At 37.2% G+C, this 144,179-nt stretch overlaps 1 protein-coding gene across 1 annotated transcript; it reads right to left on the reverse strand.

The window, feature by feature from the left end:
• Window positions 1–34,367: 34,367 nt before the first annotated feature.
• Window positions 34,368–119,374, reverse strand: cntn6 (contactin 6). The gene is made up of 23 exons (XM_084128302.1): window positions 119,273–119,374; window positions 69,696–69,833; window positions 66,522–66,648; window positions 65,613–65,788; window positions 64,299–64,394; window positions 61,359–61,562; window positions 59,953–60,055; window positions 58,852–59,036; window positions 57,823–57,965; window positions 57,505–57,634; window positions 56,088–56,238; window positions 49,591–49,718; window positions 48,277–48,449; window positions 46,801–46,918; window positions 46,266–46,424; window positions 45,476–45,625; window positions 43,967–44,037; window positions 42,290–42,524; window positions 41,873–41,988; window positions 38,771–38,951; window positions 36,930–37,042; window positions 34,750–34,918; window positions 34,368–34,593 (listed from the first exon to the last, which is right to left on the reverse strand). Exons 2-23 carry the CDS (start codon window positions 69,754–69,756, stop codon window positions 34,499–34,501), a joined length of 3,084 nt encoding a protein of 1,027 aa, XP_083984428.1. The 5' UTR covers window positions 69,757–69,833; window positions 119,273–119,374; the 3' UTR covers window positions 34,368–34,498.
• Window positions 119,375–144,179: the final 24,805 nt, after the last annotated feature.

Here is a 144,179-nt window from a genome sequence, read left to right on the forward strand (position 1 = left end):
AGCTTTGGGTGAGTAGACTTTGAATGGAGGAACAAAAATCCTTTTTACGTCGCCCATTTTCGTTCGACGCCACTGACAGGAGCCTCTAAATACCCCACCAACCTGACCTCAGCCATCCCTAAGTCTCCGTCTCTCTTTCTAGAGCTGCTAAGCTTTAAACATTCTGGTCATGGTTGGGCAAGGTGCACACTGTCAGTTTTATTTATAAACCTGGCTGCCCCAGTCTTTCATACGGACAGCAGGCCGCCAACCCCCCCCACACGTACATGCCGAGAGAAAGCAGGAGTGGCGGGCAGATACCATTCACCTCTGAAAGACACAACCAAACGCTTTGGCGGCCATGCGACCCGCCTGATGTTAATGAGACGACGTTAGCAGGGTGTTAAGAAAGCGAATACAATGAGGCTGAAAGGCTCGGTTGCGCGCAGTGTGAACCGAATTCATGCGCCAGGTGCCACTAGCCCACCGGCTTTTCTATAAGAACCTTCTAGTGGCAAAAGACACTGAAGCGGTGAATGTTTGAAGGCACCTGAGGCAAAAAGTCAGAGCATTGTGTCAGTGGGCTTTGATAGGCACAAGCCAAATGATGATTTTCTCGGCAGGTGGGGGCGTGCAAGTGAACCGAGAAAGCCGTCGCAAGACACGCACCCTCACCAGAGAACTCAAACTATGTATTAGCAAGACATAATGGGGACAATGGCATGCAGCCACGTACTCCTTTAAGACTTATGTGGCCTAATCAACACTGAGCGCGTGTTGATGTCACTCGTTAGGCCGATATATTCATTGGACTTGATGTGCCGTGCTTTTCGCTCTGTAAATTGTGTCAACCTGCACTACCTGCCACCCATTAATGTAAAAGAATAGGTGTAGCTCATCAAGTAATTGTTGTAGTGTTCGAATGCTAATGCTATTAGCTTTAATTAGACCTCTTAATTTGCTAGAGGGTTATAACTCAGCCGGCAGGAACATGACTCATATGAATCAAATTTAGAAAGCATTGTTGCCTATCATATTATACCACTGCAGCTGTTTGCAAAACAACAATTAAAATACAAATGCAAAACATGATTTATTTAATCAATCTCAAATGCAAAATGGCAATATATTACAGAATTAGACTCCTACCTTATAGTTAGGCTTGCCAACAAAGTAATTTCAATTCAGTATGACTTTATGAGTGTAACATTTCATTTGATTTTTAGTGAAGTGCAATGCTTCTGAACAATCTTTGCCATGTACAGAATACAAACACACAAATTAGAATGAACGCAATGCCCATAACTCTTTACATACAAGTTTTTATTTAGATTGAAATATTTTATATTCTACCAATGATAAAACTGTGCTAAATGTTAAGTTTTGCTAAGGAGGACCACTGGCAGAGAGCCCTATGAAATAGTGGTTTTCAATTTGCATAACAGTTACTGTAAAATATGTACTTTATGGTATGGGAATGGCATATTTTGAGTTTTGGGCTATTTTATGATTGGCCATTGGGCTAGTTTGGTTACGCAGACCTGGTAACCCTGTCTGAAATGTATTGGCATTATTGAATAACATTAAATACAATAAGTATTACATTTAAAAGTAATTTCACTATTAACAACATGCCAGTCAGGGCCTTCTGTTCTGTGCCAATTCATTTTCCAAGGGACTAATTTTATCTTTTCACTTCACAATAAAAACGAAAAATTTTAATCCATAAATCTAAAAACATTAATGTGTTCACAAATCTCTCATTACCCATTGCAATTTCTATGCAATTGCAAGGATGCTACTGAATGAAAAAAACACTTGCAAAGTAGTTATATAGTTTTAAATACCAACATAACTGTGTTCGGGACTGGCATTTCTCTGCAAGTGTGTGTCATGGGCAGGTGGGAAGAGCTCTGAGGAGGCACATTCCAGCAAAGTCGGCACATCCATGCCATGCGCCATCTGCCTTAGGCTAAATAGCCTGGCCGAGATATTCCATTTTTGACATTACTAGTCTCAGGCCTGTTCAAATAAATATATTTGCCATGATGTAATGCACATCTTTATTGTAAAGCTAGTAGGTGCTTGTTTTATAAGTCGACATTTTTCAACATTTGAATATGCAATCTCACAGCACCAAACACGCTCAATGAATATTGAACTGTTGATTGAAACCGCATGGGATTAAAAATAAATAATGGAAGGCAAAATCATTTTCAGGGATCTCTGGCTGATTTGCTTCATGTAATAAATCATTTTGAGAGCAACAAAGCGATGTATCTGTCAGTGGACATCAGTTCCACCAAGTGAACACAGCTATATACAAGCACGTGCAAGAATGGCTGCTGTCAGTCACACATAAAACAATAAAGACAAGCACGTATGCTTACATACACTCGAGATAAGTGGCGTGCAATGGTGTCCTGAAATGAGGATGCAAAGTCCTCACAGTTTTCTTAAATGTGTTTTATAATGTGTTTAAATATATATATTTATATAGGTTTTAATAAACTTAATAACTTAATAACATGAATTACATTGTTAATGTAAAAAAATCTTTAGCTTTGTTTTCTTTTTTTCTTTTTTGATGTAATGTTTATTTAACCAGGAAAATGTGACAACCTTAAGTGTAACTGGGACATGAAATATATATATATATATAAATCATGTCCCAGTTACACTTTAAGGTTGTCACATTTTCCTGGTTAAATAAACATTACATCAAAAAAGAAAAAAAAAGAAAACAAAGCTAAAGATATTTTTACATTAACAATGTAATTCATGTTATTAAGTTTATTAAAACCAAGTATACATTTTTCTTGTGAACTGAGGTCCATCTATTCTTTTAAATATTTAACTTATTTTCGGATCATCAGTCATTCTCTGTAAAACTGGTCACAGACACGATCAATGTACCTTTAATTTTCCCAGGTTGATTGCTCACTAAAACCCCCCACAATCTTCATCCCAGAAAGCAACATAGTGTCGGCTCAGATCCGGGCCACATCTGGTACATGTGGATTCAACGCATACCAGATGTGGGCCGGATCTGGGCTGACACTATGTTGCTGTCTGGGATGTTTTCAGGCCATTTAAAGTTTGATTTTCAAGTGTTATTAAGCTGTGATAAGTGGGTGAGTTGTTTACTTACTTTTTAATAAGTCTTCCCATTAACGCCATCATTTTGTTTATTCAGACTAACTCTCAAACGTGCACGAAAACGAGAGGCGGGATTTATCGCGCGAACCAGTGCAGGCATTGCCTCCTTTCACGTGACTTCCCCCTATTCATTCTCAATTACCCTCCACTAAACCAGCGGGCGTCACTGTTGGACAGTGTTACTTTAGAAAAACTAGTTATTCATACACCTTTTAGTGTCACATTTTGTAAGACTTGCATTGTTTTATTTTTGTAATATGGATAATTTTCTTATCCAATTTTTTGAGGAGGCACTGCCTCCCTTGCCTCCTCAGAGGAAACGGCCCTGCTCGAGATGTAAAGGGACTCCATAAGCTATCCACACTATTCGAAATCTCTGAACCATATTAAATCAACACACCATACACAGTATAAACAACGTATGCACTAGTTCTCATGTCTGGAAGGCCTCAATGGCGTCTACATTTGTGCATCAAATAGGCCAACTTTTGAAGTTAGGCATGCAAACCAACTAATCCGAGCCAAAGAAAAGCCTTCAAATAAGCTTCTATCTTCAAGCTATCTCCATATACTTGCTCCTGCAGATGGTTTCAACAAAATAAACAACAAAAAATGTCTACCCAGAGACATTTCTGGCATCACAAATCCAATTCTGGTTATTTTGATTTTCACTCTGTTATTTTCCAGAGGGCCACAGATTATATTTCCTTGAACAAAACAGCTATGACTTGGTTGGATATATTTGCTCAGTGATGCTTAAACAGCATTTACTGCCTCACCAGTCCACACGCCATCGTAGCCAGAGGGAGGATTGCCGCACTGAGAGCCATCTAAATGTAGCCTATCAAGTTAGCACTTGTTAAATTGGTGCCAACTATACATTATGAAGGGGGAGAAGAAATCGAATAACTTTGTATGTCTTAGAGAGTCCCTGGATTTTATTGTGGCAAATACACTGAGGTGGTGCAGAAAATCCTCGCAACACAAAACAGGCTAATTCCGTCTTCCGGAATATACAAGGGACAAGATGGAAATACTAATATGACACGGCCTTGATTAAGTTGATAAGACACAAAATTCTGTTTTTTCATTTGTGTTTTTTCTTTAGACTTTCATCCCCAACAATTTCCACTCCATCTGCACAAATTAGGCGGATGCAAATTGCTTTATGAGCAACTGTATGAATGGTAATGCAGTTCTGAGTGGGTGAGATGAGAAAATGAACATGGAACCATTCAATCAAGTGACACATTTCAGTCAGAGCCATTTGTCAGTGTCACATTTCTTTATATTTGATCCACGAGGTAAGAGTGTTATGCAGAGATCATTTGTCTTCATCAAGTATGAGAGGTGACTTCACTCTTCTGCCCACTGAGCTGTCAGTCTGCTAGTCCCTCTGACTCGAGAAGCAAGAAAACCAGTCAGTTTCACAGTGGATGTGCATTCTCCAGTTTATCTGGGTTGAAATGTATTATAACATGAATAATTGCAAATCACTAACTCCGAATATGGCAAATGGAGTGCTGAATCAGTACTGTGGCTGCACCATAGCATAGCATGCATATAATCGGTATATTAATTAGCATGGATGCAATAAATTGATAAAAAAAATGACCGTATAGACTTAATAAGTTTATAATGTTACAAAAGATTTCTATTTTAAATAAATGCTGTTCTATTGAAGTTTCTATTCATCAAAGATTCCTGAATAATCACAGTTTCCACAAAAAATATTGAACAGAGCACAACCATTTTCATAATCCGTAATAATACTGAGAGAGGAAATGTTTCTTGGGCACCAAATCAGCATCAGAATGATTTCTGAAGGATCATGTGACACTGAAGACTGGAGTAATGATGCTGAAAATTCAGCTTTGTCATCGCAGGAATAAAATACATTTTGTACTACTATCACTACATAATTTGAGGATATACTGAAAATGAGCAGTGAAAAAATGCTGAATTGTTTTCCTCTCAGTAGTGATGAAAAACACATTTGGTCTCTGAAATGATAAGCTGGGAAATGACAATACACTCACCATGTTTTATACATTTCTCTGTCACACGTCTCTCTCACATACAGAAGGCTATTTCTCTGTGCTAATGTACTAAAGCTGTTGACAAGTTGGCTACAGAATGCTCTTGCGCACATCTCTGCATTTGCCCCTGTATAAAGAGGATTTGAAGAGATGAATGTTTGCCGGAATTCTGGTTAGTCATTTGGAAAATTTCAAATGGTGGTCATGGCTTCTTACTATGGCACTAATGCCAGACGTGTTAAGTGTTAGTCATGATTCAGGGCACAACATAAGAGCCCCAGGCTTAGCGGTTTCACACACACACACACACACACACACACACACACACACACACACACACACACACGTTTACTTAGCTATCTAAATGAGGACATTCTATAGACATAATGTTTTTTATACTGTACAAACTGTATATTTTATCCCCTTACACTATCCCTACCACTAAACCGACCCATCATACAAAACTTTCTGCATTTTTACATATTTAAAAGAAAATCTTCAATTACTTTATTTTTATACGATATTCACTAATGAGGACATCCCTAAAGGGAGGTTTTTGGAGATTTTGGTCACTTCGGGGTACAAAATTGTCCCCAAAATATAGTAAAGTAGGCACACACACACACACACACACACACACGCACACGCACACGCACGCACACACACACACACACACACACACACACACACACACACACACACACACACACACACACACGCACTATATCTATCTCTATATATTTAACTTTGATAAGTTTATACAAATGTTTCTTTGAAATTTAAAGGGATAGTGCACCAAATAATGAAAATGATATATTTCAATTATCCATTTAGCAGACGCTTTCATCCAAAGCATCTTACAATAGAAGAACATAAGGTATTTGTCCCAGAGCCATCATTATTCGTAGTATAAAAGCAATATAATATAACTAGTAGACAGTATCAGTCATCATTCACTCACCCTTATGACTTACTTTCTTCTGTGGAACATACAGTAAAAGAGGAAATTTTGGAGCTTGGAACTACATTAGGGTGAGTAAATGACAATAGGAGTTTCCCTTAAAAGGGAATGTTCATTTCAGAGAATATTCTATAATGGATAGCAATCAACACCACACTGGATTTATGACAGTCTCCAACGATCTTGAAATGCCTACAGAGAATGATTAACACCCTGGACACCCGCTGGGACTGATTTCACATCTTTTAACAGAATTGTGGCTAATGTTGAGCTGAGTTGCTCACAGTCCACAGAGCTCATAATTAGAATCAGAGGAACTGAAAGTAAAAAAAAAAAAAAAAAAAAAAAAAAAAAAAAAAAAATGTTATGATCTGGCAAAGGTAACGAGACATACAACAGATTAAATCCTGCTCGTAGACGGTGGAGGTTGTGCTCTTTTCAGACACTGAGGAGAACAGTATTAATTGAGGTCAAAATGCCGGGCCTCACAGTCCATTTAACACAATTTCCCCAAGTAAGACCTGCCCTGAACTGGTCGCACACCCTCAGGAACTGGTGAAAGGCTGCTTGAAATGAGCCTGTCATGCCAGGCAGTTTTCCCTGGGATGCAAGAGCAGGGAGATCGCTATATTGGATTAGAGGAGTGTTAGCACATGCTGCGTGTCTTCGGGTGAGTGTGTGCGAGAACATTTGTGTGTGACGCTCCCATGCCTGCTGGCAATAATAAAGACTAAATGCCACGTTACGAACGTGGTGCCATTAATCTTTGGGTGGGTTTCACCCAATCAATGTCTTTTTCTCACAGGAGCGAAGATTGATATTACGATTGTAGCCTTAACTCTGTAATCAGCGCGACTACACAACACGCCCCCTTGACATCCCATCTTAGAAGTAACAGATGCACTGACGGACATGTTGCATGGCACAATGAATGCTTGCTGTTCTTGCCACAGGCATAACAAAGGTATATTAATTCCTTTCCTTTTTTTGTGTGTGTGATAACTTCTGTTTAAAAGTGCCCAGATTGCAGTTTGTCAACTTTTTGAAAGGTAATTTTATTGCAACGTGAGTAGAAAAGATAGTAGCCATGGGAGAAATAGCATTAATTTCCATCCTATTGTTTACCACAAGCAGACATTTATGCAAGTAATGCAGTTTTTCTTTAGACCCAGACTAGTGCACATCTGTAAAACAAAGACCAACAGGATATTCTTTTCCACCATGATATAATGAGGTTATACTATTTGTCTCCATAATGCTATGTGAACCGTATTATGATTACTTAATTTTTTTTTGCCAACATTTCTCTAGGTTACAGATAAGGATAATCCAGTGTTAAAGCAGTGAACCAAATAATTTAATATTTGTTTATCAAATATTCATCAGGCGTTCATGATTTAAGGGATTATTTGGCATTTGTTGAAACTACAGTGTGCTCATATTAAAAATCATTCAATTTCATACAGGTAACGAAATCTAAATAAATTAAGAAAATGCAAAGGTAAATATTGGAAAAAAATTTTTTAACGCTTTTACAAACTGGTGGCTAATTCGTACCTGATTCATTCCTTTTCAGATGAATGCTTACATCCCACTGAACAGGGTTATTATTGATAAAACAAAAACAAAAAACATAAAAAGAAAAATTCATTACTTGAAACAAACATAAAAATACTGAAATTAAATTCAATATTTAAAAATCAAACTTATTTGATCTCAGCTAGTTACCAAAGCAACATTTCTCATTTTTATTTAACGTTGAAGTTGAAAGTTGAAAAATGAATAAAAACTACAGAAAAAAAACACAGAAAAACATAAAAATGACAAACAAATAATTACAATTTTAACTAAATATGAAAAAGAAAACAGAATATAAAAATAAAATCTATTGAAATTATTAACAAAAACTAAATTAATATTTTAATGATACTAAAACAACACTGCACTTCATCTTGTGAATTGATATGAAATTGGCACCTCGTAGTTACATTTTCTCAGGAGATCAGGTTGGGAACAGCCTAAAAATTCTCATCTCATGTTCACCATTTAAAGATTCATTTAAACTTTGATTTAGTTTTAAAATCAATGATTTGGAAAACTAGGCATATGCATGCAGCAAATTCATTGAAAAAATAAATAAAATTGGCTGGACTTGGTTCATGACAAAATGATGAGCTTAGTTTGAGACCAACGAGACTGCTCAGCATTATCACTCTCCATCCTTGTCCAGAGATCTGCCAAATTGAAACAGAAGGGCCCATAAGGGAGATGGCACCGTTCACTCATAATTTACTCTCATTCAATCATGTTGTTGGAGAAGTCTCCGAGGAGTTGGCCATTGTGACTGGTAGCGGGATGTAGACACGATACAGCAAAGACTCAAAACTTTGTCAGATAATTGCTCTGAGAGGTTGAGAGGCAAAGCACTTTGGGCCCTAGTCATTTTTTACAATTTAAGCAGAGGTGGTGATCAGAGGTGTACTAGGGGCCAATATCTGACATATGCCAGTCGTATTGATATTAATGCAACAAATCAAATATTCTATAGCAAGCAACTATGCTAAAGTTGAGTAATATTTGATGACCAGCTGACCTTCACAGACCACATTTCAAAGACAGCTCGATCATGCAGGTTTGCACTGCACAACATCAGGAAGATCAGGCCTTTCCTAACTGAGCATTCAACACAACTTCTCGTCCAGGCCCTGGTCATATCTAGGCTTGATTACTGCAATGCTCTTCTGGCATGATGACTTCCATCATGTGCAACTAAACCTCTACAAATGATTCAGAACGCTGCAGCTCGTCTTGTCTTCAACCAGCCAAAAAGGGCCCACGTCACTCCTCTGTTCATCTCTCTGCACTGGCTACCACTCATTGCTCGCATCAAGTTCAAGGCATTGACGCTTGCTTACAGATCTATCACAGGGTCAGCTCCCTCCTACTTTCACTCGCTCCTACGAGTCTACATCCCTACCAGAAGCCTACGATCGGTCAATGAGCGACGGCTCGTGGTTCCATCACAGAGAGCCACAAAATCCCTTTCCAGAACATTCTCATTCACGGTTCCATGCTGGTGGAACGCTCTCCCCACCCTCATCCGGAATGCAGAATCCCTGACAACATTCAAAAGACAACTGAAAACCCATCTCTTCTGTGAGCACTTAACCTCATAAAAAATCCTTTCCTATAATCCTCCCTTATCGGGCTTATGCTACTCTGAACAATGCCTGAACTTTGTATTTTGAGCACTTCTTGCATTGTTTTTGCCTCTTCACGATGACTCGCTTAACTTAGTCCTAAATTGTAAGTCGCTTTGGGCAAAAGCGTCTGCTAAATGACTAAATGTAAATGTAAATAAGTAACCAAAAGATGAAATCATCATGACATCAAGTAATTCCTAACTTTATACACAAACCAGCATTCCAGGAAGCGGATGCTTCTCATAATTACCAACTACTAGGCCAAGTCTTTATCAGCGCTAGTTTCTCTGAAAGCGAGCATCTGAGGGGGGATGCCGGGCTCAGTATGAGGAGGCTGGTTCACGGTCTGCTGCCAATGATAAGCCTCTTGACTATTATTCATCTTCACCGAGCAATAAGGCAGCAATTAAGCGCTTTAATTTACAGAGCAAAGCAGCTTTGAGGAGCCATACATCACCATGTTTCACTGCACGCAACACTTGTTTGCTTCAGCGTCCATGATTGGTTGAATGATTCCGGACTGTACTGAAATAATAAAGAACGTGTAGCATTTGATCTGGATGTTTCTTGGTGTTATTGTATTAACGGTGATAAAGCGGATCTTTTAGAATTTAAGAGTTTCTAACAAGCTATAGTGCTAACGACCGGAAGCTAATGAATGAAGCCCGCGCTCATAAATCTCTGCAGGCGACGTTGTACAGCAGTGATCCCTTCAATGGGGTCAAGGCAAAAAGTCAGAAACACGACCAATATGGTTCAATAGGCATTAGCGTGGCCTATTGCTTATATGATAAAGTCTTTGGAAAATTCCATTTTATGCCGTTAGTTTCTTTACAAGAGTTGTAAAAGACTGGCCTATCAATCCTGTCTTACATGGGTCCTGAAAACAGAAGATGTCACAAAATTTGAACACAATTAAGCATGTACAGTAAATCCATATAATTCAATTTCAAACAAAGAATTAGTATACACACACAGCTTTTAATTGAGCTCACAGAAATTCATATAACTATCCTTTTAACTAATTCAATTTAAATTCCAACTCATAAATTTTGTAGGATCAGTGAGAGTCAGATGAACTGCTTTATAACAAATCTGATATGTAAATGAGGCGTATTCAGCTTCCTAATTAATATGAAACACACACAAATTTCATTTCCATTACTAGCTAGGTGTTATTTTGTAAACAATCATTTCCAGTCAAGAACCAGTCGTGCCTAGGTGTCACAATGATGACAAAGTGCATAAACCACGCTTCATTTCAACTAAATGATTCCACGTTATTGATGCTCGGTGCAATCAGTTTGTTCTCAATAGCGTTTGATTCCAAGACGTGGATTTTGCTGAAGAGCCGGCAGCTGCATAGAGGAGATAGGGCTCAGACCTTTTCTGTTCTTGTTGCACAAACAGGATTACTTTAATCAAGTGTCGTAGCTGGAATATTTTACTATCTCAACCTCGTCACTTCTCTGGTTTTCCGTTGCGGCTTTCGAAATTTACAGATTAGGAGGCATTCTTACAACTTCCATACATTAATCTCCATAAAGAACCCATAAATATGGATATGAACCGATACGTTAAGGGGTGGGATGTCAAAATGTATTACAGAGATAATTGGAGTCTCTGAAAATGAAAATACTGAAGCCTGATTTAAGCCTATTTTCATGTTTAGTTTTTTTTTTCATGCTAATTTTATCATCTTGAAAAGATATGCTTTGACATTCATCATAACAAATACTACAGTTGCATCAAAAATTTCGTCTTTTAAGTGTCTGGAAAGAAACAAGGAAAACAAATGTAAAAGCTTTGATCTAGTTTTACCAAAAGCTTTGAATATAATGAAAAACATGTTTTATGCTATTATGCAATACACTGTAAAAAAAATTCCGTAGTTTTTACGGAAAAAAACTGGCAGCTGGGGTTACCAGAACAATTCCGTAAAATATACAACAAAACAGTAATTGCTTTTACCGAATAACATGTACATTTTACAGTTTAAACCAGCATATAACACACTGGAGTTCTGTTATATTTACTGGTTTAAACTGTAAAATGTACGTGCTATTCTGAACAACATGTCAATTTTACAGTATAATCCAGTAAATATAACAGTAAATTTCAGTAATATGATATAAAGTTAATTTACCGTCCTATTGAAGTATTAATATCTGTTTTGTACACTGATAACCACCAATCACAGCAGTGATGAGAGTCACATGATCAATCAAAGCTCATCACAAGCAGTTCTTCCACAAGAAAGTTAATACTAATATATATAGAAGCTGCACAGTGTCATTCACACAAACATTAAACACCATCATGGTAACACATGAAATTTTAAAAATGCAATAAACATTAATTTAACAACATTAAATGCAACATAAACCCCTAATGTACATAACTGATTAGAAAAAACGAAGAAAACTATGAAGAAACAAACATAGTTATTTCAACAAAAATAGATCAAATGTGAAGTGTCACAGGGAATTGTGGGAATGTCAATTTACGGTTTTTCACTGTAAATTATACAATGAGTTGTTTTTTCACTTTCAAAAACTGTAAATTTAACGGTATGTTACAGTAAAATTACATTAAATGTACCGTTAGATCTATCACAGTTATTTACCGTATATAGTACAGAAACTTTCTGTTAACCAATTAACAGTTTTTCACTGTAGCATTTTTACAGTCTTTTACCGTTAAAATTACGATCATTTTTTACAGTGTAAATACAATACATATTCTTTACCCTATTCACAAATATGACAATATATAATGCCGACTCATGCACCAGTTGTTGTGAAATGCAGTAGGCTATAATCTGGAGTACACTAAGGTGCTTTACAGTATATAACTGTAATACTGTGTCTCTGTCAGTTCCCATCAGGGCTTATGACATGTCCCTCGTCATGCAATGCAAATCTTTAAATCCGCTTGATGCTTGATGAAAATTACCATTAACACTACATACTACTTTTTGGAAAAAGCAAGGAACTGAAAGTTCTGTCAGTGTTCCCAGACTTTTTTTTTTTTTTCTCATGCAATACTACGAGAGGCTGCTCACTGAAACAAATGATGTCCAGCTCCCCCTCTTTGGACGTAATTGGTGGAACTTGAAGGTCCAGTCACACCCTAACCTTACCCTATCCCCTATCCCTAAACCTGATAAGGAGAAGCACCACCTATTAGGTCCACAGAGGCGGAGCTGGACTATGTCAGGCTCCACCCATTGCATCCAGAGAGGGGGAGCTGGACATCATTTGGTTCTGCAGTGAGCACCACTTGAATACTACAGCTCCATCAGTAAGGCTCATGTTTCCCTTCATCAAGTATTAAAGGCACAATATGTAACTTTTTTGCTTTAAAAATAACAAAAATCACTATATCTATATTATATATATTTTTTAGTTGTGTACTTACATTATCCTGACTGTTTCCAACAACTTTCAAACCAGGAGAAATTTGTAATTTAATTCGAAGACACGTCCTCCTGTTTCTTTATTTCCGTTTTGTCGCTGTCAATGGCGTCATATCCGCGTTGTCCCTGGTTTCCGCTCGTACTGCCATAGCAATCAGAGCTATGAACCAGAGCCCTCTGATAGTAACCAAACTGACGTGGACAACTGTGTAGTTCGCAATGTCTATTTGCACGCTGTTGTTGTTTCGTTCAAACATTATGGACCATGGCAAGCAGACTTTGGATAAAAAAGGAGAACTAAAACAAGAATCAATATCAGCGCGGTGTTTTCGAGATGCCTAGAGCTCCCATAGACGGTATATAAACGAGAGTACATTACATGTACTTTATTAAACAGGTGAGCACATTTACATAAAACTAATCAATGTTATGTAGTTCAACAATGATAAAATGTTAGAATATGATCTGTATGTTATTCTAATGTTGATCTAGCTTACTGCTAGTCTCATACAGACAAACTAACACATACATTTCAACACATTCAAATGCAGTTTAGTGTGCTAGTGTAATGTTAGACCAAGTGAAACAGCGCTGCGTTACCTCACAAGTTTAATTTGTCTAATAAACTGACCTGTGAGTAGTAATTCTGCACTTGCGTGTAACGTTAGTTCGGTAGAATGAAATGTCCATATTCCTTTTATATCCGCGGGACTCGCGTCGCGTGTGGAGCTGATAGCTGTCTCTTAGCAATCCTGACCTGCTTCATATCACAGTCATGATAAAAACATCGATGTATTTACTCATCCATAAACATTATTAGATCAGTCGGCTTGACGTTGACGACAAGATCCATAATTCTTAGCAAATGTTGCGTCATCAAACTACGCCTTTGTTATTGTAAGAGGTTAGTGACCCCTAGCGGCGAAAAAAAAAATACATACTGTACGTTTAAGTAATTTTTCTGACTGATAAATTGCACACCTACACATACTGTACACATAGGCCTATAAAAACGTGTGTCAAGAATTCAGTCACAAATACACATATACACACGCACACAATTAAGCATCACATCTAACTTTAAAGGTACAATCTGTAATGTTTTCACCGCCAGAGGTCGCATTTTCAAAACAATAACAAAGACAAAGATTGATGACACTATGAAGGAGAGTGGAATGATGGGATATGTCGTTTTCACCATGCAGAGATGTGTGGAATTCACGAATCATATAAATTATATATGAGATAATAAACTAGTTTTTGTATTACCTGAACATTTGATCACACTATTTTATGTCACTGATAAATTAGCTGCAAGGAACGTGAAATATTATGCTATATTAGCCTGTTACTGATATGTGAATATTTGTCAAATGATTTGGTGGGTTAACGCTGCACAGTTTTACACGTTTAAAACAATTCGTACTAAAAGTACATTTGATCAAACCCACAGTATTTGCAAGTAATGGCTAAATATTTTTGTGCAACACGTATGCTACTTTATTTAATTTCACTGCCATAGACTTGGGCACCAAACTTGATAAAAAGCATTACTGAAGTACAAACAAAGTGCAATATAACGGCCTATGTGTACAATTAATAATATATATTTGCTTACCTGTCTATTAAAACACATGTAAGAGCAGAGTCTCTGTAGACAGATCAAGTCCAAGTTTGTCGCGAAGCTCTCTCCATCTTGAAAACGCCACACCAATATTGATCCTTGTTTTATTTCTCCGTTTGTCCCAAAGCCTGCTTGCCTCAGTTGATCTACGTTTACGTTTTTTGGGGGGATTTTCTGTACTCGCAATAATCGTGAACCATGATGACTGTGGTTTGCGTATAGCGGCCCATTGAAACGGCCGCTAATGAGGTATCTATGTATATATATCTATTGTTTCTACAAGCAGAAACCGAGGATAGCGCGGATATTACATAATTAATATGTGACAATGACAACGGACGAGCCATTATTTAAAACTGGAATTTCTCTGGATTTACAAATCCATGGGAACTCTTGGGATAATGTAACTACACAACTGTATAAAATATATCACACTGTGCAAGTGGTTTTTGAATATTTTATTACGAAAATCTTACATATTGTACCTTTAACAGATACTGTAACAGATAAACAACAGCAAAACGAACAGCTCTATTTAAATAACTAACTAAATATTCCCTTATGAAAATAGAAGACCTACAATCCAGGCAAGAACTTGATTAATCTGTTCATTAATTTGTTCATTATACATCTGAACGAATTCAAGTCAAGTCACCTCTATTTATATTGTGCTTCATACAATACAGATTGTTTCAAAGCAGCTTTACAGCGATAAACAGGAAAATAATGATTCAACAATTCTAACAGAATTTAATTCTGCTGTAAAGCAGCTCAAGAAAGACAATAGCAAACAATAGGTTATTCATATCAATTCAGTTCAGTGTTGAATCAGTTTGGTTGAATTAATAACTGTGCAATGTTCAGTTCATCTATAAAGCAGCTGTGGAGATAACGGTGATGTCATCATCATCTGGTTCAGATCAGGTCTCATCCAATAGTGTAACTGCAGTCAAGTCAATAATATTGCAGTATATTTAGTGTCTCCGTCCAAATAAGCAACCCAAAAGGCAACAGTGGCAAAGAAACCCAAACTCCATATGTGATAGAAATGCAGGAAAAACAGGCGGGAGACATCAGGCTCAGTGGGGGGGCAAGTTCTTCTCTGGCCAAACAAACAAACAAACAAACATGGTGTGGTTTAATTCCAGGCTACAACACGAGTCAGAATTGGGGATTGATATCATTTAGAATGTTTCATCCAGTTCTTTCTGCTTGGAGATTGGGGTACATCACACCTTGGAGGGAAGAGGAGCTGAAGCTATCCATAGGATCATTATAAACTAACCAACATCTTTAATATGAATCAGACTTTCCAACGCTGCATATGAGAGAGGACAATATAGGAAAAACTGATTCATTAGAATGAATCTGACTTCATGAATTTGAATTCATTACAACAAATCGTTCTTTCTGAATGAACCAATTTCCTGGAATGAATTGAACTATCCAACCAAACTTAGAGTTCATTAGAATGAACTGGCCTTGCCAACGCTACATATGAGAGAGAAACGGGCGTTTGGAAATTAAATGACCGACTGTCCAACACCACACATCATGAGAGCGAGGAGCATTTATTCTCTCAGCGCTCTCTGCATTAAAACAGCATGCGTAATACAAAGACATTAAAAACAGCAAGGTCGCGTTGCAGCTGTAACTAACCGTTGGAAAAAACATTTACTATTTCCACGTTACTTCCCAGTGCTGACGCATAGTTGAATCTGATTCATGTATATCTAAATGTCAATGTGATGGATTGCAGCCAATAATTAGACGACAATTTGACGTAAATCAATGATGTTATGGCAAAAGTAAGCCATAGGGTAATATTCATTACATCTTCTGTAGTAGTGACAAATATTGATAAAACACAGGACAGTTCATTATCAAAGACCAAAATATAGCATTCTTAAACATGTCTCTCATTCTCTGTTATTTTGAACATCTTTTTGAGGAGATGAAAGAAACAGCCTAAATTCTATAGAAGACTTTTTTAAACTGAGAATGTCCATGACCTGAAAATAAGAAAACAAACCTATCCACTCACATTTGGTGGGCTCTTTCATTCACAAGCAGAGAGTAAATGATGAACAGCAGTGTTCACAGTCTTTGGTTCAAATTGAGTTCATGGCTTCAGGTTCAGCTGAGGGTTGCGCTTACCTTAAAGAGCGTTCATGGAGATCAAAGATACAAGAATATATTGAGAGGTACTCTTGGAATGAACTTTTAAGTTTAAAAGGTCGTCTTTATCCTTTATGTAAATACAAACAATTTTAAACTTCTTCGAGGTAGCACTTTTGAATCAAATATACATATATCTATCGCTATCTGTGTTCACCCGTAACATTTTCAATAGTTGGATACTGGTACAACTTTAGAAGCTACTTGATGAGTTTTGCCTCCTTCTTCTTCTTCTTCATCTTCTTGTTTTTTTTTTAACAGCGGTTAGCAAACAACTTTAAGGTGCATTACCGCCACCTGCTGGTTAGGAGTATGGGTCAAGATTGCACAACCCATTTCCTAATACCCCTTAACCTCCTAAATTATTTTCTTTCTTGTACTGACTTATATTTCCTAGTGAAGCTGGAAGTTTGGGGAGGGACGAAGAAAAGTGCCCGCCTACTTAATATAATAACCAATAGCCTTTGGTTTTCATCACAGCCATGATCTATGATATGTGGCAAGCATTGGGGATTGGGGATCAGAAAATGGCAGGCCAATATGGCCAATATATATATATTCATTAAATAAATATGTTTGAAATGAGCCATATTGGCCTGCAAATATAAATATATGTATATATATTTATATATATATGGGCTGAGTTGTAGTGAGTTTAAAGTGAAAGAATTTGATGAACGTATACTATGTGTGGAGAGCATTCACTCAATATTATTATCTAATTTTTGACAGAGGTGGCTTTTAGAGGCTTCTGCATCGCAGGTCTTAATATATATTTACATATATATATATACACACACATACAGTATATAGTCTCTCTCTCTCTCTCTCTCTCTCTCTCTCTATTATATATATATAAAATATATAAAGTATGTATGTATATATATATATATATATATATATATATATATATATACACACATACATACAGTTTAGTGGCAGACGCATCTCATACTTAAAAATGTCGATCACGAAAAAACACATATGATCATATCATAGTATATTCAAAACTAAATAGCTTTCAAATATTCGTCTTTGCAAAATCACAAGGACCGTTTGAAAGTCCCAAATGGAGAAGAGAGAGAGAGAGAGAGAGAGAGAGAGAGAGAGAGAGAGAGAGAGAGATAACCCCGTAGACTGCCAGTCATCTTTTCCAGTTCTTTGTGGGGAGAGGGGGCTCCCTGTCTTTTTAATTCTCTGTGAATCTTCTGTCCATCACCACGCTTTATCCCTGCTTTAGAGCTTGGCTCTGACTCACGCACTGTCACTTTCCTGACAAACTACACCTATGCATGGAGACACATCATAAACTGTCAGGAAAAAAGGGAAAGAATCCACCCGACTCTTCTCAGGAGAAAGAGGAAACTCACAGATAGACTCCATACACGTTCACTTTTTCACTCCATACACGTTCGCTATAAAGCCAAAACAATCTCTGTTACCTTAAATTATACGTTTATCTCTGTAAAGCTGCTTTGAAACAATCTACATTGTTAAAAGCGCTATATAAATGAAGATGACTTGACTTGACTTGACTTTTTACTTTGTACTGCCACTGAATAATTCTTAACACATTTTTTTAAACTTAAAAATATATATATATATATTTAAAAAAAATTATATATTTTTAAAAAATCTAATTCAAACTATAGAATGCAGACTTTTTACAAACATGAAAACTTTTATAACATTGTTTGCCATTATTTTACAAGCAAGTCTGAGATTGAAATTTAAGGCTACATGGAAAAATGAGTAGCTCTAACACACTGGCTTTGAAGCTTTTTGTTATGTTTAACCTAATTTTAGTCTTTTAATAAACCCGGAACATTATTATGGATTAGGCTCTTGGCTGGAAGCTGCAGGTAGGCAATTCATGTGGAGGTTTTAATTTGACCTAAAATGAACCATGACCATTTTCTAGGGCTTTGACAGCACCCTACTTGGATTAGCCGTTTTAATTATCGCAAATGTCAAGCGGGGCTAACAACCTGCTCACAACAGGCTAAACACACCAAACAAAATGACTGAACCAGTATACTTCTTCTTGGGGTGAATATATCCACACATTGCATTGAATTCCCTGGGACAGGCTCACAATCACTGATGGCAGGTGAAAAACATGAAACAGCACCTCTGTTGTCAAATTTTCCCCTTATGGCAGTACAGATATAAATACAAATGTTGTAAAAAAATAAAATAAAAATTGCCAATTGACAATTCTCACAAAACTTGCATGGCCCTCAGAATATTTTGTATGAATATCTGAACATATCTGAAGAGAACCTCTGCTAAAAAACATTTTATTCAAGCTTCATGCATTTTTATTTATCGACACCTGAATGTGGATAAGTTTCGTAAAAAAAGAAAAAAAAAAGAAGCAGCAACGGGCAGTTTTGATTTATATGCTGTTTAATGTTTAATGATCACCCTATTTTACATGTACATAATGCAATGCTTTTATTGCTTGTTTCTGCTCCTTCTACGCCTGTGTTTTGATCCAGAGATTCTGTACTCTCTCAGATGATGCGTAATAGCGACCCCTACAGTATAACAGTGAAAACATGGATCGGAAAATTCCGTCAATGGCGGGGAAAGAGTTGGACCTCTAGCTAACATGAACTAACAATAAACAGTATTTTTTATCAACAAAGATTTACACAAACTGTAACAAATGCATTGCTCATTGTTAGTTAATGCTACTAATGCATTAACTAATGTTAACCAATGAATCCTTACTGTAAAGCGTTACCATGTCTTTTTAGGGAGCAAAAAATATTTTTCCGAGTTCTCATAAGAAAATCCATGATTAGATTTGCCATTGTTTCAAATTACACAGTTTTAAAACTGGTCCATCCATTTAATTTCGGCAACATATTTTACACTTCAGAGAATCTACCGTTATACAGCTCAACAGAATATAGTGCAAACAAGTCTATGCTCTTTGATCAGGTTTTGTGCACCTGTACTTAATATTCACCATCATGTGTAAAGTAAGAGTCTCTCTGAACAGTTTCCTTCTGTTCAGCTGACAGGTGAAGTAATGGCCCATCTTTCCTCTAACTTCTAATCCTGTTTACTCTTCTTCCTCGGATGCTGCTTTTCCACAGCTTGGAGTCTGGGGACAAGCTTTGTAAACACACAACCTTCTCTATTCACGCCAATTTACAGGCCTAACAGCCCAAGGCTCTACTTTGCAGATTATGAATGCTTTAACCTGGCTTTCCAAACCTCTTGGTAATTTCGTGTGGTTTATCTTCTTCGGACCACATTTTCTAACCCTCCCCCTTTACGTGTGTCACTTTCGTGTGAATTTACATGCATAGACATCATGACCACATCGGCTTCATGAAACACAGAGCTCTTCTTGATATGCTGCCATGTCATCACATTCTACCGGTGTGCAATTGTCAAATTAAATGATTAGTTTTGCATACCAAATAAGGTCGTGATCAGTTTGATTGAAGTGGTTGAACAAATGAAGTGAAATTCTAAGGCACAGGGCAATAAAAAGGACAGTTTCTTCTTGGCATGCAGGCACGTCTTTAAACTGCAGCATGACAAGTAAGTAATGCAGCAAATTAGCAAATCATGGCAAGCTCTTTTAGATCAGGTGCCACTTGCATCGGTGTGTTTAATTGATAAGGAAGAGTGTGGGAACCTTCTGTGTGAATACATTACAGCGATTACAGAAGATTGCACTTACAAACTATTGCAGGCACTCAGGTCGCATTTATTTTGTAGATGCAGTTGATGTAAAACTAAAATAAAGCTCAATTCATCATTTCAGTCATCATTTACACCCTCATGTCTTATGAATGTTCCATTAAACACAAAAGTATGTTCTGCAATATGTTCACACTAATCTTTTATTTACAAAACCATATAATCACAAGCTTCTAACAAACAAATCTTCTGAAAAAACAACAACAAAAAACAGTCAGCATGAAATCAAAATCAACCCTATTTATTTTCTTAATGCATGTTACTTGTGTTATTGTTACATGCAAATATTATACATTGTTGGGGGTAACGCATTACAAGTAACACAAGTTACTTTTTCAAATAAGTAACGCAAGTGACTATGTATTGACTGTCCCCATGTTGAGAGAAATCATAAGTGCAGAGGTGTTGTGCGCTGTGTGAACACGATAGTTATTGTAGTTCTAGACTAAATGTAAGCATGCATTTACTCATCTCACTTGCTCAAAACAGTTTCAGTATTCCTCAAAATGAATAAAATCTGTGAAATGCAAACTCAGAATATTACACAAACCTGCAAAGAAATGTTAAATAATACAAATATACTTTATGCATTTAATCTCACTTTATTTACTAACGTCTTTGCTGCTGACGATCCAATTCAGCCATACTAATAAGCAAAAATGACTTTAGATAAACCACATTTGTATTTCATTTTTTGTTTTTATTGCTGAAATATGAGTGTTCAACTTTCTTCTCTTGCATCCCATTCTTCTGTGATCCAGCCCAGATGAGAAAAAGTAACACAACATTTTACTCTCCATAAAAAGTAACTAAGTAACACAATTGGCTACTTTTTAAGGAGTATTGCAATATTGTAATGCAGTCTCTTGGATGCTTTTACGTGATTAAAGATATGGTAAAACAGCAATATTATGAAATATTATTACAATTTAAAAGAACTGTTTTCCATTTTAATATATTTCAACATGCAATTTATTACTGTGATATCAAAGCTGAATTTTCTGAATCTTCAGTGTCACATGATCCTTCAGAAATCATTCTGGTTTGGTGCTCAAGAACCACTCCTTTTTATTATCAATGCTGAAAACAGTAGTGCTGCTTAATATTTATGTGGAAACCATGATATATTTTTTTCAGGATTCTTTGAGCAGAAAAGCATTTATTTGAAATAGACAATATTCGTAACCATTAAAAAGTCTTTACTGTCACTTTTGATCAATTTAATGCATCCTTGCTGAATAAAAGTATTAGCTTCTTTAAAAAATATATAAAAAAAAACTCTCTAAACTCAAACCTTTTGAACAGTATGTAATCAGTATTTTATTTTATAATTTAAGAAATTATGTCAGTTGCCATTTCCATTTCATTCAGACCTCAATGTATCTTAAATGTAGTCTTATAACTTTGCACAAGTCTTCTGAAGCCTTCAACAGCTTTATTAAGGAACAGACCAAATAAATAAATAAATGTCATTCTTTTGCATATGTGATTACACAAAATGTGAGAACCGATGGTGTTTGTCAACAGACGTCAAGGACGTGATGCGAGTTTGAATATGTTCTGCTGTGAATTACAGACTTACATTTTTGGTTGTACTATACCTTTAAGAGTGATGCATTAGTTCTCACTTGAATTAGAACATATTAGCGCTCTCTCAATAAGGTTTTCCCACTGATTCAAATGAAGTTCTGTCTTTGTCTCCCTGGAGGTGAAATTTGTTTTATGGCCCTCACCTGCTTGTACTTGAAACCAGCTAAATAGGCCGCCAGGTCTCTCATACCCCCTTCAATACTACAACCTTCTTCTCAACCTTTCCCTCGAACATGCCAAACTTCTAAACCATTCATTATCTTACCAGTTTCCCCCCTGTGCCGCTGCACTACTAACAAGTGAACTATGACAGCACTATTCTATCATTGAAATGATTAATTTGAATAGCCAAAGGTTTCCTCACAATTATTTCTCCATTTATATATCCGAGGGCCTTTATAAACTGCTATGGCTATCTATGAAAAATCTGGGCCACGTTTTCTCCATTCATTTTTGCATAAGATCCATTACATCGCTGCAGGGTAGAATTTTTAATCTGCCCCACTTCAATAAGCACATCTCTGCCTACCTTGAAAATATTGTCAAAAGGAAGGTGGTTATTATTTATCAGTGCCAGTTTTGATAATAAGGGGCCGAGAAGCCCTGGTAACATATCTATAGTGGGTCCAAAAGAGACCGTATTAAAAATCTGGGATTTTTTTAAGTCGGTATTAAACGGAAGTTGTGATAATCTTTTCTCCCCTATTGTGATGTATATATGAGAGTGAAATGGCTTCTCGAACAAGAAAAAATGTAGGGCAGGACTTGGTTTGCTATTGCTGTGATCTCATGTGATTGACAGTTTGTCCCGCCCTCGCAGTGAAAATAATAATAATAATAATAATTCATTTATAATAAATACTGGAATATTCCATAAAGGATAATCAATTTTGATTTCATGGTGACTTCAAGTAAAACAGACATAATCCAAAACCGAAGAAATCACATCTTTTCTTTATTTCAGAGCACTGAAGCCTTTGTTCTGGGCAGCAAAGTGTCCGACTTATGGGATGGAACTGCTATCAGATAACGTAAAAACTCCCTTCAAAATTGAACAAGGGTTTATTAAAACCATTTTGTGAGATTATGCAGACACATTGGCTTGGCAAAAGTAGTGATTAGGAAGCAGCCTTCCCATGTCTCGCTTCCATATGGGTCTTTACAGCTCCAGTGAAGCCATTAATTTAGAAGGATCAGTGCAAGAAATATCAGTCTCCACCAAAATTTGGTCAGACTCACAAGCACTATTGAAGGGCACAAAATGACATGCAAGGAGGACTTCCAAAAGGCTCTGTGACTGCCTATGAATGCTTCCATTTCAGCTGGACTTACGGTATTTACGGTTAAATCCCCTGGTAGCCCAACAAGTCGGAGCAATTCTCAGGAGATTACATCCATGTTCGCACACTTACCTGTCAGTGTTCCTGACAAGCTCATTCCTCTGAGCTCTTGGAATAAACTCCTACACCTTCACTGTGAAATCTACTTTAGCAAACTCCATTTCACACCTCAACTGTAGCCCGGTTTCATAACTTAATGTCAAATGTTGGTAAATAAACATGTAGGATGCTGCATATTGAGTGAACATTTAAGTCCTTACAAAACAAATAGAAACATTTGGCTACTAGTTTTGTAGGAGGGTTGTGTCAAATATTTATTTCTTGACCACGTTTTGCCATTGTAAAGGGCAACAATATAATAATTAAATATGCATTGATTAAGTATAATATTAGCACCTTAAAGGACAGTTTATTTATCATGATATAGAGAGGTATACAGATCCAAAGAACCACTTCAAATCTGATCTTTTTTCATCATTTATACTTAGAAATAAACAGCAAGTTTTTGGAATTGAAAAAGGTAAACCAAGGAAAAGTACAGAGCCCCTAAAGGGACATGGTGATGTAAAAAAATATGAGATGGGGAGATTTTTTTTAATTTCATTGTTTTTTGCATTATCTCGTAAAAGTTTTGGGTTCCCCCAAGAAACATTGCATTCTCTCCCAAATGTTTTGCTTTTCTCTGAGAAACAAACATTTTGCAAGCGAACACAAAGTTTGTTGGGAAAACGCAAACATTTTGCGAGCAAAAGTAAAGTTTCTTGGGAAAACGCAAACATTTTGCGAGCAAAAGTAAAGTTTCTTGGGAAAGCGCAAACATTTTGCGAGCAAATGCAAAGCTTCTCAGAAAAACGCAAATATTTTGAGAGCAGATGCAAAGTTCCTCGGGAAACCGCAAATATTTTGCGAGCAAAAGTAAAGTTTCTCGGGAAAATGCAAACATTTTGCAAGCGAGCGCAAAGTTTTCAGGAAAACGCAAATATTTTGAGAGCGAACGCAAATGTAGCGGGTATTAACTCACTTACTAATGGACCAGACAAATAAAACCAGAAGACTGTACTGTACTGTAAGGGGAGGCAGCGGTGATACTGAGCAACAGGCAGAGACAGAAGGTAAGTTGAACCAATAACAACTTTACTTTGAGTTTAGTGATTTTTTTCCTTCAGTGTTTTCTTTTTACCTTGATCACATAAACAAAGTACATAATAAAAACAGGGGTAAAAAACCTATATATACCCTGGGTGGACCCTCTGAATTACTTTTCATTTAACAGTAATCACAATCACAATCAATGTAAGTGATCACAAATGAAAACAAATAACAGTGATATCACATGTAACTCACACTGAAATAAGTTTTTTTCAAGTTCAACTCTGTGTCAATCAGAAGATTGATCAGTCTTGAATTTTCTAATTGTGCTCCTGAGATGTTTTGAGTCCCATAAAAAAAAAAAAAAAAAAAAAGTCTCTGGGAATGTGTTCTCTTACTTGTCAGAAGAAAAATAATAGAATGGAAAATTATCCTTTCCTCTTGGTTCGTGATCCTTTCAGGGTCGAAGTGGGAGGCTCGCCATCAATTAGGGAAATCCAACTTGGAAGAATGCTCACACAGAGAAAAAAACCTGGCTTGATCACAGACCAGAATATGCATTCAATATTGTATATCAATAATGAGTTACAATATATAACACAGGAAACAAATACAATACATGAATACCATCATCATAGTAAGTGACATTATATTCAATACGCTCTATGCACAAACGCTGCTGACGTATTTCCGGTAGAATCTCAGCCAGCGTCTTTACTTCCGCATAGCGCGTTCTATAGCGAAGTGTATTAGCGGCAAAACTTTCATAAAATTAATTTTCTCAGAAACTGAGACAATGATTTGTTAACATCATTCACGTTAACCGCTGGAAGTTCTTGTAAACAGCAAGTGTAATTTACCATTATCTCCACCAAATGCAAAAACGGCTTCTGACACAGCACCGGATATAACTGGGTGGGCTAAAGACAAAACGCGGAAGTGATCGTGCATAACTGTAGAGCCTATTACCTGTCCATTCACATCTTTCTTTCTTTTTTCCACAGGCACGTGCAACCAAATTAGCGTCAGCGAACGGCAGTGAACACTCAATACACCATGCGGTCTGACATAAACACACTGCAAATGAACAATCGAACCCATACAACATCATGATATAACACCATTTTGTCTCATATGCATAAAACAAAGAAACCACTATCACATCCAATGTGTTGTCATTCGTTTTTAAGGCTAATTATATCATTGGTAAACTCACCGAGTCAAAATGTAAACTCTACCCGATCGACACAATCACACTGGATCACCCAATACCTTGATGTTACATTCCGATTCGTTCAGTTTATGTGAGCTTTGAACTGATGTTAAACATAATGACACTGAAGCCTCAAAACGCGTACAGCGCAATTTCTCATGAAGCTCCGTGCCGGAGCGCGTATTGTTTTCAGAGAAACACGTGATCAACGAAAACGCTAGTTACGCATGTAACTGTGGTTCTGTGAATTCTGGATGACCGTCAGAGGCAGTGTCAACACTATGGATTATCGCAGTGCCAGCTAGATAGGTTGAGAGAATATACCAACAAAGTCACGTGGCGTGACGTATGCTGAGCCCTGGAGGTTTATAGGCTACAGTAGCTCAGCACTCTACCTCGGTACGCCTTTCTCGCGCATTCCGAGTGACTGAGAACTCTGGCGGTCATCCAGAATTCACAGAACCACAGTTACATGCGTAACTAGCGTTCTGTTTCATTCTTACTGACCGCCAGAGGCAGTGTAAACACTATGGATGATACATACCAACATAGTCATGAGGAATGCCACCCACCTGATGAAATTAAGGCTGCTCCAGAAGAACCGCAGAACTAACGGCATGATGAGCAGCAACGTTGACCTTATAAAACCGGGCAAACGTGCATGGAGAAGCCCAGGTAGCAGCAGTGCAGATATCCACCAGGGAAACTCCTCTAAAAACAGCCCATGAAGATGAGATGGCCCTAGTGGAATGGCAAGTTAGTCCCCAGGGCAGTGGTCTCCCTGCTGCCTTGTAAGCCAGCGTAATGGTCTCTACTATCCAGTTCGACAACCTCTGCTTCGACACTGGAGCACCTTTCTTCACACCACCATAGCAGACAAATAACTGGTCTGACTGTCTAAATTGAACAGTAGAGTTCACATAACACTTCAAGGCACGAACAGGACACAAAAGTTGGGCACTTGAATCAGACCCTGAAGAAGTCAGTGAACTGAGGAAGAAGGACCTTCGGAAGATAAGAAGGATTTGGTCGTAGAACCTGCCCCGGAGTCATCCGGTAACCAGCGCAAGCACAGTTCGCTAACAGACAGCGCGTGCAACTCACTGACTCGTTTCGCAGTAGCAATAGCTAACGAAAAAGAAGTCTTCAAGGACAACCATTTAATGTCAATGCTTTGCAAGGGCTCAAACTGGGGTGAGCACAGGAATGCAAGCACGAGTGACAAATCCCACACAGGAAAATGAGGATTCCGAGCAGGGTTCAGACGGCGCGCGCTCTTCAGAAAACTGCAGACAAGACTGTGAGAGCCAAGAGAAGAGCCACCAACTGGAACATGATATGCAGAAATCGCAGCTACGTACACTTTCACCGTGGAAGCTGCTTTTCCTTCCTCCAGTAAACGTTGAAGAAAGCTTAAGATACTCGGAATGTCACATATTGCAGGATCGAGCCCCTGTTCCTCACACCATGCAGAAAAAAGCTTCCAATGGGAAGCATAAATCTGTCGTGTGGAAGAAGCCCTAGCATTAGAGATGGTGTGAATAACAGCAGGGTCACAACGCTCCAGGGAAGGATTTAGCCCAATGGCCAGACCCAAATCTGCAGACGAGCCGGGTCTGGGTGCCAGACACTGGCCTCCAGCTGGGAGAGGAGGTCCTTCCTGGGGGGAAGCTTCCATGGATTTCCTGTCAGAAGTCTCAGCAACAAAGGAAACCATGGTCTGGCTGGCCACCGTGGTGCCACAAGTAACACTCTGTGCTTGCACAGGGAGATCCTGTGCAACGTCTCCCATAACAGAGGGATAAGTGGAAACGCATATAGCAGGCAGTTCGGCCATTCGTGAGACAACGCATCCTGGCCCAAGGGGCTGGACACTTCTGTCCTTGCGAACCATAATCGGCAGTGGGTGGTCATCTCTGAAGCAAAAAGATCCACCTCTGCTCTTTCAAATCGTAGCCAGATCTCCTGCACTACATCTGGATGAAGCCTCCATTCCCCTGGATGTACTTGATCCCTGGAAAGAGCATCCGCTGTCTGGTTGCACACTCCTGGAATATGAGCTGCCCTCAGTGAAGCGAGTCGTGGCTGACACCATGTCAGGATCTCGTGAGTCAGCCGTAGAGACCTGCGGGATCTCGTGCCGCCCTGGTGGTTCAGATGGAACACTGTTAAGGTATTGTCGGACCGAACGAGAACATGGCGGCCTGCCAGAACCGGCATGAAGTACTTTAGAGCCAAGAACACTGCCCTTAGTTCCAGCAGGTTGATATGTTCTGTGGCCTGGATCGATGTCCAGCGCCCGCAAATACCCCTCCGATTCCACGTTGCCCCCCAATCCTGTGAGGGAAGCATCTGTCGTGACCAACTCCCGACGAGAGGGAACAACACCCAGAGGCACTCCTGCATTCAGAAACTCTAACTGTCTCCACCGCCTCAACGCACATATGCAACGGTGAGAAATTATAACCAGTCGATGGCGATGCCTGGTGGGATCTAGCTGCAAACTGTTGTTCCATAACTGGAGTGGTCTGAGGTGGAGTAAACCCAGGGGGATCACCACTGTAGCCGCTGTTAACATCCCTATCAGTCGCAGGACCACCTCATACTGCAAAGGCACCCCCGGGTGAAAGCGAGCCAAAAGTTGCAGAATGTTCGTCACACGTTCCTGAGACAGGGAGGCAGACATTACACAGGAATTCAGGGTCATTCCTATGAACGTAGTGGTCTGTGATGGAATCAGACGGCTCTTTTTCTCGTTCACAGAAAACCCCAGCTTCTGCACATGTCTCAAAAGCAGTCTGGAGTCTTGTATAGCCTGCTGCTCTGTTGGGGCACAGAGAAGCCAGTTGTCCAAATAAGGAAGAATACGCATACCTCTCATCCAAAGAGGAGACAGAGCTGCGCTCACACACCTTGTGAAGACGCGAGGAGCAAGGGAAAGGCCGAAGGGTAGCACTTTGAACTGGTAAGCTTGATTCAGGAAACTGAAACGCAGAAACTTTCTGTGATGTACAGCAATTGGGACGTGAAAGTATGCATCTTTCAGGTCGACACTTACAAACCAATCGTCTGCAGTCATAGACCGAAGAACATCGGCTGTGCGCAGCATTCGAAAAGGAAGGACCTTCAGGAACAAATTCAGAAGCCTCAAATCGAGAATTGGGCGGAAACCACTGTCCTTCTTCGGAACAAGAAAATATGTTGAATAGAACCCGTCCCCCTGAACGAGGGGATGAACTTTTTCTATGGCTCCCTTCTCTAACAGTGAACAAATTTCCAGAGAGAGAGCCACTGCGCGAACCGCGTCTCTGACAATCGTAGGAACAATTCTTGAAAATCTGGGAGGCCGGCGTCGAAACTGTAGAGTATATCCCCTGCTCAGAGTCGCCAACAGCCAGGGGTCTGCTGTGTTGGATCTCCAGTACTCCAGTTGATCTATTGAAAAACGATCGACCGCCGGCCTGACTATCTCAGGCTTTATGTGTGCGATTTTTAGTGTTCGCGGGGGGACGCTGACGGGGTCCTCCTGGAAACTGTCGATGAGGTGGGCGAAAAACTCTCGCATCTTCAGGAACACAATGTCTTTGAGGGGGCTGTGACTGAGGTGTAGCGTGCCGGCGGAAACGTTGCTCCGATGTGGCATAGTGATGTCGGGTCTGAACCGCTGGCATCCTAAAGGTAGGGTTGCGCTGCACCTGTGTCAGTTGACGAGTGGCTTCAGACAGCTTTACCCTCTTTTCCAATAGTTCCGGAACATTTGGACCAAAAAAAAGATGCCCGGGAACAAATGGAAGATCTCTCAAGGTTTCTTACAGTCCTCCGGCAGTCGTGTTTGGGCAAGCCACACTTGGCAGCGGGCTGCCAGAAACGTGGCTGTAAGACTACCCAGCTCGCGGGTCACATGGCCTGTTGCCAACAGAGCAGTTTGCAGAAATTGTGAAATAGAGGGATCCGCATTTGCAGGTTCCAGCGTACTGGTGGCAGCAAGAAGTAACTGGCAGACTGTGTTTTCTGCTCGAGTAATGTAGGCAACAGACTCATATGCCTTTTTTTAGCAAGGAATCTGTACGACCGCATTGCGCACTGGGACATCGCACATTCCCTCGTAGAACCTCATCAGGAGACACCACCAAAGCTGCCACAGGCTGCTCTATTTCCGGAGCACGACCCACCCCGATAGAATCTGCTTCAGCCATAGATGCTAGCGTTCGAGCAATCTTTGAGCGCCGCTTAGGCGGACCAGAACCAGTGAGAGCATTTGAGAATTCAGCCACAAAATCCTTACATGGTGGCATGGCAAAAGAAGTTGCAGCTGTGGTCTGTCTGAAAAACACATTTGTTTGGGCAGATTGGACAGGTGACTCATCAAGTCCTAGACGAGCAACTGCCATTCGAAGCACAGCCAAAGTATCATCAGATGAGGACTGGGCTTGTCCAGACGACTGCACTGACCCCCCACTAGACCCCTCCGCTGTTGGGTAACCAGTGAAAACAGCCTGAGGTGATGGTTGTGCAGCAACATCCATAGTAACCCCATGATTGTGAAAAAAGGAATCTGAAGCACTTGTAGAAAGCACATCAAACTCTGAACGATGAGAAAAACAAGGTGAATCAAGAGACTCTTCCCCAGCTCCCTGATTCTGAACATTCTCATCCTCCTGTGTCATCTTCACAGGTGTAGCAGATGTGACAGGCTGAAGCGAGTGAAGCAGGCGTTTGAGCTCTGCCATCTCTGAAGAAAGCGCCAACACCGTCATAGAAAGTGAACTTTTCTCAACATGTGACTGTTCATCACCTCGCGATTTGGCCTTCTTAGATGGGAGGGGAGCCCCAGCTGCCGCCGACGCCCTGCGCTTCCGAGTGCGCGAAGGGGCTACATCTAACTGCCCTAGTTTCACTGTTGAATTAGGGTCTAACTCGGCAAGACAGAGCCGTCATTCCGACATAGGCAAAAGGCTGCAGTGCATGCACGGGTCCGTGAGAGCATCACGCAGATGTTGAACACCCAAACACGACGGGCAGATGTCATGACCGTCATCCGGGAGAAGATTATTAGGGCACAGCTTACAAGTCAGTGGAAAACCAGTGGCGATCGAGCTGTGAGCCATAGTTACTCGCTAATAACACCCTCGGATAGCACCGTAAGGTTAAGTTAAGCGGGATGAAAAATTAATAAAAATAAAATAAAACAATTACCTCGGGTGAACTGACAGGTAATACCAACAAATATCTCACGAAAAAGAGAAAATGTCTAAAATGGCCGGCAGATTGAACCGAGGAACAAAAAATGTGAGTATATATGTCAACGGGAGACCGTTAACTCATAGGCGCAGAAAAACACAAGCCACCGGATTGCACCGAGAGGCACAAAGTGTTACCGACGAAGCAATATAACTCAAATAGAAAAACAAAACTCACCAAGTCGCTGTTAATTTAATCCAAATCCTTTGAAATGGCGTAGATGCGCGCTGTCACAGCTTGTGAGGACGAATCTCGCTGCTCTTGTAAGCTGCACTTGACAGCGCGAATAATCACTCAACCAAAAACAACCTATCTCAACCAGGTGAGAAAGCGAAAGAGGTAGAGTGCTGAGCTACTGTAGCCTTTAAACCTCCAGGGCTCAGCATAAGTCACGCCACGTGACTTTGTTGGTATATTCTCTCGACCTATCTAGCTGGTGCTGCGATAATCCATAGTGTTTACACTGCCTCTAGTGGTCAGTAAGAATGAAACAGAAACAAAGCCTTTCCAGTCACGTGAATGCTTCACTTTGCGTGTCGGAATGTTTGAACCCAGAACACTACTCTAAAGGTTTTTGGAAGTTTAAGTCCATTTACTAACATTTTTATTTTATTTTTTATAAATAAGCCTATAGCCTATGTTACATGCTCATATATTCTGCCATATAAACAGCATAGAAACCATAAAATAATTAGACCACCATTCACTTGCATCCAGCAACTTTTATTTTTATTTTTTATATTTAGTACCTCACTTTAATATGTGAATTATATTATCAGAAAACTGAACATTTAGCTTTGTCAGGCTTTTATTTGTGCTTAATAGATAAAACAACGGCGCTGCCACTGGGGTATATGGCTGCTATTTTCGACCCTCATGATGCTTCGAATCTTTGAAAGGGAAAGCCTCAGTGCTTTGAACAGTTTAAGAAAAATATTTTTCTATGTTAACACTCTCATATCAGATCACATTTCTCCATCACTCTGCATCTGTCTTCAACCCAGCGCTCCGATTGGTTGTCATTTCTGAACTCAATTCAGACACATAGATTATTATATATGTATGTTTATATTTTTGAATTTCACATGTATGAATAATCATATCACTCTATACAAGCAGTTTCTCTGGAAAACGCAAACATTTTGTGAGTGAATGCGTTGACATATAATTTGTCCTCCCATTTCATATATTTTTTCCATCACCATGTCACTTTTAGGGTTCCTTATGCAAGAGAGCGCATAAGCATTGAAATATATTTTTTCTCCCATCTCATATCGTTTTCCATCACCATGTGCCTTTAGGGGCTCTGTAGAAAGGTTATCAGTTAAGAGATGCTTCAATTCCAGTTAAACCACAAGATGCTTTTTAGATCTTTCTCAAATCATGCTGGATAAAATGATCAACACTACAGGTTTTACACAAACTTTTAGAGTTCATGTCAGTTTAAGTGCATTAAAGTTAAAGGGGGTGCATGTGAATGCAAAGAAATGCATGCTATTTTTCACTTCAACATTTCAATCAAATTATTATGCTGATAATATAATTTGTACTGAAAAGAAAGTTGTACTTAATTAGAAAAATGCAAAATAGAAGCATTTTAACTAGTACGCTCAGACTTCTGGATCCACTGTATATTTTTCTGTAATTTAAATAACTGCAAGTATGCCTACCATCTTTACGCTCTCATCCAGCAGAGACTAATCTCAGTCTATTGGTAATTACCAATCAGTATGCAAGTCTTTGAAGGAATCGTCTCTAGGCAACCATATAGATCAGCCAATAAGCTCTCTTCCATTCATCAAATTAGAATGAAATGTCTCCTCCCAGATCAAAAATGCTGTAGTGCCAGTTGGAGGCTATTACTGATACTGTAGCTAATCACATATTTGCTCTACATATATTTCAATATGAAATTGCATTTATTTTATCTCTCAGAGATTGTACAGGATTAATACAAAGGTATTAAATAGCTCAATATGCTTACATAACAGCAAAAGAAAACACCAGGCGAATATGTTACATTTATAAAATGCAAAATTTCAAAATAAGGCAAAAAATATGGATACTATCAGGTGATTGAGACATAAAAAATAAAACAAACATACAAATGCAATAAACAACATACATTTTATAAAAATAATAGTAAATAAAAAAATAAAAAAGTAATAATAAATAATGGTTTTACATTTGCATGGTCATTACTAATAAATACAAATTTTGAAACAAATATAAATGATTAAATAAAAAAAACTAGAGGATATAAAACATTTCTTTTCGACAAAAATATTTAGAAAACATTAAACTGGCAGAGGGAATATCTGTTAAGCGCACAGTTCTGATGACACACTTTGGTCTCATCTTCAAGCGTACAAACTCAGCAGATGTTTGAAAGAAAGATTAATCACAGGAACAAACATGATGAACCATCTTTGAAACATGTCAGGAATGAAACCTACTGTTTAACTGACTCCCATAGGAAAATATGAATGACAGAAGAAATCATAAGTGAATTGATAAACAATGGGTTGAATTTAAAGGAACAAGATATATGTCTCATTTCAAACTTTCCAGAATAATAATTCAAAACTAACTAGCAGCAATAAATCAGTGTAATTATCCAGAAACTATGTATTAAACCAAACTGTTGCTATTCATCAAAACAGTAATATCTCTCAGGCTTATGCAAAACAACACAATATATCTCATCTATCTAAAGGCCTTTTTACATAAACAGACACAGCGTCATTGACTTGACTGACGTGTGTATGAGGAAAAACAGCATGGATATAATTCATAATTCAAGGATTTCTCTTGGAGATCCAACATTCCAGGTCACTACTGCATTACTGGACTTGCTTACTGCATTACTGGACTTATTGTGCTCAATTTGAATCTCAGTTCTGAACACCTAAGCAAAATTATTAGCTATAAGAGAAAGCCTGCTTTTTTTGCATAAAATCTACATACAAAAGACAAATAGTTTGACAAAGAGGTAAAAAACCATCACAATATAAGGCAATGGAGCTGACTCAGGAATTTTTATCTTCTTAAAAAAAAAAAAAAGGAAATTAAAATGTAACTATAACCAACCAATCAAACACTTTTAAAGTCTGTTTTCTTCCTTAGTCTTTTTGTCTTGTTTTCCAGTACAAATACCTAAACATTTTTAAATCAAGGTACTTGATGATCTTGAAGTCTTGTTTTCTAAAAAAAAAAAAGTATCTAAATTAAGCAAATTTCTTATATTTAAGAAAAATATTTAAAGATATTTAAGAAAAAATATCTGCCGACGTGTTCAGAAAAATAAAGTTAATTCAAAGGGAAAACAGGATTATTTTTCTGACCCCATTGGCAGATAATTGTTCTTGTTTTAAGCATAATTTTGATCAATTTTTGCCATTAATATCTTTACTCATTTTGCTTCTCAAATAAATGTATCTTGATTTAAGAATGTTTAGATATTTGTACTGGAACAGGTCAAAAATAATGGGAAAGAACTTATTTTTTTTGCAGTGTTAAAGCTGACGTGTGTAATTATTATTATTTATTTTTTTCAAATGTTAAAATAAACATTAAAATTGTTCCCATTTATGCAACAATTTTAAGCAAGTCATTTTTAGGCTGATTTCTCTACACTCTAGCAAACAGTGTTTGGGAAACAACAGTCATTTTTTGCAATTCCACTCGGTGATATTAGTGGCACGGAAATGACTCGCTTCAGCTTTAAATAAAGGCAAAGTTCTATGAAAACACCAATGACAACATCAGAAACACTACTCCGTGAACATGGGCCATCTTGTTTGCGTCTGAACTGAAGTATCCCCTTGAGTTCAGGCCTGTGATGGAGACGAACACAAAGACATCACAGACAGGATTATATGAATTAGGCAACTACAAATGTCAAGATATTGCAAGGTTAGCAGTTTGATTCTATGTGTACAAGCTCAAATATCAGCATGCACTATATTTAATGAGCTCACATGAAGCCTTACTTGACATCTTAGGTATCCGTATAGGGCTGCTGCTGCTGCCGTCTCCTCCGTCACTCAGGGCTTTGATCTGAACGAGCAGGTCTTCTTCTGACGGCACCTGAAGCTCCACCGACGTCCTGTTGGTCTCCACTACGCTGCTTCCCCCGTGCCAGTTTTGACGATATACAACCTACGCGGGAGAAAGTGGGTCAGTGAGATGCAGATATTAGTTAAAAATACTCAAAAATAAACAAATAAGTCACAAGAAGGATATTTCATGCCGTACAGCGGCCACAAAAAATGCTGAAATATGATGACATGAAAGTAGCATTTATTGCGAAGAAAATAGCATGAGCACACTTAACATTTCACAAAAATAGGTCATGTTTGTAAATTTATAAAACTTTTTTTTTTTTTGCAAAAGAAAATAAATTATAAAACGCTCACTTTTGGAGTGCAATACAGTAGTGGCCTAAAGTGACATCTTCACATTTTATTGAAATATTATTAAAAAGTTGTTGATTTTGAAAGCATATTGCATAGTTATGCTTACAGTCAATTGTTTTATTTGAGAATGCAATATAATTTGGAAATCTTTTTAAGCCAGGTTTTGACCAACTGATTATACGGTAGTGAACTTGTGCTTTTTCCTCTGAGCTTTTTGTTTTGCATAGTAACATACAGTATAACCTGTAGCTGTAGTTTGCCTTTTTTAATTTATTTTTATTAAACTTTAGTGTTCTTCCCTCATATTTAAAATATATTTTTTAATTTGGTTTTTACATTTTTTCCTTAAAAAAAGCCAACAGCTGCACTGAAAAGTGCATGAAAGTCTGTTATTAATATTTCCCACCGTCTCCATGCAATCTCCAAGACCGAGGTAAAAGAGGGAATACAAATTAAAAAATCGTTATCAATTTCAAATTTCAAATTGATTTCTAGTGGGAGGATTAGAATGTTTGCTGACATATCTCGCTGTGAAAAAAAATAGGTTTTACAATCCATTTTTCATTTAAATTTCTTTTTTTTTTTAGATTGACAGAGCAAAACAAATAGCCACCAAACTGATATTCTTTCTTGCTCACACAGACTAGAGAATTTATGATTATTGATTGCATTATTCTGCTGGTGCCTCACAGCGGACGGTTAGGATTGCAAATGAATAGTGTCTTTGGTGAGGAGTCGCTAAGCTCGTAGCTCCAGATGGAGGATAGCATCAGAGCCGCCCAGCTGTTCGCCGACCCGACAAACCTCTAGTCTACATTTCAGAGAGGCCGTCGTCAATTAGCTGGCAGAACGCTGGAGCAAATTAATTTGCTCAAAAGAAATGAATCACATCGGACAATTTTTAATCCTCTTTCTGAACATTCTGTGTGAACTTTTGCTACAGATGACTTCGGTTTTGAGCGCAGCAGGAGTTTGAAGAAGCTTGTTCTGAAATGTAAAAAAGAAGTTTCTGAACTGTATCTATGACCTTGAGTGCTTTATTGCAGAAATTCAATTAGAAAAAAATAAAAAGATTATACTAAAGGGGAAATCAAATCTAGACCAAAAAAAAAAAAAAAAAACCTTAACATTTAATGTCTAGCCAGATATTTGCTTTAATCCATTCACTTTTACCATTTATAGTTTATACTTGCTAAAGGGTCTTACGAAAAGCTAACCTTGAGTTTTTCATAATTTTACTAAAAGTTTTGCTAGCAAAAAGGAGAGAGAATGGCCTCTGCTGGCTACTGCTTATGCTAATTTGATCTGTTTTGACCAATCTCACCCAAGATTACATTTCAACAGCTCAACTCAACTCAAACATGAACAGTGCAAAAAGGCCGTTAACCATTTATAGCAAGGTTGCATATGATATGTAATGGTATGCAAAAAAGTCTTTAGTAACTAAAAATGCTTTACATAACCAGTTGTCACTTAAAACTGGTATTAAATACAACGGCATGCAAAATGGTTTGCACTTCAAATAAGAAGTTCAAAGGAAGTTGCATGAGCGTATCTGGAAAGGCTTCACTAGCACCTTAAAAAATAAAAAAGTTAAATAAAAAAACAGTATATAATGCAGCTTTCAAAGGTAATGTTCTCAGTCATTTATCTCCAAGTTGTTTTATGTGAAACACCAGCTTATGTGGCACACTGATACAGCATGTTTATCAGCAAAGAAACAGAAGAGCGAGAGCGGGAAAAAAACAGATTACCTTGTAGCCTGTTACTTCTGATTCATTGTCCATCGCCTTCACATGTTCCCAGTTCAGAAAGACCTTTGAGTTGGTCAGGTTCCACTCAATGTTCCCTGGGGCTTGACTTGGAGCTAAAAGACATAAATCATATTCTGATTTACTTCCAACCTGTGTAATATAAGCGAACAACATCTCCTGGTTAGACTTTGCAATCTTTACAATCAGCAGCTGAGGTATCACTTAAATTTAAGAAAGCTCAGTGGCACAGATTCAATACAGCTTAGCTCTCACTTTAAATTAGCTGGACTATAAATGGAACCTTAAGAGTAATTTTTATGTAGCAAGCAGCAAAAAAACTGCTATGAAACAATGAAACATTATGCAGAGCATTAAAAGGAATATATCAAACAAAACTGTAAATTCTGTGATCATTCATTCACACTCATGTCTTTCGAATCCTGTAACAGAATGTCCAAGCTGCTCTTTTCCATACAATGAAAGTGAATGGTGACCACGGCTGTTAAGATTTTATTTTTAAGTGAAAACACAACTTAAATGGTTGAGTAAATAATACCAGAAATTTCTTTTTAGGGTGAATTACCCCTTTAAGGCCAACATTTCTTTACATAACATCAGAATTGTGACACAAAAGAAATTAGATTTAATCCATTTTATGCGACTTAGCAGAGATGTTCAAATAGAATAAAAAAGAAACATTTTTAAAAACGTGTAATATTGTTGTAATATGATGTAATATTGCAATCTTCTGACGTGACAGACTGCTTGAATGTCAGTGTGTCCTTTTATCCTTTATTTCCCAAACTCCCTAACAGTAAAATAGTTGCCCCTTGGTTGCTTAGGAGCAATTGTATAAATGTTGTGTTTGCCACTGCCCGGTCATGTGCTCACTCAAACAATTCAGAAAACATCTTTCACTGAACGACTTTTCACAGTAATTGAGGAATTTAAACATAGTTTAAATAGAACAACAGAACACCGAACCAGGGAAAATCTGATCTCCTTTCTCATAAAGTTTCATGGCTAGGACGTTGTGCACCCGGCATTCATGCTTTAAAAAATTGAGGATAATAGATATTGTAATTTGAAGCAATTTAACTAATGATACTCAGCCCACCGAGTCTACAATACATGCTATTATGATAACTATACTCGATCATAACAGTGGTCTGCGCTATCACAGAAAGCTTATTCAGAGAATCTACCGTAAAAAAGGAAAAAGAACAATCGCCTATCTGCTCTAACACAAAGAAAGAGATCTGTTAAGCTCTTTATTTTAAAGCGGCCTTTAATTGTACGCTCAGTCTATTAGCTGAAAATAGCCATAAGACTCCCTCCATAGTAATGTCATAGTTTATCTGATCAGTTTCTGGCTCAGTTAAACACAGTGTTTTGTTCTTGATTATTGGCATCAGATAATGAGCCTATTTAGCAATGGTAGTTTAACAGAGCCCACCTTAATCTCTCATAGTGTTGAAAACACCCCACTAAGAGTTTAACAGGGTCGGATTATGATCCCGTCAGGCCTCTAATCTCACATCTTTGAAGTTCCACTCTACTCATTTAGTGGCAGACCCCTTATTCTACATTAATTGATAATGGTATATACAGTATCCATTTTTATATACATACATACTATATGGCGTGCTCTAGCTGTCAGTGTATGCTGTATGTGCAGCCTGAGGGCCTTAACTTGCACTATATGTGGTAAGGTGCCTGCCGTACAGCTTCCTTTGCCAGTCTTGGGCACCCAGTTTGGAGGCCCCTGGACGTCTGAGGCCCCAACTACTCATTTACTTTGTTTCAGTAGAAATCAATCGTTTAACTACTATATGACTTACGTGGCTTTTTTGTGGTGATGCTGATGGGGGCGCTGGAGGGCCCGGTGCCAGCGCTGTTGTGTGCTCTGACTGACATCAGATAGATCGTGCTTCCCTTCAGACCTGTGATATTGACTGAGCTTTCCGTGACCCTTACCCTCTCTGCATCGCTTTCTGGTGACCCATCCTCCAACCACTGCACCTGTAATAGTAAAGGTTATATTTAAAGAGACAGTAAGGGCCGGTTCACACAGAGACGCAGATCAGCGGAATGTTGCGCAAAGTCTAGAGATGCTTTTTTTAAAAAGTTGACCTTCTTTTAAATAGTCTAGTGTGTTTACATTGGAAAACAATGGAAAAATAGCACATTCAGTGTTATGTCCTCTAAATCATTTCACTATTTACAACACAACTTAAAAATATGGGCTTTTAATTGATTACAAATTATATTAATAATTAATCAAAGTTCCCCATCCAGCCGTTGGTACTTGAAGTGCTCATATGATTGGGAAATTATGCTTATGAAATGGATGTGCAGGTCAGTGGCATGATTAGTTATGTTATTGTTTTGTTGTGTTATTTTCTTTCAAATTAAATTACACTAAATTACACACAAACACAATAAAAATGTACAAATTAGAAAAGTAACACTGGTGCAAAAGTCAGAAATAAAATAAAACAATAATATTATAAATTTTATATTATAAATAATATTATAAATAATAATAAATAAAACAAACCGCTTACAAGCATGTGTTTTAGTTCCCCCTCACTTCACAACAAATCCTTAATTTTTTTACTGAATTCAGAACAGTGGTGAAAAATATAAATTACATAGAAAAGTCTTTGGAAATGAAACAAAGGTTTCTAGAAAGGGGTTATTCTGCTCAGTGTGTTGAGGACGCCCATCAGGCTGCCCTGTCGAAACCAAGACAGATCTTATTGACAAAGAGTATCCAGGAAGAAAATAATTTTTCAGTAACCTGTATTACCACCTATACTCCTCAGGCTCACATGTTTAAGAGTACCATCCTTAAATATTGGCACATTTTGACCTCAGACCCAGCTCTCATCCAACATTTCAAAGATCCACCCCTTTTTGTTTACAAAAGAGGGCCAAACCTACGAAATAAATTGGTTAGAGCCAATATATTACCAAGTCCCAGACAGACACTTTTAGCTCCCCTCAAACATGGAAATTACCCTTGTGGTAACTGTGCTCAGTGCCACAATACGTGGAAAACAAACACTTTCACACATCCTAGAACAGGACATTTTTTTCCAGTAAGAGGGGTTATCACATGCAACACTAAAAATGTTGTATATATGCTTAAATGCACGTGTGATATGATCTATACTGGTAAAACTACTCGCCCTCTGAAGCAAAGAATTAGCGAACACAAAAGTTCAATAAGACGAAATGATATGAATTATCCTGTTGCCCGCCACTTTAATAACCACTCGCATCCTCTATCCTCCCTCAGGTTTCAGGGAATAGAACAGGTTACTTCTCAGAGAGGGGGTGATGTTGACAGGCGACTATGTCAGAGAGAGCTGTATTGGATCCATATGTTAGAAGCTCTACAACCACTGGGTCTCAATGAGGAGTTTGATATGAGCGTGTTTCTTTAATCTTATCACTATAGACTATTCTATGCTCTATGATGGTCATATCCTGATATTTGCATAGAATAGTGTTTTTTTTCTATTTGTGTTGATGCAATGTAATCTTGTAATGTATTTATCAATTTGAAGTTTTGATGTAATTTATGTTTTTTTGTTTTCAGTAGACCCTGTGTCTAAGGCTATACTTGATATAGGCTATGTTGAACTACATTTCCCATGTTCCCTATCCCTGTAGCCTTAGCCATGTTAACACAGGTGTCTGGCATTATGCAATCAGGAGAGGTGATTGGCAAGAGCCCTTTTGTATGGCCACATTCACTTTGCTTGTATGCCTGAAGAAGGTCGCAAGACCGAAAGCTTGCTAATAAATTGATCTTGCACAGTGTTTGAGTGTGCGGCTGCTGTATTTTTACAATTTTCAATGATGATTTAGTTTTAGCAGCACCTCACTACAAGACTTTCTTGACGGATGAGCGGGGGCTTTTTCTATTTTGAAAAATATAAGTATAAAACAAACTAATTAAAATGGCACTCATTATAAACAACATTTATTATACTGTAAACAACAAGCATAAACAAATTTATTTAAACTGAAACTACCAGCGTGTGGGAAATGCGCTCAGGCAAACATATTTCTCTCAATCGGCAGAAATCCAAAAGTGTGCTTTCTGCATGTTTTGTGTTATGTTAATTGCAAAAATCACATCCCGTTTCAGATGATAAAAAATATGACTTAAATTTATCTGAAAAATGTACATTTATATTTTATGACTTGTACGAAAAACACTGTATATACACACAATCTTTTTAATGAATTGAATGAGCGTTATGTTTCTGCTTGAGTAAGTGTGCTTCCAACCTCACAGCTAAGAAATCGACTTGAGAGGAATGTCATTTTTGTTCCTGCATTAGGGTTCAATACACTATGAACGGTGACAAAGTCACTGTGACTCAGTTTCTTTTTTTACTGCGTTCAATAAACATCTGCAGACTGCAGCAAGGGACTCTGAAAAGTATTTGTGGATTTTCATGTGCTCTTTTTACTACCCGAAGCTGTGAACGACTTTGTGGTTTCAGCACGGAGCAACCGCGTGACCTGGGATTTCTCGCGGAAGGCTCGTTCGGGTTGGAAGGAGAGAAATGGGCAGAATCCTGTGGGTTTCTCACGCAGTGAGAAACGACCTAGCAGCTGAAGTGTTTGCAGGAGGGGGAATTGATGTATGATGTCCACACATCTGAAAGGTGATTTATAGAAGTGCCCAGAAAGCCTGGGTATTGGCGCTCCCCGGGAGACAGGACCAGCTGTGAGAAGACCTCTTCATTCTGCAGATGAGATTATGAAAAATGTGGCCGGGGGATCGCAGACTCTTGCTGGGGAACAGGAAATTGCACACCCTGCCATCAGCACAGTGCATACATTACGGAATCTGATTGAGGTGATGCAGACTGAGGTCAGAGTCTCTTTTTTCCCTTCCTCCATTTATGGTGATTACGTACCTCATAGCCTGTTATCCGTCCTTTGCTGCCGCTTTGGTGGACCGGTTCCCAGAATACCTCGATCTCAGACGCGGACAGAGTGCGGGCCCAGACTCTTGGAGGAGCTACAGAGGGTTCTGTAAGTGAGGTCAGCCATTTCAAAAACAAGTGGAAAGGAATGGAAAAAAACAACAGCTAATGAGAACAGACAGTTTACAGGATTTTAGTGCTAAAATGTACCACCTGTTTGCAAGAACTAATTGCGGTGTTAGCACACTTGCGAATAAAGAAATTACCATCAAAGTGCACTAACACAGCTGTAGAGGGAGTGTAATTAAAAACTGCAATGCATCCATCAACTTTGTCATTCTTAAATGATGTCCAATAATGTCCTTGCACAATTTGCATACAATCAGCACAGAATACAAGCATATTAACCTTCATCTGCTGAATATACAACAACCACCGGGCTAAACGGTCCCTCTCCGATGTCGTTGTAGACGCCGACTTTTACTTCAAACCGTGTGAGTGGTGGAAAAGTGTCATTTTTATAAACGTATCGTGATGCATCAGCCGAGGCCAGCACGCTCTGTTTCCATGTGGTAGTGCCAAGCGGGCGAAATGCCACCACATAACCAAACTTTTCTCCATTTTGTAGCTCCTCCGGCAAAGACTGTGAGAAAAGAAGTTGAGAATCAAACAATGTCACACGATTCAGTGACTTACTCATAAAGAAAGTTACTTGTTTTGTTCCTAAATCACTCAGTGTTTATACATATAAGAAATTGGCAGATGTTATATATATATATATATATATATATATATATATATACACACACACACACACACAGTTTGTGAAAGCCTTTTCCAGCCATCCGATATTCCCTCAGTATCAGCACTGGAACCGTTTAACCTTTTGTATCACTCCCCTTGCAACATTTCTCACAGAGAGTGTCATGGCGGACGACCACCATACATTTACAAATACTACTGCTATTGTGTCACAGAATGCAGTTTTAAACGTTTTTAGGCAATAATGTATTTATTTAGATCTCGTAGCCATGTCTACGGCCAAATAACAACCATGCTGATATACAGCCATATCGCATGGGTACTCGTGTGTGATATTGCTCATATATACATCATTATCAATGCTTCATGGAAGCGGGTGGGCGCTAAAGAGTTCTTTTGATGCTATTTGCTTGCTTTGATTTTTTGATTGCTGGATATTTTTTGTAGAATGTAGTTTTTCTCCAAATTGCTTAACTTCAATTAACAACCTTGTAGCTCGCAGTATGTTTGTCTTTAAAGGTTTAAGTTATCGTTCAATGTCAGTTCCTCCATGGAGAAAATTAATGGTATTTTTTAGTCCGGTACCTGACGGTTTCATTCTGTTAGCATTCTTGTAGCGCCGCTGAACCACTCAAATTCAATATCCAAAGCTAACAGAGTAATTTAAGCACAAAAAATTAAAATGCGCACAAGTCCCGTTGTGTGTCACTCATGCCTATTAAACAAACGGTGCGGGATGATTTACAAAGGCAACGTTTCACAGGGTTAGGGGGTTGTTCAAAGTATGAGCAATAATGCATTAATGCATTAAAATACATTAAAGCAAAATCATTCAGCTGACATGACGTTACATTACTGCAAGTTGACAAGCAATTTTCCGTGGTAGGTTTACACTGTTGCCAACATAATCTGAAATCCATTGAATGCAAGTAAATTTAGTTGACAGATTTAAGCACTACTGTGTCAGTCAAGAAACCCCTGGACTTAGTGAAAAATGTGGTGTATTTGCAAAGTAATACTGTATTTAAACACGCCGCTGAATATCTGTCGTGACATCCGGTAAGATTACAAGAAAGCCATTGATAAACATTGTCATTTCAGATTTACTGGTGTGAAAGCTGTCTCATATCTGCGTCTTCATTATGATTTACATACCAGAGGGAGCAATCCCACCGAGGCAAAGAGCAAAGACGACAGCACTGCCTTTTAATTAAACCTTGTCTAATTTAAACCACGTCACCGTGGAGAATTCCCTCAGAATCCGATTCATCAGAGAAGACTTATTTGAAAATGCTTCTGTCACAATAAAGACGCTGAGCTCACCTCCCAAACAATCACGAGTTCGCCTCGGTTGCCTCCACCTCCACTCACGTTAGCTGGGGCGACTTCAGGATCTACGAGCCAGAACAGAGAACAGAGAACAGACAACATAACAGAAGAAAACGGGTTTTATACCTGTGGGATTGGCTGCAAATCCGAACACTTCCTCTTCCTGAGCAGCGGCTCAAGGCTCTTTTCAAAATGCTTCAAAGATTTTGGATGAGGTAGAATGTAATAACCTGTAGAATTTTTAGTTTCCTGCTGAAAGATGGTCTTAGCATGTCTCCCAGCCAGGTTTTTTTTTTCTCTTTTTTTTTTTTTGTGTGCACTTTTATAGCTGGTCCAACCAGCTGGCCTGGCTAGGAGACCAGTTAGACCTGCTTAAACCAGATAAGACTAGCAAACCAAACCAGTTCAGGCTGGTTTAAAATGTTAATTAAGATTTCACCATGTGGTTGTTGTTTATGTCACTTTATGATAATTGCTTTTGTAATATAATAATCAAAGTTTATTTTATTATGGTTTTCATAGATCTTTGGTGACATATGTTAATATCTGTGTTTTTTTATATATTTTTTCTATAATTTATAATATGATGTATCTATATGTATATAATGTAGCTTGCAAGTTAAATTAAGAGTCAGTCACTAAATATTTCATATTATCTCACAGTGTAAACAGGAAAGACAATTGTGTTCTATTGTAACACATTTACTCTGGCTGGGAGCAAATTAATTAAAAGTAAATAATGCCCAATTCTCCAGCCAAAGGGAAAATTAATAACTCTAATTATACCCATTTACACTACATAACTATTTACACTATCTTCCAGTAATGCAATATAGTAACTTTTTTCAGTAATTACGGCAGAAAATGACCTATGTCCTTGATTTTCACAGTTTCTACAGTTTTTATTCTAAGACATTGCTGTTAAATAGTGTACAATCCTGGCAAATGTAGATGCTTTGTGAACTAAGTTTAATTTGCTGAATGGTTGGGATCTGAAGGAAACAGCTGTTTGCATGTCAGTGATCGAAGCAGTTGCACACTGTACCTGAGCTTAAAATAGCGCCTTTCGTGTGTTACTGCCTCGTTGAATTCGGAAGAAGTCCACACAATTTTTGTTGGTGTTGACATGAATTATTGATAGCTGTATTTCCTGATTGCTAATGACCAGGGTGCAGCAGGTTTGGGCCTTGCCTTAAATAATATAGCTACATTTTATTTTGTCCTAAATTTCCATGCAACTACATTTTCTTGCGGTTTTAAATGAGTGAACCTTCTGTGATGCCAGTCCGATTTCTGCACACTTAATTTGTGACCTAATTATTTTGCAATTTGGTTGTTCCCAGGAAAACCTGTGTGAATACTCAAGTGTTTATTTCTCATGGCTGATCTCTATTACGAGGAGTCACTCCCGGTGATTTAAACTAATTATAGAATTAAATTACATTTCTCCTTCCTGATGTATTAGAGATGACAGATATGGTATCAGGAGGGATGGGCGCATACCTGCAGCTTTGGTGCGAACGGGTTTGGATGGCACACTGGGTTCCCCAACCCCCACGCCGTTGATAGCCACAACTCTAAATTCATAATCTACCCACGGATTTAGATTCACTGCCGTCGCATGAATCATCTGTCCAGGCACAGAATCAGGAACTAGGATTAAAGCAAATTTGGAATGGAAAAACACATCAATGCCCATCTGCACAAATGAGTAGCCTAGCATAATTACTTTGGTCTATCTTGGCAATTGCCTGTTTCTTTTAAAAGTCCATTTAAAAAAAGCATTTGCATGAATCACATTTAAGTGACTCACTCCAAAAAAAAAAAAAAAAAAAAAGCATACATTGCATACATTTTTGGTCAAGACCTTGTATTGACAATGCAAGAGTCAAGCACTCTGTAAAGTCTCCTCAAGCACATTCCAAAGACTTTCAATGAATTTAAGGTCTGGACTCAAGAGGTACCAATTCAAGTGTGAAAATTGTTCTTCATGCTCCCTCTTAACCATTCTTTCACAATTTGAGCCTGATGAATCTTGACATTTTCACCCTGGAATATGGCCATGATGTGTCTTCCTACATGGTTGTTTAAGAAATGAAAAACTACACACTTCATCAATTAGGGTTAGAAGAACAGTTGTCAAGCATATAACATGCTAGAAACATAATAATCACTGCAATAATGATCCAATCATTGACTCTTAAGCATTTGCCTATTTAAATCCAATCAGCAAAATTTTTTTGCCGGGCAGTGTACAACTGATTCTACAAGAAAGTACTGCAGATTACTATACCGGTTTTGACTGCCTGCCATCCGATAGAGAAAGGGGTCCTGGCTTGCACGATGTAGAGGGTAACAGGACTGTGGTTGTCAGGTCCGGGGCCCCACGAGAGCTGAGCAGTCCTGTCTGTAACGTCCCCCACCAACACACCCACTGGAGCACCAGGGGGCCCTAACAACACCGCCGTCAAAGAGACAAAAAGGACTCAAACTTGCTGTGTATTCTCATCAGAGAAGGGCACAGCAAGGTGACCAAGTACCTTGCGATGTGAGACAAGTCTGCCCACAAAAGCCGACATGTTTAATATTCAGAACAAGGCAGAGTGATCGTTCACTTGATGATGGAAATACAAAAGGTTCTAAAGAGCACGAAGCAGGGAATTAATGCATTGATTTCAGATACTCCTGTAGTCATTACTTCAAGAGCTGAATCACGGAATACAACAGAAATAGCAGGGAAAATTGTAAGGCCTTTTTAATTTAGATTTGATAAATGCTCAGAAAAGTGTAGAATACTAAACAGCCTACTCGAGGCAAGACGCACATACCTCTGACAATTAAGTCTGCCGCTGCAGACACACTGTCCACTGCTGTATGCACCATGCAGACGTACTTCCCAGAGTGCTTCAGCTGCACGTTTCTGATCATGAGATCCCCAGAAGATCCCTATAAAAAAAAAAGAGTACCATATAAAAAAGTTACTATCCATCCATCCATCCATCCACCCATCCATCCATCCACCCATCCACCCATCCAACCATCCATCCATCCATCCATCCATCCATCCATCCATCCATATATCACTTTATTCATGTATTATGGAATGTAAATGCTACACTAAGGTACTACAAATACGTTATTCTGCAGATGAGTAAATAATTGAACTGACAATTACAAATAGTAGGCTACATATCTTATGCTCACCAAGGCTGCATTTATTTGATCAATATAATTACATTTTTAATTTTACATTTTATATTTTGAAATGTTATTTATTCCATTTTCAGCATCATTACTCCAATCTTTAGGGTCATATGATCCTTCAGAAATCATTCTAATATGCTGATTTGGTGCTCAAGAAACATTTCTTATTATTACCGATGTTGACAACAGTTGTGCTGCTTAATATTTTTGTGGAAACCATGATTTTTCAGGATACTAATGAATAGAAAGTTCAAAGAACAGGATTTATTTGAAAATTATAGATGCCTTTACTGAGACTTTTGAACTATTTAAAGCATTCTTGCTGAATAAAAGTATTAATTTGTTCTAACTGACCCCAAACTTTTGAACGCTAGTGTTATGGTAATACTGTGGTACTTTTTAAGGTCTCAGAAGTAAAATATATTTTCATTTCTGTAGTTATGACACACTTGAAAAACATCAGGGAACACATGCCAATTAAGTAGCTCTCATATTTGATTGGCTCTTCAGTTCAGATAAGGATCCTTTATCTCACTTTAACAAGCAACCCTACCGTTGTTAGTGAGAGTCAGCCATTTGTGCATTTGATCATTGGTCTCTCCAGGTTCTCAAAAGCAATACTTGACAACCTGAGAAGCTGGATGATCTACACAGTCAGAGAGTGGGTCCTGTGGATAGCTATTTGACGTTCACTGTGTGTTAAACAGTGTGCGATAAAAATCCTTTAATCAGACAGATTTGTGCCTCTATGTTCAGAGAGCAGCGAAAATCAACCATGGTTTTATTATAGTAAAAGTGTAGTAACCATAGTTTTTTGGCTGATTGAGTACCATTTGTATAACCACAGTTTTACAACAAATACCATGGTTTTTTGGTTTTATTTGTAGTAAAACCATGGTTAATTTTCGTAAGGGCTTGTACTCAGGTTCCCTCCATTGCTAGCTGAGCTAAAAAAAAAAAAAAAGATAAACCGGCAAGAAATCTCAATCATTCCTCACTCGCATTCCACTACACCTAGTTCTTTCAAAGAGGAATCCGAGGCTACAGTAATTCAGAAATACAGCATTTGTAGCTTTGAATTATGACGGACAGAAACGTACCCCTCCAATCATCCAGAAGTGATCATGTCTGCTGAAATCAATGAGTTTCCCGTTGAAGAACCACTTGAAGACGGGGTGTAGAGTGGAGTCTTTAGATACTTCACAAGGCAAGACAATGCTCTCCCCCACTGTGCCATCCATACTCAAAGGGGGGACTGTAATCTTGGTTGGTTCTGTAAAAAAAAAAAAAGTTTTGAGTGAGACAAAGGTAAAAAAGGACCATGAGAAACTTTCACATGCATTACTTCAAAATACTTTAGATTTGTTGTAAAAAGAAATCTACTGTCCAAATGTCCTGGCGCCAGGACATAGGACTTGGGGGGCTTTTATAGTTCTAAGGGGGGCTTGCGGTTGAAATCGTATCCCGGGGAGGTAGTGGTGGGGGGTGTTATGGTCCCCCTCAGATGAAATCATGTTCGGTTCCATTGCGTTCCTTGCAGGGGTTCAGATCACGGGGGACATGATGCTTATGGAGTGCATGTGTCAAACTCCACTTGTAGAGGGCCATTGTCCTGCAGAGTGTAGCTCCAACCAGCTCCAAAAACTTTTAAGGTTCAGGTGTGTTTAATTAGGGTTGGAGCTGAACTCTGCAAGACAGTGGCCCTCCAGGAACTGAATTTGACTCCCCTGCTTTAGAGAATTTTGGGCAATGTTCAGCCTGTCAGGCTTGGAGACTGAATTAGCTTAACCAGCTGAAACCAGCATGGTTTCCCAGTTGGGAGAGCAGCTAGACCAGCTTAAACCACCTTAAACCAGCTAAAATCATAGATGACATTTTTTAGTCAGCATGTACATGTTGATGCAATGACTGTAGCCATAAAAAAGGGGAGACTGCATCATTTTAAAATTAATTTAAACAAACAAAATTATATATATTAAAAAAATATATTTTCATGTCCTGAATTTAAATAACCCTTCTTGAAGCTATCAAAGTGTCTGAAAACATGCATATGTAATGCCTAAAGTTATTAAAGGAGTAAATTGAGAAAAAACAAAACAAAGCTTGCAACAGCAGCATATTTTTAATTAAACATGTAGAAAGTGACTGGGAGACGAGGAGAAAATCCGCTCCCGGTGCTGTGGACGGCTAAGGATTTTTTCACACCAACGGCTGGACCAATAACTCACACATGACAAAAGCTTGGATGAGTTATACCTCTGTCAAACCGGCAGGAACATAAAACAACTATATATTTCATTATCAATTTCATGCTTGGGTTGCTCACTGTTTTTCCACTGGTTCTCATCCGGTTTAAGGCGTCCGCTTAGAAGCAAGAGAAATGTGCTGTTTGTAAAATGTGAAAGGTGTTTTACCTTTGACCACTAAAGTCCCAGAACTGCTGGATGTACCGAAGGGGTTTCTGGCAATGCAAGTGTACCTCCCTGCGTCAGATTTTGTAACGTTGGTGATCCTGAGGGTGCCGTCCTCTAAAATGGTCCGCCTAAAATGGTAAACAAATTTTTTTGGAATAAATTGAACAACCAATGACATCTTGCTATAGCTTATAATAAATAAATTATATACACACATACTACCATTGAAATGTTTGATTTAAATGTTTTTTCTTTAAAGAAATGACAGTGACATGACAAGTATGGTAACCCATACTCTGAATTTGTCCTCTGCAATTTAACCCATTCAAGTTAGTGCACACACACTAGGCGCCTGGGGAGCGATTGGGGTTTAGGTGTCTTGCTAATTTCCTGCCGATATTGAGACTCAAACCCGCAACCTCCGGGTTACCAGTCTGACTCTCTAACCATTAGGCCACGACTGCCCCAATTGTTGAAATTGAAAGTTTTATCCAGCAAGGATGCATTAAATGGATCAAAAGTGACAGTAAAGACACTGCTGCAAAATTACATTCAAAATCTTCAACTAATGTATAACAGAACTGTGTTAGGTATAGTAAAAGTATTTTGGCGGTGAAATTGACAAGTCTACTGGAATAGATCAAAGAATAATAAAAGATGGTCTTTAACCCAACACGCTCTCTGACAAAAATAGTCTGCCCAGGTACTGGGATCAGAGCTTTAATGGTCAAAGATACAGCAACCTTCTTTCCTTTCGTCTTGCCTTCCCAAAATAAATTCTTAAAGAGTCAGACTCGGCCCAACTATTCCATACTGAAAAACAACCCCGTATTTGTCTCTGTATGCTTGTGTTTCTTTTTAAAAAGTGTGAAAACTGTAGGAAATCATTTAGATGAAATAACCACAGCCAGAATTTTTCAACAGGATACAGTCAGTCAACTGGATTCTTAAAGATTAAACCTCTACATTCACGGGTAAATACTGCTATATTAAGACCAAGAATAAAGAGAGAGGGAAGAGTATGTAAAGGAGAAGCTGATTCGTTCAGGGTTGAATTCTGGCCTGCGGTCTTATCATTATCCAACATATGAAAGATGCTATCGACACATTAAAAGGCGTTTCCAAAAACGTCTGGATCATGTGAGGAGATGTTGATAGCATCTGACTGAAATGCTAACCTTCGCGATAGAGCTGCAACAGCACAAACAAAACAGAAACTCGCACTCTCTTCAAACAGGTTTTTATTAGTGGAGGTTGTTCATATACAGGTTATGGATTTTTCACAACCCCCTAACCCTCAGTATTAAACACATATTTTGGCGTATACGAGTGGCAGCTAAAATTATGTGATGTGTAGGAGTGGGGTGTGAGATGATATGTGCATTGTAAGTGATAATTTATGCATTGTAAAATTAAAATAAAAAACAACAACAATAAAACTAAATCAAGAATAAAACGTGGTAATAAAATTCCATAGACTTGCATTGAAGGAGGGACCAGAGACATAAAATGCTTAGACTAGTCATCTAGTCTTAGTCATCTTATTGGTTCTTTAAGACTGATCATAAATTGTTGGTAACACTTTACAATAAGGTCCGTTAGTTAACATTAGTTAACTACATCAATTAGCATGAACTAATAATGAACTGCACGTATACAACATTTATTAATCTTTGTTAATGTTAATTTCAGCATTTACTAATACTCTATCAAAATCTTGTTAACATTAGTTAATGCACTGTGAACTAACATGAACTAATGAACAGCTGTATTTTCATCAACTAACATTAACAAAGATTAAAAAATACAGTAACAAATGGATTGCTCATGGTTATTTCATGCTAGTTAATACATTAACTAATGCTAACTAATGAACCTTATTGGAAAGTGTTACCAACTTTTTTAAGTCAGCTACATAAGAACATAGATGGGTCTCATTTGAATCTGAAAAATGAGACTGGTTACCCCTTGGTTAACTGCTAGTTGGTCAAAACCACCTTAGCACCTGCCTGGCAACATGTTAAAAATACTCGGAACAACCTTATCAACTGTGGTAAACTTTTGTACCACTCACCACTTTCGTACCACTCGAGTAGACTTTTGTACCACTCAAAATTGAATTCTGATTTATTTCTTGCATGTGTATTTCATATAACTGGAGGAAACAGTTCTCAGAAGTGCTTCATCTACCTTGATGTGCATCAACAAGCAATGCTACTTTGTTTTTAATAACTAGGAAGGGATTGGAAGGAATGATAGATAAATAAATACAGCAATGTAAATATATGACGCTGAGATCCGCTGTGACCTTCTCCCAGAACAAATCAAACATGAGCGCAGCAGACCTGCCAGCTCAGAAATCAAACAATTTCAGCCGCAGCTTTTAAAAATAAATATGTATTTACTATGGCTCAGAGAACATGCTTTACGCCGAGAGCTTTCATCTGATTTATTGACAAAAATATCAAACACTGAGTGATAGAAGCGTGCCGACCAGACGACCCGTGAGCAATGAGCTGCAAAACCAATAGAAAAAAGGCAAGAACTATCTGCTTACGGAACAAAACTTCTGACCACACAGAGCCACATTTATATTTGCGTCAAGACATGATGGCTTTGTAATCAGTCTCTGAGCCTTCCTGTGGAATATGATGACTAATCGATGCTTCTCCTCACAAGTTGGGGCACATCCAGAGAATCACTACGGTGAGTCTGCAACACATTGACTTGATACAAACTCAGGAGTGTGAGATCCAACATTAGATTGACACGTTCATGCTTGCACCTCTTCAAACTAAAATCACAGTGTAATTGCTGTGAAAATCAGACAATCACGCATATTTAAGCATAAAACAAAGCATCAATCTGTTCCTTTACCCGTGACTAATGAAGGTGTCAGTAGGTTCAGAAGGGCACAATACCTACACTATTGTTCAAATGTTTGGGGTCGGTAAGATGTTTTAGAAAGAAGTCTCTTCTGCTCACCAAGGCTGCATTTATTTGATCAAAAATGCAGAAAAGACTAGCCTAGAAATCTAGACGCACCCTAGCGGCAGCAAAATGTATTTTGCAGCCAGGTGGGTCTAGGCACTCTCAATAGACCTTCTAGCTGCAAAAACCTAAATTGGGTCAGGCCAATCACGTCGCTTATAGAGTAGGCGGGGCGGGCTTAACATATGACGACAGAGTTGCGACGGTTACCTGCCTGCGACTTGAAAACAAAGAATGACGGCTGCTGGAGAACAGTCTTTCGAATCGGCTTTGTCCGCGACTCTGGAGGACATGGAGTTAAGTTTTTCTTTGAGAAAAGAGCAAAGAACGGCACTTAAGTCATTCTTTAAAAAAGGAAGATATGTTCGTCGTTTTGCCGGCCAGATATGGCAAAAGTTGAATGAATCTATCAACTAGCTCCGCTGTTGGGAAAACGCTCTGGTTGGTTGAAGCGCTGTCCTATTGCGTGCAGAGGGAATTTGAAAGACAGCCGTTTATCCCGCCCCTTGGAGTGAGTGTGTCTATGGTGAGTTGCCAGACTAAACATCTTGATGTAGTCTGGCTTGCCAGGCTAAGAAAAGACAGTAATATTGTGAAATATTATTACACGTTTAAAATAACTGCTTTGTATTTTTATATATTTTAAAATGTAATTTATTCCTGTGAAGGTAAAGCTGACTTTTTAGCAGCCATTACTCCAGTTTTCAAGAAATCATTTGATCATTTATTCACAGTCACGTTTGATGAATTTAATGTGCCCTTGTAGAATAGAACTATCAATTTCTAAACAAAAAATCTTACCAACCCCAAATATTTGAATTGCAGTGTGCATAGTATACTCATTTTCACTATCTATGGAATACATAGATGAACCTAGTACTACTACAGAGAACACTGTGTGGAAAACTGTATCCCACAATGCAAGGCACCTTAAAATTCATTTTCCAAAGCAAAAAAATATATCAGCCATGATTTTAATCTCTTTTTTTCTTGTAATGATTTTTATCTTTAAATTTAATTTTAAACTAGATACCGATTGCTGAATTAAACATAATATTCAATAATAATATTGTATATTACATGTTCAATAATGATATTGCTTGAACAATGTAGGTTGAAACATTTTGTCTGCGTAATATTTTCAATTTTACATAATATATATATTTAAACAGTATGCAGTGTACAGTGCAATATGCAGTACACTAGTATTCCATTTCAAACACAACTAATAGAGTGTAATAGCAAATCCCACAATACAATGCACTCCACTTGACACACCATTTCCTTTCATTGTTTGAGCGAAGTGTCAAAATATTTTACTCAAAATTCGATTTAAAATTCATGACAACTGAATGCCTCTCGCTGATAAAAACATGGACTGTTTGCATACTGCATTCTAATTCACATTTCCTATTTGTAAAAAAAATGTATGCAGTGTGGACAATGTGCCATAGTGTATCCCACAATGCATTTGAGTAGATTGTCAAAAGTTAAGACATTAAAACATAACCATAAAATAACTACTTGCAAAATGACAACTAGATGCCACTTCCTGAATTAAACATGTTCATTGGTGCATATTGCTTTATATAGGCTACTATTTCCAAAACAGTATGCAGTATGCACAATAGTGTATCCCACAATGGAGTGCACTCGACCGTCCATTTGCTTCCTGACACATTTGAGTGGCTAATTCCACTCCAAAACTGAAAATACTGCAAAATAACTATTTCCAAAATGATAACTGGATGCTGCTTTCTGAATTAAACATGAACTCTTTACTGAACTGTTTATTTTTGCATATTGCTCCATATATACGCTACAAAACTTTAGTACATACTGTGCAGTATTCAGTTAGGAGTGTGCTAGAACTCCATTTCAGACACTCCGAGGCTTACCTTTACCCTCTGATAGACGGTATCTGATACACAGTCTTGCACCTCTTGTCTCACTTCCTCAGTTCGCTCTAACTTCCACTGGCTCTCCCCCTTTCCATCACTCCCTCTCTCCCACATCCAATAATCACATAGTTCCACAGAGACCCTGGGCAGCATCAGTGAGTCATGGCATGTGTGTTCTCTCTCAGGTCCAGATGGACCACAGTGCACAGAATGAGCTCCCATTGGTTATCGCTCCATCCCCATCCATTACTGGAGATCATACACTCGTCCCTCCTGCCACCTGTTCTGACATGGCCATGCTAGAATGATTCTGTCCTGTTGAAACCCCACAGGAAAGACGCAGAACCAGGGGTGTATTAATTAGTGTTCCACTAGGCACTCACTCTTGTGTGAAAAGTGCCATCAGGAAGGATGTTGTTGGTTTTGAATGTGCAACATCTGTGCCTCAGCAATGTGTGTTCAATATGGACAACAAAAGGCAATTATGTTTGAATACAAATATGGACAAATATCACACAGTAATGGGCTGATGCTTTGCAAATAATGACTGCTGAAGGAGGAAAAGACAGAAACAGGAAGTTGAAAAATGTATTCTCACTATAAAATGTAATAAAATGTTAGTCTTATTTTTATGGGAAGTAATATTAATTTTGCGCCCCCCACCTCCACCCCATTTTTATCTGCAACATACTTGTAATGAGCACAACTCGATTCCACTGAAGTTCCACTCAAATGTATTTTTGTATTATTTTGCCATTTTAAATCCCATAAAATCAAAATCAGGAGTTTTGTCCTTGTCCATTAGCTTTGAGGCCACCAACACTAGGCTACTGGTCAGACTTTTTGGGTCAGTCATTTTTTAAAAGATAATTTTATTCAGATTTTTTTTAAAATTAACATTCAACTGATCAAAAGTGACAGTTAAGACCAAATTAATCATGTTCTTTTCATCTTTAAATAATAAAAGAATCCTAAAAAACTACAACACATAATCATGGTGGTCACAAAAATAATAAGCAGAACAACTATTTTTAACCATGATAATAATAAGAAATGATTCTTGAGCACCCAATCTGCATATTAGAATGATGCTAAATAAATTACATGTTAAAAATACTACAATAGAAAACTAGAAAAATCTAAATAGAAAACATTTGAATAATATTTCACAATATTACTATTTTATTGTATTTTCTATCCACATTGGTGAACATAATAGACTTCTTTAAAAAAAAATATATATATAAATATATATATATATATATATTTTTTTTTTTACCAAGTCCAAACATTTTAAAGGTAGTATTTATGCTAGTGTTAGTGTACTATTAGCAAGTGAACCCAATTAACTCTATTTCTGCCAACATGGGAAAATGAGTTTTTCAACAGCATTTATATCATGGTGTTAATGTAACAATAATTTGAAAACTAATAAAAAACTGTGCCGATGCATGCAAGAAAGTGCCCTGTGTGAATGACCGCAAAGACGTTTCCCCACAACCCTGAACTGTTGCGGTGCAAACAAACCCCAAGGCTCGGGGGACAACAGGAGTGCAAGTGGCTCATTTGGCACCTTTCATTAGCGACCGGTCTGCTGACCCGTACCTCTTGCTGTCTTTCAGGAACTCGTTGCCTCTCCTCCAAGAGTACGAAGCTTTGGGGGACGCGTGCGGTCGGCATTCGATGACAGCTTCTCCACCTCTCTGGATCAGTGTGCTCTTCTTCAGTGCGTTTTTTGAGAAGTCTGGAGGTGAGGCTGAAGACATGCGATATGTGATATATTATAAATTCTGAATACCAGGGTTCCCACACATTTTGAATGGCACCGAAATGAATTTTTCTTTACCAAAACACCTTTTCATTTAGTCAAAAACTGAAACCAAAAATACAGTTCATTTCATCATTAAAAAAATGTATCACATTTATTTAATAATCAGCATTCAAATAAAAACTGAGTCATATGTAAACATTTAAATTCCACATAAGGCAGTTTTTAATTATGCTGAGCCATTACACAAGCCATTTCAGTACGTTGTACTGTATATTTCAACGTATCGATGCTCTGCATTGCCACTTGAACTGTCAAGCCACATTAAACAGTGCCAAAATGACATTTATTGTTTAAATTTAGTTATAAAATAGACAGAACTTGAAAGCTCAGAATTTGTTTCATATCAAAAGTAACAAAGCACAGTGCTTATTGTGATTACTGGATGGTAGGCTGTTTCGATCAGAACCGAATATTTTTGTTTGCCGGAATTTCAGTGCATCACTACTTTTAATGATTACTAATATGATTTTAAAGGTACACTATGTAACTTTTGGCCCTCTATCGGTTAATAAACAAAACTACATGCTTTTTGCGGAAGAACAGCTTTGGTTGCTGCGGAACTGTGCGAATGAATATGGTTAACCTATTGCTCATTAAAAAAAATCACTACAAGGCTTAAGAGATATAACCAGTTTAGATGGAAAGGATCTCAAACTGACTAGCTGAAGATGTTACTGTAGCTATACCCAGTAATAGACAGTTCTCTCCATCTCCGAAAAGCCAAACCAGTGTTGATTCTCATTTTATTAAAAGCTCTGTCACATTCTCTTTTTGTCAGCAAAGTCTTTTCTGTTCAGCATTTTCATAAAATGTCACTCCCACACCATGCATAAGTCAAAGTTGCTGAAGCAACTTTTCTCTATTTACAGATATGACAAGACACACGCGGGCGAGAGACATATGATCAGTACGCAATTTCCCATGAAAACCATCCTGTTAGGTCTAAAATATAGACACTTATAATAGGCTTACCATAGTGTATAAGGGAATAAGACAAAAACATGTTTTGGAAGACGGATTCATGATATATTGATTTTATTTAAAATTTGATAACTTTGAAAAAAAAAAAAGTTACATAGTGTACCTTTAAAAATAGCTGAAAATGATTATTATTATTATTAATATTTTTTTTATTATTAACTAGAAACTAGACTGTTTGTCGAAAATGTTATAACATTGAAAGGTGCTTACCCACAACTTTGAGTTCAGCGCTAGCATATATGACTCCGTTATCGTTCTCTGCCAAACACTGATACATCCCAGAATCCATCAGGTTTATGTTGGAGATGGTTAACTTGCCACCATCAACATGAATTCTGTCCTGAGCATAAACAAAACTGTCAGTACAGATTGTGACCACGACTAATAAACCAGATTTCAAATATTTCAAATATATACACATTTCAACATACACACTCCAGCACACAACCAGCATATTAAGTGTCTTAGCATTTCAGGGAAAAGGGAAAATGCATTGAGGGATGTTATTCTGGTGGTTAGTATTATCACCTGAGAGACCAAAGGCTGTCCATTCGTGAGCCATCTGTAAACAGGTTGAGGTTTTCCATTAGCCTTGCACTCCCAGTGAAGATCAGACTCAATAGCCATGTTTGCGTCATATAGAGTCTGCGACCACTGCAGGTGTTCCACATCTGCGTGAACAGCAATGAACTAAAATATAACAAATGCAGAGGTCTGCATCCTGCCTTAACACAACGTTTGTCTCTCTAAACTTTCTCCCTTGCAATACATTGCAAGAATAATGGAAGCATTGTGTTTTATAAACCAACAAAAAATGAGGTTACTGTGTGCACATTAATTCGAGATGATTCTTCCTGTCCTGTAGAAGAGCACTGTTGCAGTGCATATATTGTGGGTATTCTGGGCAGGCTAAACAACACCTACTATAGCCATTCTAATTAGTCTTGCCTTGACAATAAAATCTATTCTTTCATTATTTATTATTTACCACAGGCTGCCGTGTGATCCGTTATCTGACTCATTAAAAATTTAAATTTCTCGTATTGATTCTCCTGCAGTAATCGTGATGGCAGACAAAATGCTGCATGGATAGGAGAGATAAACAAGGTCTTTTAACATTGAGAAAAATACTCTGCATACAATGTTTTGGACACAGCTGTCTAAATATTTATATAGTGTTTGGCATGGTAATGGGTATGACAATGTTGGTATGTTTGGTCTTGGTGGAAAAGATCTGCTATGCTGCTGCTGCTTTTATTGCTGCTGCTGTACATTATTTCTGCTGCTGCACAATATAGTGTACATGATGTAGCGTATCTATACAGGTGGAGCTGGGGAAGGAGGAGGGTTTTTGAAAGCACGCTGCACTGCTAAGGCAAGTACTTGGTATAAATACCAAGTATTTGAAGGTTGAGCATGCAAGCTCATTGGCTACTGAAACAGCAAGAACCAATCATCTGTGCCATATTGAGAATGATGCGATTGCAAGCAGGTTGAGTTAAGGACCTATCAGCCTGTGCCATCTAGAGTTTCATGACAGAACTTTGTATTTCTTACTTTGAAAAACAAGACGTCCTTTTGCAATACTGCGTCCTTTGGAGTTTTCGGCCACACATTCATAAAGTCCAGAATCCTCTGGACGGAAATATGGGATCTCTAGGACACCATTTGAGTGATTTATCTTCATTTTTCCAGGGAAAGGGTTTCCGTCCGCTCTCTTCCAGGAAATAGAAGGCACTGGACTGAGGAAAGTCGAGAAAAGAGACCATATTTACATCACACTGTGCTGAGATGATCTATGGAGGCTTTACATGATTCATCAAAGCAGAACGTGTTACTAGTTAGTCAACATCTTTGAGTAAAATGTGATTCAACATCCGTTCCTGCACAGTTATGGATATAATGACATATTCCCAATCAATGCATGTTTGTTTATTTATCATTTTGGCTAAGTACATTTTCCAGCCATCAATGAAAAAGATGTTAAATACATCACAATTCAAACGTTTCAGGTTAGTAATATATATTTTTAAGAACTGAATACTTTTATTTTGCAAGAAGCATTGACATTAATGATTTATAATGTTACAAAAGATTTCTATTTCAAATAAATGCTGTTCTTTTGAACTTTCTATTCATCAGAGGAAGCGCAACTGTTTTGATAATCAAAAATGTTTCAAAAATTAGAATGATTTCTGAAGGATCACACGACACTGAAGACTGGAGTAATGATGCTGAAAATTCAGCTTTACCATCACAGGAATTGACACAATGTAGCTTTATTCACATTGTAGCATTATTCAATTTATAAATAAATAAAATATAAAAATACATGGCATGGCATGGCAGCATCTCTGTTCTAGACCTATTCAACCTCCAGTATCCCAGCATCCCTTAACACATTACCCATGGACAATCCAAAGCCAGAACCCTGCCCAACCCATGGGTCATAGTCTGCAGCTGTTTTTAAAATAATGGCCGCCACCCTCCATCTGCTTCCTAGTACTTCACGAAGATTAAAAGATCCTGTAGATTTCGGAGACATTTCTCTTAAATAAACTGCTAAGATGTACTATGTGCCAAGTGTGGCAATCCCCAGTTAAGCAAGGCAACCCTCTGGGGGCAAGAAGTCCATCTGTTAGTAAAGTAGAGACCTACTTTCCTAAAGCGAAACACTCCAGTCGAACCGATGATCCTTTGGCAACGTGGAGCATTTTTTCAAACTGGACCTCAATCTTTGGCTCATATTCCCCCATCACAGCTGTAAAATAAGGATAAACAAGCATAAGTCTTTTAGGGTGAAAGCAATGCACTCCAATTTAAATCAAACTATTTATAGTATATCAACTGAAGTGAAAAACAAGGCTTATAAACAAGTTTACAAAAACATGCAGCTTGCCAACAAACCCTGCTGAAAAGAGAATGGCTGGTCACCAGAATATGTAGTGCTTTGGATGCTGATGTTCACACTAGGCTTTTAACTAGGTTGACTTTTTTAGTCACTTTTTTAGTTTTGTATTTTTGTACTTTGTACTTATCCAATATTTTGGCATGTCATATTCATTACTTTTAGTCCATCTGACTCATGATTATACTTTTATACTTTTTTTCTTTCTTTTTTTTGGTGAAAAAAAGAAAGAAAAGTAAAATAAATGTATTAATATATAAAACATCGTAACAGACCAAACTTCAAATCTCTGAAAAATGTTAAATTATTATCCCATATAATTTTTTATAATTTGAATAAACAAAATACATATCAGTTGATGATAATGTGAAAAATGAAAAATTAAACTTCACACATATATTATGAAAAACATTAATTTAAAAATGTATCATACATACATAACATATAAAAGATAATTGAAATATAACATGAAAACAAAACAGTGCTTGTATTAGATAAATTGTGAATTCTTAAATACTATAAAAATAAATAAAACTTTCGTCAACTAACACTTTTGGTAGTTATTTTGTTTAATTTTTACTGAGATTAACATTGCTTAGCCAACCAGTTTTAGCAAAAACTTATTCAAGCAGCTTTAGCAAAAATATCACGACGGTGGACCAGCTGATTGACTAGCACCACAACTAGAAAATCATGTAAATTTATGCTGGCCTAAAATGGTCTTTTCAGCAGGGAATGTAGATCAAACACAAGGAAAAGTAAGAAATAAGAATTAGTAAAGTAATAAGAGTTTGGCAGTGGTCTTGAGCCCAAAATATTCATAGATAAAAATATTCAATATTCACATTAACTCAAAATATTCAAAACCTCTCCGCCCTACTTCATATACCTTGTCTGGGTGAATATTAAACAGACACTAATGACTGGTGATGTTGAGCCTTCCGGGGTATGTGTGTGAGAGAGAGGGTGTACGAGTTGAGTCTCTCTCTCTCTCTCTCTCTCTCTCTCTCTCACACACACACACACACAGTTGGCTGAGCATGGCTTAGAGACTATGAATACACAAATGCTTCATCTCTGAGTGGCAGCAAAGCAAACACTGTCATGCTCAAATCCACTGAATCATCACTGTTAGCAGTTCCTCCAGGCTACTCACCATCCCGACGTAGCACCACTGGAGTTGGGGAACTGTGGACCGTCGTGTTGGTCATCACATTCCTCACCACACATGTGTAGTTGCCCACGTCTGACGTCTCTACCTTAGCGATATACAAGTTTCCAGTCCTCTGGGACACAAAGCGTCGGTTGTCCCCAACAGCAACACTGGGGCGGCCATTAAATATCCAGGAATATCTGATATCTGAGAAAATTGTCAGATGACATTACTAAATTTTTATGCCAACTCTTACAATTCTTTTTAAGAAACTCTTTCAGTATATAATGTATGTGTATATTTACTGTATGTATATAAAAATGTCTTGATCGTGAATATCCTGCATGCCATACTTAGTGTACAGCTTGATGCCTCATGAAAAAGACTCTTTAAAAACTTTTTTTATTAAATTCAACTATTTGTGGATGAAGCTTGTTAGAGCTCAGCCGTGGGAAAAGAGTTTGTATATAACAAAGTTAAAGCAATACAGTTTCGATTTTGACAGTCAAGCAACAGCAAACTAATAACGTTCAATAAAAAAGCCACAAAGCCACTACAAAACATCCAAACACTTTGGTTAATAACTACACTATATATACAGCAGTCATGTGAATATATTTTATTCATCTAAAATAAAAGTCATGCAAGTTCCTTTTGTCTTGATAGCCTTTTCATTTTTTTTCTTTATCTATATTCCTTCATGTCACCTCTCACTCTTTCTTAACGAGACAGGGACATATGAAGAGGAGATAAAAGGAATACAGGAAGAGCACACAGCAAGGCCTGTGGTATAAAATAAAGTATGAAAGTATCAAATTAAGCAGCACTTATTAGAGGGCAGACAGGGGGTTAGAGTGGCTGAAATATGGATTGATAAGGGCTATTTAAGGTTCAAACAGCATATGTAAAAGTCTACAGCACCAAGAAAAAGGAACCATTTGGCTTCCAGATAGAAAAAGGTGAATTAAAACCATCATAAATGGAGTAGTGACAAGGTGAGCGACCTCCCGTCTTTACTGGGCACTTTGCTTAAGGCTTTTGCTCTCTTAGGAACCAAATTCACAGCCACTATAATCTGAAATCACGTGCATTTTGTACAGTGCAGTGCAATTTTGATCAAATAAATGCAGCCTTGGTGAGTATAAGATAATATATTTGAGAACAAGAGATTTCTCTTTTGAGACTCCAAACTAATGGTAATACATACCAAAATATTTACATTTAATCATTTAGCAGACGCTTTTATGCAAAGCGACTTACAAATAAAGAGAGCAATAGAAGCAGTCAAATGAACATTAGGGCAACAATATACAAATGCCGTGACCATATACATGTTAATGTATACATGACGTACATATTTCTCATGCACCAGAGTAAAAATAATTAGTTCCCAAGAGCAAAAAAGACAGATTTCAAATGGTACACTTTCTGAGTGGTCCTCCATGCCCAGCAACTGCCTTTGGGGTGAAAGGGGATGCTAAAAATCACTTCCAGCACCGCACAAAATCACTTCCTGGACTGAGTAGCAGTATCTCTACATATTGTATAAAGTCCAATAAAGTATGATCCATACAACAGAGCCTCAGATTACGGAATTTGCCAAACAGTCAAGGGTGGTGTGGTGGGAGAACAGGGGAAGGAAAATAGAAGATGGAGGGTGGTGGCGGAGAGTGGGGGAGGTATGGGGCACTGAAGGCCATTGATTCGACTGGAAATGTGGTGGAATGACAGAACGCCGGTGCGGTGGCATGAAATTGCACCTCTGGAGCCTGTGTGCGTGGCTCTTTGAGGGACTGCTAATCAGCTCTATACAGACAGAGAAGAGGTGCACAGCTGGACTGGGGGATAAAGAGACATGTCGCTTTAAACCAGCCACCACATGCCTTTATTACCTTTCAACAGAAGGCCAAGGCTTAAGAAAATAACCTTTTCAAATGACCACAAGGGCACAAGTGCCATTAAGGAGGAGGAGGGGGATCTAAATGCCACAAGGCTGGTGCATGAATGCAAGAACGGGAGCTCCAGAGTGAGCCATTGTGCTCCGGCCATTTAAAAGCTTGATTTGCTCACAATATGAGATGATTAAGACACAATCTGAACCAACATGCACCATACATAATAAGTGAGCAGAGTGGAATGAGGTTTTCTTTGACATCTCTAGCACGAAATTGACCCTTTGCAGGGAGTTTGATTGACAGGCGATCTGACCAATCACAATCCACCATCTGCTGAATCCGCCATTTCTGTCTGACAAAGCAGTCAAGAGAGTTAGTAGATTAACGTTGGAGGATTTGAACTTGAAAAACCGTGTATTATTACGTTCATTCACGTTTATTTGATGCTATAAATTAACTAGAAGGAAGAGATGATCGCTTCACGAGCACCTTTAACTGAGGCTCTACGGCGATCTGTTAGACACATTAAAGAGCCACAAAATGATATTTATTGTTTAAATTTCTTTAAGAAATGACCAATTTTGAAAGGTGAGAATTTGTTTCATATCAAAAGTAACCTGGTCTGTCCTGTCTGTCAGCGCGTTGTCAGTGTCCTCTCTGCCCTGCAATGCATTTTTCACTGCGTGAGAACATGGTGTGGCGTGAGAGCGGCGTGGCTTGTCGGACATAGCAACAGTAACTAAAGGGGGCGGGTCTTTGCGAATGGTCAATTGCCACTTGCGGTGAATTCCTGACCTTGGATTTGCTTGGCATTATTCTACAGGCTAAACATATGCTAAACATAAATAAAAAAATTGTGCTGTGGAAAGAGGTCAACGGGTTTTGCAAACAATTGTCACTCTTGCTTTGTATGATAGTCTCTTTTTGAAGAGTGGAAAAGAATTGATCATTTCAAAGAATAGGGGCTTTGTGTATTTGTATGCAAAAAAAACCCTGATGCGCATAAGAAAATAACATTCAAATTCATACGGAATACAATAAAATGTACCTCCAAAGTGGGGTGGTGGACCGCACAGGAGCACAACAGCCTGTCCTTCCCTCACTAATACTGGACTTCTGGCCTTGCTGCTGAAATTCTGCAGGTCTGCAAAAACAAAATAATGGGATCGCCATAACTTTTCATTAAAGGCAGTGTCATCGCTCTGACGTGCAACAGACGACTCGCAGAGCAGGGACCTTTAGAAATGCCACTCTATAGCACAGGAAGGGACAGGCAAAAATGACATCCCACACTGGGCTAAAGCTGTGGTGTTTATTCAAATGTCAGTTCTCCAGCCTCATGAATGTACTATACGGCTGTGTGGAATGAGTTTTGTGTAACCAAAAGATAAACTGCAAGAAAAAATATTAGAATTTAGTGAGGTTAATGCATAAATCAAGAAAAAAATTAGTTTAATTAGGTAAGAATTTGAAAGTGAGGTAAACAAATAAATATAATTTTTAAACTTACAGTAGCTATATGAAATGCAATTAACACATTCTGAAATGGTGTATGGGTGGATTTTTGTAGATATGTGGTTGTCGTGGTAAGTTTGTTAATTATGTATCATCAGATCTATAGTTTATGGATGAAACTAAAGGAAAATGTGCCCTTGAACACTAAAATATGTGGTTTAAAGATATTAATTAAATGTGTTAATGGATAAAAGTGTCTGCCAAATGCATAAACAGGAAAAAGACACACAGACACAGAAACTAAGTAAAATCACATAATGGAAAACTTTCTTCATAAGTCAAGAGAAAAAAAAGATTCCTCAAGACTCAAGGTAAATCATTGGGAAAATGCTTTTTCCCACTCTGTGAATTCCAATTTTGCCAGTGAAGCGACACCAATTAGTCCTACAACTATTTTCTGCATCACTCAAGCCCTCAAGAGACACATCTTACTTGTGAGATTTCAAATGAAGAATGTGTTCATATGTACACACAATATGAGCGAGGCAGACTTTGTGTGTTATGATTATATGTTGATTTAAGACCTTTTTTCAATTATCCATGACAGGCTGCATTTCAGTTAGTACCACTGGACATCTCCTGATGGAATCTTCCAGATGGGAAAATGTAGTTTACAGTTTAAAAGCCTGTCACATCCATGGAAGAAAGTATATCTTACCCACTAATGGACCAAATGACAACATATGAAAGACAACATAGTGGCCATTTTACCTATTGTGCATTTAAGCTTCCAAAGGGCACATTTACAGACAGCATAGTCAAAGTAGATATCAAGTGTGAAGGAGACTGTCAAAAGCTATTTTCAAGCATTCACATATACAAAATATTTGGTTTAATTGGCACTTACATGCAAACTCAACTTTAGCCTCTCGGCTCAGAATGGTTCCAAATGCATTAGTGGCGATACACTGGTAAATACCGGGGTGTTTAGTTGCCTGAGGTTTACTGATCAAAAGGTTTCCCTCAACAAGACTGTAATTGAAGTCCATGTCAATTGCAAGGTCTTTCCCGTTGAATTTCCACCTAAATGTAAAAACAGGTGGAGTGAGCACAGAATAATGATGATGAGAAGAAATTTAGGCATACATATTCTTTCAGTGGCATTTTCAAACTATTATAAAAAACTATTAAAACATGTCTGTTAATTGAAATAAACCTGAAATAAAATATAAATATTAGAAAAAAATAAAAAAAAATCTAATTTTCTAACTGAAATAAAATAGGTTGAATTATTAAAATTACAGAAATAAAAATGTATAGAAACTAAATGGAAATATATAAAAACAAACAATAAAAATGTCAAAACAAAATTGCTAAAATTTAAAATACAATTAAAATGAAAAAAATAAAAATAATAATAATATTATATATATATATATATATATATATATATTTTTTTTTTTTATATATATAAATATAACAATTACACTGTCCAAAAGTCTGAACTTTTGACAAAATGTTTCATTCTAATTTTTTTTTTTTTTAGCATTTTTTTATTTACTAGTACAATTTCAGTCAAAAGCTGAAATGAAAAATTAAATAATTGTCATATTTTCTTGTTCAAATCTGGTCATTCAAATATAATTTAATTGTTCTAAAAATAAAAGCAAAAAACAAATTTTCCATGTTTTAATGTTTCAAAATCCTAAAATGTAATTTATATCCAGGTGTTAATGGAAAAAAATATATTTTCAGTATGGTGTCAGACTTTTGGATTCCACTATATATTGAGAAGATATTGAGGAAAAGTCATTACTTGTAATGTGGCTCTGGACTTCCCTTAGCTTTGCAGTTAATAAATATCTTGTTGTCCTCTGCACTTAAAGGGAAAACACTGTCACTGGGCTCTTGCGTGAACACTGGGCCATGTCGAATAATTCTCTCTAGGAGAAAGAACAAGAACAAGAGTCACAAACAGCTCATAATCCACAATCTGGAACATGAATCTGGATTGTAAAACAGGTGTGAACACATCAGGTCCACATTATCTCTAATGTGCTCTATTCATTTATTTTCAGCAACGTCCCACACTGAGCTCATTAGATCTGCAACGTAAACACGTGCCAGAGGAACAGCTTTCATTTCCCCTCTTGTAGCAGGAACCGTATCAACATGAAGTCCTCCTTTTGGCAGGCCCGTAACACGCATGGCAGCGTGGCTAGGTCTGTTGTTTCGGTCGACTGCTGCCAAGACACCAATCCACCTCCCTAATTACCCCATGTTGTGGTAATTACTCTAGTGAAATGTATCATTTCTTAAATGAATAAACAAGCTCTCAGAAACATGTCACGGGGAAAGGAATTGTGTTTTCTACTGGTAGTAGACTTCCTCTTTCAACCTTTCCCAATTGAACTCACCTGTGACTTTTCTCGTTCTCTTTGAGTGAATGAAATTCTTTTTTACAGGTCTCTAACCTTGACGAGGACACACAAAAATGACCCTCCCACATCATCAAGCTAATGGAAGTGTCCAGGCGTGTTTGCCTGGGGTGAGGGCCCTGCCTCCTCACGCTGGGGGAGATGCTACCTTTTTCACTTTCCCTTTTGTGTGTCCTTTGAACGACGGGAATTAATGAAGCATTTAGAGCGAGGAGTAGCACACTTACAGTATTCCACATTTAGGTGTCATTTGCGGTGAGGACATGTCCCCATCACTTTTAGTCTTGGACAATTTTGCCCTGCTATTTATTCACTGTAGTTAATTATAGCGGGTAAAGTAATCAGAGGTGATCTGGAATCTGTTTTTCTTTTCTTTTTTTAATTAATCTATTTCAAATACAGGTAAATGCTGTTCTTTTGCAGCGCAACCGTTTTTAACAGTGATAATAAGAAATAAGCAGCAAATCAGCATAATTTAGAATGATTTCTAAATTCATGGGTCATGTGACACTGAACACTAGAGAAATGGCTTCTGACAATTCAGCTTTGCCAAGAATAATAGAAAATAGAAAACAATCAATATTTCACAATATTACTGTTTTACTGTGTTTTTGATTAAAAACATTAAAAAAAGTATTACAGACCCCGACATTTAGATTTATAACATTTAAAAAATAAAAAATAAATTAACGTAACAATTTCATTTGAACATCTGAATTGTTTCGACAGGAATGACTGTTCCACTGTGTAATGAGACATGAGTTTTACATTGGAAAATAGCCTCAATATGCTATTGAAATTTTTGCTTAAATGATTTTGTACATTTTATTTCTAATCATAATGTTATTAATAATTCACTTACACTTACAATGAATAAAGGGACATTCAACCTAGTTTAATAACTTCTCATTATTATAACCACATCCTTATAGGTCCATTCACTGTTTAAATATTAACTACATTCATATTCAGTATCCAAATGTTGAATATCTAGATCACTATTATTCATTCACTCAATATAACTTATTTCCTAAATAAATATACGTAGGCTACGTGAGATTTTTTTTTATTTCAAGACGTTATTATCAATTATCAACAAGAGATCTAAATGTACTGCATTTCATTTCCACACAGCTTGTATGCACGCGTTGCATCAACACTTAAAATACTTAAAAGTCTTCAAAGCTAGGATCTGGCAGGTTGTTAGATACAGTGTGTGTTTGGTTGGTCTCCTCAGGTCCTCCGTGCTGAATAGCTTCTGCCCTTCCATCTGATGCTGTCTGGCCTATGCACTTCTTTCTCTCCAGCTAAGCTTTCTGAATATCAAGCTGTGCAATCAAAAGAGCACCTGTGGATTGAATGCAAATGCCCATTTGAGTTGGCATAGTTACTGTAGCACAACAACGGCAATAACTGGGGCACTGGCACTGAGTGGGGGACATTGGTTCATTTAAATAGGGCACCTGCCTCTTCAGATGGCCCCTTCCTTACAGCGGTGCATTATGTGCTGTGAGTTGCACAAACCATAGGAGAAATAATAAGAACATTTTGTATGTTTTAGACATGGTGGAGAGTTATAGCTCATTGCAAGTCTGCCAAGAGCTACAAGTAGCTATAAGTAATGTCTGACTCTTATGAATATTCTGTTAAAACAGTAGTCTTCAACTGGTGGGACGCAGGTTTGTTCTGATTGTGGACGGTAGAGAAAAGAACTATGCTAAATCCAAATGATAAATTCAACTAAAAATAAAATTGTGCATAGTTAAGTTTAGTAGATTTTTTTCACTTGTTTTTTTTAATAAAAAAAAACAACCAGTGCAGAAAAAGAAAAAGGAATATAATCTTATTAAAGATACAATCTCTGAAAAAAAAAAAAAAGTATTAATATTTTATGCATTGTTGCCTCTTAGGTAAATTTATCTTGTTTCAAGGATTTTCAGATTTCTTTTCCAGTGTAATTTCTATAATGCATTGTTCTTGTTCAGCATCTTGATTCAGAAATCCTTGAAACAAGATACATTTTTCTGAGAGCCAACATTGCATAAAATATTAAGACTTTCAGAGAATGTATCTTTAACAAGAGTATATTTCTTACTGTACCAACAGATTTTTTTCACTTATTTTAGTACTAGTAACTAGTAAAAAAATACCAATTTATGCAATATCAATAAATGTAAATGTCTGATTGTAAACGCATTTTTGGATGGCTGGTCACCACTCAATGTCCAATATAAAATTAAAACCAAACTGCTTCAGAACATTCTTCAAAGCTACATAAACAAATAAAGTTTCCTATGCTAGTCTATTATTATGAACAAATAAAGCATGCCAATAAAAGTTACTGTAGAAGTTATTGCTGAAGAGAAAAATCAGAAACTGTGTCAAGACAAATGTCCTGCTGGGGCAACCACGAGCACTTGTTCCCAGCATGCATCTGTCTCTAGAGAAATGTGGAAATGATTAGACAGAGGCATGAAAAGCCACTCTCTCTACTGAAGTGGGGACTATGCAGAACAGGTGAGCTATCAAAGGCAACTCGGGGGATATCGTACCTGCTAGGCAGCTCTTGAGTGACAGCAGGATTAAGAGTTCCCATGGCAACAACATCTTCATCTTCCAAGGTCACAGATTTCCATTCAACTGCAAGAGAAGCAAGCCGTGTTCTTCCAATGTAAAGTCAGCTTTGTTGGCTGTGGAATGAGCAAGGGACAGGTCGAGAGGGAGAAGGAGAGAGAGACAAAAGATTAGAAAAACAAAACAACACAAGCAAGAGGAGCTGTACTGTATATTCAGATAAAGCAGTGAAATATTAATAATTCATTCATCCAAATAAGGACAGACAGGATTACATGCCTATGGGCCAGCTCACAGCTGATCAACTGCAGTGTGGATACTGAGCATACCCTCAATATATCTCCCAAGAAGTCGAGGGAATCGGAGAGGGAGAGATAGATAGACAGACCCGGGGAGAGCGAGAGAGATATGGAAAAATCCTCAGTGGCTTACGGCAGCAAAACCTGAACACATATTCAGCTGCCAAAGGCAATGTTTGGATTGTGCTAAAAGTATTGGTTCTACACACTTACACTTGGGAAAAAAAGCGTGATACATTTATAAACCTGCAAACATATTTCATTTTCAGCGCGCCGTATCTCAGAACAGGATTATGATTCGATAGGGGAGGTGATACACTTTGAAAGGGCAGTGAATATGATAGAGGAGTAAGCTATACGGCATCAGCCCTCCCTCTTTTTGAATCGGCGGCGTGCAATTCATCCACCTCACAGGAATTCAATACTCTTTAAAGCACATCAGTGTTGTCAAATACCCACTTTAATTTATAAGGGTCAACGCCACCGCTTTGGCTTTTACAAATGCGGGCCCTGGTGGGACGTGCGGTTTAAGTGTCAAACTGTAACAAATGTTTTGCAAATGAGAGTAATATTTTTGACATTTCTGAGTGCAGAACAGCTTGTGGTTTATGAGCGATATATCTACACTAGGGACATCACATTTCGAATAAGCCATGAAAGTCATCGTAATGCATAACGTGTTTAACATTCAGACTTTTCTTCATTTTCTTCGATTGCAATACCAAACCTTGAAGGATCAATATTGTTTAGTCAGAACTGTTTCTAAATCATCTGAATTGCTTTGAAGCATTGCCATTGTTTTGAAGAATCAAATCTGCTTTAAAACATAAGAATTGTTTTGAATCATCAGGATTGTTTTGGAAGAATCTGCATTGTTTTAATCCATGAGATTTTGTTTTAAAGCATCAAATCTGTTTTGAATTACCAGTATTTTTGCAGCAGTCTTTTTGAAACAATACTGCTTTGAAGCATCAGTACTTTTTACAAGTGTCAATATCATTTTGAAGTTTTAAAGCATCAACATTGTACTGAAGCATCAATATTGTTTTGAAATGCCATCATTGTTTGGAAGCATCAAATCTGTTTGAAACATCAGTATTGTTTTAAAACAATAAACATTGCTTTGACATCAGAATAGATTTGAAGCATCATTATTGCTTTGAAGCTTCAAATCTGTTTTGAATGATCGCTGTTGTTTTGAGTAATCAGAATTTCTTTGAAGTGTCAATATTGCTTTGAAGCATCAAATCTGTTTAGAAACAATATTGCTTTAAAGAATAAGAATTAATTAGCGACAGTATCATTCTGAAGTTTCAATATAGTTCTGAAGCATCAGCATTGTACTGAATCATCAAAGAATCAGGATTGTTTAAAAGCAAATATTATTGTAAATAATTAAGATGTGAATCAACAATAATCTTGTTCTTTAGCCCATTTAACCAACTTCTTTAAAACGTTAATGTAATATCAAGAGCAGCTCAGTTGTTGGGCAGAAACTGAAAAGACCTGACAATCGAAGAAAAAAAAATGAGTGCAGATCAGGTCTGAGATAGGGGGAGAGATTAAATTAGATGAGATTGATTATGTTCCTGTATTATCTACTCTAAGGAACCACGAGCTCTGACCTTCAAGTCCTTCGTCATTTCAGTCATCTCTATCGATTTGGTTTCCATTTTTTTAACCTCCTGCCTCCTTTGTTTGTCATTCTGCTCCTGCAGCCCGCTATGAGTCTCAATCAAGTCTGGGAGGACAGGTCAATAGCCGGATATTTGTTTGATGTCTTTCCTTATGAGATGCATGAGGGTGATCTATAACCGGTGAGTTTGCGAAATGAAGAATGAAACTATAGATACGCAACGGGGGAAGATCTTACTTTGACCTGCACACTTGATTCCCTGCATGCTACCTGTTTTCCTACTTCTTCAGATCAATTCATTCAATCCTACTTCCCTGCAATGTTGTCATTTGAGGTGTGTTTAATATGCTCAAATTAGATAACTGAAATACATGCTGCTCTGCTTTATCATAATTTGAAAATAGGGTAAAAGTTTACGTACAAATGACACCTATTTTAAGGCACTCGAAAAAAAAGGTTGAAGATCTGCCAGCATTAATTCCTTACGTTAAAAAAGTCCCTAGAGGAATACAACATTAATGACTCTAAAAATGTTGTCCTTGAATGTACCGAGAACCATGTGCCATTTGTAAAACAATAGAGAGTTGCTGGACTTCTGGGACAGCTAGTAAGACCATTATAATCTATTTCCACAAGATGTCTAACAAGCCCTGTAAGGCTCAAATCATTAAGGTGGCATGTTGAGCAAAAATGATCAATGCTAATTTATGTTTCAGTCTCGTCAGCAGTCCCCACTCACTTCAGAGAGAGGTCAGATCGCTATTTGTCATCCATCCGGGGCTCTCGTACATTTCAAAGTCACAAAAAGCTTCCTGTTTCTGTCTAAAGCATATAATATGCATCAAACCATACTGGGGCAACCACGAGCGTTATCTCTGTGTCAAAAGGCATCCCACGTTTTAACGATTCATGATGTCTCTGGCATCTTTGGGGAAGGAGGGAAGGAGTTTCTTGGTCACAGTCCTACCGGATTCAGAGTAGTTCCTTACATGATTAATTTATAGAGCAGGGAAAAAATACAATGGCAATAATTCTTCTGCCCAGCGGATGACGGTCACAGGTGGTAGAAATATCAAGTGGGCCAAAGCCTGGTTAATGGTGCCTGCAAGGGAAAAGATCTGTCAGGGATAATCTCTTATAATACTCTGCCATAGATAATGTGCTTCCCCCTTCCACTGGCGGCAGATGAAGAGATTGCATAGCAGACATTATGAAATGGGATGAGAATTATCATGACTATGCTGCCTGTGTCCAGAGCGATAAATGCAGAGCTAGTTTAAATCTTATTGAGAAAATGGAGATATGGTGGGTGAGATTGCTGAAAAAGATGGGACACCATAGTGTAATGTGATCTGGAAGGAATACTTCATGACTTTGTAGATAAATGTACAGCTGTATGAGAAAAAAGGCTGACAATGGTGTCAAACTTGTGCTTCCCTGCAAGAACATTTGCGCCAAGTCTGACAATGAACCTCGTTTTTAAAGGCTGTAGTGGCCTTACAATTATTAGTAGTAGTGATAGTAAATAGGTGAAGATAAAATGATAATATATACAGTATATATATATATATAAATTATATAAACAAATATATATTTACATATTTTTCAGTGGCTCTTTCTGCAGCTTACAGAGGTAGTAACAATTGTCTTGTCTTGAGTGAGTCATTTATCATTCAAATGATTCATTACAACATGCCGATTGATCAGGAATTAGACAAGTGACTTTCTTTAGGATTGAGCCACTGAATCATTCACTCAAACAAAACATGTTGATTTATTCAGAAACAAAGCGCCAACACAGAGATGCACAATAAATGGCAAGATCACATTTTAGTGACCTGGTTCTTTAAAATTGAACTAATCTTAATTTAAGTCATTTTGTTCATTTGAGCAAAGTTAAATTAAAACATAACAAATATGCATAACCCTAAACTAGTTGGATCTGGCAGTATTGTGTCTAATATTGTCAACTTGAATATTGTGTCTAATAATACTGTTCAATATTCTAATTTGTTTATTGAACTGTTGTATAGCAATATCACACTCGCAATCATACTGTTTTTATTACTATCTGAAAATAATTTCAGATATTTTTTTATACAAAATGTTCAATGGACTGGTAGCAATTCACATATTTTTTACAAACATTTCAATATCCTAATAAAAAATAAAAAGCCTATCCAGATATCCAGACATGTCAAACCCTGAGTAATAGCACTCCTCAATAAGACATGACATATGCTTCCTTAAAAATCCAGCATCCACCTTCATTTACAGCATTAGATAAATCACATAGTCTCTGACTGCGGATTGAGTCCTCAAAGAGCCTTTGTGAGCTTCGCACCAGCCTGCAGAAGCCAGAGGCAGAAACGCCGGCTGGGTTTAGCCGATGTGAACAGAATCTCAACATGGGCTTCAGTGAGACAGCTTCCATCAAACCAACCAACCAGCTATCAGCCTCAACCATACACAATCTGCCAGCTCATTGCCCCACAACCTGCTCGATTCTGTGTGCCATGCTAAACAATACAGTTTTAGATACTCTAAAAAATAGACAAATTAAAGCTGCAAGCAGCATTTATCTGGGTTCAAGCGGTTTAAGGCCTTTAAGCAAATGCATAAAAAGATATTATGTTTTATTTAACAAGCATGTAAACACTTAGAAAACTTAGGAAACCAAAAGTAATTTATAAAAGATCATGTGAGAGATTCAGTAGATAGTGGATAGGAAATCAAGTCAAATTCCTTCTTTTATTGATACAGGTGACTCATTTTTAACTATTTTTAATCCATATGAAATTGGAAATTATTTTAAGGATTTTTTCATAAAGTTGATAAATTAAGAGAAGAAATGTTGTTTGGCAGAACCAGTTTGCCACATCTTTAATATCAGTATTGAAAAAGGGATTTTTCCTTTAGCTTGGAAAGATGCAAAGGTTATTCATCTACAGAAAAATGCAGCACTGGGTTTTAATGGTCATAATAGTCGACCAATAGGTTTGCTACCAGTTCTTAGCAAATAATTGAAAATTATAGTTTGTGAGCAAATTCAATTATTCTTTAAGGAGAATAATTTGCTCTCTAATTTTCAGCATTTATGTTGAGAGAGCACAGATTGATGACAATAACTTAGTAGGAGCAGTAGTGTTAGATTTTAGCTCAGCTAAATTATTGCTGGATAAACTGAAATGTTACAAATTTACTTCTCATACTGTACAATGGTTTAAAAGTTAACTGTCTAATGAGACTATGTGTATTTTATAATGGAAGTTATTCAGATGTGAAAGAGTTGCAATGTGGTGTGCCTCAAGGAAGTTGCTTAAGACCAATGATCTTCCTCTTGTTTTAAAGTGTGCATGGACAGTCATGTAAGCAGATGATAAAACATTATATTTACCTGCAACATCAATTAAGCAGTTGTCTACTGCTTTTGATGAGGAAATACAACTGGTCATAAAATAGGTATGGAATAATTCTGATAAAAGGTTCTAAACTTGATAAAAACCAAAAGCATTGTGTTTGCATCAAAAGTTAAATTTGTCTGTAAAGAGTGTGCTTATTGAACAGGTAGAGTACATACGACTTCTTGGAGTTATATTAGATAGTAAGCTGAAGTGGTCAAAACAGAAAATATGGTAACAGGTATGGGAAGAGGTTTGTCAGTTATTAAGAGATGTGTTAACTTTTTACCACAACACTGTATTTCTAAAATTGTGCAAACAATGGTTCTTGCTTAGATTATTGCCCAGTGGTGTGGTCGAGTGCATCAAGTAAAGACAAAAAGTTGAACTAATTGAAAAATTACAATTAGTCCAGAACAGAGCGACACGACTCACTGTAAGCTGTAAAAGAAGGGCTAATATAATAAGAATGCACTGGTGAAGGATTGTCTCTCTGCTTTGTTTTATAAGAAATATTTCTGTGTCTAGAGTTCCTAATGTCCTGTACTCTCAACTTTTGTATAGTAGTACTACTCATAATTTTAACACCAGGCATGCATAAAAGGGATGTTTTTTTATTTCCTGTTTCGAAAACCACTGCAAAACAATGGACTGTAATGTATAGAGGAATGAAAATATGGAATGATTTACCATTGATACAATATATTTTTTTTAAAAGAAAAAATAGTTGTAAAAAAATATTTAAAGGAACATTTAATGGCACAATATATAGTTAATTGTTGATTTTCATGTGACCTCAGATTGAGCTCATAAACATGTGTCCCGAGTTTAGCGAATATATCTCTTTCCGTTCACAAGTTATAGCCGTTTTAGTAAAAGTGGCCCCGGTCACATCGAACATTTTGGTTCCTCTTAGCCACCGTGAATTATTATTTATTTTTTTTTTTTGATGATTATTGAAAGTCACTCTCCAGAGAATATTTCTGCAGTGGTTTGGTTCCGATCAGGCCAAAAACCTGAGTAGTTCGCAAAAGTAGGTTTTTCAAAAAATCTCAATTTACTCGAAACTGGCGCCTGAAGGGCGAGCAAATCCGAGAAATGCATTTTGTTCACCTTGAGTAAAGTATTCCAACGATATAAGGCACTTGAGCCTACAATTTCGTACTGTTACTTTTATATGTGTGTGTGTGTGTGTGTGTGTATACACAGAGACACACATATACTGCACTGGTTATGCTGAAGCAAACCAGAATTATTAACTAAAAATAGTTTTCTTAATTGAAATAAAGCTTAAAATTAAAGAAAAACCTAAACTTAATGAAAATTAGAAACGTTGATTGGCAACTAACTGAAATAAGTTTACGTTAAAGCACTTCAAAAAACTAAATAGTAATATTTTTTTTAAATGATAATAACAATTATTACTAAAAAGTTAACTAAAATTAAAAACTGAAACTGAAAATATACAAATAAAAGCTAATTCAAAATATTAATAAAAACAAAATAGTATATAAAAAAATTCTAAAATAACATGTTGCTGCACAACCACTAACCACTAAGGCACGGCTCTGACGGTAGATGTCTGGAGGGGCGGATTCACTGTTTACACATATATACATGACCTGGATTCCTGGGCTAACGGCAACAAGGCCTTTGCTCACAGCAATTTGGTTTCCTTGTGCAGGCAGACTCCAGCAGGGCTATCGAAAAAAGACAAATCATTTCAGCAGGTGGATGAAGAGAAGGCTGCAGTTGCCTAATAAAATAGCACTCTGCATATAGCACCCCCCCCACCACACACACACACACACACACACACACACACACACACACACACACACACACACACTATAATAGGGGCCTGCTGGCAAGCTTGTAAGAAAACATGCAGTCTGCAGTTTCGTCAGCCTCTCAGAGAACACCCATTAAACAAGTAGTTGTTGACTTGTTATGAATAATAAAACAAAAGCATCAACACTGTGGATGTTAAGGGTGAGTGCTAACACAGGAACCAAGAAGACGAGCTAGCTCTCAGGGGGTGACGAAATAGCTTGCGAAAAAAACCCTCATATTTTTCCCACATACTGTAAGTTCGTGACCTCAATTTTCAAATTCATGAAGGCAAAGTGTTCTGAATCAGCTCTCCACAGAAAAGTTAACTAGGTTTATTGATTTAAAAAAACAACAATTATTGATTTTAAAAGTGAGAAACATATGTATTAAAGGGTTAGATACCGTACACGCCCACTCCATGTCAAGAAACATTCTCATCAAGCGTGGTTCTTTGTTGACCTTATAAATGCCTTGAAATTCACCAAACTGAGTTTAGCATCTTTAATATATCCAACAAAACAGAAGGTGTGGGCATGTACAGTACGTAAACCTTTAATTTATATTTCACTTTTAAAATTAATAATTGTTTTGTTTTTATTTATTTTCAATTTGTCTGTCACAATTCAATGCCTAGCTTTTTATATAAAACAATATATGATAACATGAATACATTCGATTTTTGAACCAGCTACGTCAAAATAAATAAATAAAAAAGGCGAGGTATGCACACTTGTTGATCAGTTGAACTCTAAATACAGTAAATGAACAATGTTGCTATGCTGTCCAAACAATATTCATTTGTTTATTTTAATATTTGTTGGCAGAATTGAACAGTTATGTTTTATCACATTGCTGCAGTTTTTTAAAGCAATTAGCCACTTGAGGGTGTACACTAAGGGATTTTTACACAGATATTGTAGAGCAATCAAAGTAACCTGAAGTCATTGATTCTCAATGAGTTACCTATTTTCGCCAATGTGCGAATAAGCAGTGCATTAAAATTTGATGTATAATAAAAAAATATACATATGTTATATTACAAAAAAATATGAATAAAACAAAACACATGTATACATATGATATATATATGATATATATATATATATATATATATATATATATATATATATATATATATATATCAGAGTTTCCGCTAGAAAAAAATGGTGCCGGTCAAAGTGACCGGCAGAAGTTTCGTTTTCCGGACATTTTGATGATATGCCGGTCAAATATCGCCTCTTAATTAGTCAAGTTGAGGAAAACTGGAGGAAGGCTATGTAACTTAAAAAATGACATAATCAGGCCGAATGCAACATGTTTATTAGCCTAACTTTCAAATAAAAAAAACGAAAAAAAAACCATGAACGTCCGATTGGCGTCAATCAACGCCAATTGTTTTTACTATGGTTTCACATTCATAGTTTAACAAACCAATCCCCCTTCCCCACATAGAATATCTGAAGCCTATTGTTTTTACTCAAGCGAACTTTCCAGTGTCTCTCCACAACCTGCAATGCGCATAAGCCGCGTAACCTAGGCGACTTCGCTGCTTCGTCTTGATCCGATTCTGCAGCGAGAACTCTGCAGGAACACTCTAGACCCATTTTCTACTGTGGTTTTGTACGTTTCTTCATTCGGATCTATTTGCGATCCATTTCATTCTAAACAAACAACGCAGTTTATATGGTTCGTCCTTGTTTCATTATTCATTAAGATAATAATTAATAAATGCGCGCATAATTATCAGTGAACTTGATAAATGTTGCAGATATGTTTTGCTATGCATGCACAAACAAATGCCTTTCAACTTATGTGTGCAAAATTCTGAATAAAAAGAATGTGCAGCAATTTGTACAAATAGAGAGTCTAGGTCTACTATACGTGTTGTAGCCATTAAATAAGCTCATTTAGTTTAATATTTGTTAAAATATTATAATGTTATTTTTTAATTTATGTTGATTATGAAAAGTGAACCGCACGAGTAGGATAGGGTGCGCAATATCGAGAGACATGGAGCGGGTCAGACATGATTTTGACCACTTCATTAAGTTTGGTTTTGTAGAAAGACTTTTTTGAAGTGAATTTCGTTTTGTATAAATTGTAGGCTATCTTAATTTTAATAATTTTTTTATCAACCAATTGCCTGTATTTAATAAATAAGAAGCAAATATAGCAGACGATAAGCCTAATCATGCAGGCGCCCGCGCGGTCACTTATTGCTCGTGAACGGGAGCGCATCTCATCCTAATTTAACGAAACTCAGCGTAGGCCTCACAGACATGAAATATATCTTAAGAAAGCTTGAAATGTCTTTTTAACAATTTAAAACGAAAAGAAATAGGCTACTCTCTGATTATGTAATCCATGATGTGCATTTCTCTCTATAGGCGCGTTCATAAGGAGATGGCGATCGTCAACTTCATCTTTACAGCTGTTGCTGTTAATAAATTAAAAATAATAGGCCTATAATTGTATTAAACAATAAATTAAATGAAATTGTAATTGTATTAAAAAAGCAACAAAAAAAATCCTGTTTAAGTTTTTTTTTTTTTTTTACGCATTAAATTCAGGTAGGCTACTGAGTCACTGTCCTCAGTGCCCAGAAAAGCGCTGAAACGGAGATGAAGGGGAACCCGTTTTTATTTTATTTTTTATTTTTTGGCTTATTTTAACTGGCCCATCCAGTTTTCTGGAGGCCGACCTACAATCAAAATCCTGGCGCCGTTAGTGCTTCGCAGCGGTCTGTTATCAAGAAATAACAGACCGCATTCCACATTGGAATTCAACCAAGCCATGTAATAATGTTTAATAACTTTCAAACGGTAGAGCCTGTTCCTTTATAACATAGCCAAAGGTCGGTGTATTTTTGCTTTATACATTTTAGGCTTATTCTCAAATTCAGATTGTGTTAGGGGGGGCGGGATTATAAGGCAATTTTAATCGGACAATTTGACCGGAGAGATTTAATTTTGTCGGACATTTCATTTTTTTTTCAGCCAATGTCCGGTAATTACCGGACAACGGAAACCCTCAATACATTCACATTCACAATTTTACATTCAATACATATCAACTGTGATCAGTATTAATGCCACAACCCACTACTAATGTTAATAGGTAGAAACAGCTGACCTTATGACCTCTATAAGCTATAAAAACTGTTGTCAGTGCAAATGGGGTATTATAATGATTTACTACAATTAATGGAGTTACACTTTGGTTTAAAGGGGTGTTAGCCTCTAATATGCATTGTAAAATCACTCTAACGCACATCCTTGAGCGGCTTATTGCTAATTATCACATTTTCCAGGAACAATAGTCTTAATAGGTTTACAATGACACCAGGGACAGGTGACAAAATGCTTTATTGACACGATTTACTTCAGCTGCAAATAGCTAGCAACTGCGTAATCCCATTTGTGATCGAAGGACACTTGATCCTCTTCCAATCAATGCCCAATGTCTGTTGGTGACAGAGAATGGGTATTTCATAACACCCCCCATGGGATCTTATAAACACCATCAATAACATGTTACCACCCATATGTGTATCATTTTCTCCCTCATACGCTGTCGTTGAATACTAATGGTTGTAATATTTTACAGCTTTTCTGATTGAAGGTCATCAGAAACGCCAGCGATTTCTCTCTTCCCTACAAGGTTACGTGACGAGGAAACGGGATCATAGATTTACCGTATTGTGACAGCAGATGTATACACCCACACAACCGCACTTCAGTCTTGCTCTGCCAATTTTGTAGTAAAACAAATTAGCGGCTACGTGATATAAACCACCCTTTAACAAACTCAGGAGCCTTGGCTTTCCCTCTTCATCCTTGTGGTAGCAGCACCATCTAAAACCCTGTCAGTTCGAGTCACTGTCTCACTTTTAGCTGCATTAGAGGCAGCATTATCAGTGTCCGAGGTGTTATATTTGGAGCTGTAATCTGCGTGCACAAAGGAAAGGGCTCTATCTCTTCCTCTGCCCACCCCCGGCTCAAGTATCACCCAGACCTTTAGAAACGCCACTAAGTGCCCAAGCCAGCCGCTCATATTTCCCCTTCCCTCCAGATTATGAATGATAGGGCAACTCTTTTTACATTCATTACACAAGCACGCATGCATAATTGATTTCGCTCAAACTATGGCACCCTGAAATATTCAACTGAGTTATGGCCGGCCCTTCCATCCCCAACTGACTATCCTTGTAGGTCTACACGAGATACATCAACAACCCTTGCTGCGTACCATGTAAAACGGCCTTCAGGCAGCAAGGTTTTGTTAATGTATTGTGTGTACAAGAGGAATCAGCTGCACAAGTTGTATTCATTTTATTTCGCCTACATGAAATATTTATAGTAATCGCTGAGATGAAAAATCAGAATCATCAGTGTGATTATTATTATCGCAAAGGCTGCAATTTGATTAAATAAAAGTGTATTTCAGAGTGAAGCACGGCATTGTGTTCTTGTGCATTTGAGCATGCAGGGACGTCCAGAGAGTTCCTCACAGGCAGGGGCTCAAAGATGGACAGATAGGATGTCAGTGCCATTGTTTTGTCTCAAAATGCTTACCAGAGATGATTTTTTTTTTCTAAAGCACATTTATTAAAGCTACTTAAATGCCTTAATTGTACTAAGACCAAATCATGGCTTAGTCTAAGCCCTGTCTGTGAAACCGGGCATTTGTTTATTAAAAACGGGACATACAAAAGAGAGACAACAAGATTGCATACTTGTCACCTACCGCATACCGCATCAAATGCGCTTAACAATCATATACAAGAGCTAAAATGTGAAAAATAAAATCCAACAGGCATAGCTAAATGTGTAATTTTAAGTAGATAAAGGAAAAATCACATGCTATCATGCACATTGCATTATCTCCCGCCACTTTAAGAAGTAATTCAAGGTGAGAAGCTGACACACAGCAAATAATGAATTGCCTCAGGTCAAATATCAAACCTTGTGAGGATTTGTGCAGATGAAGAGTTGTAAGGAGAAGAGCAAAAACAACATCAACATGCTGTAACTGGCATCATCACATTGTGGAATATCATGAAAGTGGTGCTGGGTTCTGTCAACACAGCCTGGCTGCAGGTTCCTCAGGGGAATATGGGCTGTCATTCACCTGAATAATGCCACAGACACTGCTGGTATTTCAGAGAGTAGAGGAAGTCCATCATCCAGGATAGGTCACTCAGAGACTAATCTTGCTAAAGGTTAGATGTGAACTGTGACCGGTCCCCACAACAGGATCCTTTGACAAAGTGCAGACATATGGCACAGGGAAAAAAATGAGGGTCAGCGTGTCCAATGATCTTCTGCTCCTCTAGAAAGGAACTATACTGAGAGGGGGGAAATTTCATCTTCTGCATTATTTTCAGGTTAAGAAACACCACATAAGTAGCAGGAATGGCATTAAACTATGATGGAAATAGAAAAAGGATTAAACTCGGATTAAATTTAGCAAATATGAATAACCGATGTTTGAAATGCCACCTATAATTGCTGCAATACAATTTATTACTTATTAAACATTTCAAAATATTAGGCTATATATTTTTTCCCATGTTAAGAAACATCATAAATTTTTCAGGCTAAGAAACACTACAGGAATAGCATGAAACCAGATGGAAATCGAAAAAGTGATTAAACTGAGATTATAGACGATATGAACAACCAAAGTTTGAAATGCCACCTGTAATTTTTTTAATATCATTAATTATTTAATAATAAGTATTTACAAATATGACATTATATTTTATTATATATTATATTATTATATATTATATTATATTACATATTTTTTCCATTAAGAAACACCACTTATTATACACATTTTATTATATATATATATATATATACACACAGAGAGATTTTATTATATATATATATATATATATATATATATATATATATATATATATACACACACACAGAGAGAAAATAAGAGAGAAAATTTATATTTCTGTTCATATTTCTTGTTGAATTCCATTGAGCTACAAACCAGTAAACGGAATGAACTAAAAGGTTGCAAATTATTGCATTCTGACTTTTTCCTAAACACTGTTCCCGTTCAAATCCACCTGGCGAATCTATAGCTAGCGTATCAGTGCATCAAAAGGGCAATGTTAGAAGCACTCGATACTCAAGTCAAAAGGCTCTCGTTTCAACATGTCAAGGTCGAGAGTGGCATGATTAGATGTTAAAGGGTTTGTAGTAAAATGCTCAACAATCAGATAGCTTTGAAGGTCGAGAGTAGAGACAAATGAAATATCCTCCCACATTGTTCTCATGCATAAACAGCTATGGAACTCATTTACCAGCTGCTGCTCGTGCAAATGGCTCGGCTAGTCAAAATCCCAGCGAGTGTGAGGGTGCTTTAAAACATTTAAGCAAATACTACAGCTGTGAAAGCACACTGCACACTCTCTGAGCGCATCCATATTTATCAGCTGCATGTGTAAAGGGTTGAATGTGAAACCGCTCTTTACACGGCCAACTGAAGCTACTTCTATCTCAGAGGTCTCAATTAGAACTGGTTTAAAACCTTATTGGTCTGTGAGACCTATAGGAACACTGACCTTACAGGAATCCAGCCATTACCATGCATTTCTCAACATTATTTTGTTTGAATATATCTCACCTTACTTGAGAAAATCAATGTTAACCAAATAGTTCCCACTGAGCAACATATAAAACAAGTGATTAAATGTCAAATCTGAGTGCTGTTTGATTGAATTTAAGGTAACATAATTAAATAGTGTACGCTTGTGCGGAAGTAAATACAGATCACCTGTCGTGCTCAAACCACAGGAGTAGCATTGCTTTGAATCAAAACACAGCAAGGGTTTAAGACTACCACAATTATCTCTCTTGATTCTGCATGAATCCACAGTATGACTGTGAGTCGAGTATCTCTATACAATGACAAGCACCATTAATCACCAAAATAGTAAACTGAGCTTTTATTTTTTTGGTCTGCAGAATGGATGCATAGAGTCAAAGAAAAAACTAAATTGACCCCATTTACATGTTCCTGGTCTTATTGTGGTTGAAATGTCTCCTAGTCTGCCTCTGAAACAACTTTCATTTTCTGCTGATGTCACCTAAGCCGCATGGGAGGGGAAAAGCAATATGCTAACCAATAGTCAAAGAGCTTACAGAGTCAATGTCTGATTTAAAGATGAATGTCGGTGGTGTTTTATTCTTTCTAATCAGTAAAATCAAGTGCTATTCCACTTTTTTACTTCACTTTGCTCAGAAATCACATTGCGGGAGTAAATATTGGTTGCGAATGCTGTTTCATGTTGACTTTCACATTACACAGAATTATTACAATGTGGTATAACAATACAAACCGTAAAGTATTACAGCTTTTCATATTATTTAATCAGGCAGGATATGAAAGATCCAAAATCTCTCAATGCAATCTAGGCTCTTGCTGTTATACTGATGTAAATGCAAAACCAGATCCGAAGGTAAACATCATCTTAAAAGACGTAAACACGTCCTCCAAAGAACAAATGTCATCTCAGTTTTTCCTAGAATAAAGGGGGTGAAAGATCTTGTCGAATTTCATACTGCAAGATGGCCAGACCGCTTGAGCATGCAGATTATATGCATATGTCTGCGCTGTTCTCATATCGATGAATGTTTGCATTTCCTGTGAGTCTCAGAGCAAAACTCTGCTATACAGAATTACAACACATTTTTATGTTTATTCCAGCTTAAGATTTACACCTTTGATCTCTTTATCATCAGTTAAAACTGTGAATTATTTTTTATGTTTAAATCCAGTTAATAGGCAGACAACTTTAAAGTGCCCCTATTATGCTTTTTCAGTTGTTTTTTTTCTTCCAGTTATTATGCACCTTTCGTGCAGTGTGAAATATAGCTGTTTGTGAATGTAAAAGGTCTGCAAAGTTTTAAAGATCAAAGTGCACGATAAATAAATTTCCCTTTCGAGAACATTACACGAATTGCGAACACATTACTACACGTATTGCGTAGCTATACACTGGGAAAAACTCCTTTTCTCGAGAATATTGAAGCCTTCATTTCAAAATGCAGTGCAGCTGCACAAGCCTATGGTGAAACAGCGAGGGCGCGAACCTAGCCAGAATGGGCGTGGCTGCTGACTATATAAGCGTCCCGTTTCGCCATAGGAATCAGATTTAATCTCCTTCAGCGAATGACACATCTCTTCGCTGACTTCTCCGGACAAGAAGCCTCTCTCGCCGATGAACAGCCCAGCAGCGGAACGCAGCGATCTGCAGCAGCAGCTCAGCGACCGGTGGCCTCCTTTTCAGTTTCCTGAACTCGACGCCATCAATGCTGCTCACCGTTTCCCTGTGGCCATCCGGCAGAGTATCCTTTTAAAATAAAAGCATCTTCACAAAAAGAGCAAACGGCATTGTTTCAAATGCCGTATCTGGTCTGCGTCTCATGCGGGGTCCCCCTGTATGTCACTGAAGGGCACAGTGAGTGTGCTTCCTGCCTCTGCGCTGAACATGCCGAAGCTGCACTCACTCAGGGCGGCTGTTCTCACTGCGAGAACATGCCGCTCTCCACTCTGCGCTTGCGGCTAGCTCTCTTTACGTCAGAGAGCGACCCCGCCCCTCGCGCCTCCCTGTTTTCGGCCCTCCTCGAGCCTCCGAGGAAGAAACGGCGGGCTCAGAGGAGCGCGAGCGAGATCACGCCGGGTCAGTCCCCGCATGCCTCACTCACTCCAGAGAGCAAGTTATCGGTTCTCTTCACAAAGACAGGCGTCTGAGGGCGAGGATTGGCCGGGCTCAACTGTTCACCCTGAGTGGTTTCTGCCAGGGTGCCAACAGGCCCCTCGCCAGCGGCCAGCACCATTTTTTCCCAAGGTCCATGAGGAGATGTTCATGCTCCTGTGGCCGGCCAATATTTAGGGAAAAGCGACCTGATTGTACGCTCCCTCAAAGGGGCCAGGAGGCTTAACCCGCCTCGACCTCCCTCTATCCCCGCTTGGGACCTATCTACGGTCCTCAGGGCTCTTAAGGGACCCCCTTTCGAGCTGCTTCAGTCGGCTGACTTAAAACCACTTTCGCTCTAGACCGCACTCCTGCTAGCCCTAGCTTCGGTCAAGCGAGTAGGCGATTTACAAGCGCTCTCCATGAATGCTTCCTGCCTTGGTTTTGGGCCCAACGACTCCAGAGTCGTCCTCAAACCGAGACATGGTTATGTACCCAAGGTGCTCTCGACTCCGTTCAGAGCACAGGTTATTTCACTATCGGCTCTTCCCCCCTCAGAAGACGATAGAGACTTGAATCTACTCTGCCCTGTCAGGGCTCTCTCTATTTAGAGTGTTCTGCCCCATTCAGGCAATTGGAACAGCTCTATGTATGCTTCGGTGGCCGCACCAAAGGATTCCCGGTCATGAAGCAGATATTATCACGATGGGTAGTAGATGCTATTTCTCTAGCCTCTCAGCGGCTGGCTGGTCTTCGCTGTCCACATTTGTAAGATTTTACAACTTGGAAGTACTTGGAAGGAGGCTTTCTACATATTCCTTCAAGGTCCCTGACTCATCAGGTCCCTGTTGGATTCTGACTTTAGCTCTACTATAAGTCTCGGGCTTTTCAGCTCCAGGCGGTAGTCAGAGCGAAGTCATCAGCTAATAGCACGGCATTTTAAAATGGGTTCCCATAGCGTATAGCTAAGCAATACGAGTGAACCGTTCTTGAAAGGTAATGTATTCGGTTTTCTAACGTAACCTCGATTCCCTGAGAGATAAGAGAATGAGTATTGCGGAGCCGGCCGTGCTTCAGTTGATATAACCTGATTCCTATGGCGAAACAGACGGCTTATATAGTCAGCAGCCACGCCCATTCTGGCGTGCTACAGGAAGTGCCCAGATAGGTTTGCGCGCCCTTGCTGTTTCGCCATAGACTCGTGCAGTTGCCGCAGCCCAGCCAATCAGCGCGCTTAGACAGCCTGCGCTGTGCAGTTGCACTGCGTTTTAAAATAAAGGCTTCAATATTCTCGAGAAAAGGAGTTTTTCTCATAGCGTCCCACGCAATACTCGTTCCCTTATCTCTCAGGGAACCGAGGTTATGTTAGTAACAGAGTACGTTATTCTCTCTCTCTCTCTCTCTCTCTCTCTCTCAAAGTCAGTATTTCCAGTCGTACTTCCGTAATGCAACAATGTAACAAAATTTGCATAATGTCCAGCAATGGTCTTCATCTGAACAACATCTACTTTGACCCGCCCTCAAACACTGTAGCTGATTATTGTTGTGTATACATGTCGAGAATACCTTTTTATCTGCACTGCATAAACAAATTCAATATGATATTTTATATTGTATCTTTCTCTGTTTCAAGATATATCTTTTTTTTATTATGTCTGACACATTATTTGTATGTTTATCTGTTTTGTATGCTGCTGTGAGCCAAAGAAAAATTTCCACCCCGGTGGACAATAAAGATTTATTCTATTCTATTCTATTCTATTATTCTATTCTAAATTCTCTTTGTAAACACTTCCAAAGGATGAGAATGTGAAGAGTCAGTGGTTAAAATTATCACAGCGATACTAAATGGGATTTACAAAATGCTTATCCATTAAAGATGGGACAGTAACTACTTTATTTGGACCTCCTTGCTCCTCAAAATCAAAACCTGTAAGTATGAATATTTATTGGTGTATATATTTTCTACCGAGTGTTCAAAATACATAGTTTTGTGTTTTATATTGTGTACGTCTCCGGCTAATTCACGTTATTACTGTCTTGCTAATCAGCTCTGAGCCCACTATTACCTAAAACGGTGTCTATTAATGCACATTGTACATTGTTCTTACTACTTTAAGTAATGATAAAGGATGGAGCAAGATTTGTTTTACAAACTTTAATGTTACATCAGTCATTCACGTTAGTGCTCGACTAACGTATGAACTGTTATTGATACAGTTCCCACATGTGCAAAGCAATAAATAAAAAATTTACATATCGGTTTGTTGATGGACATGCACTTGTTAATGCTGATGGTGAGGAATTACAGTTGCATCATCTCATAATATACAACAAACTGAGTAGCATATCACTGAGAAACGTCTTGCTCAAGTCGTCCTAGCGATGGTGGTTCGGGTTGAATAACTAGTTCTTTCAATGTTTCATCATTGGACTTGCGCTCGAATTGATATGGTAAAATCGACACCATACTGTGTGTACAATCGTTGAGGATTTAGGAAGTTGAAATTCAGATATGGCATTAGGTATTTTGTTTCCGACATGCGCTGCAAGCAGTAGACCAATCATAACAGACTAGGCTGTCTGACCAATCAGAGCAGAGTAGGCTCTCAGAAAGGTAGGGTTTAGAGAGACTGAATCTTCGGATGAGTCGTTTGAGAATCTTTGAAAAATGTGGTGATGTGCAATGTATATTATGAGAAAATTAAATAGTTTTTTGACCTTTGATGAATTTAAAGCTATTGTGGGAGACATCCGGAAAAAAAAAATTAGGAACCTTTAAAATAGCATAAGAGAGGAACTTTAAGTGAGCCATTTGTATGCTGATTCCACCCAAAAAAGTATACACTGTGACTATGGCACTCTAGTCTACGCATTCAGACCAACACTACAACATTCGTTCAACCAGGGGTGTTGAGGCACAACTATCTGTAATTGTTTGTCTGACCAATGAAAAATGGCAGGAGGGTTTTAGAAAAATCTAAATCATTGGAGAAATTCCACACTTTGAGACAAGTTTTACTCCAACTCCAATGATTCTAGCCTTCGGCTACAGCCAATACCTCTGAGTCTGGGAGTTCTCAGTCTCCAAAACACTATGTTGTAGTGTGTCTCACTGTGATTTTTCAGTGAAAGATTCCTTTAATTGCGATGACACTATCGGTCACAAGTGGAGCTACTAGTTCAGTTTTAGGTCTCAAGCCTCATTTACACATCGCCCCGCACTGAGCACCACTCTTCGCCTTGAGGATCTTCACATGGTGGTTTAATTGATTGCAGTTAGCCAGAGGTGATCATTAACCGAGACATGCTCTCTGATCACACGTTTGACTGTTTAAAAAAAAAAAAAAAAGTGAAAAGAAAATCAAGTCTATTTATATGCCACACTTCACAGTTCACACAGATATTATTAGCTCATAGCAGATGAGCTTGGCTGTCAAAAAATACACAAATGCAATTCAATTGACTTTACAATAAATTGAATCTTTTCGAACACTTGTTAATTAATGACTTTACGTGTCAATTCCAAATTGTATAGATTACAAATAAGCATATGTTTATGCAAACATATTTGTTCAGTTATATATATTCAGATCCAAAGACGTGGATACAGGGTTAAGCAACTATGTAAAATCTTTGGCAGTAAGGTCCAATGAATGATGAATCAAAAATATAGCACTCACATGGTCAGATTTACTGAACAAGGCAAATAAGCGTGAGAGCACAATTCCAAAAAAGTGCAGATGGGAGTGGAAAGTTCTGCTCGTGATCTACTGACGTGATCCACTGAAGACAAATTAAAGAACACAGACGCAGCCGAATCATTTCAATAATGACCAACGCAATCTACCCAGAGCAGTGCAAATTAGTGTCTGGCTTAAGACATGCTTTTTGGGCGTAAAATAATGAGGCAAATACCAGTAAATTGACTAACACAAAAATCACCTTGCATAAATAATTTAAATACTCTCCTCCCATAAATGTTGCGTCTGAAAGGGAAACTCCTACAAATGCGTATGCAATTGTATGCAAAAAATAACTGTCCATGCCCTATCAGTGCTAATTCTTTAGCAAATACTAGTTTTTTCTTTTCTTTTTATGTAAAAAGAGGGTTTGCGCTGGAACAAGTTGTTAGTAAATATGGCCCTCAATATCCATGATGATTGTTTTTCTTTATCAAAGATTATTTTCATGGTAAGAAGTGTAGAGCTTAAAAAAGACACTGAAAAAACAATAAACTCTTACAGCACTTCAAAAAACCTATGACGCTTCTACTTGATTTTTGACATACATTCAAAAACCAGTGTTGTTTTGTTATTGGTAAGTTAAACTAAAACTATTATAAATATTTTTTTGTTAATTGTAATAAAGCTAAAATAAAATAAAATATAAATGGTAGATTAAAAACGTTATGTCCCAATTATGTCGGCACGTCGACGTAACGTCGAACGTGACCGACTGAAAGGGGAACTTAAACATTTTAATCTTATTTTATTTTATATAAAAGTTGGCATACTAAAATTACTAAAACTAAAATTGAAGTAAATCTAATTTGAAATTTAAAAAAAACAAAGTCAAATTTAAATAATACTAAAATCAAGCTTACAAGTTTAATTATAACGAGAGGATTTGACTGCAGATCTCAGCACAGCACAAAAACACTGGCTTGAGTGGTGAGGGGATTCCAACTTAAACACGTCTGTTTGGCCACTGCATTCAAGAAAGATAAGTTTGTGATTGGCTACATTGCTCAACACGGCAAAAATACGCTGTAAATAGAAAACCTATTTATATTAGTTTCGATGCTCTCAAGAGCACAATCACCAAATCTGTTTATGTTTATCAGTTTATGATGAGAGTATTCACGAGAGTGCAGAATTCAGTCAGAATTCAGAGTTCAGCTCGTGCACTGAACACAACTCCGGTGTTTCAGCGATTACTAATCTTCTTCTATTTAATCTTATTACTAATCGTCTCTCACTGACCATTGCATTCAACTCAACAGAGTCGTGTGTAATTAGTTATAGTGCACAACACTGTAAAACGGGTTAATTTTCATTCTTTTTTCATTATTGATTTCACACAAGAAAGAATGTCATACGGGTTTGGAACGACATGAGGGTGAATAATTCGCTGAATTTTCAGGGTGAACTAACACTTGGGGCACCTTGACTTGTCTAGGTGGATATATAGTCTCCTATAAGGTAAGTCTCCTCAGCTATACACTAAATAAACTCACAGGGCACTTTCTGTCTCAAAGTCGCCTCTGTTGCCTGGAGACCTGCATGGCCAGAGATTTGCATGCAAAGGATTAGAGTGTAGGATGGTGAACATGATGTCTGCTGCCTGTGACAAACTGTAATGAACCTCAGCGCCCCTTATCAACCCTGCACAAACCAGGAATGATCACACCAGAACAGTACAAGGCAGCTAAATTGAACAGAGTGTGGAAAGAAGAAACGGCAGGCCAATAACAATGAGCCTGCAGCTTTTAATACATAAAAATAAGGTTCAATTACAACTATCTGACTCCTATGAACGAGGGACACTATTAGTTTCTTTCTTTCGTCTTCTTTTTTCTCTGTGGTCTTTTGTTAGATGGTTAGTTCACAGAAAAATGAAAATTCGGTCATCCTCTATTCACCCTCATGTCATTCCAGACTCAAGATTTTTCTTTTTCAGTGGAACACAAAGGATTTATTTAGCTGAATGTCCGAAGTTACTTTTTTGTCAGTCAATGAAAAATGAATAGTAATATGCTCCGAAAAGGACAAAGTAGTACCATAAACGTGTCCCATAAGACATTATAAACCAAGTCTTCAAAAAACTACTTCTTCTTCTATATATACATACATATATATATATATATCATCAATAAATATGAATATTCAAATGACATGACCAAGGGTTTTTAGGTGAGCTATTTAACCATGTGTAAAGTTGATATAGGCCCCATTGACATCCATAGTATTTTTTTTTCCATACTATGGAAGTCAATGGGGCCCATCAACTGTTTGGCTACCAACATTCTTCAAAATATCTTATTTTGTGTTCAGCAGAAGAAAGGAATTCATACAGGTTTGAAACAACTTATGATAGTTTTTTTATGATCAAATTATGATAGAATTGTAATTTTTGGGTGAACTATCGCTTTAAGAGTATAGAAAATAAGAAGAAAAGAAGAGTACATATGTGACCCTGGACCACAAAACCAGTCATAAGTCGCACGGGTATATTTGTGGCAAAAGCCTACAAAACATTGTATGGTCAAAATTATTGATTTTTCTTTTATGCCAAAAATCATTAGGATATTAAGTAAAGATCATGATCCATGAAGATATTTTGTAAATTTCCTACCTTAAATATATCAAAAAATTATTTTTGTGAGTGGATGCAGCAAAATCGCCAGCAGAAATGGATAACTTTTAGGCAATATTCTCAATGTTTAGATTTTTTTGCACCCTCAGATTCCAGATTTTCAAATGTATCTCCGCCAAATATTGTCCTATCCTAACAAACCATACATCAATGGAAAGCTTATTTATTCAGCTTTCAGATGATGTATAAATCTCAATAAAAAAATAAAAAAAGACCCATAAGACTGGTTTTGTGGTCCAGGGTCACATATAATAAGAAAACGTGCATCTACAAAAGTGTGTGGCATGTTTTTGACCAATAAAATTGTAAATATCATGTTATTCATTTAACCACCTTTAGAACCATTAGATACAGATGTTTTGAGGAGTAAAAAAAAAAAAAAAAAAGAGTAAATCGTCCGGGACATACTTCGCTTTTGAAGTCACGGTTCTGTATTTTTTTTAGTACAGCACAGGAAAAAAACAAAACAGAAAATTACTTCTTTTTTTATTAAGCAGTGGTTTACTGAACAAACTACAGTATGGCTCTTCCTTTCAACAACAACAAAAAAAAGTATATCACTACTGCTGCAACCAGTTGTGCTAATTCGCCTAAACTGGCAAAGCTGGTCAATATCAATACATATATAGATTTTTTTTTTAATATCTTCTGTGCAAGTAAATATTGATCATTATAGAAAATTACACAATATTGCTGAGAAAGTACAGAACCTTATCACACTGAAGTGGAAGGAAACGGTCATCCCTACAATATATAATCCCAATAAATTATTACATAAAATAAATACATATTTTACTTGCTTGCTTGCTTAGTTGGGGACACTTAATATTCAACAACATTATTGATTTGGCATGCACTGGCACTATTGGATGAGAACTGAACTGAGCTGGACGATGAGACTGCTCTTTTCTGCAGAACTGCTTTATAGATGAAATGAACTAATTTAATAATTGATGATCTTTACAACGGAACTGAATCGGCACTGAACTGACTTCAGCTGAACAATAACACTATTTTCTCTTAGAGCTGCTTAACAGCCAAAATGAACTCTGTTTGCATTATTGAATCATTTTCCTGTTATCACTGTAAAGCTGCTTTGAAACAATATGTAAAGTGCTAAATAAATAAAAGTGACTTGACTTAGAAAGCCAAAAAACAAAGAAAAAATAAATAAAAATAATAATCTCAGAACCTCATTGTAATCACTTATTGCATTATTAATCCACTTAAAGAATGTTGCTGGAAACAATAAATGTCAATATTAACAATAAAATGACAGGTGCCCTGCTCATGTCATATTGCTGGATTCTTCTGGTAATCTCTTGAATTCAGTGGCAGGGTGTAAACGCAGTAAATACCCTGTAGGCCCTGTAAGCAAGCAAAGCTCTCCTATGATACGGCACCCTCACAAAAAGATAATACATAGCAGAAAAAGATTTCCCATGCTAATTCTAACTGAGTCTGAGACTGATACGGGTCTCTATAATGCATCAACATCGCTCTTGGTTGCATTATCTGCTGCTGGGGAGCAGCGTTTCAATACGCCACAGCAATCCTTGGGATTAAGAAGGAAGGAGAATCCATTTCTAATGAGATACGAGTTAGAACCATATAAGAAGGTGATTGGCTCTCTGGTTATACATCAACAAGTGGGGATGGAGTTAAAGTGCAAAAATATGTTTGTGTGATGCAGTTTAAATTTTCAATACATAAAGGAAAAAATATTGATCATATCGGTTCATTGGCATTATCAATTTTATCAACATTATCAATCATGTTACATGCTAAACTGGTACCGCACAAACCCAAACAACCTTTTGCGCTAATGTTTTCATTTCCAAATTTTTCCTTGTAAAAGAAAAAAGTACAAAATAATGTTTAATTTATAACTTACATTTCCAAAAATTGTAAAACTGCACGATAAGAAGATGAAATTAAAATAAAAGATTGATGCACTGTTCTGAATCACATTTTATTCATTACAAGAAAACATTGAAACCACCATCTGCACAAAGAAATGCAACGGTAACAATTATCATAACTTTCTTTAGCCTGACAGATTTGCCAGCACTATCCTGGCTCTAACGCGAAGGCCAATTAGCTTACAGGCAGAGATCGTTGGGACGGAACGCGGGAAGCTGAACGCGCTAAAACGCTACTGGTTACAGGGATGCCAATCATGTGCCTGAAGCAAGCTGAACAACAGCCACCCATGCAGCTAATGCTGAACGCATGCTTCCTTGTAGCTGCTGGCAGGTAATCCTCCATGTGCTTCTGAAAAATCACAATTAGAGTGAAAGAATTTGCATTGTGGATGTAGGGTATAGGGAATGTGTGATATCAGCAAGTCTGGGCAAGAAATTAGCTGGTAGAGTTGTGTTGATCTTGTCATGGCTCAGGACTGCAATGCTCGCAACTTTTTCCGTGCCAGAGAAACAAACACGCAGCCATCTTTAGAATTTTGTGTTTGAAATTCTGTTTTGGCGGTAGCTCTGTATATTTCTACAGGATCACTGTCAAAGAGTAATTAGCTGGTGAAGTGGATTTACTTATTGCAAAGTTAACGAAAGTTATCATGAGCATTGTAATGTTTGGAGCGGTTTTAAAACGAGCGGTTCATTCGTAAATCTGTAAGATCTTACCTTCATGCTGTGGAAATACAAACCGGAAGACAGAACACAACGAGTGTAGAACTGAAAAGGGGCAGATAAGGTCACTCAAAAACACCCTTTTAAGTTCACCCAAAAAGGAAATTTCTGTCATTATTTACTCGCACTCATGGGAATAACAACTACTATCTTCTAAAAGTTACCATATGACTTCAGAAGACTTGGAATATAGCACATACGTCGTATAAATCAGTTTTATGATACTTATTTATGGTGCTTTTGCGTCCTTTTGAAAGCTTGACAGCACCATTACTCATTCACTTTCATTATTTTGAAACGAACTGGCAGGATTCACCTCAAAAATTCACCTTATTGTGATTCCACAGAAAAAAAAAGTCATGCAGGTATGGAACATGAGGGTGAGTATAGAGTTGGAATACTAACATGTTTTGAAGGTTGTGACTAACATTGGGGAAAAGTAGTTGTTAAAAACATATATACATATAAATTTACTGACAATTGAAATCAACCTCTCCCAAGTCTCTATCATCAACATTCTTTTTTTAAGATCACTGGTTTATATTTTTATTTGAAGTGCCTTGCATATACTTGCCTATTTTAAGTACACACTGACAGATATAAATAAACTGCGGCAAAGACAGAGAGACCGCATGACTGAGAGAAAGAAAGAAAGACAGCGAGATAAACAGCCCAAGATCAGGATTTCAATGGCCATTAAACCTCCGCCAGGCTTTAAATCACTGATATCTTTGCCTGGCTCCTCTAAGCACTTACTCATTTCAAAGCTTTAGAACCACTTTGTGAAGATTTTATAATTGCTTCATATTTAGAAGTTGGCTACAAATGTGTGAATATGGAATATATCAACTGGGATATTTAATGTTGTGTATTTTGTTTCTATTTCTGGAAAAATAATGTACAATTATATTATTAATAATACGTTATTTAAGATATATCAGTCATTTAACCATCAGACAGCTAGCAAGCACCACCCAAAATACTGTAGAATAAACAGAGAAATTGTGTGCACGGAAAAGCACAAATAGAAATAAAACGTAAATTAAAAATTATTTATACATCAGAATATATAAATCTCTACTTCTAATTGTGCTTTTTAAAATATATCAGACTTTATTTGGATTGAAGTGTGAGCGTCTTAGTAACATTTGCCTTTTTAATTCTCTTTTTTGAAGTGGGCATTTGTCAGTTTGTGTTTGATATTACTAGTACTGAACAGTTCCAACTGAGACAGCACAGTCCTTCAACAGCTTTTCCTCTGAGGAATCAGAAACTGCCTCTGTGTGTAAGAGATAGAGGGACATCAAATGTACATCAAGGACTCCACTGAAAGAGATGCTTCATTCAAACAGTGGTTTGTTAGGACGCTAAACCAATTCCAAATTCTGAAAGGCGAGCGTTGTCTTCATTCATTCTTAAGATCAAGGATACATCTTTTGAATTTATGTCCTTGCATAATCTTTGCCAGAATATATTTATTAGATACTGTGACATTTTGGAATATGTGAAAACACGAAAAAATACCCCAAACGACAATATGCAAAACAGATGTAAAAATGAGAAATAAGATGTAGAAGACGACGTAGAAGAAGAACTGATTAGAAATACAGTAAAACCCCTCATATTTTAAAGTATTATCAATTTAAATGAACTGTTTCTATTTTAATATATTCTAAAATCTGAATTTTACTACAGTCTTCAGTGGCACATGATCCTTCAGAAATCATTCAAATATGCTGATTTGATGCTCTAGAAACATCTTATTATCAATGTTTAAAATCCATTATCCCTTTTTCAAGGTTCTTTGATGAATAGTACATTCAAAAGAACAGCATTTTTTTTTTATAGAAATCTTTTGTTATAAAATATTATAAATGTATTTACTGTCCCTTTGATTAATTTAATGGATCCTTGCTGAATAAAAGTATTAATTTCTAAAAATCTTACTAACTTTTAAATGGTAGTGTATTTTAATATTTATGCTTCAGAAACCACAACCATATCTTGACCCAAGTATAAGTACTTTCAACAAAACTGAACATAAATCCAGCTCATCTTCATCATATTATAAAACCCCGAGGGAAGGAAAGAGCCCCTGTTATTGACTGTTTCAAGAGACAAAAACCCTTCCCCACCCATGAGAGTAACCTGACCTCATTCTTTGGTTCAGTACATGCACTCTGCTCTTGTTTATGTGCTTGGCATCTAGGAGAGCTTTATTATTTACAGCCTCAGTATATTCAATCATCCTGCAGCACAGCTACAAATACTATAAATATCAAGAGCCTGGATCAGGAGAAGTCTGAGCTCTCAGCCCAGACGAGCAATCACATCTATTCATCCGGAGATACAGGGCAACCTGAGAGCGCAGAGAAAGAGCACACTGATTTGCCTTTACTTTTTTAATTTGCTTTTTAAGCATCGGAAAGATTCCGTTCTTGTTATTCTCCTGATGCCTCTTTCACACAGGAAACAATTGGCAAGCAACGGTGCTATATTGGATATCAAAGCTTTGTGATTACCAATTACAGACATTGTGAATTAAAGAAATGAATTCTCCATGCAACTCTTTTCTATACCACCACAGCTTATCTGTTAAAGGAATAGGACATTCATTTATTTTTTTTTGCTAAACAAAAGAAGATATTTTGAAGAATGTCGGTAACCAAACATTGACTTCCATTGTATTTTTTTTCCCTACTATTGAAGTCAATGGGGTCCATTAACTGTTTGTTACCGACATTCTTCAAAATATCTTATTTTGTGTTCAGCAGAAGAAAGAATTCATACAGGTTTGAAACAACTTGAGGGGTTAGTAATTGATGACAGAATTTTCATTTTTAAGTGAACTATTCCTTTAACTCTTTTCCTGCCATTGTCGGAATTTTCCCTGCTTTCCGTGTTTTCCCTGTTCTAAGGTAGGGGGCGCTATTACGCAACTTCTGAAAGATTACAAAATCTTAAGATCAAAACATATGCAATAAAGAAGCAGAAACAAGCGATAAAAGCATTGCTTGTGCACGCTGTAGTTCTCGGCTTTTTGTCCAAAATGTTACTATTTTTTAGCCTGGCAAGCCAGACCTACATCAAGATGTTAGGTCGTCTGGCAACTCACCATAGACACAGCTCAATCCGAGGGGCGGGATAAATGGCTGTCTTTCAAATTCACTCTGCACGCAATGGACAGCGCTTCAACCAACCAGAGCATTTTTACAACAGCGGAGCTAACGTTAGTTGATAGAGTCAACTTTTGAATCTGTGGCCAAAGCCGATTCAAAAGACTGTTCTCCAGCAGCAGCCATTCTTTGTTTTCAAGTAACAGGGAACCGTCACAACTCTGTCGTCATTATGTTAAGCCCGCCCCGCCTACTCTATACACGACGTGATTGGCCTGACCCAATTTAGGTTTTTACAGCTCCGAAAGTCAACGGAGAGTTGCTAGACTACCCTGGCTGCAAAATAAATTTTGCTGCCGCTAGGGTGCGTCTAGATTTCTAGGCTAACTATTTTTATGAATCTTATTGACATTCAAGTGTTGATAAAAAAAGAATGCATGAAGCTATTCCATATTGCATGTTCAGATATCCAACAAAATATTCTGGGGGCCATGGAATTTTTGTAGAAATTATCAAAAATGCTGGCGGTGGCTGGCAACCTTTAAAAAAAACACTAGCGGAAAAAGAGTTAAATGTGCACGTGACTCGTCCTCTCTGCTGTCATTGACAGCACTGTATGGAAAAGACCTGTGTGAAGACTCTTCAAAAATTGTTTTTCATATTGTACGGGAATAAAAACAACAGCATATGGGATTGGAATAAAACATGGGTGAGAAAATGACAATTTCTTCTTTTTTTTTTTTCTTCATTTCTGGATAAATTGTTTCATCGTGAGAATATGCACAGACACAATCTCCAAGAACAAATCCCTGGGGTATCCCACCATTTGTCATTAAGACTGAAATCCAAAGAAACCAAAGCATGTGTTTCACTATAATTAAAATGCCTCAATTGTGACTGTGAATATTAATATTCAATTGGACGAATCCAGATACAAGAATGAAACGTTCTTCTTCAACATGAATATTTGAACCTTTGAATGAACTTCAATTATACATGAAAGGCCATGCTGTGACCTTAGCGCATCTGATCACAGCCAGAGAATGTCCAAAACTACAACCTTAAAAGGAGAGTTTAGTCAAAAATGAAAATTCTCTGACTTTCTTTATTCTTTAAAACACAAAAGAAGACATTTTAAAGAATGCATAAGTGTCCTTACAATGAAAGATGGGGCCCAAAGCTGTTTTGACAAAAACATTATGATGAGAGTTTTCATTCTGGGTGAACTATCTCCTTTAGATCTATAAATGCTGCTACTAAGAGCTTGTTAGTACAAGGTAAATATCAAACAATTCAACACACTTACAAACTAGATACAAAACCCAATCTTGGAAGTCAGTCAGAAATGCCTGCAGCTTCATTTTACTGACATCATTTAGAATTTCTTCTGACAAGTCTGGTATGCCTGGCCAAGTCAAAGAAAAGGGATCCAAAATTCATCCAACGCTTCATGTTCAGCATGAGCAGACATGAATATGAAAGAGTTGCCTCCTATCCAAATATATACAGTCTTCTATAACAGTTATTATCATGCAAAGAGACGAGACGGTGCTAGAGGGTGACATAAGTATAGACACAAAATAATAGTGCTGGCATATTCAAATGAATGAATTTATTACTGTAAGCCAGCCAAAATGTGTTTACGGCTATCGTTTTTTTTAAAATATTTTCTTTTTTTAAAGAAAAGTCTCTTATTGCGGTAATATTTTTTCGGTGTGTTATTTCATAATGACTCCTGAGAAATGCTTTTGGCAATCTCAAGAAACTCATCTTTAATATTGCTTTCACTTGTAGCTTTCTCCTTCTCCGACGATTTCTTGCCGCTGAAAGCATTCTAATATCATCAAGGATAATTAAGTTCAAAGGAATAACAACAACTTTGTCTCAGTTTGAGGCGAGTTGCGTAACCACATCTGGACCGAAATCACACGAATGCCGAGCAGAATGACTGACCTATTTCACCTTGCTTTTACAACCACCTTTGATGTCCCGAGCGCTTGGCTCTTCAACAGCCAGCATGGGTGTTAGCAAAAGAATCGAGCAGTGTGGAATGTGTTTAAGAGAACATGCTGAGACTGTCTTTTATATGTATGCCTCCAATTCAGTCACTCTAATGAAAGCAATTCGGTATGATTAGTCAAAGTTATCTCCCTTAATAGGGAGGACTTATCACCTTGACGGCGCACGCTAGACACAGAGGCTAATAGTAATCTATCCAACCTCACTGGCATACAGAACACCCTACCAGTGGGTTTATATATTTGGGTCTTTTATTTTACTGAAACCATATCTAAGCAAAAAAATTTACAGCATAAATGTATTAATAACTGTATCCAAACAGGAATCATAATTGCATGTTCATGGTACCACATATTTTATACCACATCTAAAAAGATGAAAGAAAATATATTTACTTGTATGTTTTATAAATATGTTTATTAAAAATACATAAAAAAAATAATAATAATAATAAATAAAAAAATCTCCAGGAAAATGTAAAATCCTGTCATTTACTCGGCCTTACCCACACTATAAAAGTTTTTTAAACCTATATGCTTTTATATATATATATATATATATATATATATATATATATATATATGATTTAATTTCTGATCCGAATGTCTGTGCATGACTTCATTACTTTTGGATCGCCGTCACTCCGACCTGACGCATTTAAAAAAAAAAAAACCTTGCTCAAACATGGAGTGAGACCTCTGCAAATATGAGATTCTCCATATTAATGGTGTTTCAAAACTTTCAATGCATAAAAAAGTAATCTCAAATGTGGTTTCATCTGCCTATAGGAAGATAAGCCTGAGCGAGGATAGCAGAGGTTTAGCTGGTCTGGGGATGTCATGCTCATTTGAATATATCAAATGTAAAGCCAGGTCTTATAATATATTCCAGAACACACAGCAAGACTGGACGAGATAAAGGCTGAAGGACAGTTGCTTCTGCCATGGCTGGAGGTTTTATGAGGACGCCTTGGCTCCTGTTAAAGCTAATGTCAGTCAAATGTTATCTCTAGGTGAATGAGACACTGTCCTTACGGGGACCCGCTAAGACCTGTCCAACAGGAGATGGTGATTATTTGAGAAGATGCCATTTCTAAATCCATGCTCTGTCAACTCCAGTTTGAAGAGAGTAGTATCCCTCCACTCAAGGTCATGTCAGTGGGAGAGCCAGTTGACATCTCTGTTAGATGGTGTTAGATGGCACTGAGAGCATGGGAGGATCAATGGAGAAAGCTGGAGCAGATGGCAATCATGTGACAAAAGCCATAGCTGGAAAAAGATACAAAATAACACAATGCAGACTCTAGACTTGATAGTCAAGCTAACTAAACAGGTCTATCATTACCAGCTGTTATATTGTATGTTTATACACAATGCATAATAAACATAATAGGCATATTTTCATTTTTGTCATCCAATTTTACACACTGCTTTCCCACAATGTATGTACATTCCATTTAAGACTTGACCACATTAACGTCTCTGCAAAACAGAACAAATCCAATCTAGTATTCCTGCACAACTATACTCAAACTATATCTGGAAATCGGATTACCGTTGTCTCATGGATAGCATTTAAATTTGGTCTTTTCATGTTTCAATAAAATCAGATCAATAAAATCAAATTTGCCTAAACAGTGTCTAAAAATATGACTTTAAAAAAAAAAAAAACAACAAATAATTATTTAAAAAAATAAATACAAATAATTAAATGTAATAACTTAAAGTTAACATGAACCAAATCAAACAGTACTGCAAAAATTATGCCGTTTTCAAACATTGACAGATTGTTAGAGCTTTGGCACAATAGATAAATCTAATAAATTCTGGCCTGTGTCATGTCTCATTACCTGCACTCTCTCCAATAAAAACACATGAACTAAAAGCATATGGGGTCTGGGTGACGTCATTTCAGAGGCAGAGGAAGTTATGACGAAAGACAAACGTATATCTTTGGAAAAGATGTGCTCTGATGAACTGTGCATAGAAAGACCAGGAACTTGTTCTGTATTAAGAAAGTAAATTTAATGTCAACATTAAGATCAACCAGATTAATACCTACCTACCATATGCAAATGTAAAGAGAGATCAAAAACACTGCAAAACATCATTATTCCCACAACAGATTTTTTACTTCTTGTTGTTTGACATCTCGGGACCTTTGGATGTGCAAGAGCTGTGATTCACACTTTTTTGGTTCATGACAAATGACAAAAAACAACCTGTTTTTTGTCAGGTAGCTTGAAAAATCCCACTTCATGTGCTCCATTGAATTATATTTTCACCAGACTGTAGAACAGTTCAGTTGTCAAGGTAGTCCTGAAACTAGTCATGAAAATAAATCTATAATCGGAACTCTAAACACCTCCTGGTAAAATTAATTTGCATTTGGGGAGGTGACAGTTTTGAAGGACTGGCCTTTTCTTCAAACACACTTCAAAAGACTCTATAATAAACTCTGGTGCCTTTACTCAAGTAAAATACTTTTTACAAAATAAAAGTTGGCCAATGTCAAGTGTTTTAATATTAGTTATATTGTTTTATGTTTAGGTGTGTTTTATGCTACCATTTAGGTAAAATGGACAAACCTGGTCAAATAAAGGAAACACAAACAGTACCTATATTAAGTTCTATTAAATTTCATATATTATATACAAATAGAACTTAATCCAAAACATCTTATACAACTAATGTTTCTGTACATACCCCATATGTGTGTATTACATCATGTTTATGAGTAATTCACAATTAAATAAGAAATGCATTATTAAAAGCTACACTTACAGAAATAAAATATCTAGTTAAGCCATGAAACTAAGGCGCAGACTGATAATTAATTTACATGCAATCTGCAAGCAATCAGACCATTACCACATGGCAAGCAGGTTTGTCAATGCTAATTCAGCAGCCAATGAGATTGCTTGCTCAACATTCAAATAGTCTGGTTGAGGGTTTACTTCAGGCTAGTCTTGTAGCGCATAATCAGAGTTTTTCTGAAACCCTCCACCTCCCCTAGTTCCACCTGTCTAGATCTGCTATGGGGATTTATGTATTTTTATACATTCGGCAGCAGCATATTGCTCACAGCAGATTTCTGTGTATCTAATGGCAGTCCATACTTGCCCTGAAGCATCATAGCAAACCTACTCCGCCAAGACCAAATACATTAACATTGCCATATTCATTAACATTCCAAAACTACTCCGAGAGTTGTCACGATTGAAATGAATTTCTTTTGAATTGCACTTAATTTTAATTCTTTAAATTAATTTTCAAAATATTATTCTGAATCCTGTTTGCTGTTTGCTCAAATTCACGAATTGGCATTCTCAATTCAGTCCTGATTGGTGCACAAACCGAATGTTTGCAAATCTTCAACACCTGTCAAAGCCAGGCAGATCAGACAGTATTTAACTTCAACTCTGATGTGGATTTCCACACGAATTACCATCTGCATTAGAGACCTGCGCGTGCCTTGATCCGTGCAGTCCCGCTGTGTTGACTGCACCATGTGGCAGAGGACTCTGTGTGCTCTGACCCTCTCTGTGTTTACTGCACTTAACCATCTGGCTGCATCTGAGCAGCAAGGTCAGCTCTTAGAATCATTCAGACTTACATTCACTACCTTTACTGTGTGAAAAATAAATAAAAATAAATTCACACAAGTTTGCACCAGATTTACATGGTAAACACAGAGAGATTGCTTCTTTTACAATTTTTTTGTTGTTTTAACAATGTACTTTCACTTTTCATGAATTGAATGCATCCTTGCTGTATTAATTTCTTTAAAGCTACACTGTGTAATTTTTTAAGTTGATTCTTAGCAAAAAACACTGTTCTTTCAAAATGATGTGCTCATTAATGTGTAATTACTTCTACCAACTAATCAAGCATTCTCGTAAGTGTATAATCTGCCATTTAGAATACATACTGTACGAGCGAGTCGCTCGAATGGCGGCAGCCATGTTGCGCCTCCATCTTGAAAATATATTAGCCAAAGAGGGACATACCTGGAAATTCAAGCTTCGCCTTTCGAATTTTGACACTCAGTGGCACCGTGACGAATGCGAGGGGGAGATTACTCACGACTGCCGGCAGATTTGAAATAATACGGCCACCGTAGGAGTTAAAACGCCCTCGGAATAGGAGGGGCTAGAAAGTAATATTCAGTTGGTAGTCATAAACAATTTCACCGCTAGATGGGAGAAAATCCTACACAGGGTAGCTTTAAAAAAAAAAAAAAAAAAACTTTTAAACAGTAGTGGTCCATCTTTACCAATACCTCTGGACACATGCCGTGACTTTCTACAACAACTCTGAATACTTAATTTAAAGTTAATCAGCCACAATATGAGGTAACAAACCAGTGCACTCAAAAACACATAACCAGCACAGTGCCGAGTGAAAACCACATGCTCTTCACTTCCAAAGGTTTAAAATTAGTTCTTGAAATTAACTGGTTCTGGACAATAAACCGAAATCAAATTAACCCTGCTATTCTCAAACAACGAGATTGAGTTACCACCATCAGATTTTGCACTGCTAGCAGGAGGGAGCTCAGGTAACCCTCCTCATTACATTAACAGACACAACCAGTCTGCCCTGTAACTTATACATTATGCAAAGTGACAAGCATATTTGTTTGGGGCACATGGGACTGATATGTGTGTAGACGAAATTGCACTCGCTCAAGTCGAGACAGTATTTATAATTCATATCCTCTTGCTGTTTTACACCAACAAAAGATGAATGAGATTTTAGTGCTTAGAATTAGATGAGGTCTAAAATCAACATTATATGAGACTCATTTACTCTAGCAGAGAGGAAGGATTATTGGTTGCAGACAATTATATAATTGAAACAGCATTTTTATTTCTGCTCCATTAATGGTGGTGGGGTTTAGCCCATGCTAAAAACCTCAATTATCTTGTTGTCAGTAACAGCCCACAAGGAAGCAATAGATGAAGGGTCGATGTAAGCTCATAAGCATTTTAAGCGCTTTGTGAATCACATAATACATATTTAAACATCCAAAATGTGCAGACACATATAGTGCAAAATATACATTCGTGCTAATAAATTAAAGTAACCGCTCTTATAAAAGCAGCAGGGTATGTACTGTTAAATCTAGAGCAGACTAAGCTCACAGCTGAAGTCCCTCAAGCTATCATTAGCTTTTCACAGTTACATTCAAACTGGTAATAAAAATGGTGAAAATGAAGAATACATGATTCTTAAATATTGTAATATTAAATAGTGGGGTCTAACAGTCCAGCAACGATTCACTCAAAGCTTGGTATTCAAGCTGAGAACATAATCCTAAAAAAGCAAAAGTGCAGCAGCTTCAAACAGCTATATATAGACTGTCTGTAGTGTACACCCCTAGGCTTTTCTTTCCTATATTGACATATTTCCTATTGAAACAGGTCACATCTCAATAAAAACACGCTAGCCACTGCTGGTAGATGGCAGAAATACACATTCTGGCAGAAGAACATGTTTTTCTATTGACAATCACTAATTTATGTGTTTTGTGACAAACTATTTTATATTATATAATAATATATGTTTTACTAGTGCCTGACTCATTCTGAATTGCTCTTAAAAGCATTTGAACTGACTTTTTTCTTACTAACCCCTGCCCACAAAAACACAAGATCAGTAATTTGCCAAAATAAAAGCATGAGGATTTGGAATATTTAAATCTTGAGGGTTTGAAAGTGAAGAATATGAGACATAAATAATATAATTGTTACTTGTAGTGTCAAATAAAATTGTTATTTAGAATTATCAAATTATTAATTATAATATTAATTATTATTATTATCTCAGGGGGTACTTCAAGTAAATACAGTATCTTACACCTAAGGAGTTTAGAAAACCCTGCACTGTAAAAAATTTCTAACCCTCCCAAATCAAAAATTTCAAGTGACCGATAACATCTAAATTTTTCAATTGGCCCAAGTGAAATTCTTGTTGCAATAGTCTGTTAACATTGGCTCAATGAGAAATAATACGTCAGACTAATTGAAAAATTTAGATGTTATCGGTCACTTGAAATTTTTGACTTGGGGATGTATTTTTTTTTTTACAGTGTGTGTTATGCCATTCTGCTTCTAAATCTTAAGCAAATGCTTAAGGATTTTTAGATAATTTAACAAAAACATTTTTTTTTTTATTAAGAAAATAAATATTTGCAGTGTTCATATTTCATAGAAGTGCTAAACAGTAGGAATTCACAATATTACCGGCACCATATCAATTATAGTGATTATAATTTCTTTTTATGTAATCAGAATAAGTCAATTTTAGATATTTAATAATTTTTAGTCTATTTTAGGATTTTTAAATTCATTTAACCCTTTTTGTAGTTATGAATATTTTTGAAAGTGTCCTTTTTTTTCCATCACCATCAATTTGAATATCAAATCCAATAGCAGCCATAACACTTGACTAAAGTGGCCAGTTAAACATATTCAAGTGACACTCTGCCAGATAAATAATTTACCTCAGTGACTGATTCAAAACTGTCGAGTAATTATATGTCTGCAAATGAAAATGTGATGAGTTAGAAATCCGGACACTAACATTGCGTTTCTGCTATGGCTGAAATTATGGTTCTTTCAAATTTGCCAGCACCATTTTAAGTCCTATGGCCATCTGACCCATACACAAAAGAAATATATTTGAAATATATTTTCAGAATATATTTTGGAATATATGCAAATATTTGAAATTGGCCCAATAAATATATTTCACACTTTACATCATATATTTTTGTTATATTTCAGAATATATTTCAATGTATTTGGAATATATGCCACATATATTTTGACACTTTTGGGGACCCATACAGAAAAAAATACATTGAAATATATTCTGAAATATAACAAAAATATATGATGTTAAGTGTGAAATATATTTATTGGGCCAATTTCAAATATTTGCATATATTCCAAAATATATTCTGAAAATATATTTCAAATATATTTCTTTTGTGTATGGGTCAGATGGCCATAGGACTTAAAATGGTGCTGGCAAATTTGAAAGAACCATAATTTCAGCCATAGCAGAAACGCAATGTTAGTGTCCGGATTTCTAACTCATCACATTTTCATTTACATTTTCAAATATTTGCATATATTCCAAAATATATTCTGAAAATATATTTCAAATATATTTATTTTGTGTATGAGGAGAACTGGAATGATTACACAGTAATCTGAAAAAATAAAGTAAGTGTTTCATTAGTGAAGAGAATCTCACTTTCAACTGTCATTATTATTAGAGATATCTTCAATCTAGTTATCAGTGCACTAGTGGTGTTGTCGCCTCAGCCCTCAGTTTCTACACTGGCCCTTCGCCATCGCCACTTAAATTTCTCATTTAATAATTTTCTCCCCCTCACACGGGTACAAGACTCATCCTAGTACATCCACATTAAACCTGAGAACGAGTCTCCATCTGTGATTTTCTTTCAAGCACAAAATAATGAGCTTCTACTCTGTGAAGCCATGCTGAAAATGAGCCATCATCTCTACACCCCACTGGAACCCATTGTCTCCAAGACCTTGTGCTCACGGACAATCCATCCTGGATCCAGCAACTTTCCCAGATTTTATTACTGGAGTAGATTGTGGATCTCACCAGGGATCTAGAAGATCTCAACCCAGAAGCCAGTTATTAAAATTCTTGAGAGCCAAATCTAAATGAGCTCCAGAGGTTGGCCGGACATCAATATGTGCAATGCTAAGATGAATAGCATACTACAGTACCATGTTCAGAGAACTTTAATATAGTTGAACATATTCAGCCAATGCCACAAGCAGTTGCAACTTCTCTCAGGGACAATACCAATGACAAAGTTGGTGTACAATAACCAATGTGTCCAATAAAGGGAGGAGGCACTTCCAACTAGGCGCTCCAAATGATTTATGGACTGCAATCGTAGATCCATGTTGGGAAATCAGGATTCCCTTGCCAAGAACATTGCGTTCTGGTTCAATACCAGCTGGGGACTGCATTACGGCCACTATCTTTTAAGCAAAAAAAGATCAGATTGTGATTTATGTACGTGAAGGTGCAGATGGCAGGACGGTAGATCCTTAGAATTACCCGTGTTTACAGGACACTTTCTACTAACCCAAAGCATTGCCAAAGATATGCCTGTTTCTACCGGAGAACAATTTTTGCAAGCTTTCAAAGCCTTTGCGTTGATCTTTTTTTTCATTACACCTCAATGAAACCACAATGCATAAATCAGAGGAATGAAGGCTACTACAAAGGTCTTGAACCAGAAGTGCTGGCAGCAACAGAAAGAGAAAGAAAAGCCTTTTCTTTTCGCAAAGCCAAGCCTGTCATGCTTTTGGGCCACATTATGAATCCATTCCAGTGCAGAGAGAGAGAAAAAGGCTTTCTCAAACCGCTACAAACATAAACAAGCCGACTGCGGAGGAAACGAAGGCACGTTGTGGCCCTGAAGATAAAGTTAAATCAATCACGCCAATGCAAGTGTAATAGAAAAAGACAGTTTAGAGGTTTGGAATAATCACAGATGCCATGAGTTATTTTTCACTTCGGTAGAACATTGTGTTGCCTTGGAAAATAAAGAGTGGAGACGTGTTGACGATAGAACAAGAGGGTGCTGATGAATGGAACACACAGGCGACAGCGAGAGATAGACCTGAGAAAATGTCAAAGACCATATGGCATATGAGATGTAGCCTTACTTCAATAAAAAGTTGCAACACTATCGTGTTGAGAATGTACCAGTCTAACCAAGAGATCATGCCATACAGTAACTATTTTAAAGGGATAGTTCACCACAAAATGAAAATAATGTTATCATTTACGCACCCTCATGCCATTCATTTTTGGCATATAATGAAAGTCAAAGGGGTTCAAAAAAACATTGGACCTCACTGGCTTTCATTGTATGTGCAAAACAACAACAACAAAGAACACAAGCTTTTTCCAGAAATTCTTTTCTTTTTTTTTGTCTTCCACAGAAGAAAAAAAAAGGCTTTGAGTAAACGATGACTTAATTTCCCTTTTCCATTTCCAGATGAACTATCCCTTTAAATTTGATAACTTTTATTCTTTCTAGCACAAACACACTTTATTTTTTCCGTAAATTAGGCTTATTATAGATATTTATTATAAATGATGCCCTTAGATTTGACCTTATTCTCACATTTCAGAACTATTTGCTTCTTTTGTGTGTAATTAGCCTTGTACAATTCCTACATATGAAAAACATGAAATAAATAAATGTTTTTGAACATATTCTAGAGATTGTGGCAGAACATTTATCAAATCATAACTAAACGTTGAAGAACAACAATATAACTGGACTTTTGAAAGGGTTCTCTGAAATCCTTGATTCTGACTGGTCAAACGTGGCATTCAGTGTCAAATATTTCTGAAAAATAACCGCTTTCCAACTCATATATTTCATTGTTACAAAGCCCTGTAAAAAGATTGATAATGTGCAGTCAGTCATTCATTATTGCAACACGTCCCCCTTCAAAACCCATTTGCTAAATCGCAGCATAAACAAATTGGAATTCAGCTTTACATTTTTGGCGGTGTTTGCAACATGGTTTGCACAATTCTTTTAGTGAATCTGGAGCTAAGACAACACAAACAGCATGTCCAAATGAATAACGCATTCTTGGTGATTTTTTCCTCCGTTTCCTTTTCAGCTGTCAAGTTAAAATAGCACAAGACCATTGCTGCGACAATAATAGTCTAATCAACAATCCTCCTTACACACATACACACACATCTCCATCCTCTCTTACTGCGTTTCAGTGTGCAAATTCACTGATTGAATGATTAGCACTAAGAGGGACAGGCATCAGTTTATTGCAGATGTAAGCAGTCTATCAGAGAAACGGCTCATTAGAAATCTATTTAGTGTGCAGCTTTAATCATGAGACTGACTCTTTAAATATCTCTCTAGCATGCGTTTCAGGACTTTTTCCAAAGTTATCGATTGAGATGTTGTATGCTAACCAAATTTGAGTTGATCAGATCATCTAATATTTTTTTCACTACTAAACAGGCAGGACTGATAAGATTTTAGCATCCAATTAACATGATGTAATATATCATGCAAAAGTCAATTCGATAGCTTCCTGTTGATTTCTCATTATCAGATGCCACAAGCAAAAGTTTTGATTTAAGTACACAGGGATGCGTGCAGTTCATTTCTTGTGGGCTCTTTAATGGCTGTGGATATTGATCCATAAGCGCGGTCCATCGCTATAAGTGCTAATTTGCATCGTCTTTCAAAAAGACGGAAGATGGATTCAAATTCACCAATTCACTTAATAAATTAACCAATTCCGCTGCATTTTCTGTTTGTCATATGGTAACCGTAGACTGTAAACCACCAGGGGATTTGTGACATGATTTATTATAAGCCCTGATTAGCTGGCTAAGTAAGATGTGCAGAACACAGAGACATTCATTCAATCACCTGTGGCCAGCAGGAGGCCCTCAAACATCTGGTGTACCAAGCTTTTGAGTGGTTCGCTTGATGGTTGCAAAAAGAATGAAAAAAATAAACAAAAACATAATTTTCACAAAACATGTAATTGGAAAGTTAAATAGTAGATATCAATATGATTAAATATGTCTCTTTTTTTCATTCATTGTTCACTTTTTTTGTTTTATTTTTCAAAATCCTAAAAGCTTCTGTTTACGCCCAGGTTTGAGTTAGAAAGTCAGATTTTGCTTTTTAAGGGCTTTCAGCTATTCGATTTTTTTATATACAGTACTGTGCAAAAGTCTTAGGCATGTTAATTCTTATAGACAGCCCGAGAATGCTTAACCTACTTTACGGGTGTCTCTAATCCATTCTGTTTGTTCGAGCCATGTGTAATGTTTCATTTATTTGCATCTTGGGTTTTTACAAAAAAAATAAAAAAACAAGCAGTCACAGTCATATAATTAGAATTAATACACTCACTGTTGAGCATCAGCAGGAGTCTATACCATTCCATTCAATCACATTATTTAACTGACTCAAGTATCAATGCACATTAATTGGGTTCACAGCTTTTTTGCTGAATGCAGTAACTGTAATAAGCCAAGGAATGACAAAGTTAAGCATATTTACTGGTGATGGAATATAATGCATTTGTTTTTCATTGCAATCTTACATTGTGTGTGAGTATGTATGCGTGCGTGTATGTATGTATGTATGTATGTATGTATGTATGTATGTGTGTATGTATGTGTGTATGTGTGTATGTATGCATGTATGCATGTATGCATGTATGTATGTATGTATGTATGTACACTGTCCGGCAAAAATTGCCGTTTGGATTCAAATAGTCAAATGCTTAAGAGTCAATGATTGGATCATTATTGCAGAGATTATTATGTTTCTAGCATGTTATATGTTTGGCAACAGTTCTTCTAACCCTAACTGATGGAGTGTGTAGCTTTTCATTTCTTAAACAGCCATGTAGGAAGACACATCATGGCCATATTCCAGGGTGAAAATGCCAAGATTCATCAGGCTCAGATAGTGAAAGAATGGTTGGGAGGGAGCATGAAGAATCGTAATAGTGAAAAGCACATAACAGGCACAATATCGGTGTAAACAGAGAATAATATGCGTCACATGACTAAACATGCATCATCGTTTTCATATACCTTTATTTTCACAATCCACACTAAAACACAAAAACTGCATTTTCAAATTTATCCACTTGGGAGAGCGTTTTCAAAAAACTTTGTTTTCGGTGTGGACGAAAGGCCAAAACGGAGAGAAAAAAGTGAGTTTTTAAACGATAACGTATTGGTGTGGCAAGGCAACCCACTGGCTAATCGATTTTGAAAACATGGTTTGCTCATCCCTAATGGCTACTTATCAGTAAAGAGAAGAAAAAAGTACCAGCAAAGCAAATCATGACCAGACTAGCATCAGTCTACTTTGCAGAATGGATTCTGTAATTCAACCCATGATGATGGTGGAATTCACCTCCTCGGATATGGATTCTATCTCGATAAAGCATGTCAAATAGAGGTTCAGTGTCTTCATCACACACCACGCTGATTAATTTGGACATTTGGAGCCGAGTGGTAACATGGGGGAATCTCTGAAATGAATGAAGCCTCCCTTTTGCAATGGTACATTAAGCTATTTGCGGCGAGAGATGAAAAAAGTTAATACGAGACTAGCAGTTTTCCAACCGTTTCCTGTGGGATTTTTCTCAATTACATCCCTGTCGCTCCGCAGTGGAGTGGAGCTCAGAAATTTCGTTCAGAGTTAATGTGATGTTAATACCTGTGCTGAAGATGACTGCATTACAAAAAGGTTGGGCGAATTAACCTACTCATAAAAATAGCACGCAGGTCTACACATATCCATTCCGATCCCCTGAAACGTGGCTGAGCTCGATGAGTCGTTTTGACTGGCATGACATTTTGATTGGCACATACTTGATTTTTGTACATTAGAGAGGGACATAGGGATTGTGCTTTGTTAGAACTCTTAACACAAACAGAACAATACAAATCAGTGTCATGCAGTTTGTGACAAGCACACTCTGATGGGATTACATTATGAATGGCCTTTGTTTGTTATACATCTAGAACATGCATAACGTTTAAAAAGGGTCAGAGAAAACCCAGCCACAAAGGACATTTCAGTAACAGTTTTCATGTTCCAGTAAATTCACAAGAAATGGAGGACTGAAACATTTATGAGTCTATGTTGTTGAACTTGCATGTTTAATAAAGATGCAGAGTGATTCATACTGCTGTATCACATACAACACCATGGATGAGAGTCAACTGTATTAGCCAACAGCCATTTCCAACAAACACAAAATACTATAAGTTCTGCTTCCGGACAGAAGCTTTCAGATTGATTGCTAAAAAAAATTCCTTAAAAGCAATAAAACAAATGCAGTATATTCATTTCTTAACATTTTTAAAGTATATTTGTATGCAACATGACTTATTTCCATTTGCCAAGTTTAATAACAAAAATAAACGTTTCTACTCATAATGCACCGATAATGCAATGTAAATGAAACAGGAAACTTTATAATCCTCTTAACATTATTTGCACAACAAATAATTAAGAAAGTCTTTCTTAAAAAATTCCAAAGGCACACTTCCGGCTGTCACTGCCGGCTATGCATCCCAAAGATGAGCCAGTAAACTCTTTAAAGGTTGAAATGAGCCTCGCAAGCCTCTGAATAGTTGTTAGAGTAAAATCATTAGGCTTGAGGGAGAAATTTGCATGCAAATCTTAGAACCATTCTGTCGGTATATCCTTCAACTTGAACTTTACTTATGGACCCCTGAAGCAAGAGAGGCCATTGTGTGTGAGGAGTTACAAGTTCTTCCGACTTTAATGGCCATACAAAACCAAAATGATGGTGAATATGGTTATAAATTCAAAACCAAATCTGTTGCAAGACCTCAAAAGCATTTTTGGAACAGTAAATCCACTCGAGCCCGCAGCTGATTATGGTGCCATGGTTCTTTCCCCATACTTCACTGGTTCCATACTAATTTACTAGACCATTTCTGCGCACGATAATTCCAATTAAATAGTTTTGTTCTTCATTACACTCCCAGATATCAGGGAAGATTTTGCAACCATTTAAAAATGCAATGTAAAACCTGTCCTATTGTAGTACTATTGTTTAGGAAGAACAATGGCAAGCCTTTATCCAGTTCCTTTTCTTCCTCAAGACCATAAATCAAACCTTCCTTTTCAGAAAAGGATGATACCACAGTAATCTCAAAGGATGTACAGTTGAAAATATACCACTAGCAGAGGACAATTCGAAAGCCTTCTCAAAGGAAAGAAATTGTGTGACATCTCAAAAAAGTTGCTGTTAGTGTTCGGTTCACCGCCTGGAATATTAATGGATAATGAATACTATTATTTGGATGAATAAAAATATGACACGGGTTAATATTTATAAAGCTGCCAATAAGCTATGTTTCTCTAACGTACTGTGGCATTAACCGTTCGCAATATTTTTAGCACAGAGGGAAGAGGAGAATGATGAAAGTACTTTTTGGATGAAAACTGTACGGAACATGATAATTCCACTCCCTCTTGCTCTAAGCATTGACAGTGAGGGCTTTGATTTATTCATGAACCTTGCGCATACTGCCAAGAAGCATTAAATCTGAGCATGTGACTGAAATGTGTGTGTGTGTGGAGTGGGGTGGGTGTGGAGCAGGGTGGGGTGGGGTGGGGTGGGGTGGGGGTTGGGGGGGGGCAAAAAAAATTGCTGAGAAAAGCAAATTACAGGTTCAAAACTAATCAAACCAAGGTGTTGACACCACATGCATCCTTTCCATAACTCTACTGGAAAAACTATTTGTCTCAACAAGCATTTCCCTCTTCAAAACTCACCTTGGGAAACACTTTGGAGAGTGCCAATCTTTGTAGCAGAAATAGAAACGCCTTTCTTTGAAGAAAGTGCTTTGTATTAAGTCTTTCATCATCATCTTGTTTACCAAGCATTAATAACTTGTGTTTTCAGAGGTGTATTTGAATATTTTGGCTTTTGAGACACATGAGTTTTGAGACACTTGAGTTTTGCAAAAAAACTTTGCAAAACTAGCCAAATGCCCTCTCAACTACCTTCAAACGCTCTCTTTAAGAATATCATATCAGTGCCCATGGGAAATGCTTGCTAAATGTCACATAACATGCATATCTGGGTCCACGTCTACACACATGCTGGATCTAATACATAATTATCTTAACCTTGTAACGCCTGACATGAAATAATAGTCATACTTTTTTTTTTTTTAATGGAACAGTTTATTTAACCTTAAGACAAAATATAAAATAAATAAAAAATACAACAAATAAATATATGTTTGTTATTTTTGATACATCAGGCTTTCATGGCTCATATGGTATGATATAGTGAAAATATGGAGCTCATACTCCCGAAGAAAAACAAGTAATAAAAACTCGGTGAGTGTTTTAGCGCAATTTTCTCACCTCATGGGATCACAACACTAAGAGATAGTAAATCTTTTCCTGTTTTTTTTTTTTTTTTTTTTTTTTTTGGTGCGTTCCCGAGATTAGACCTTCTTTAACATAATGCCGAAAACCCGAAGTCTCTAGGTGGTCTGGTTGAGGAGTAGATAGAAGTGCAAGATTGGTGCGCACAGACAGAACAGAAATCATGAGTTAACAATCGCAATTTTGTCCGTTGGAAAATTGCGCTAAAAAAGCCTCAAATCAAATTTATTCAGAGGACAAAAGCAAGCAAACATATTTAATTTGGTGCAATTGCTGATATTTAAATGCCCAAAAAGTAAGGTGAAGTTATGATAGCTTTTAATATGAATCAGATCTTTATAACATTATAGCAGACTACTTATTTAAATGCATATTTCAATTGAAACTCTATATCTTCGAATAATGTCTTAGCTTATATTCAAATGCTTTTTTTAATCAAAGTTCTGTAGTTTTTATAGAGTGGCAACAAATATAATGCAATGCCATATATTGATGATTGAGAGATGTATGCATAATTTAATTTAATTAAATTAAATAAAACCTAAGTTGCTTCACTCCACTAAGTGTTGAAATATTCATTTGAAATTTTACTAAAAATGTAAAAGTTATTCTTATGCATACTTTATAAAAATCATTAAAGATTTTACAGCAAACCACAACCTGAAGGGAGATGTTTTTAGAATTATAATTAAAAAAAAAAAAAAAAACTCATCCAGATGACAGAAAGCATTTAGTAGATTTTGTACAACAGGTTTTTGATGTTGATCATTTAGAGGCCATATAAATGTGTGAATCAAATACAGTAGGCTTTAAAGGGTTAATATATTCAAGACATCTGCTACATCTGGCTGATTGTAAACAGTGTATTAAACACAATCACTGACTCCCCCATTTTGACATTTAAGGATCCTACGTAACATTGTGTGCATGTGTCATCTATCACTAAGGCCGCATTTACACTGCAGGTCTTGATGCCCAATTCCGATTTGTTGACTATATCCAATTTTTTTGATGACCATCTTACATATTTTAAAAGTGACCCGTGTCTGATATCTGCATTTACACTTGGCGAAACAACCCAGGTTCTGACCTGGAAAAGCTGAAAAGGATGTAAAAATGGAGCGGTTTGCAATGAATGCAGACAAAATGATAATGCAAGCCATCTTCCGCACCATCAGGCCAGCAAAACATTAGGTTGAGCCTTCGTTCTCCATTGCGCCATTGAAAAGAGTCATGTGATCGTGGTTGGTGTCCACCTGAGTTGACGTCATTCGCTACCATTGCTTTTTCCAAAGACGTATGACTCACATTGACGGGAACATTTTGCTTAAATGGCAGACACAATTGCATGTATCCGAATCATATCAGATTTATTTCCACATATGAATGAGGACTGAGACCGATCTAAGAATATCGGAATCAATGTGCTTTTTTGCTGTTTACACGTTTATGGGTCATATCTGATCAGTGCCACATAGGAGGGGGGGAAAAAAATCGGAATTGGGTCACTTGAACCATGTAATGTGAATGCGGTCTAAGATAACGATCACATTGCTGGAGACTAAGACCTGATAAGTCAATGCCACAGCTGGAGTGGCTTGTAATCTACACAGAAAAAAAAAAGACAAGTAGAAAAATTATTGATGCAACTCTTCTTTTTTTTTTTTTATAGAAAAGGCTAAATCAAAATAAAGTTTTGATAATTCAATTTTGGTAATTCAACTCTTTATTCTGTGCAGGGTTCTCAGGTGATAAATGAAACCAGTGTATGGCAGCAAGTCACCTACCAATATTTCAAGCGAACAATTTTACATAACAAGCTTCATTTTTGGTCACAGTGAAGTGCGTCCACACTGCAGACAGGCTTATTAATTAACTACCTGTTGTAGTTTACTGTATCTCCATTTTGTGCATGAAATATACACTGAAACGGTCAAAATGCATCATCAGAGAAGCGCTAATTAAATGTCACTCTTTTAGTCAAAGATTTCAGCCATCCAAAACTACTTTGCTTCATTATGAAACTATTTAGTTCTCTTCGGACAAATATTTTAATTTGCCGAAATTAAAAAAAAAATTAAATAAAACTACAGAGCTAAAATCTCATCCTAACTCCACAGAATCCACACTTTTAACTAATGAACTTCTATGACCTTTCCAGACCAGTCATTCATTCACAGACCGTTCGCACCAAGAACATCTGCTTTAAAGATAACTAAATTAGCCTCCACAACAATGAACAATAACAGTCTGGCACACTGCAGTTATGTCGTCTGCTGCTTTAAACGCTCCAGCTCTTTAATGTTGGGTGGTGCTGATTGAGTGAGTGTTTTTAATGTTATTTTGTTTTTGATTATGTTTTTATCATTCATCAGCTGGAAACAAAAAAAAATTTCTGAAAGTGAATCAAAAGATATCATTCCTCTGTTTTTATTAATTGTGGTGTGGACTTTGCTATTCTCATATAGGAAGATTTATAAAACTTTACAGTCATAGTTATTGTTATAGATATTGTCCTTGGTGAACAGGCCTTTAGGACTTTTAAATTCAACATGATAGCAAAATTAACCCTACTCATTTTCTTCTAAAATAACTTTCCTTTTCCACTCACGTCACTGAACAGGCTTTTGGATAACAATAACCAAGTCAAAAAGACACTCAATCAATTTCTAATAAAATATTTTCCGGCTCAGCATAACTAGAGAAATGTATATTCACCTTAGAAATCACTGTACTGTAATGATCGGAAATTACAATTTGTTTTTAAATTCTCGTATTTTACAAGTTTTCCATGCCATAAAAAGACATTAAAATAAATAAAAACATTAATTTAAATTTTAAAAAAAGATCACCGTTATTGTAATATGAATAAAGTATAAACCTACAACCTTGGAATAGGTGTTAGATTTTCAGTGCATCACGATTTCACTGTATATTTTCAAGCATGTCTTTTCATGCATGACTATAGAGTCATACTTTGTTGGCATTAAGGATCAGTTCACTATATCAATACTAATAGTCAACAGAAGGAAACCAGTGTAGTGCATGCTCAGTTTAAAATCACAGCTTTGGAAAGCGTGTGCGTTGGTAGGGGGAGGCTGATACGTTAAGAGTTATCTCTCTGGAAAGTTGCTTTATTAGCAGATGTTAGCAGAAGGTTATACACTCAACACCATCTGGAGACATGGGAAGGGAAGCTGCTGTACTTCAATAATCTACCATACAGAATGACATCAGACGTACAGAAAAAGCAAGTGCGCACACTCCCTTGTCCTATTCATTATTTATTCAGCTTCTGGTATTTATACTCCTGGGAATCTCAAGTATTCTCTCAGAAGTATTCAGAGCTAACATTTTAAGGGAGGCCAGGAAGTGCTCTATGAAGGGTAGGTTTTAGAAGCATAAAATGACATCTGGCTTATTTATTTATTTATTTATCATATTAATGGATAACACAGTTGGTATCATCCAAATCAGCAGGTTCTCTTATTTAATTTGATACAAAACATCCAAGCGTTTCACATAACTAGGAATATAGCTGATGGGGAGAGTTGTAGCACTTTTCAATACATACAATACATCAACTGATGATTTCACACAATGGGACAGTGAATACAAACCTTCTGTAATATGATCACACATACACATCTGTGATGTTCTTAGATTATGTTTACATAGACGCAAGCTACAGATGTGTTACTCTATGGTCAGAGTTACAAGTAACCACTGCAATCACCCAAACATTCAATAGCAAAGTGTAACAACCCACCTGATCTCATAAAGCAGAACATTACGATGTTCTACTTTTAATCATGTAGCCAGACGTCTCTGGCAGGTGCGTCGCGTCTCGCGTTACTCACGTTTTTAAGAAGCTAGTTCACCATTCCTTGTTTTACCATACTGTGAAAGTGAGTAGAATGAGGATGCAATTCAGCGCGTGTTCCAATTAAAGTAATACTGGTTTGGTACGACGCGAGATTGAGTAAACGATAATAGAAATCTAATTTTTGGGGTGGTCCCTTTAAGACAGTAGAACTGTAAAAACAGTTCAACTTTTAAAAACCCGTCTTGTGAACGTTGCGCGCCGTCTTGCTGCAAGAATGCGCCGTGTGTGACGCATCCCATGTCGGATACACGCGCGCACAGCACTGTCACATTATTTTAGAATGCCATATCTAACAAAACTTAGGAAAAACTCAGCCATGCATGATTCATAATTCACAAGATCCTTAAATCAACGATATGTAATGCTATGTATAGAGTAACGTGAGGAACATAAGTGTCCTTCAGGTAAGTGATTCGCAGGAGAACAAATACAAATGCACAAGACGCCTGGCGTGCTTTGGCGCGTCCCCGTATTCCCGCACCATACAACATAACCAATCAGATAGACGCTTTTTTCAAATATTTAGATGTACTGATCATATCATTTATCTCTGGATAAACACATTGCACCGATGAAAGCGGGTCGTCTTACCTTACCTCAAGCTCGGTTCCAGTAAAGGCAGTGAGCGGAGACAGTGGGGAGAGATGTGGTCTGCTGGAGACACAGTGAGGTCTGCTGTCCGAACTGTTGCCTGTCTCCTCTCAAAGCGCATGTAAGCTATTCTTAACTGAACGAAACCCCTCCCCTGCTTCACACATGATATTTTCAGCTACATTGTATTTGGGAAAGGATTAATTTGTCTGAATCCATGCTTAAATGAACTACCTGTGCTGTCGAGATGTTTTGCTACTCTTAACCGTTTTTTTTTTTTTTTTTTAATCTGTCAGGCACGAGGTCAATGTTTTGCAACAAAATATCTTTCTGAAAAGAGGTTTATTTCAGTCATAGCCATAGCAGGTTAAACTGTATAATATCTGTGTACATAGTGGCTCCTTAAATGCATATAAACTTTGCCCAAGTAGCCTAATAAAAAATTAAGAGGCTCTTATTTGGCAAACACCCCCATACCATTTTTTGCAGTTGCTAAAGGTGTAATAATTCATTAGAAATGTGAACATTTTATTAGATCAGATTTTTGATCAGATTACTATACTGTTTGAGGTCAGTAAGATTTTTTTCTTACAAAAACAATAACGTTTATCAATCAAAGAGGATTAAATTGATAAAGTGACAATAAAGACATTTATAATTTTACAAAAAAATGTTTAGTTATTAGTAACTATGGGAGGGAGGGAGGGAGGGAGAAGGGGGGGGAGGGAGAAGGGGGGGGGGGAGGGAGAAGGGGGGGGGGGGGGGGGATTGAGCCACTGTAGTCACTTGGACTAAAGATGTTTTTAACTTTTCTGGGCCGGCAGAATGAAATTACCTAGAAGCCTATGAAGGAGCGAGACAGCTCTCAGATTTCATCAAAAATATCTTAATTTGTGTTCCGAAGATGAACGAAACTCTTACGAGGTTGGAACAACATGAGGGTGAGTAATTACTGACAGAATTTTCATTTTTGGGTGAACAACTTTCTGGTCATCAAAGAAAAAAAAAAAAAAAAAAAAATGTATAGCCTAATAATAAGAAATATGTTTTGGGCACCAAATCAGCATATAATTATTTCTGAAGGATCATGTGACTTTAGTATAAATTTAAAATAGAATTTTTGATCAAAGAAATGCAGCCTTGGTAAGCAATAAGAGACTTCTTAAAAAACTTTTAAAAAAATATTACCAACCCAAAACTTTCAAATGTGTATATGAAAAATATAGATTATTATTAGTAGTAGTATATAATAACTCATAATAATTTTACTGGATGACAATATTTAAATACAATATATGTCTTTGCCCTTTATAACAAAATAATCAAACCAAGTGACAATTATTTTAAAGAAAAAAATAGCACACTTTCAAGCAAAACATTTCACTTGTGTGAACTGACTTTAGACATCCTCTAAAAATCACCTTAGGACCATTGGTTAAAAGTAACTGCAAAAGTTAGTTGTGTGAAAAGGTTTATAATAACATTCAGACATTAGGTCTGACTTAAGTATCCAAAAATGTCCAAATAATTTTGGGGTCACTGAATATTCATATAGGCTAGTCTATATTTTGTTTCAAATGTAATCTACATTTTAAATTAAATGTATTTATACTGATCTGTTCATTGCCTATGTTACTCACTCATTTTAGTGTTATCTAATATAAATATACTAATAGGCCTGTTTTTGAAAGAAGTCTTAACTTTGCTGCTCACATCCCACAAGATGTTGAAACTACCTTTCCATGGTTTATTCTCTTGAAAAGAAGTTACAAGGCTGTCTGGTTTCGTCATTGTCTTTCAATTCCAACCATCATTAGCAACAAACTCTCACAGTCAGAAACAGATTTCTTCTCTTTAGTACTTTTCAATCCTCATAGCAGGAAAAGAGCTGGCATGAGGGAATTTGTCTCTTTTTTTTTTTTACTTTCTTCCACCATAATTGTGACCTTTTCTGATGGGTTCTGTACCCTTTCCTGCAGACAGATGAGGACTCTTGCAATCTCCCAAATGTGTGGAAGCAAGCAGATGGCTGGCTAATTCTTTTGTGTGTGTGTGTGTGTGTGTTTGCTACAAAGGCAAGGTATGAAAGCACATAAAAGTAATATTAACATAACAGATTATAACCTGAAGGGACATGTATGCAAAGAACTGTCCTCCGCAGGGTATCACTTGAGCCATGACTGTTTGCATATCAATACTCCAAGTTCCCCAGCGAAAAAAACACCAACGGAAATAGAAAGGATATGGCAAGGATACCGCAAAGCTCAATTTCATTATCTACAGGGAAAGACGGGAGAAAGAGAGAGAGTGTCAAGAGTTCCAGGAATATAAACTACACCCAGGACAAATATACAGCTATCAGACACGTTCATACAATTAAGATATTCGTTTCATGTAATTACCACAAATTCCGGTGGGACGCCGAGCGTTACACAATGAACTTCCTGATACTGCTGAAGCTTGCAGATGAATGACTGGCTCAGGAGGTGTTATATGATTCTGAAGGTTGAGGGTGAAAGTGACTTTTACACAGATGATAGCAGGGTGTTGATTCGGCACATTATTTCACTTCGCTATGATGTTTATCGCCTATCTGGCCTGTTACTAAAAATGACAGCTGGAGGTGGGTGGAGATGAACAGGCTTTGGTCAGTGAGCGATTTTGTAACGCTTTTGACCGAAGTTCTACATTTTAATAACCAACCGGGACTCGTTTTATTGTTCGCCACTGGGTTTACAGAGTTGTACAAATTGCCATTGGGAGGCAATGGATGCTTTTTATTTTGAATAGTCAACTCATAAATGTCTAAATAGTGCCATATAACACCAAGATTTATCAACAAAATAGAGAAACAAGATTTTTAAGAAATGAGTCCTTTTATTCAGCAAGGATGGATTAAATTGATCAAAAGTGACAGTAAAGACATTTATAATGTTAAAGATTTCCATTAATAGTGTTCTTTTTTATCAAAGAATTTTAAAAAGTGAGCATAAAGTCTCAAGCAATGTGTCAATAAGAATGTTAATGGTAGTATACTTAGTATGAAATAAATGTATTTTAAATAATTTTTTTTCATTAGGGTAATTATTATAGGGTAAGCCTTTTTTTAAGGCTTGCAAAGATCATTACTGCATTGTCCTTCTGTACTCCAATTAGTGCATTAACTTTTTTAAAGTGCCATATTACCATCCCTTTCTTCTCCTGTAGCTCATTTACACTCAGTATAGCACAGACACATATTGAGTCACATGTCCTGTCATCAAACTCCCCTACGTGTCGCTTGGCAAACACACTCTTGACACAATCATTCTCTACTGAGAAAAAGGGCCTCAGTTAAAAAGTAAAAAAAAAGACTGACCTTTTCTTTGCCTAATGTGACAAGATGCATCCTTGTATAAATGTCACAGTATATCATACAGCTCCAGATATGACTTTGAGCATCAGCTGTATACGCGTACTACTTTTAAAGCAGTGGTTCTCAAACTTTCAGATCATTGGTGTTAACAATAGTAACAATAACGTTCCCTCTATTTTTGTCCAGCATTGTTCAACTTGAAAGCAAAAGCTTATGGCAACCCAGTCTCAGACATTTTGAATAAAAACAATATTCCTGTTCTTAAAATTAATGCGTAAAACACTAATCCGTCCTAGTGTGGCCAAATAGAAAGAATTGCAATATCTGCATTAATGTTAATATGCAATTTTGCCTGAAATTTCTTTAATTCAAACCCATAGTCACTAAATATATTTCATAATTTGGGGCCGTGTAGTTTATTGAAATTCTGCCTTCTAAAAGCAATTGGAATTAAATTGAGCATACAGATGCTTATTTTGAGAGTAAGTGGAATATTATCCTTTTTGGCGATCACATCAGATTTAGCTGTTTTTTATAGGCATGCGGAAGGCATTTTATAGGCATTTTATAGGCACAACTGTGTCACATGGACATCTTGAGATCTATTCAAATGAATTGCATTGCCGAAGTAAGAATTTAGTCTATGCATTAGAGTCTAAAACACATAATAAATATACATTAGCATTCAAAGGTTTTTGATCTGTAAGATTCTTTTTAATGTTTTTGATCAAAAATACAGTAAAAACAGTAATATTGTGAAATATTATTACAATTTAAAAGAACAGTTTTAATCTGTTTTAAATCTATAAAAAAATAAAATAAAATAATACATATTTTAAAATGTAATTTATTCCTGTGGTGAAAGCTGAATTTTCAGCATCATTACTCTAGTCTTCAGTCACATGATCCTTCAGAAATCATTCTAATATGCTGATTTGCTGCTCAAAAAACATTTCTTATTATTGCCAAAGTAGAATACTGTTAATAGAATAATTTTTTTTTGTAATACTTTTTTTGTTAATCACATCAGTTTTTGCTGGTTTTATGTGCATACAGAACACAATTGTGGTGCATTAAGATTCCTATTCAAATCATTGCAATGTAGTGCAAAGTATAAGACACATTGTATAATTGTATATAAATCAAATTGTATATTTATCAGAAATTAGAAATAAAACATGGAAAAATAAAACTGCCAATTTAATAAAGTATACTGCAATTTGTACATGGACAAACATTTGTAAATTGTAATATCCATGTGTCATGTCCAGTTTGAGAACCGCTGGCCTTTAGCAGCCTGCCATCACATATAAAGTCTGAGCATGGTTCAAATTTATTGCTAGAGACACTGCTTTCATCTTACCTGCTGCCAGGGAGATATTGTAGGAGATGCACTGGACTGTGTGGATACCACACAGCAATTCACATTTTGAGTTCCTGCCTGTCTTTTTATGTTTGAGTGTATGAGAGTGAGTATGTGTCTTCCTAGATAAAACAGCCCAAAAGCTTACTGTCTCTAGCCATTTCTTTAATGTTATTGAAGAAGTGAATGCATAGTGAAAGGACGCTTCACTTGTCCTAGTCAAAAGTGAACTGAACAGGTTACACTGACAGCAATACAATAACCATATAAGTAGTCATATTTTGCTACACGGAAGTACGTTTTTTTAAGACTTCCAATTCACTATAGGGAAATAACGAGAAGAATAACAATTTCTATGTTTCCTTCCACAGTTGCAAATTTAACTTGTGCGCGAAATTGGAATATAGCATTAAATATTTGCAAATAAAGCATCCAAAAATCTTTAGTTTGTGGAAAATTGGTGCAAAATATCTTTAATAAAAATGAAAGTTGCTGCAATCGGAGAAGCCACTTTGGCTCTTTTTTATGTTTTTGTCATGTTATCTTGTGTGCGGAAGCGGATGGTGTTTGCGAATGAAAATATTTGAGACAGTTCTGGGAGGTAATTAAACCCAACCATTTTGATGATAGACTTTGGCTCAGGCATTTTGGAATGACCAAACTGACATTTAAGATGCTGTACAATGAAATTGGGCCACTGGTTAGTCCAGTTATCCAATCACATCCCCTGTTGTGGCATTTTTGTTGTTGTTGTTGTTGTTGTTGCACATCAAGGTATTTAGCTGGTAAACATGTTTCCATCATTTCCCTTATATTTTCCAGAAAGATAGATCCTACCAGTAAATGTTTTTACAATTTAGAGTACAATACAGAGTAATTGCACTGTGAAGGAGTGAATACCTCCTAAAAGCACTGCAGGATCTCCAGTTAGACATGCTAAAAAAAGACAGATGGGAATCATTGCATTCAGAGTAGTGTCTCTGAATGGTAAAAAAAAAATAAGACAAACCGACCTTTTGCGTTTCACATCTGGACTTTTCAATCAGAGACTGACCCGTCGCTAATAAGTGACATCCCTGGCACGCTCAGTAATTTATGAGCTACCACTGCAAATTGCTTCACAGGGGAACGCAGCAGTGCCGTTTGGAGAAAGTAAATGCCTTTGAGACGGACCCCTGACATGTCAAACCAGCTCTATATATGCCACCTCACACAAGAGAGAAAGGAAGCTCCTTTTCTTCTCTTAAGGAGCTTAAGGAAGCTCTATTTTACCAATCATTTCCAAAAAGGCATGAGGCCGAGTTTTGATATTTGGGCTTTGTGGTTGTCTAGTTTTTCACAAGTACATTGTCTAGCCTCATGCTCCATAATCTCAAAGAATATTATAATAATGTGTTAGATTGACCACATTAAGCAGATAGTTCCAACTCTGAAATCTGACTGGATTCACGTCATGCCTAACATTACTACTTAACCATGGTGAAATGTTGTAATGGCTATTTATAATGGCCAAAGGGCATGGTGCAGATACTTCTACTGAAGTAGCTAGTAGTTCAGTCTTTCTACACTGCTTTTCTCCTAATTGCATCTACTGGGAGAAGATTCTCAAGTGAGGTGAAATAAACCATGACCCAGTTTTAGAGCTGACCAAGAGAGAACTTTCTGTGACCTAGCCTAACCTTTTTAGCCATAATTTCCAGCCTTGGGAAAGACTCGCTGTCTGCAATCCGGTCAGTGCATCACTGTGATTTGTAGGCCCAATTGCAATGGTTTTCTAACAACTGTATTTTAGACAGAGATTTGGGACTTCTACAGTTCTTCACAGTTCAACTGTTTTATAGGGGAGGGCAAAAAAATCGATACAGCATAGTATTGGGATATTTTGCGCGGGGATGTTTATCAATACATGGGCGCCAAGTATCAATCTTTTCAGGGCATGGATTTTTGCTTGGGATTGTGAGTATTGTGCATAATTTTACCTTAAACTCAGCAATTATAATGTTGGAAATAATAATAATTTAAAATCTTCCCTTCAGACTTCAATTCAACAAATAGTGTGAGTAAATCAGCGATACTGAATCTCTCTCTTTCTCTCTCAGACACGTGCAGTGAGCTGTTTAAAGGAAGTGCGTTCTTGCATATTTTCGAACATGGACTGCTGAGTGCATGCTAATTAAACGCGTTAATTCGACACGCAAATGCCGTCCCACCACGTCTGCATTACAATCCAACTGCGCGCTTTGATGAAATAAAACTTTCGCTCGCAGTTAGAATCATAGAAGCCTTCTACATAATGCCATTTCTATTGGCTGAGCCTAAATGGCATGTGACTGATGATTCTGACATGATTCTATAAATAATGTTTTAGTTAAATCTGAATAGCAATTTAGTCAAGTTAGTCTCTCAATTTGTGTGGCAGCATTTTTTTCTCCGTGTTGCTCTTGCTCAGTCAAATCAATTTAAGGGAGGTGAGACTTGTTCCTGTTGACTCAGGAGTGAGAACATCAAGGTGCAAATCTTCTCCTAAAACAATGTGTTTACTCTCCAGATACAAACGGATATGCTCAGCACTGTTAATAACAATGCAACAAGTTTTAATTAACGTTACAAAAATAAACATTGCTTTAATTCCTCATGATAGTATGCAGTTGCAAAGTTGCATTACTTTGTAGTTGATGCAAGCAATGACTTATAAAACATAAGTTTTAAATTAAGTAAAACAAAGTCTGTTTGACTTTTAACAAACACTAAATCAATAACTTAAAGGTGCACTGAGTTACACATTCACGGTTCACTACAAGGAGGTCTGGAATACCTAGAGAAGCTATCACATTAGCATTCCTATTCATCACAATAGCAGCTGAATATATTGTGTATATATATATATATATATAAATATGAACTGCACCTTTAAGGATCAGTGCCTTTAAAAAGAGAAATGTATGTGAAAAAGCAACAGCAAATACATCAAAGCAAAAGCGAGATCTGAAGTCAAAACGCATGCTGAGAATCCTCCTAACAACAAAAAGAAAAAAGCATGACTCGCTCTATAGTGGCTAGTGGCAGCTCAAGTGAGTCTCATTATGTTCGTTCCACTCTGCATACATGAAATAGAAAGAAATTGCCCTGAGTGTCAGTGGGACAACCACAGGATCTCTCCTTAATGTAGGGAACATGTCAAGGTTGCCCTACTTTCTAAAAAACATGAATGATGCACCACATTCTTGCAAAAACTTTTGTCTTTTTCTGGCTATGCAACTCGCTTGTGCAACCAGCGCTAGCAAAGATGGATGTGTGCGCGGTATATGCGACGTAGAGGTTTGCCCTACGAGTGTCACATCTATCTGTGCATCTCACTTACTCAAGGTTGCAGTGAGATGATAAACTCTACTTCCAGGCCCGTTATGATTTTCATTCCCCTGGTGGTAATGGGGCTTGAAAAGAGAATCTGGCTGTAAGTAATTAAGAGGGCTGTGCAGTGCCCCTAATCTGAATATGAAAAGAATGTTCCTGAATTTCAAACATGAACATGATTTGCTCCACTTTCGTTCATCGTTTAATGATTTTATAAGCCGTTTTGTTCTTTGTGGTCGTTTCTTTGTCACTCTGGGCTGAATTAAATGTTATTAAGCGTACCTTCTGTTTTTATTGACATGCACCGTCAGCATTTACAACTCTCCGAACGAGAGGTGCTTTCTCAGAGGAGTGAGAAGACTCTAAATAACTGGTGGTAAATAAATAAAGCACAGCAAATATTAAAAAATATGACACAAGATGTGTGTTTCGACTAATGTTTCCTCTATCATTATGGAAAGCGAGTAAACTGGGCCACTCAGCACCCCGGGAACACCCCACTTTTCATTTGGCTAGGCGGCTACCCACTGCGCAAAATATGTTCAATGATGAATGTTCGTGATCTTCCAGAATATCACAATTTCTCAAGAGAAAATACTATTCATTATAATGTCCACTGCAGTGGGTTGAGGTTAAAACAGGGATTTTCAAACTTTTTAATGCTAAGGACCTCCAAATATAACAATCCTCTTATAACAAACCCTGTTGTGAAATATAAATGCAGCTACTTTATATAATTTCATGTATATAAAGACCCATTCATTCTGTGTATAATGAAATATACTGATATATACTGAGCCTTATTTTTTTTTTAAATTAAAGGCTTCAAAGTCAATTATTTTAAGTGCAAACGCAAAGTTTCTCGGGGAACACAAAACATTTGCGAGAGAACACAAAAGCATTGCCAAATATTTTTTTATCTCCCATCTCATTTTTTTCTTCACCATGTCCCTTTAGGGGCTCCGTATATATTATAAAGAACACAAAATTAAATAAGTTCTAAAGTATGTAAAACAAATTTATAATTTAATCAGAGGAATATTTAATACAGTTGTAATCAAAATTATTCAACCCCCATTGAATGAACAAATCAGACAAAAGTAATTGAAATAGCTCAACACAACTAATGTTTCCAGTGGTTTCCCCAAATTCAACTTTTAATGACTTCTGCAGTCTCAAAATTATTCAACACCTTCATGGCAAGCATCTTTAGTACTTAGTAGAAGACAATTTTGCTGTTATGACCTTCTGCAAATGAGATGTATAACCAGACACCATCTTCTGGCAGCGTTTCTGAGGAATCTTATAGCCACTCATTCCTCATGAGCAATGGCCTCCAGTTCAGTAATATTCTTGGGTTTGCATGCTGCTACCGCCGCCTTCAAATCCCACCAGCGATTTTCTATGGTTAAGTCAGGTGACTGTGATGGCCACTGTAGAATCTTCCATGACTTCTGCAACCAAGCCTTGGTAGAATTTGAGGAATGCTTCGGACCATTGTCTTGTTGGAAGGTCCAATGACGCCCAAGCTTCAGCTTCCTTACTGATAGCATGATGTTTTCTCCTAGGATTTCCTGATACTTCAATTAATCCATCTTGCCTTCCACACGCTGCAGGTTTATAATGCCAGAGGATGTAAAGCAGCCCCAGAGCATCACCGAGCCACAAGATGCTTAACTTTAGGCAGAGTGTTTTTTTAGCATATGCTTCATTCTTCTTCCTCCAGACATACCGCTGATCCAGAGGGCCGAGAAGTTAATCGCTCCACATAACAGAATCCCAAAACATCGGTGGCTTATTTATAAGATTTTGAGCAAATTGGAGCCGACTTCCTTTTGGGTCAGTAGTGGTGTACGTCATGGAGTTCTAGCATGCGTTTGGTATGCGCCTTACTATGCAAGCTGAAACCTCAGTGTCTGTTGCCACCAAGTCTTGCTGCAGGTCTTTTGCAGTCACTCGAGGGTTTTTCTGAACTTGCCTTCTGAGAAATCTGGTTGCAGCCATTGATAGCTTCCTTTTTTTGACCCGTCCAGGAAGTGTAACCACTGAAGCCCTTGATTAGTTACATGAGCTGTGCTTGAGACCTTGCAGATTTGTGCTTTTGTGAGGGATACTATTCAGGGGGTTGAATTATTTTGAGATGGCAGAAGTCATTAAAAGTTGCATTTTCAGTTGAATATGGGGAAACCACTTGAATCATTTGTTGTGTTGAGCTATTTCAATTACTTTTGTTTGATTTGTTCATTGCATCAGAGCTGAAAGTCTGTACATTTTGGCAATTAACCTGATTTGCAATGGAGCTTGAATAATTACAACTGTATATAGGCTGCATTTATTTGAGCAAAAAAAAAAAAAAATACAGTATAAACAGTAATATTGTGAAATAGTATTACAATTAAAAATTAACTGGCTTTCTATATTTCAATGAATTAATTGCATTTTTAAAATACAATTCATTCCTGTGATGTAACGCTAATTTTTCATTACTCCAGTCTTCACGTCACGTCACATGATCCTCCAGAAATCATTCTAATATGCTGATTTGGTGCTCAAGAAATATTTCTCATCGTCAATGTTGAAAACAGTTGTTCTGCTTAATGTTGTTGAAACCATGCTTTTTTTTTCTTTTTTTTTCAGGATTCTTTGATGAATAGAAAGTTCCAAAGAACTTTCTGTTAATTTTGATATGTATTTATTATAATGTGTCCATGCAGAATGTAATAATTTCTTACGAAAAAAACAAAAACAGAAACAAACTCTTACTCAAAACTTTTGAACAGTAGTGTATACAATTTCAGACCCTTATATGTTAATTTTTTCGACAAGAAAGGAAGCAGACACAGACTTAATGAATAGAAATGATTGTTCAACTGATTTGTTCTTCTAAAGCCTTATTGACTTCCAGTGTCATTAGAAATCTCTAGACTAAGGGTATGTTAACATGACAACAATGTTCTTAAAAACGTTTACAAATGTGGGGAAAGTGATCCCCGTTGTCACAGATCCACTAAAACAACTAAAAACTCGTATTCAACTCGTAACATGTATTATGCATGCCTGGCCAGTAGTTGGCGATGTCATAATTACAATTAGTTGACGATGTTAGAATTTGATGTATGTAAATAATGCATCTCCGCTCTAGTGGTGCAATAAATAATCACCTTGCTGGAGAAGCATGAATAAACCCGGTCTCTTGAGCAACACAAACACAGTCCTGTAGTCCGCCATTGTTGTTTTGGTTCTTAAGTACTCGCGCATGCCTAGACTGAACACGTAATACGCCTGCGCATGACGTCACCATTTTCACAAATTCACATTTTTGTAGTTTACACAGAGACAATAACGGTATCCATTTCAAAAACTTGCACTTTGAAACCCGTTTTCAAAAGTTCGCATTTTAAGGTTCCCAAAACATAGCTGTCGTGCAAATGAACTGCCAAAACGCATAAAACGATTTTCCGTTATTAGTTGAAAACGGTGTCGTTTTCAAACGGTATCAACAGCCTCCAAGGTAAAACTCAGCTAAATATGTTTTTACAACTTCCTTTTTTCCTTGTCAGGTGTTTCAACTGAGTTGACAAAAGTGAATTTGCTAATGGAGGTTAAAAGTGTCCGTAGAGCAATCAGGGAAATCTTCCTTGAAAGTAATCTGACATGATATTCCTGAGGTGAGGATTATAAATGATCCTGTCAGAGAACCTGATATTATTTGACTCAAATGTTTTTACTCTGTATTACAGTTTTTTCTGACTTGCAACACTGCTGAGGGAGGCAAAAGAACAGTGATACACACATTTAGTGAGTCATGCCAAAAACATTGAGACATATAGGTGCTGCTATATTATAAAACTGAAAGATGGTGGTGACAAAATCTTCTTTTCATTAAATGCAAGTCTCAGTCTGGTGTGGTTCAACATTACTTGTTGCAGCTGTCTGGCGACTCCAAGTTCAAAGTAATTATCTCCAAGCCAGTTTCCCATCCTTTACTGCCTTTTATGTCTTTTTAAAAGTATAGACCTCGCTCAAAGCATTTCACTACGTTATGGCACGGTCCAATACGGCAGTCGCCTTGATGATGGGGACCATCGACCAGAAATAAATTGCTCTGGGTAACAGGCATGTCAGGTAGCCATATAATCAATATTTCAGCCATGGACAGCGGCGATGTGTAAAGAAATTTAGCGACGGCATTGTGAAAAAACATTAACTACGTGCTGCCAGGAACAAGCTACTCACAGATGAATGGTTGAACATGCAGCGAAACACCTGAAGATCTCACATGCGACCAATAGATACAAAAGAGAGCCTTCCCAAACCCCAGCGGCAAGTCAGTGGGCGACAATTTCCACATCCTTTGATCTTCTTATCTGCAAAATACAAGCACTTCAGATTCATTCAGGCTGCCAGAATTTGGGCCAGTCAGAGAAAAGCTTCAGCCGAAATTGATCAACATCACATGCACGAAACCTGAACCCTCATGAGAGCCACTTTCCATGCACTCCAAAAGATTATTGATGTTCTCTGGTTAAATATGTAGTTAAATGCATTAAGGGACCTTTTTTATCATTTTAAAATATTTGATATGATTTTCATTAGTCACTTATCAAAACAACTTTCATTTGCTTCTAAGTTTTGAACAATTGCTTATGATAGCCATAGACTAAAAAAAGGAACTGTCACACACTGTCTGCACTTCGAAATGCCAATGCTAAATCTAGCCGTGTTTATTACTAATTATCAAGCATGTCATCAGAGACAAGCAGACAGATGGTGATACATCAAGCAAAGTTGATGGAACACTGCTGATCATTGTCATATAGGTGTTGAAACAGAAATAGGGCCGTTGATGCCTTATGTTCAACTGATAGAATAATAAGAAGCTCAACTGTTTTCAAAATTGATAATACTAAGAAATTATTCTTGTGCATCAATTGAGCATATTGTAATGATTTCTGAAGGATCATGTGACCCTGAAGACTGGAGTAATGATGCTGAAAATTCAGCTTTGCCATCACAGGAATACATTTTGAAAGATACATTAAAATTGAAAACAGTTATGTTAAATTGTAAAAATATTTCACAATATTACTGTTTTTACTTCATTTTTGCTCAAATAAATGTGACATTGGTGGACATAATACCCTTCTTTCAAAAACTAGGGGTGGGAATGTTTAGGCATCTCACGATCCGATCCGATTCTGGGAGTCACAATCCAATTCCAAAGCGATTCTTCATTTTTTTCGGACTAATAATTTTGTTTTACCAATTTTAAATCTTAAATTTATTTGTACAGTACATTTTTATTTAATTACTTAAATAAAGTTTAAAAAACAAAATTAAAAATTAATTTAAAACAATTGCAGGTTGGCTAACTGACTAAATATAGCTTCAAAACATACAATCGAATTGTAAATAATAAAGAAGAACAAAGAAACATATTACAAGCAATTTAAAAATTTTACAAGATTTTCTGCTGTTTGATTATTACTGATGACATCACAGGCAGCGGGAGATCTAATAGGCCACATTCATAGATTTTTTTTCCCATCCCATCCCTATCAAAACCAAAAAATCTTACCGACTCAGAACTTTTGAACATTAGAGTAACTCAAGGCAGAATTTACAGTTTTGTCCACGAATATGTAGGGGTGGGAAATATGACCAAAATCTTATATCACAACATGATTAATTTTATTTCACGATAACAATAAATAGCACAATATAGTTATTTTTGCTTTAAATAAGGTTTTTATGTTAAAAAAATATATATACCATTGAAATTTCATAATTCCTGTCACCAGTTTCAATATCACAAAATATAATACTAGCCTACGTAAAAAAAAACAACTCAAGCTTACTGAAGAAATTAACAGTGATAGTGATAAAATAAGAACAAAGAAACTAATTGCAAGCGATATAGGACCACAAACTTCAATAGAACAAAGAAATAGTCCTACCTGAAAAACTTAAATTAAATATACATTTATTCTTATTAGAATTAGACAAAAGGGATTCAGTCAAGAGCATTGAAAGAGATCATTGTCTTTTTTTGTTGTTTAATTAACATTAATGACAGATGACAGCATGTATATTAGGCTGCTGTCACTTTAAGAACAAATGCACGGATCCAACATACTGTTACATGCGTTTTCTTTCTCAACTGTTTACTTTCACTTTAGACATAAATGTGTTTACGAGGATACTTGCAAAGACTGGCATTTTAACAAATACGTTTGTTGAAGCCCAATTTGGTGGCAAAATAACTTAATTCAGTACTCACGCGCTCTATGAACAGCGTCTCCATGTGCTTGCGTCTCTCAGACAGCGCTCGGAAACCATCTCAGATGGCACGCGTAGCGAAATGAGTTCTCTTTTGCTACTTATTGTGTTTCAATGGTTTAAAAACACTTGTTTTTAGTGTATAGAGACGATAGTCCAAAATCTCTACCGGTTAATCTTGTCTACTGGTATATCACCCACCCGTAAGTTTACTAGTTTATCTTTCAAAGATTTTGATCCAACTGACCTGGCACTGGAACTAAACTTTGGAACTAATCTTAGTTCCCTTTCATACGGTCACTACGAGTTACGTCAGTGACGACGAAATGGGGTTTCGTTTAGAAGCCTAATCACCTTCGAGTTCTACAAAACGAGCCAATGGCATGGGAAATGCCATGGGTCTGCGGAATTTGCATGGCGCAACTCCGCCCCACCGTGTGGGTATAAAGGATCTCGCCGGCAATCTCGCATTATGTTTTCGCTTCGGAGTCAAGAGTTTTCTTCACTCCCACAAGCCATTCTGAATTATCTTCACTCTACGAGACGAGCGGCTCTCCAGTGTGTTGGTGCAACGGCGCGTTCCAGCGAGATCGCATTGCCTGCTGCTGATCTGTGCAGTGATCTGTGCAGTGATCTGCCGACAGTGTGTGTGCTTCTCCCTTGGCGCTTCAGCACTCTGCTGAGCTTTCTCCTCTCTCTAAAAGAGCTGCACGTGGCACGTCTATTTTCAAGACGGCTTGCCCGTGTGTTTTCTGGATGTGGGCGAGATTTAGATTTAGATTGAGACTCAATGATCTCTGTGTGGGAAGAGTCCCCTCTGCCACACCCCAATCTATCTCTTCCTCGAGAGGGGATACTTTGCCTGGTGGCCAGGGTGATCTGAGGGTTACGGTGTGGCATAATAACTGACGAGTCATTCCTCGGGCCACGCCCCCCTCCACATCGCAAACCGTAGAGCTTCCGTGTGTGCCTGGTTCCTCTCGGGACCCAGTGTTTTCATTCGGGGCTCCGGCGGGTGATGTCATGTCACTCACAGCATCACAAGGCGGGCTTGATTCCTCTGGAAATGAGGATTCGACTGCGTTGCCTCCCTCGGGAGTGCCAGCTTTAGCCGAGTCAGATCCAGAGCTGACAGCCATGCCTCCCCGGGCAGCATCACCCGAGGGCTGTAAGCTAGACGATTGGTTCCCGGGCGCGGTGCGTGCTGCACAACAAGCACTCGCCCCCAGTGCCTTTCTTCCCAGGCATGCATCAGGACACCACCGGGTCGTGGAAGTCCCCGCTGCCCTCGTTGGCGCGGCGACCATGGTCTGTATGTTCTCTGTCACTATGTCACTGTGGACCGCCTTCGCCTCCAAGGCAGTGCTGACCCGGGACTTCTGTCAAACCAGGCCGCAAGTATGCGTTTCCCTCAGTGCGCCTTCTTGCATGGACTATGTGCAAGATCAGAGAGGACTTGGAGCAAGTCATATTGGTTGCGCCTCACTGGCCCACCTGGACCTGGTTCTCCAAACTAGTACTCCTCGCGACAGCACCTCCCTGGCCAATTCCTCTGAGGAAGGATCTCATTTCTCAGAGACGGGGCACCCTGAGGCTGGTTTGAGTACCCTACCACCTCCGGTGATGGCTACCATCACTTCCGCTAGAGCATTATCCACGAGACATGCTTATGCGTTGAAGTGGATCCTCTTCATCACCTGGTGCTCTTCTCACCGAGAAGACCCCAGAAAATGCCCGATCAGTGTCATGCTTTCCTTCCTGCAAGATGGGTTGGAGCGAAGGCTGTCTCCCTCCACCCTCAAAGTGTATGTTGCCGCTATTGCCGCACATCACGACGCAGTTGAAGGTAAGTCTGTGGGGAAGCATGACCAGGTCACCAGGTTCCTGAGAGGAGCGAGGAGACTAAATCCTCCTCGCTCTCCTCTCGTACCCTCTTGGGACCTCGCAGTGGTTCTATCCGCCCTGCAGAGAGCTCCCTTTGAGCCTTTGCAATCAGATGAGCTTAAGTTCCTGTCTATGAAGACAGCGTATATGTGTTCCTCCTGGGATATGTTACCTAGTGTACCTGTGTTAAGTAGGAGTCCTTCGTCCGTGCTAGTCTCACGACAGGGAGCTCAGACTTACGCAGGGCACTGGAAGACAGCCGATGTGGCGTGATTATATTGGGACCCCCATTTCGACGTCACTGATGTAACTCGTAGTGACCGTACGAAAGGGAACGTCTCGGTTACGTATGTAACCCTCATTCCCTGAGTAAGGAACGGAGACGTTACGTCCCTCTGTCACAACCGCTGTACCGCTGAAATAGCCTGAAGTTCAATCTCGGCTCCTCAGCGAGGAAACATAATGCGAGATTGCCGGCGCTCCTCCTTTATACCCACACAGTGGGGCGGAGTTGCGCCATGCAAATTCCGCAGACCTGTGGCATTTCCCATGCCATTGGCTCGTTTTGTAGAACTCAAAGTTGATAGGCTTCTAAGCGAAACCTTCATTTCGTCGTCACTGACGTAACGTCTCCGTTCCCTACTCAGGGAACGAGGGTTACAAACGTAACCGAGACGTTCTTCCTCAAAAGTGCACATTGCATCAACCAAATTACTTTTTAAACTTGTTTCTAGGCAAACTGATAAGAAAAACACTGTGATACAGTAGCTGTATGAGGCAGCCAATGCGATTGGACCTGGTAATTTCAGTCAGAGCTTGCCATTTTTAAGAGTAGTATACATCAGACGGTCATTGAAATATAGACTTTAGCTATTATAAAAGTACCTTCAAATGAGGACTAACTATTTGCATTGCTGCCAGTTTCTGACTGCCTTGTTTGATTCTGTATCCTGGAGGTACAATTGGGTTAGCGTGTCAATTGCACAGCAAAATGCATCCGAGAGACTGAGGCTGTTCACTTCAGGGGCCTCGACTCCTACTCTCTCTCTGTGATCCTGTAATGAAACATGGAGAGACACACATATTACGCACACATGCTGCCAGCGATCTCAGCGTGAGCGCAGGGGGAAGACGTGAGCTCATTAGGAGTGTTATCCTGGAATGAGCTCAGCAGTGAGGCATGGGATTATTGCAGCTAGCTCTGCTACCCCGAGCTCAATTCTACATAATGAGGTATCCTCAGTAGGCCACCAGCGGTTGTGCTGTCTCATATCTGAACCTTGTGAGCAGGCAACGTGTGAGTGTATCTGATTATCTGGGTGCATATGCAAGACCTGATATAACCCGTTGAAATAAAGATGACGCATGCAAATAGTACAGAGCTAATTCATAAGTACAGTACATCACGAGCTTGAGCTGCTTCACATTTCCCAACCACATGATTTACAGCTCTCCTCTTTCTGAGGCAGCAAGGTTGACTTTCTGTAGCTCAGTGGTTTTCAACCTTTTTTCTCACCAAGAGATCTCCCATTCACATTCTCAGCAAAATAAGGTACTCCAGATTGTAAAATGCTTGAATTTCTTAATTAACAACATTAGCAAACATTATTGCATTGTGCTAAACAAATGTTGACCTAGTTTATCATTGACTGTACTGTCCTTTGTCATGTTCTGGATTCATCCAGTTGCAATTAATAGAGTAAAGTGTAAATACTGGATTTGAGGCAAAAAAACATTTATTATATATACATATACACACATGTATTGAATGTTGAATATATAATTTAAAATGTATTCAAAATATTTAAAAATAAATAACAAAATGTCAATTAGAATATTTCACATAATTAACATATGAAAAAAATTATTATAACCAAATGAATAATAAAATGTGTACGTGTATATAAATAAATAATAGACATAACACACACATGCATTGAAAAATAATGTACAATTTAAAAAGTCCACATTTTCTACAACTATAATATAATGTATTATATTATATAAAATTATATTATATTATAATAAAAACAATGTCCAGCTGTTATCTTTAATGGAAAGTAATGTACTGTAATAAACTTGTAATGCCTCCACTTGTGCCGTTTGATTAAAAAGAAAGGAAATATTTCCCACTGATAGTCTAAGGCCCTGTTTAAACCTGGTATTAAGATGTGTTTTGGTCAATTGGATAACAAGTAGATGAGTGAGACACATTCACGTTTACACCTGGTATTTTAATCCGTCTTATTTGTCCACTTTCAGCCACTTCTGTCCTGATCTCTTCGAGGGGAGGGTCTATGGGTGGGTAAACGAATGGGCTTTTACAGATCGATCTAATGAAATAAGCACGCTATTTACACATGAACACGCTGAGAGACGACTGAAGAACATACGGAGAGCAGCAACTTTGGTTTCTGCTCTGATAGCCGCGAGACCACGCTGAATGCTGTGAGTGTGTGTTAGAAATCAGGAATGATGAGAGAACATTGTGCTTGGCATGTTTTTCATCTTCAAACCAAACTTGGGTCTCCAGCCGGCAAAGTTTAAACCCCGTCTGGCTAGCGAGCTTCCCATAACGGAGAGTAAGTGGGCTTTTGTGGTTTGTTGAAACGCATTCGACCACATGAGCGTCTACAGAAGCAATCCGGTCAATGTGTTTTCAACTACCTCGGGAAGTGGTCGAAAGTGGACAAGCTCAAAAGGCTTTAGCCCTGTTTACACCTGTATTTTGCGTCGTTCATTTGTGATCCAGTCGAGTAAAATGCATCTTAATATCAGGTGTAAACAGGCCATAAGTCTTCTTAAACTTCACTGAGAAACAGGTGAAAAGAAATATCAAAAACAGGTCCAACCCTTTTCTGAGATAATAATCCTCTCAAAGAAAAAATGTGCAGGAATGAAATATTAATGCACTCAGAAAATAGACCATGCCAGGCCATGGAGAGAGACGAGGAACTGATTGTGAGACAAGTAAGAACACAAGTTAGGCCAACCTAATATACAGTACCCCAATCAATTACTTTCATGCTATCAGCACTGGGGCATGCAATTAAGTAGACGAACCGCTGTGCTTGTTTAGGGATATATCCGTCGTAAAACTATGCTGGAGTGACACTGTGATTGATGGACCAGGTTTTTCGCTCTCTGTTTAATCCTCCCAGTCCCAAAAGAGATTCCTCTATGCCAGCACTGTCTCAGATTGGGGAAAAACAAAGCGGAGAACATTGATTACAGATCAGTGGATTGGAATGTGTGTATTCTGCAAGATAAACCCAACCAAGCCTGTAGCGAATGTACATGAGATAAACAGAAACAGTCAAACATAGGGCCATGTGTTCTGCTTTAAGGTGTACAGTAGCAGTGAGACGACTAAGCTGAATGCATTCGGCGAGTCCACAAAGTAGAGGCAATGAACACGATCTGAGCATGTCCCAGTCTGATTTGTGATCATCACTGAGTAACACAAGAATTCTCCAAACAATACTGAACAAGAACAAAGCAGCCCGGCATGGCATAGGCTAATGATGTTGTCATGATTCTGCCATCTAGTCCCTGTCTTTCTTTAGTCTTGAGGCAGGATCATGACAGACCCATGTTTTGTGTACAAGCACATGGCCATTTGTTTGGGCCATGTGCTTGTGGTGTCTCGTTAATTAACCCCGCCCCCTTGTTATCCTTGTTTAGTCATTATTGTTTCACCGTTATCATCTGTTGCCCTCTTCATTTGCTCCCTATTTAATCCCCTCATGTTTTCTGTCCTGTGTCGGTTCATTGTCAATCAATGTGTAACCTGTCTGTGTTTGTACCATTGCTGAGAGTTTTTGTCTGAAGAGTTGTATGTAGTATATCCCAGTTCTTAGTCTAGTTATTGTCTTGCTTGTTAGTCAACCATCCTTACCTCTGTTTTACCCTCTCGTGGGCTTTGTTTTCCCTGTTTTCTGTTATAAATATACCTTGTGTGTTTGCATATTGTCTGCAATTGGGTTCATCCTTCCACCTCATGACAGATGTAGATGATCCCTGGACCGGAGAGTAGATGCAATTGATATGCCTGTCAATATGCAAAAAGTTCTCCTCAGCCTGATGAAACCGAGAAACTTATCTTGGATACCGTTAACTCCCAAGCACAACTGTGACTGATTAGTCTGAAGAGAGAACAGCCTCAAGTGAAATTCAGCAAACGATTCAGACTGAACCTCAAAGTTTCTAGTTCCAAACATTTCGTGAAGTTTGTCCCTTCCTACAACATCTTTAAGTTTGGGCACTTTAATGTCCCAGGGTTTAAGTTCTATTAGATATTTCAACTTTTTTTCTATTAGATATTCCACTCTGGTTCGGGCCAAATGCCGAGCTCGGAGCCCTCTCCTCGGACAGCACGCAAAATACGCATACCATTTATTCTGTCTGACTTATTTGTAAGTGTGAAATCGTGAAGTGGTTTGAGTGATCGGATTTAAATCCATCTCGGAGGGCATTTAAACCTGGTCTTTTCACAATCGGATAGCTATTCGATCAGAGAAAATGCATGAAGTAACCAGGTGTAAACAAGACCTTAATGTTCACCATTGTTCCAGAGACTTTAAATCTTAAAATATGAAGATTCATCAAAAAAATTAACTGACGTTTAAAACTATGATACAGAGTGAAATAAATATTAAAAATTAGCAAACAAAATGTAATATTTAATAAATAATAAAGTCTAAATTAAGTAATTGATTTTGTAAAAAAAAAAAAAAAACGCAGAGTGTGACAAAAATAAAAGACATTTTTATAGGCCTACACACACAAATATATTTGTTCGTCTCTATGATCAAACATACACATTCACTGTAAAAAAAAAAAAGTTTATAGTCTTTTTATTAATTTATTTGTTTGGAAAATCTTTTTTTTTTTTTTTTTTTTGCCAATTGAAATACATTGGCCAACTCAATTGAATAAACAGTAAATTAAGTTTAGTAAACAACAACAAATATATATATATATATATATATATATATATATATATATATATATATATATATATATATATATATATATATATATATATATATAAAATTATTATTATTATTTTATTTATTTTTTTGTGTCCTGGAGCAGTTTCTAACAGAGGATTATTAACCTTCTTGGAGGCACAGAGGCTGAGAATCCAACATTTCTGACCACCCAGATTGTGGGAGAAAAAAAAGATCTATTTCATAGCTAAAAAAGTACAACAGTTGCATTATCCAGCATCACGTAAAGCACAACACAAAAATCAATCTTATAAACTTAAGGAACATGCTTGCATGCGAATATTGCATTTGATAAGCGGGCACCCTGCCCAGTTCGGTGATCGGAAGCAATCCGCAGCACAGATAAACAATCAAAGTAGAACCAGCAGGTGTTTGCATTTAAAAACATCCTCCGGTGTCGTCCCACTGCTTATTTACACTGTAAGCACAGCTCATTCATTTTTGAACACACCCTACAGGTCTGGGTGACAGACACAGCTGACACACGTAGCGGAAGAAAGCACAGCATGTTATTTCTCCCCACCTTTGCAATATCAAACGGGATAATAGCTCATGGCGATGTGCAGCGTGATAAATAATTGACAAGATGGATAGTAACACGTACGATGGAACATTCAAAGGACAGTACACATTGTCTTGCCTGTTGCTGTCCACAGTTCAGGAATTAAAGAACATTCAAAAGTGTAATTTATATATTTCCTAAACAAACCACTCTTTGATCGGATTCGGCACAGTTCTACGTCAGACATTTTAGGTGCACTACTGTTCAAAAGTTTGAGTCGGTCTGTAATAAATTTTTTATTTTTATGTTTTGACAGAAGTCTCTTATTCTCACCAAGACTGCGTTTATTTGATAAAAAATAACAAATATTGTGAAATATTATTGCAATGTAAAATAACAGTTTTCTATATTAAGGCATTTTAAAATGTAATTTATTCCTGTGATGGTACAGCTGAATTTTCAGCATCACTCCAGTCTTCAGTGTCACATCATCCTTCAGAAATTATTATAATATGCTGATTTGCTGCTCAAGAAACATGTTTTCATGTTGAAAACAGTTGCGCTGCTTCTCTGAAATAGAAATTAACACTGTAAGTTTGTCAGGTAGTGTACATGCACAAAAAGAACAAATATCACCAAACAAACATATTAGTCCCCCAAAAATGTCAATTCTGTCATCATTTACTCACCCTCATGTTGTTACAAACTTGAATGACACAAAAAGATATTTTGGTCTAATGTTGTTTTGAACCCCACTGTGTTCCACAGAAGAAAAAGTCATGCACCGCTGCCAAGTTTTATATTGTAATCACTATGTTCACAACTTGTAATTATTATTTTAATGAGCTCATTGTTTCTTCCTTAAATTAATACATTATGTTAGTTAGAACTGCGTCATTTGTATTATCGTAAAACTGTACATTTTTGAAATATGGACATTACTTGAACACATCACCTCCAGAGGTGGAAAGAGTACTGAAAATTTGTACTCAAGTACAAGTACCGTTACATTGCTGAAACAATACTCAATTACAAGTAAAAGTACTGGTGTCAAAAAAGTACTTAAGTAAAAGTACAAATTACTCTTCTCAAAAACTACTCAGAGTACTCCCAGCTAGAAATTTTTTGTTCTAAAAATGTTCTAAGAACATTAGCATGTATTGTTTTATAAATGTTTTCAGCGGCTAGTTTTAGTTTTGTTCTCAGAATGTTCTTTTAAAAGTTTGGAGAACATTCTTTAAAAACATTATTAAAATGTTTAGTAGTAACATTCTTTTAACATTATTCTCTAACGTTCTTAGAAAGTTTTCAGCGGCTAGTTTTAGTTTTGTTCCCAGAATGTTCTTTTAAAAGTTTGGAGAACATTCTTTAAAAACATTATTAAAATGTTTAGTAGTAACATTCTTTTAACATTATTCTCTAACGTTCTTAGAAAGTTTTCAGCGGCTAGTTTTAGTTTTGTTCCCAGAATGTTCTTTTAAAAGTTTGGAGAACATTCTTTAAAAACATTATTAAAATGTTTAGTAGTAACATTCTTTTAACATTATTCTCTAATTTTCTCAGAACGTTTTCAGCGGGTAGTTTTATTTTTGTTCCCAGAATGTTTTTTTAAATGTTTAGAGAACATTTTCTAAAAACATTATTAAAATGTTTAGTAGTAACATTTTTATAACATTATTCTCTGACGTTCTTATGTTTTTAGCGTGTAGTTTTATTTTTGTTCCCAGAATGTTCTTATAAATGTTCGTATAACTTTTTTTTAAAAACATTATTAAAATGTTTAGTAATAACGTTCTTATAACATTATTCTCTAACGTTCATAGAACGTTTTCAGAGGGTAGTTTTATTTTTGTTCCCAGAATGTTTTTTTAAATGTTTAGAGAACATTTTCTAAAAACATTATTAAAATGTTTAGTAATAACATTCTTATAACATTATTCTCTAACGTTCTTATAATGTTGTAAGCGGATAGTTTTATTTTTGTTCCCAGAATGTTCTTTTAAATGTTCGGATAACATTATTTAAAAACATTATTAAAATGTTTAGGTGTACCATTCTTACAACATTATTCTCTAACGTTCTTAGAAAGTTTTCAGGGGGTGTTTTTATTTTTGTTCCCAGAATGTTCTTTTAAAAGTTCAGATAACATTTTTTTTTACAACATTATAAAAATGTTTAATAATAATATTGTTAGAACATTATTTCTCCTAAAAGGTAGGATAACATTCTCTAAGAACACTCTAAAAATGTTTTGTGATGATGACCTTCTATAAATGTTTAATCATAACATTTTTAGAACATTATCCCTTTATTCTTATAAAGTTTTTAGCAGGAAGTTTTATTTTTATTCTTAGAACGTTCTTCTAAAAGTTAGGATAACATTCTCTAAAAATACTCTTAAAAATACTACTTAACATTCTAATAATTTTTTTAGTGGGAAGTTTTATTTTTGTTCCCAAAATGTTCTCTTAAACATAAAAAATGCTTAGCTATAACATTGTTAAAACATACAATTTTATTAATCTCTAAATAAAACAAAAATCTAACAGGTTTATGAATGGCATTCACATAAATTATTAGAAGTTCTGCGTACAGTAGATGCCCAACATTAAATGAAGAACTCAGTAAAGTCCAATGTGCAATCACACGTCTTGACTGCTGTTTGCTCAGAGCGCTCATCATCAGTCTTTGGTTGTCTTGGTTCTTGCAGAAAAAGAATAAAGTCATCTGCATTAATAGGTGTTCTACTGTTCTTCTCTTCTTGTTTTTCAGCTGCTATCCCAGTTAGCAGAATTGAGCTCCATTCTCTGTGTGCATGGTAGAGTTTTTCCTCATAGCCTATAAAAGAAGATCATGCAACAGTGTAAACAAAAAATAATACAAATACATATTACATATTAAGATCACAAGCAATATTGACTTTGAAAACTTTCAAAATTAGCCAGCCTAATTATTAATCAGAAATTAATTAGATTAGTTTATTTAAAAGTATAAATATGATACCTTACGAGTATCTATTTTGTTTCTGTAATTTAAAACATATACTTAATCCATTATATACATGTTAAAGGGATACTCCACTTTTTTTGGAAATAGGCTCATTTTACAACTCCCCCAGAGTTAAACAGTTGAGTTTTACCGTTTTCTAATCCATTCAGCCGAG

Source organism: Abramis brama (genome assembly GCF_963993115.1).
Source record: "Abramis brama genome assembly, chromosome: 11".
In the NCBI taxonomy this organism is placed as follows: domain Eukaryota; kingdom Metazoa; phylum Chordata; class Actinopteri; order Cypriniformes; family Leuciscidae; genus Abramis; species Abramis brama.

What these genes read in the sequence shown, in the direction of transcription:
- cntn6 (XM_084128302.1), bottom strand. Translation starts at nt 69,756, where the DNA reads ATGAAGATGTTGTTGCCATGGGAACTCTTAATCCTGCTGTCACTCAAG. An exon ending in GGCTAAAGTTGAGTTTGCAT is followed by an intron (nt 64,395 to 65,612) that starts GTAAGTGCCAAT and finishes TTGTTTTTGCAG; the next exon opens with ACCTGCAGAATTTCAGCAGC. An exon ending in GACGGATAACAGGCTATGAG is followed by an intron (nt 38,952 to 41,872) that starts GTACGTAATCAC and finishes TTACTATTACAG; the next exon opens with GTGCAGTGGTTGGAGGATGG.